Source organism: Stegodyphus dumicola, chromosome 4 (assembly GCF_044657685.1).
Source record: "Stegodyphus dumicola isolate Sdum_Otavi_A_Nest chromosome 4, ASM4465768v1".
Classification (NCBI taxonomy): domain Eukaryota; kingdom Metazoa; phylum Arthropoda; class Arachnida; order Araneae; family Eresidae; genus Stegodyphus; species Stegodyphus dumicola.
In genome coordinates this window covers 246,377,598-246,521,776 of record NC_140771.1, presented here as the reverse complement: position 1 = coordinate 246,521,776, position 144,179 = coordinate 246,377,598, and positions in this window count along the sequence as shown.

Below are 144,179 nucleotides of genomic sequence, written 5' to 3'. Positions count from 1 at the left end.
CGAAATTAATAGTACTTCTGGGCAAATTGCCCCTTTCGTAAATATGTGTACTTTTATTTAAAAACATATCTATTTGCGCGCTTTAAAATTAAAATCCTTTATAAAATTATAGGTGCGTTCTATACGTAGGAATAAACGGTATATATCTATTCTTCTCACTCGTGAAATGTTTTCAGTCCAGGCCCCTATTAGTCGGAACACTACCTATTTTCGGTAACTGGTGTGTTTCAGAACAAGACACGTATCAGCTAACGCCCAGTGCGTAAGTCACGTGCCCACAGATGACAGCACCGTTATCTAGTAAAACTTCACACTAAAAGCTAAACTCTAGCGACCTACGTGTCAGCTAATGAAGTTTCTTCCGCTGAATTACTTCCACTTCACATTAGAAATTATAAAATCAGATTCAGGAAAACGCCTTATATATTCTTTTTAGTCCAAAGGGATTTGAATCCCGAAGGACTATTAGTTTCGTTTTGGCATTTTGCGTCGGACTCATAAATGTCGGTTCACTTTTCAAACTGTTGCCACAAAATGTTAGAGTCCTGCATTATATTTGAAGAAATTAAATAATGAAAAATCTGCATAAATGTATGTATATTTCTCGTATTGTGATAAAACAACGGTACATAGAGTCATCGAATTTTGAATAACGTAATCCTCCAACGAATATGAGCATGTGGAAGACCAAATTTGAAATTTGAAATTTGTTTTATGATCGATTTCCTATTTTTTAAAACTTTGACGAATTTTTGATTAACAAACTCAAGGATTTCAAAGCGAGCAATGGCAACGTTGTGCAGGAAAAACATTTTTATCTCCAGCGCGTGAGTCTCTGTATCGGAAATTCTAAAGATAGGCTCGTTTTAAAACTATTTTGCGATATTGCTGTTGCACTGGATCTTATGGTTTAAGTGCGAGGAACATGATATTTAATAAAGAAAGGTAACACACAAAACGTTAAAAAACGCTCCTTTGGACGTAATTTAAAATCTGAAACATTTCAGATTTTTTTTTTTTTTTTTTTTTTTTTTTTTTTTTATATATGTAGTGAGCTCTAGAAACAACGGATGTATTTCTTAAACGTATATTTCAAAAACAACTTCTTACCTTTAAAAAGCGTTAGGTTATCTCGTATCTCAACCTCGGCTTTGAAATTTTCAGCGTGAAACTTAGAACCGACCCCGTCGTGTTTCTGGTTTCCCCGATTGAAGCCTCAATGCAGGTGTAAACAATGCAATAAAAATGCTGTGAAAATCTGATAAAGAAGGATTGTATTGAATTATCAAGTTATGTCCAAATCAAGTAGTATTAAAATATCTCATGTGGACCACACATGACTTCCTTGTTGGGTCTAAAATTATAAAAATTTTTTGAAGCACTTAATTTAAACATATTTCCTCGAATTTCATTAGAGATTTATTTCTACCTCAGTCAATTCACTTCTCACTACGCCGCAAGGCAAAAACACATAAAAACTCAAAACACCTTCATTAAATACAGAAAAACATTCTTTCCTTTTTAAATGGCCAAGCGCTTTATTTAATAACCTTTAGAAACCAGAAAAACATAAAACACCAAATACAGTCAAAAAGGGTTAAAAAACAAGTGAACTACTGAACGCATTACTTAGATTACGCATTACTGAAAAGCAATACAAGAGGCGAATACGGTTACAGCTAACATAGGGGTCAACTGCATGTATTCAGTTTCAGTACAAATTACAGACATAAACATTTACTCGAGGTTAAAGATCACGTGCTCTGCATTTTTACTTTTCCGGCTAACTTTCTCTTCAAACTTGTCTCTCGCTACATTACACACACACAAAAAAAATAAAACAATTTTAATTATAATTCGACTAAAATTACCTATGTAAATACAAAATTCATAGCAATATGTATCCCATCGCTTAACCTCAAAACCACGATTGGTTTACTTAATTATTACTTAATTATGGCAAAGCACACTAGGACTATCTGTCTAAGGGAAGGGATGCCTTCGTGGAGGACTTTCTAAGGGAAACTGGCTCACATGCACGTTACACATGGGTTATGGGTTATTCAATTATGCCAAAGCACACAAGGGCTATCTGCCTAAAGAGAGGGATGCCTTAGTGGAGGACTTTCTAAGGGAAACTAGCTCGTATACACGTTACACATGGGGAAAACCACGAAAACGCCCATGCAACCAGCCCGTTCGCGGCATTCGAACCTCGGACCGAACTACCAATGTTCACCGACTTTACCGCTTGGCAGATGGTGGGCCAAAACCACGGAGGACAACACAAAATGAAAGAAAACTAAAAATAACTAACCAAGGAAAACAGATGTTAATATAAACAAAACATTAAAAAAACCTGATGTGTACACCACATGACTTCCTTGTACGGAATATTAAATTATACGCATTTTTTCTTGCATTTCATTTAAACTTATTGGATTTAATTAAATTTACTTCGTCGATAGCGCATAAACCACAATAGAATAAATGCACTCTATTTGTTTACCATAGCGACACTCTGGCCCTAGGTTTACTTAACAGCGTTACATTTCATTCATTTTTTAACTCAGAATGCACAAAATTTATATCATCTTAAGAATTATCTAATCGTTGCCACATGTTCTATTCAAATACAATATAAATCTAAAACGATGTATAAAAGAAATTAAGCAAACAACCCCCCCCTAAAAAAAAAAAAAAGAAAGTTGTTCTCAGACGTTTCAGTATTTCTCATTCAATTAATTCAATTTTCACTTCGCGACAAGGCAAAAATGCATAAGAACTCAAAATATCTGTACTGAAAATTATGAAGTAAATCTTAAACACTTACTTCCTCGAATAAGTTCCTGAATGGATGAAGCATGATTTAATTCGCAATAATAAAAGAACGCGTTAATCTTTGATATTGCGAAACTTACTTTCTTTAAATTGGCAACAAATCTACTATTCTGATGTTTCAAATGTAAACAAACATGGCCGAATGGCAAAAATAATTAGGCTTAGCGGCACATAAGCAACTTTTAAACTGTTGATCATTCTAAAAATTTTGCATGCAGATTTACTAAAGGCACAAAAACCTTAACCGGAAGATAAGAACAATGTAATTTAATCATTTCTAAAGCAAAAATTGCACAATTTAAATGTTCTGAGGCTACTCGTTTTTGAGTTATGCGAGATACGTACATATGTACGCACAGACGCCACGAAAATTTCTTTTCAGAATTCATTTTAAATCAATTTTATAATTTGTCTAAAGGGCAGAATCGCCCACTTATTTGTTTGGCGCTTTTTACAAGAGTAAGAATTGGATTTTTGTTAATTTTCTTTGACTTTTTAAGTGAAAATAGGTAGATATGTACACGGATAAAGTCAAAAGAGTGCACAATGTAATTGTGAAATTCTGGGATTTTTTTTAAGTGGAAATAGGTCGACGTGTACATAGATACCGGGTATGTGGAATTCTTAAAAACGCTCCAAGTAGTGGGCGATTCTGCACTTTCCCCTATAATTTTTTTGAGGAAAAAAGAGTCCTTTATTCTGTCCTTATATATGGATGTCACGCAAAAATATCATTAAATTGCATTCGATAGCGGTCAAAATGGATATTTTCGTTGAAATATAATGCCTGAAGTTTTTCGCGAGTACTTCGTACAAGGAAATATAAAAGAAGCAAACACAGACATACAAACACAAAACACAGATACAAAATTACATCTCAAAGGCAACTAAAAGCCTATTAACGTTAATAAAACTCATAATTTCTCTAACATGAAAAATTTTAACATCAAAACTATGAAAGTCGACAGGATTAAATTTCTGGTGAATCTTCGGATTATGGTAACTTGATGATTTTTTGGCGAAAATTTGGCGACCAACCCTGCTACAGCAACCTGACGCCATTTTGTTTTCACGAAGTAAAGGCTTTTTTTTTTTTTTTTTAACTCAAATTTTTTTCCAACAATCTGCTAGCCGAATTACGCTTATGCCAAAACTTTCATGAAACAAAAGTGCTTAATCATGACGAAGATTAGGTTCGAAAGTGGAAGAAAGTGCAGAATCGCCCACTGCTTCGCACGTTTTTAAGAATTGCATACACGCGGTATCCATGTACACGTCGACCTATTTTCACTTAAAAAACATCCCAGAATTGCACAAAAATGGCATTGCGTACACTCTTGACTTTATCCATGTACACATCGATCTATTTTCACTTAAAACGTCAAAGAAAATTGACAAAAATCCAATTCTTCTTACTCTTGTAAAAAGCGCCAAACAAATAAGTGGGCGATTCTGCACTTTAGCAGCGAAATTGTTTCTAAGAGCTTATTAGCTAAAATCACGATCGGAATTTTCCGGAAAATGTCACATGACATGTCTCATGATCTCTCATTTCTCCGAGACAAAATAATCTGTGATTGGAACTGTGTACTTCTCAGATTATTGCTAAGGTCCTACCTAGTAACCTTTATCGCCTTACCAAAATGTCGCCAAACTACCTGTTACAATATTCCAAAAATTAGCCAAATTTCTCTGTAATAAAATTTGTAAGAAAGTTTAAAATTTTTGATCATTCTAAAGATATTGCATGCAGATTTATTATATTATTTCATTATAAATGCATCGGTGACGCCACCACAAAATGCCTGGCGTCACCGATGCATTTTAAACGATATTTATTCTCCTGCAAATGAAATCTACTGAGACAAAAAGAGAACCTACCATGTCCGGTTAATACCTGATTAAAGACTATACCATTGTGAATAATCATCTTTTCAGAAATATCAATCCTAGAAATACATCCTTTATTTTGTCAGAAAGTATCCATACATTTTTTGCATTTTTCTATTTTATTTCAAACAGCGATTTTCCTAGAACCATGTAAGTCGCTATTTTGTACTCCGGGCTCAAAGGCCGCTCGTTTTTTAAATAACATTTCATTTGAATAATCAATGAATTGTAGTTATCTTGGCGGGAGAGTGACTGGAGCCGCAACAATCAGTATATACATTGATTAGATGAATGAAATTACAAATTGTCCTTAATCCATACTAAAGCTCGAAAAAAGACTTCACATTCAACTTGGTAAAGATTTTGTAACCTATTTTGGTACCATAATAATATACAACAAAAATTGAAAATCTGAAAGTTCTCAGATATTATATTTTATATGAAATAATATAATAAATATTTATATATTTACTATATTATTTCAAATTTACAATTTTATGTGTCAGATTTTATATATATATATACATTATACCGTGAAGACATCTTAGCTTAAAATATTATATTCACATAATAAATTAAACATTTAACAGAAAATATATCACTTAAAATCACATACATATATTTGGAATTAAAATCATAATTTACTATTAAAATCACAGTATACATCAATAAAACCTTAAATTACACCAATAATCAATTTCATATTACACATATAAACAGATTCGATAGCTGCCGGTTTTCAAAATAAAATAACATTCAGACATATAATCCAAAAAACAAAATTCACAATAAATACAGATATCACAAAAAAACAGAAAAATTTATTCTACGCTCACAAAATCAATCTGAATCGCAAAATTAGCTCAAAAATAAATTTTCCAGCGGAAATCCAAACAAATTGTCCAACGAGCAGAAGTACAGTAAACTCCTATGCACCAAAAGGTAAGCAGGGGCTTAATCAGCAACGGACATAAAGTCATACATGAATGGTGCACTAGAAATTCAAACGTCAACAAATCAACGTTCGTTATGCTTAGTTAACGTAAAATTCACAATATCATGAAAATCCAGTAAACCAGAAAAACGATGTTAAAATGCGTGAAAGTACATAGTAAAGTGATTTCAATTTGAATTATAAACCTACCAACAATATATGCGATTTATGGAAGATTTTATATCTCAACTCGTTACGCATGAAATTACAAATAAATATCAATAGAATGCGTAAAAATATAGCGTAAGCCTTTTGCAATATAAAATTTAATCATACAAACACTAAACACACTAAAAGTTGTGGAAGTTTTTAAGATTCGATGAATGCAATCAAGTATTAACAATTAATATAAGTAATAAAAGTTGCGTAAAATCACTTTCAAAGCCCAAAATAAGATAAATAACAGTACTTACAGTGTTGGTTAGGCCAAAAATATATCCAATTCAAACGCAAAGAAGCTTCGAGCTAAACTTAAACAGTCCACGTCATTAGGTCTATACACCGTTGACAACTCACATCGCCGAATCATCCAAAAAGGGCAAAATACACAGAAATAACTTTAATTTTCGATTAACAGGGCACAAAAAACGCTAGACATCAATCATTTGCAGCACGAAAAAGACATTAAATACCAAAATATAAGCATAAATTTGCACAGATCACGAAACACAATCCAACATGGATGCGAACATGCGCAAACATAAAAGCCGGTTTGAGGATTTTGCTTCTAAAAGTTAACTTTTCAACTTCATGGCAAGTTCGTACAAGAACCACTAATCAACGAATTGCGGTTTCGCGAAGGTAACTCTATACATTTAATGCACGCACAGCTTTCCTGATTGATATTGGCTTAAATCCTGTTAAATAAGTTGAATGGACTTAATCACTTTTATGCTTTAAGCCACAGAGCTTTATGACGACAAAACCGTCGTATGGTGGATGCCCCAACTTTTCAACTTTATGTCAAATTGGTATAAAAACCGACCAGTCACAACTTAATAAACACCAAGTGATATTCTGTCGACTTTTTCTGAGTCAGCTAAAAATTTATGCATGTATATTTTAACATCCGTGATTACATATTAAATAGGTGTGAAATGACTTGATTTTGATGCTTTATGACCGAAAAGCCTTTGTCTGAACGAAGCCTTTAAACCTGAATGTACTTCCCTTCAAATCTGAAAGAATTTTGAATAGTTATTTCTTCGGTTTACTAATAGCGAATATTACTAATTTCACTAATTTGAGATTTTATTCAGAATACATTAGAACCGGTGGGTAGTCTACAATTTGGGGTACCCCTTGGATTATCGTCAAGTTGTTTCATTTATGGTAACCTGAATATTTTACGGTGTATGTTTTGGAAACTCTATCATGACGTGTTTGGCCTGTCATGACGTGACGTGTTTCATCGCGGTCGTTTTGATATTTCAGGGCTCATTTCTGCTTTGGATGTTTCTTAAGGGGACTCATACACCTTAAAACCCATAAGATATTCGAATAGGTGACTGTTGCAAGAATTGGGATAACTTACTTATTTTAAAAGCAATTACTACCAACTTTTTACAACTGACTACATAATATAGCTGCTTTCTGAAATAGTAATCAGAAAGTTTGTGATGCCACAGATATTTTTATAATTTAATCCGCTTTGTGACAACATTTTTCGTCATGTTTCCAACTTGCGCGTGCAGTTTAAAACATTCTGTTTCATAATTTAATTCCATATTTAATATATAGCTTTTATAACATTTGAAAACTATTGTGAACCTAAAATTCTAAAAGTTTCACGTTAAATTTTTATTTTATTTTGAGTTGAGTTTATAAAATATATTTTCTTAAAAAAATTTGTAATGTTTTCGCCCATAAAATTTTTCAATATTAAAATATTCATCAGATTGTTGGTTCAGATTAGCCATTTTTAAAATATCATGCGCGCAAGGTGGAAACATAGCGAAATATTTTGTCACAAAGAGAATTAAATTACAAAAATATTTGTGGCAACACAAACTTTCTGGTTACTAGTTTCCAAAGCAGCTATATTATGTAGTCAGTTGTAAAAAGTTGGAAGTAATTGCTTTTAAAATAAATAAAATATCCCAATTCTTGCAACAGTCACATATTCGAAAATCATGAGGGGTTTAAGGTGTATGAGTCCCCTTAAGAAGTAGGTTGTTTACTTTGCGCTTTGCACCCTAAAATGACGACCTGTGATAAGATCTGAAGTTTCGGTACGATTTGGAACGAATGGGGTTGAAAAAAACGCATTAATTGACTGGTGTGTGAATGAAGGTTTACTCAGAGATCATTATAAGTGTCCTGTCTGTACTAAGGAAATGTATATGATCGAACGTAAAGATGGCTTTGAATGGGTTTGTCCGAAACCTTCAGAGCCTGGCACTACGAAGGGTATTATTTCATCTTATTTTTGTGAATTTATGTGGCGACGGCAGTATACAGATTCTAGTTTAGATAATTTTTGACAGTTTTTGGATGATGTTAAGGAATTCTGTTTGCCACACACCGAAGACACAGAAATTTCTATATAATACCAGTCGATATTTTCTTTTTGCAGTGCGTAGATTATATAACATGTATTTCCATTCTTATGATATTTCCTTGTCTGATTTTAAATGCAGTTAATTGATACTATATAGTTTTTGTTTTATTTATGTTTTATTACATTATATTTTGTACGCCGTTTTACAGGGAAGGGCGTTGCACGTAAACAGCAATGGGGTCAAAAATGCGCCAATTTTCGCCAAGGGGTATCCTGAGATACACTTTCCCGAAGAGTTTGCAACTATTATTTCAACTACATTTAACTACATTTCCAGGAACGATTGACCGAGTCCACAGCTGCTGTACTCTTGTGTATCGTCGAGTGCACCGCGAGTTGTAGCGTGGAGAGTCTCGAGAGTACGTAGAGTTCCGAGAACAACCGAGGAGAGTCGGGAGCTGTTCTCTAGTGCTTTGCCGTGTAGCCGTTTTCACCGTGATAGTCTGAAGGCTGTGTCGCTGATTGTTCCAGCGTGTTCATAGTAGATCTTCGACGACTGTAAAAAGTGACTTTGGAGCTGTCCTGATTAATATTGGCTAAATAAAGTGTGTTTCGATACTTCATCAAGTGTCGTCGTTATTCATTCCAAATCTACGAACCCAGTACGAACGTGAAGGAAGAAAATAACGTAACAACGTATAATCCGGCTTAAACTCAGACGGAGATCGTTGAGCTGCTTCTCACCTTCTAAATAGACTTGTAATTCCAGCCGATGCCCCAAATAAAACAAAGTTCCATATTTTATTTTCTGTTTAACTATTTTAAATTAATTTAATAATTTATTACATTTTTCTTTAGCTGTTTACATTTAATTATTTAAATTTTTAGCTATTTTATTTATTAGCTCAAAGGGCGTTCTAATTATTTCATTTTGGCATTTTGCGTCGAATCACTCAGAATGTCCGTTTCACTTTTCAGATTGTTGCCACCAAATATTATCTCCCTGTGTTATATTTACAAAAATTAAATAATGAAGAATCTGCATAAATGTATGAACGTTTTCTCGCATTGTGATAAAACAACGGTACCTACAGCCATCCAATTTTGAATGACCTCATCCTACTGCCAATATGGGCATCTGAAAGCTCAAATTTGGAATTTGTTTTATTATCGATTTCCTATTTTGTAAAACTAACGAATTTTTGATTAACAAACTCGAGGATTTCAAAGCGAGCCATGGCAACGTTGTGCAGAAAAAACATTTTTATTTCCAGCGCGGGCACGAGCAGTGGCGTAGCTAGGATTCCAGCGCCTGGGGACAACTGAAGAATTTGAGGCCCTTTCTGTGTGCCAAGAATGGAAAACATTTCATTAAAAAATTTCCTAGCATCAATTTGGCACCTCCTGGATGCTGCGCCCGGCGACAGATGTCCCCCCTTGCCCCACCCTAGCTGCACCACCATGGAGGTAAGAAAGGAAGGAGTGGCCATAGTGAAGTACTGCTTCGAACCTTCGGTCACCAGATGGGGTGTTTTTTGTTTACATTCAGAAGCTCGCTTGACAGTGCTCTGAACGTATTTCGACAGACGATAGTTCCATACTAATCGAAAAACAGAACACTTTCGCATGAAAGAAACATTCATAGTGTGATGGATAATAGCAATTTGTATAGTTCAGTGACATTTACGCAAAAATCACATCTTGGTTATTTTTCGATAACTAACAACAGCGATTTTGATTATGAATTTGTTTTATAAAATTCTAAGTTGTTGAACTACGAAAATATACGTAGGTTGGGGCAAAAGTCATGGCAACTAAATTTTTTTTTTTTTTTTTTTTTTTTTAAGATACCAGTCCGGTTGAAAAATGTGACATATACAGACGAAAGGTCAAGGTCTTAACTACATGTGTGGACAATGAATAGCACTGAAATATCGTAACACACGAATTTATGACGGTATTATATAGGGCAGTATAGCCTTCACCGTGCAAAAGAATGATAACACGATACATATAAAGTTGACATGACAAACCTGGGCCTAAAGACCCTCAATGTAGTCCCCTGCTGTCACCACACGCTGCCAACGATGTGGGAGGTGCTGAATACCATGAGCCTCAGCATTTGCCGCACCATGTGTGAATCGAGTCATCTGTTGGCGCACAGCATTAGCAATGGTCCTTCGTGTTGCAAACCGCCTACCACGTATTGTTTCCTTAATCTTGGGAATGAGATCAAAGTCACAAGACGAAAGGTGAGGACAGCACGATGGATGCTCCAATTATTCCCATCCCCTACGTCTGAGTAGCTGCCGTACACACTCTGCTTTATGTGGTCTTGCATTGTCGTGCAGAATAATTGCACTGTCCACAAGATCTGGACGTTTATCCCGAACGTCACGTCCTACCTGTCGCATCAGGAAGTCCCGATAGTACTGTGCGGTCACTGTTCTGCCGTTATGCCATGAGGAACAAAGTGGCAAACAATGACACTCCTGACACCATCAATTTGACTGGGGAAGGATTCTGACGCTAGCTCATTATGCCATATCCTGTGGACGGTGCGTTTCTCGATGCCACTTGCCCTCTCTAACTCCAGTAATGTCCATCGTCTGTCTTCATCCAAGAGGTGCTCGATGACGGCATGTGCCAAGTCGGTCCGCACACTCACCGGTCGTCCCGAACGTTGCTCATCACTGGTTGACACACGTCCTTGCTGAAACTTTCGTACCCACCGTGCTACTGTACGATATGGTAGGGCATTATTCCTAAGGGTTCTACTAATTTACTGTGACATTCCATCGCATTTCTCCCTCGGAGAACGGCTATTTTGATGTAAGCGCGCTGCTCAATCAAAGAATATCTAAGGAGAAGAAGTAAAGGTTCCCCGGGGCAAATGTGGCTCCGTCAGACCGAAGAGACACATTATGTATATGCCTGAAGCTTATTTTAAAGGGGCAATCCATCCACCCTTTGTACCTCACTGCGCATGTGCGAAATAACATCCAGCATGCATGCCGTCGGCCATTAGCAATCTTTTACCGCGTTGTTCGAAAAGGTTCTTTGTTGTAGTCAGAGGTACTTGGTTCTACTAGTTATGTGAAATTCTTTAGAAGACTTTTTAAATGTAATGCTGTAAGTGAAATGGTTTTGGCTATTGGGTGCAAACTTTGCTCTTGGTTTTCATAATGGTCATTCCAAATAATTGTTTAAACGTTTTCACGGTAATTTTTTTTTAAAGTTATTGTCGGATAATTATAATGTATTTCAGTGTTTTCAATTTATTTTGGGGTGCTTTTGATTGTCTTTAATTATTTTTTCTGTTTAAGTTAGTTATATGCAAATTTTGCTTTTAAAATTTCACTGTAAAATTTTAACTATGGATTCCTAAAAATTTATTACGTATTGTATGGCATGGGTTTTCCCCCCTTTTTAAGTTTACACAATTAAATGTTAAGGGAAAGGAAAGTGAAGGGGGGAAAATTAAGGCATATAAAAATATAAAATTTATTCATTTTTTTAATTCATTTTACAATTGAACTTTAGGATGTTCCATGCGAAATAATTAAAGAAAAGAACATAAAAGATCAACTTCACAATTTATTTCATTTAAATTTTGTCTTCGTATGGCTCGCTGTTTAAATTGAAAGTAAAAATTGGATAGGATTTCTATAATTCGCCCAACATTCTAACTAACAGCATTTTGCTCATAAAACTCAGATATGTATGAAAATACAACATTTTGAGTTATTTCGAAGTAAAAAATGTACCATCCCCTCGGACGGCGCTATCTAAATTTCACCCTGCGCTGGTGTTTCACTGCATAGCCGTGGCTCTTCGGTATAGCGGCGCAGAGGCGAAACAGGTTTACATTGCGTCTATGGAAGCTTTCATTCTTCTCCTTAGAGATTCTTTGGCTCAATACAGGTTACTTCCATCTCGCACGGCACTCACCAACTGACCTGATTTCAGAGCCCTCGCTACCACAGAGCCATCTTTTGTTCTGCATACACACTATGCCTGTAGAACTTCTTCACACGACACATATACGTCTTGTGATCCGTTCACATATCTACCAAAAAAAAAAAAAAAAAAAAAAAAAAACCCGCCCCTTTGGATGTAATTTAAAATCTGAAACTTTTCAGATTTTTTTCACTTTTTTTTAAATTTATTTATTTATTTATTTATTTGTCGTTCCTCACAGTCTTCCATAGGGCTCTGGCACTTTTAATTTTAGAAATTCAGCTCTGTCACGGTCTACCTTTTTGTCATGTATTATGTACACTACTATGTAAGAAACATACATTACTAAGATTATTAACGAAAAAAAAAAAATAAGAACTTTATACATTCTTATTACATGGGTAGCATAAGCGGGACCAGAAACGAATGTGGAGACGACTAAAAAAATGCGCTGGAATTTTCATGATGCACACTTTTGCTGGACATGCAGCGGAGACAAAATAAAAGGGAAAGATATCACATCGAAATGAAAACCGGATTAAAACAGAGTTTCTGTCACATAAATTATTTAATCGGACGCTCTCATAAATTGTTTTGGTGTTTTCAAACAGGTGCGTAAACTTTACGACAAATACAGGACTTCCATTCTTTTACGTTTTATGATCAGTGTAGGTAACTTTGTGAATCAAGCTGCAGTTATTCTTGAAGTTTTTTTAAGATGCTTTAGACTTTTACTTAAAAAAATGACTCGTTTCTCCACTCGACTGTCGTACAAGAACTCTATCAGTCTGGTTGTAGTTTGAAAGAAAGTCCTCAGTCTTAAGAAAGCAGATGAAAGATCGCATATATTATGCGATAGTTATGAACTGTTTTTACTTCCTTGTACGAAGTACTGTAATCGCGAAAAATTTTGGGTGCCATATTTCAACGAAAATATCCATTTTGACCCCTCTCGAATCCATCTGAACGATGTTTTTGAGCGATATCTGTACATAAAGACGGAATAAATGACATTTTTCTTTCCCCAAACATGATTGTAAAATGGATTTTAATTGCACTCATAAGGGTATTTTCCATGACGTCTGTACGTAGGTACGTACGTATGTATGTATGTATGCATCTCTCATAATTCAAAAAACGATCAGCAGTAGAACGTTAAAATTTTGTATATGTTTTTGAGCGATATCAGTACGTAAAGACGGAATAAATGACATTTTTTTCTCAAACCGGATTGTAAAATGGATTTTAAATGCACTCAGGAGGGATTTTTCCATGACGTCTGTACGTACGTATGTATGCATCTCTCATAATTCAAACAACGATCAGCAGTGGAACGTTGAAATTTTGTATATGTTTTGAGCGAAATCTGTACGTAAAGACGGAATAAAAGACTCCCCCCCCACAAACCGGATTGTAAAATGGGTTTTAAATGCACTCAGGAGGGATTTTACATGACGTCTGTACGTAGGTACGTACGTACTCATGTATGCACCTCTCATAATTAAAAAAACAATCAGCAGCAGAACGTTGAAATTTTATATATGGGACTGCTGTAACATCTAGGTCTGCACTTCAACCTCCATTTTTTTTTTTTTTCCCGCGCGCACACGCATATGTTGGTAAAAATACTTTGCTCTGCTATTGGACAGTTTGAATTCGGCTTCTCCAGAGCAGTTTGATTTCTACTTTCTTTAGCAAGAACACCGTTTGCTCATCTTTAGAATTCAGTAAGATCACGCCTAGAAGGTCGTGTTAAGATTTCAGTAGGTTAGCGTTTTTCAATTTTTCCAATTACTGTATCAAATTTGTTTTAAGTTTTTAGACGTTTAAAGCTCAGAGAAATGTCTAAGTACAGTTTTTCGTTTTCTTGATATTAGCAAGTTTAGTTTAGCATAATCGGGGACCTCCCAATTTTTTAGTTTGCTTAAATGACTATTAGTTTTGCTCTTTATTTATACTTGATTTTGTATTTCGGGTTAGCATATATTGGTATTAGACAAATTTGTTTTTTTGAATTTCAATGTACATAATGTAAAGTTCTATGGCTTTTTTAATTGTCATTTTGGCACTATGTAATGTTTTATTCTTTTTTCCAAGTGTTTCGGAAATGTTAAGGGAAAATTCTGGTATATTTGAGATTCGAGTTTTCGCTTTTATATGAATTTTTAAGTCTTTAATAATAATTTGATGAAATCTTTTTACGGTTTTGGATCTCAGATGGACCAGAAGCATATTAATCGACTTAAATGAAGCTTTAATTCATTTTTCCCTGATGAGTTCTTAATTGGAGTTTCAGTAACCAGCAGATTAATTTTTATTTGTATAATCTTGCATATTTTCCCTTTCGCATTTTTATTTTTCGAAACTGTTCTACTATAAATTCCTTCTTTAATTGGATTAGTTTTGATGTGTTAAACCTCTTATACACGGTTGCAATCATATATTATAGAGGAATTGCCTTACTTTTATTCCAATTTACTAATTAATTTAAATGATTACAGTTTATACATATAGGTAATAATAAAATTCCATAGTCAAAAATACACTTAAAATTCTAACTGTATGTTCCTTTCATTTTTAATGGCGACGGTCTCTTACTTGAAAGTACGTGGAATTAAATGCACAGCCCTGTAGTCAAGTTGTTTTTCCCGCCTTTTCTACACGTACAGTTATAGAATGTTCTGGAGATATTTAAAGCGAACTGGAATGGCTGACGAGGCTGACGTCATTTCTTGGAAGCTCCGCCTTTCCAGAGGCTATAAAAGGACTCGCAAAGGAATATCGGGGTCTTTTCTTTAATGTAATGGTGCAGTAAATTTCATACAAAAAGTTATTAGTAGTTCTTTTTTATTTACTCCTGAGATCTGATTTTGTAACTGCTATTTCTCCTGAATAATAATAAATGGATCCTGTTTTTTTAAAAAACTTGTCGTCTGATATTTTGAGATTCGACTACGTCTATAATTCTTCACCAATCTATTTGTTCCGGACAAAAGCTTGTACATCACATATATATATAATAAATCAAAATCTCAAAAATCGGAACGGAAAAGAAAATGCCGCGTTAAACAATTGAAGGCTAAACTCATTCTCCTCGTAGCAGATTGTAGCAGATTAAACTGGTAAAACGAAAATTAAAGAAAAATACCAAACTGAAAACAAAAATTTCATTTGAAAAAAGGAAAACTTATAAAAAACGGAAAATTAGTACAGATTAAAAATTTTTTAATCAATCTCATTTGTTTAAAGCTTTAAACAGAACTTGTGTGTTTTGAAGCCTTAAATCAAGTTGATTAACGTGTGACGAAAAACATGTTTCATACCAATGAATTCGCTGAGACATATATACATGTACGTATATATACTGTAACGTCAAAACACCTGTGTTGGGTGCGAGAAAAGACAGGTTTTCTTTTAAAATATTTATTTTGAAAACTTAATAAGAAATTCTTGAATAAATATTAAAATAATTGAATCATTTCAGCCATAATTCATACAAAAGCCGCTGACGCGGCGATGACTCTAAAAATGCGTCTACTTTCACTCCGTTACAATATCAAAAGCTTTTTACAGAAAGCTCTCTCCTCGTTTTGTTAAAAACCTGGAAAGAGAATATTTAGTCCCTTATGTCCGGGAACCACACTAGGGGGTTTCCGCTGCACCTTTCTTCCAAAGGTCTGCTGTCCATTCTGTCGCTGAGAACTATCTCTCATTAAGCACTTGGAAGTCCGAGGGGTGCATATGTCTGAACGTCACAATACCTACCCTCTTACCCAGCTCTGTCAGCTTTGTTTTTTAATCTTATAAATTGGAAAATTGGGCAATTTTTGCTTTAAAAGTGATTGAATTATGATGTTCTTAAGTTACGGTTAATGTTTTCATATTAAGGTGTATGAGCTCCCTTAAAGAACAACCATAAACTGTAGTTTTTTACCTGGCAGAGAAAGAGTGGTGATTTCCTGCAGGAAATCTTGCGTTCATCGAAAGTTAAATACAGCTTGTAATTTGCTGATTTTTCTACGCCATCTTCGCTCGAGGAATTAGATGCTTTCCATCACTTTGCGAATTCTCAAGTAAGAATGAAGACAAAAACTGTTTACAAAGACTGAGTTAAAATTATTCATAGTGCTAATTAAAAACCAGTAAGAACTTGGCGGGTCTGCCAATCTTTAAATGCAATCTTCAAATCGGAATATATAATTCTTACAAGACTGAGTTTAATTTTCTTACTTGAGAAAATTGCTCCCCGACACTTTCGCTTTCGATCATATTAATAGAATGCAAATTTGTTAAAACAGTTAAAGCGAAACACTTTCGCTTCTATTAATTATTGATAATTAATTGAGGATTAGTTTGTTCCCCCTCGAAGAGTCAACTAATTTCCGATCAATGGCGATAATCAACTTAGTTTGTTGGTTATATTTTCTCTTTTAACTATTTCTTTTTAATAATTCCATTTTAAATATGCTAATGAGTTAATTCAATTCATAGAATTCTAACTATTGTTTTCAAAGGAGATAATATATTAAATAATTTACTAGAAAATATATACGAGAATATAAATGCCTGTTTTTTTTTCAGGTTTTTCTAAAAAAATGTTATGCTTTTATAATTGTGGTTTTTAGCTCATTTGCGCATTTGGGTGCGAATACATGTAGGGAAAAGATCTGAACATTTGAGAATGACTAAAATGTTGTTTTTAAATGAAGATTTGATACTGAAAAGCTGTTTTCAGTCTCGAATGATTTAGAGGAGGAGGAATGATAAATGTATTCGGAACTCATTAATCAACTTGGTTTATGGCTTCAAAAAATTTTCCCTTGACATTGTTCTGTTTGAAGCATTAGCAGAAGTGATTAATAGAGTTTCGTTTTGTTTTGAATGACGCTCTGTTAAAAAAAACTTTAACTTACCTTTCATATTAATTTTTTAGTTAAGATAACGTATTTAAAGACTCATTAAATTTACATGTACTACATTTGGTAATTCTTTATCTGGAGAAGAAATGGTTAAACCTTCATATAGACGGAACAAAAGTTTTTAAAATTTTGTTTCGACATTTCCTTTTTTGGTTTATATATATATACAATAAAAATGCTCCATTACTGTGATAAAACTCCGTTATTATTAAAATAAGATGACTTGGTGAGACTTGGTGAGGACTGCATAGTTAGCAAGATGTCACCCGAAGAACACACATAACGGTAAATTCCACACACACACACACACACACACACACACATATATATATATATATATATATATATATATATATATATATATATATATATATATATTTGATAATGCACATTATCACTGTGGGGTCGATATGCACCTTCCAATTTTGTACAGCTCACATTTTAAATAATGGAAGAATTTGGAAAAGTAAACTTTGCGTCGCCAGCGGTACAGCGGAAAGCAGCAGAAGAGTTGGGACACAATTGATCTTTTATACAAATTCCATTTCGGGTCACATGACAGTTTAATGTCCATATTTTTGGTTTCAGATTCCATCGGTAAGTGCGCATCAGAACTGCAGGGAGACTAATTTATTGTTGTTAATTTTAGAATGAAACGGAAGTTAAAGTGCTATTATTAATTTATTATTTGAAACATATATATATATAGATCTTAGGCAAATAAGCAGCAGCGTGGAACAGCAGCGTCTTGACAGCAGGGAAGCGTAAGCGAAAGAGAACGCTGTAACACAGAGGAAGAAGGGAGAGAGTCAATAGTTTCAGTTCGAGTTAGAGAAAGTTTTGGTTTACAATGAATTTGATTGGGCAAGAGGTATCTGCATTAAACGTTCCGTAACATAGAAAAATCTCGAATTTGGGAGAACAGATGAACTTGGGGGAGGAGCACCAAATCTAGAAGCTAATTTTGAGATCGCCAATTATTTTTAAAGCAGCTATCGTATTTTGTTATATCTTACGTACTTATATATATATATATGAAATATTAAGAGCACAATGAAAAACCGGAACACTGTCGATGCTTACTTAGATCCATATTGAAGAAGAATTTTGATTGTGCAGCATGCCAATAATGTTAACTTGGTAATATCTAAAAAACTTGGCAGTCGAGGCGATTTTTAATTCCATTTTTATTTTCAATTGATATTTGTTGCCACGGATCTTTGGCACTCTAGTCGTGCCTTTCTACAGAAGATTTACATTTTTGCTATTATAGAGATAGAAAGCAAGCCAGCGAAATTACATCTTATCACAGTAGAGAGCAAAACCTGAAGTGCGTAGTTATGAAGGATGGAAGCACGGCGAAGAGAAAAGTTTTGGTTTGCAATTTGGTGATGGGTCAAGAGGCATCTGCGTTAAGGGTTACGTAAGATCGCATGATTAATTTGAACGACGCAGTTTACACTTAAGCTCTATTTTTAGGACAGAAAGATGAAATTCCCAAATGAAATAGAAAATAAAAGAGGTTATAATAAATTAAATTAAGAAGTTTGCTTTCATTTTTTTTATCTTACATATATATATATATATGATGTACCAGCTTTTGTCCGGAATAAATAGATTGGTGAAGAATCATAGATGTAGTCGTAGCTTAAATTATCAGACGATAAGTTTAAAAAACAAGGATCCATTTATTTTGTGTCAGGAGAAATAGCAGTTACAAAAATTGTATCTCCGGAGTAAATAAAAAGAATTACTAATAACTTTTTGTATGAAGTTTACTGCATCGTGACATTTAAGAAAAAGCCCCCGATATTCTTTTGCGAGTCTTTTTATAGTCTCTGGAAAGGCGGAGCTTCCAAGAAATGAAGTCAGCCTCGTCAGCCAATCCAGTTCGCTTTAAATATTTCGAGAACATTCTATAACTGTAGGTGTAGAAAAGGCGGGAAGAACAACTTGACTACGGGGCTGTGGATTTAATTCCACGTACTTTCAAATAAGAGCACGTCGCCATTAAAAATGAAAAGAACATACAATTAGAATTTTAAGTGTAATTTTGACTATGGATATTTATTATTACATATATATATATATAGCACCAAAAGTGTACAGATGTTACAGCAGCCATATATGCAAAATTTCAGCGTTCTACGGCTAATTGTTTTTCAATTGTACGACGTGCAAACGTCGCGAATAAATCCATTTTCAAGCTGTTTTACTATGCGTTCTGGAATGGATAATTATTTATTCTGTCCGTACGTCATTAGGGGGGGACTGTTCAAATGTATTCGGGAACTGTCAAAATGGATGTTTCCGTTGAAATCTTAAACCTGAAGTTTCTCGCTATTACAATACTTTCTTTACTTCGCACAAAGAATTTTACTTCTCAACTAAGAATTATATCTCCACTCAGCTGGATGCATTAACGGCGCAAGCGCTCAAACTGCGCTATATTACTCTTTCGAAATATTCCTCTAACTTTTCTTCCTCCAAGAATAAAAGATTAGCAGTCTAGACTGCATCTTAGGATTAATTAAAAACGTGCATCTTCAGTTCTATTCTTCGAGGCTGCAACGAACGCTCATCTTAGTGCATTGATTGCTTCCGTAATTAAAGCTTTCATTATACTGTCTTTTACATTTTTTTCCCTTTTCCCAGCAATCTGAGGAAGAAAGCTCTCTGGGAGATTTCTTTTTTTATCGCTTATGGCGCGAGTCGCTCCCGCCGCTGAGCGGAAAAACGATTCTCCACCCCCATCCTCTTTTCCGAACAAACATAAGAGTTCCGATCGTCTGTCCAGCGTTCTTCCCAGCCGACCATATATCCCCAACGAGAAAAGAAAAAAGAATTTTTTCCCCCCGCTCTTTCGGAAGTTTGCGACCAACGCGTGCTCTGCCAGATAAATGACTGAAATGGGGGCACAGTATTCCCCCCTCTTTTCTCCCCCTCCGCTCAGTGAGTGAAAGATCCGGCGGGGGTGGGGAGGAGTAAAGAGAAGCCGAATGAAGGGAGAGAGGAGGAATAGGGAAGGGCTAACCACTGATCTCTTTCGCTGCGTAGCACGCACGGCTTGGGGTTGCCGTAACGAGAGCGATGGTGGTACACTAATCACGGATGGATAACGCGCCAAAAAAGTGGTGTTGGTTCTTTCAAACGTCGCCAAGCCTGCCATAAAAGCAAACGGTGGTTTGTTTCTTTTATTCAACTCTCTGGAGTTTTCATTTTTGAGAGAGAAAGGGCAACCAAACAAGCTTCTGGATTATGATTAATATTATTATAACCTCTTATTTAACTCACTCACAGTGTTCGTCGATATGTTCAAAGAGTTTCTATCTATTTTTGAAATAATTCCTGATAAGCTATCCGGCTCAAAATTTGCATATTTTGCAATATAATGTGGCGAAGCAACTATTTCAAAAATCGATTCAATTTTTTTTTTAATAATTTATGCTAACGCAGTTTTTCGCATATATCTTCGTTTAATTACATTCAAAATGTCTGTTGTTATTTGCACCATCGGATAGATAAGACACGTTTAAATATTTGCATGAAATATTGAACATAATTTCTGATTTTGGGACGAATTTTCGAAATTTGCTCGGTCCCCCGCCCCACCAGTTGTCTTAACAGAATTGTAGGAAGTAAAAGAGAGATTATTCATTGTTGGAAAGCGATTTTTCAGCTGACTAGCTTGGTTGATAACGTGGCATTGTGATTAAAGGAATGAAATGACTGCGTTTGTATAAAATAAGCTTTTACTTAAAATTCATAAATAATTAATGAGATAAAAGAAGAAAAATAATAGCACAGTTTCATGAAAACAAGAAATTAAAAAATTCTCCATACAAAATTCCTCTCTACGATTTCACATCATGAGTTATGACAGCGTGTGCGCTTAAACAATGATATAGTAGAACTCCAATTACCTGAATCAATTTGGACCGAATCCCATTCGGATAAATGGATTTTTTCCGAAGAAAGGGGCTACGTACGCTTTAATTAATTACTTTGTACACTGTATGATGAAAATGGGAGAAAAAAAAGCTATTTTTGATGAAAAAGAGGTTTTGATTAATTAAAACGAAAAGGCAACACTTTTGCGTATATGTTATATAGCGTGTATATAGCGATTCACTCTACTTACAGGTGCTGAAAGTCATTATTTGCTGAACATCGCGGTCAAAGTAAGCTGATCAAACTACGTCGCGCAAATGAGAAGTTGCATGTGGTCACACTCGGGCTGACGTTCCATCCACTTCAACGCAGTTTCAAGGCCGGCAGACGCTTCACTAGCTGATGGTCTGCTTCAACTTCGACATTTCGGTCACCTTCTCTCACACTTTCATTCAACAAGTTCATCATCATTATCTAGAATTTGAAACCCAGGGTCTGACGAATCACACACCATTCATTCTGCTGTATCCTCAGTACTAACTTCTGAACCTCCAGAAATTTTCAAAAGAATGTTTCTTAATTCCTCAAACGACACGTCATCCTCATCTTCAACTGGGCCCACCAGCGGTCGAGCGGTAAAGTCGTTGAACACTGGTAGTTCGGTTCGAGGTTCGAATCCCGCGAACGGGCTGGCTGCATGGGCGTTTTCGTGGTTTTCCCCATGTGTAACGTGTATACGAGCCAGTTTCCCTTAGAAAATCCTCCACGACGGCATCCCTCCCCTTAGGCAGATAGCCTAGTGTGCTTTGCCATAATTAAGTACACCACACCACCAACACCACATCTTCAACTGTCTCTTCCCTTTTCTTTTCTTAAGCTTCTTTTTCAATTTCCCCCCCCCCTTTTCCCTCTCTTCTTCAGTCGATTCTGAAAAATTCTGAAAGCAATTCGGATAGTCGGAGTTCAGACAATTGGAGTTGTAGTGTAGCTATTAAATTGAATTGCATTGTCAAAATTATAAGCTATTACCTTTACAAATTTATCAAGGGCGCCTCTTGTTTTATTAGTCGTGATATAAAACTGCAGATGAGACAGAAGACAAACAACCCATAGTATAAAACATAAAATTAAACTAAAGCAACATTCTTGTGTCTGGCGTAGATTTACGGTTACAACAAGCGTCCGTGAATACGTCTGTGATTTCGGTTACAACAAAGTAAACAACCATAGTTAACATAGCTAAATAACGCTGACTTAACACAGTTTTAAATGTTATCAGCAATAACTGAAACACTCTTAACGTCTTACTTATATCTATATTTTCTTAAATTAGAAGAAAAGTACAAAAATCTTACTTTTTTTTTTTAAAGTAAGAAGTAAGAAACAAGAAAGTGTAAATCTTACTTTCTTATTTGATCGTGGGTCAGTTCTCTGTCAAGATGGCGATTTTCAAGTTTAATGTAGTATACTAACCAAACAATCAATAGGTAGCGCCTACTGACCCAATAACTAGAAAATAATGGAAGTGGCTCAACGAAGGAGCCGGCCCGATGGCAACCTTACCCTACATAGTTAAAAATATATAAAATTTTGCAAAGAAAACTTTTTTATTAGTCCAAAGGGCCAATATGCCTAGAAGGGCTAATAATTCCGTATTGGCATTTTGCGTCGTTCCACTATAAGCGTAGTTTCACTTTTTTAATTGTTGCCATTCAATATTATCGCTCTGCATTATAATTAAAGAAATTAAATAATGAAGAATCTGCATAAATATATGCATGGTTCTCGCATTGTGATAAAACAGCGGTATCTAGAGCCATCGAATTTCGAATGACGTAATCCGCCTGCGAATATGGGCATCTGGAAGCCCAAATTTTGAATTTGGTTTATTATTGATTTCATATTTTGTAAAACTTTAACGAATTTTTAATTAACAAACTCAAGGATTTCAAAGCGAACCATGACAACGTTATACAGAAAAACATTTTTATCTCCAGCGCGCGAGACTGTGTATCGGAAATTCTAAAGATAGACTCATTTAAAAATTATTTTGCGATATTGCTGTTGAAATGAATTTTATGGTTTAAGTGCGAAGAACGTGATATTTAGTAAATAAAGGTAATATACAAAATGTTGAAAAAACGCCCCTTTGAACGTAATTTAAAATCAGAAAGCTTTCAGAACTTTTATGCATAATTTTTTTATTTATTTAATAAAAATTGATTTATTGATTTACATCAAGAAGAGAATAACGTATTTATAAGGCTAATATATGTTAATTTAGCCGGTTTCTTCCAGTCTCCTTAGAAAGTCCTTCACGAAGACATCCCTCTCCCGTTTTAGGAAGGTGGCCCTCGCGTGCTTTGCCTTAACTAAAACAACCAATCATGCCTTCTCGACAACGCAAACCTATTAATAAACGTGAGCTGAAGATTTTCGCAGTTTTCCAGATAACGCCACAATTTTTACATTATCTAAAATTATTTTTAATGCTTTTCAATCACTTTCCAAAAAAAAAAAAAAAAAAAAATTCAAAATAAATCCTTTCCAGTAGTACATACACTCATGTCCATAAATTAAGGATAATTCGGAGTCACGCGGAAATCGAACTCTAAAATAAATATATCACCTGTAAAATCACTACACACATCTTCAAGAAGCATATGCAAATTTCAGTAAGTAACCAGATCACACCGATGGTACGTCACAATGACGAAAGTGTAAGAGAGTGATATATAAGGAATACAGGCAAAGAAGTAAAATTGTTCGCAGGCGCTTTATAAGCATTTCAGTGCAATAACCGAATAGTTACGACACAAAGGACGCATTCGGATGATTTTTTACGTGGTAGAATTATCGGCCGTCTGGAATGTAGGCGTACCCAACTGGAAGTATCAGGCAAACTTGGAATTGTCCAGAGTGTCATCTCCAGGCTTTGGCAACGATTTCAAGATGATGGTATTGTGAGTAGACGTTACAGCACAGGTGGCCCCTGAGTTACAATGCCGAACGAGGACCGGTATTTGGCAGTTACTGTCAAAAGAAACAGGCGGAGCACAGCCTCAGACCCGTCTCGTCAGCTCTCTTCAGCCACTGGTAGGACAATTTCAAGGCAGACCGTGGACAGACGCTTAGGGCAAATTGGTCTATATGCTCGTAGACCTGTCAGATGCGTTCCACTTGCTGCAACTCACTGTCGCCTGCGGTTAGCCTGGAGTAGAGAGCATGCATTGTGGACACCGCAACAGTGGGCTTGTGTGATGTTTTCCGACGAGTCCAGGTTTGCAGTCTGATTCTCGCCGGATTTTCTTATGGAGAGCTCCAGGTATCCGTTACCACCAAGAAAACATCATTCAACGACACCGTTACGGTGGTGCAGGAGTGCTCGTTTGGGGTGGAATTATTCTGGGTTCCAGACCTGACCTGCATGTTCAAATTGGAACCATGATAAGCCAAATCTATCGGGGCGTCATTCTGGAACAACATGTACGTTTGTTTCGGGGCGCCATGGGCGCAAAATTTGTGTTTATGGATGACAACGCCCGTCCTCACCGTGCAAACATAGTAAGCGAATGCCTTCAATCGGAGGATATCACCTGTATGGACTGGCCAGCATTCTCACCGGACTTGACTCCAGTAGAGCACGTGTGGGACATGCTTGGCCGACGAGTTGCAGCCCGTCAACCTCCTCCTACATGTCTACCGGAACTTCGGACAGCATTGCTTTTTGAGTGGTGTAATATCCCCCAAGATCAGATCGATAATTTGATACTCTGCATGCCTAGGCGTTGTACGGACTGCATGCCTAGGCGTCGTCTGGGAGACATACAATGTATTAACAATCATACCAACCATGTAATATTGTTTTTTTATAAATAGGTCTTTTTTGTAATTTGCTCCAGGGAGAAAAAATCGCTGATTTTTTTGATAATATCAAACATATAGTATCTTTTTTTTTGCTGTTTACCTTTTGTTTAATAAATAAGCTTTACAAATAAGTCAAATTTGGTTTGCTTCTAACTCTTCCTTTGCCTGATTTTGCATTATCCTTAATTTATGGACATGAGTGTATTTTATTAAACGTACCAACCTGCTAATTGCAACATTTGGGAAGTACGCTTTTCAAGAAAATAACCGACGCTTGGATCGCTGAAAATTCATTGTTTTGGTTAGAATAAACATATCAATTATTTTTTTAACCTTACCGTCATTCGTTTGGAAGTTATATTGCAAGCCTTCAGGTAGTCTTCCTTCCTATTTGTCGACTGGCTAGACATGCATTGATAAGGGCAAATTTTAACTTGGGTAATATCTAGACAGATAGTAAATAACAGCTAAATCTTTACTGATAACAGCAGTTTTGAATTATACAAAAGCCAAACCAATTCTAACTTGAGTTCTTGTAGCATACAAGTAGACGCATATATTGTAACGAATTTTGTACATATAACTAATTTTAGTGAAACTATATGCGAAATACTAGTATTTTTTGTATAATGTAATATGAAATGCTTGCAAGAGACCTCTGCTGGTAAAATAAGGAACAAGTCTCTTTAACAATGAGGTAAATCGCGATCTCTTTGGAGACATACCGCCAGGCTGACGACGGGTTTGACAACTCTGTAGCCGTATCCGGCCTCATATTCTTTCCAGTAATTTCAAGAAAGCACTAGAGATTTCTCGGTGGCTGGGGGAAGGAACTATATAAGATCTGGGAAAGCATCAGTTTCTCTGTAGCTGTTACTTCAGAGCAACTTCGGAGTATTGAGATATCTCGAACTTTAGATGCGCTTTCATTGTTTTGTGTTTAACGTTCTTAGTAATTTGGAGTGTAACTACTGATTGTGCTCTCCATTATATTGCGAAGAGCTATACGAGTATTTTTGTGGAAAGTAGTGAATTTTATCAAGCTGTCATCGGTTTTGTGTGCATTCAGTCTATTACGAAACCGTTCGTAAGTAACAAAATGGTGAATTACGAAAATATGCAAAGACAATCTAAATATACGAGTAAAATCAGTATTAGGAATATTTGTCAAGTTCCCACTTCAGCCTGTACTGCTTTCGCGTTTTTAGGTTTTACAGAAGACTGCATCTTTTAGAAGTTTCTTACGCTGTCATTTTGGAGTCGACGATCACTTTCCTCGTAGGTAATAATTTTCACAGACCGCACCCTACATTTGGCACCCCCGCACACAAAGTTTAACGGGGCGCGTAATGGCAGACCGCACATTGAGTTGAACAATGTTAAGCAAATTTCGCTTACTGCCCATGCTTGATGGTGTACCTTTGGCGCGGGAAGAAATATTGGCGACTAAGCAACCCTACGCTAGCTTATTCCTGATCACCATGGCTGTCGAGTGTGTTCGAATGATGTTTACAACTGTAATGTTGTGGAACTTTGCTTATTAGTTATTTTAACTTCTATACGGATTGCACTTGCTTATTTTTCTAATATATATTTCATTGTAATTTGTCAATAACATTGCATTTAATATTTGTTAACATATGTTCGTAATAATTCGTTATTTAAATGTAATTTGTTTACATGTTACAATTCAGTAATTGTAAACTGGAGTATCTCGCTTAGTTTGTTAGCGTATATTCGCGCTTTTATTTTATCATTTCAAAGAATTTAATAACTAGCATTAAGGAATTGTAAAATTTCTTCAGTGTTATTTGCAAGCACTTGTTATATTCCTCAGTGTTTCTTTATGCATGTACGAATGGAACGTATGGTAAATCCTGAATTGTTTTTATTGCTTAAAAGTATAATGAATAAATTTTCAACTAATATATCCTAAATTTCAGTCTTTTTTCTGAACGAAAATTTGTACAGTTCCAAAGGAATGTGCAGAATTTCATAGGTATTATATTTTACATTTTGAATGCAAACACTGCTTCACATTACTTCGCAATAATTTCAGCTTTCTAGTTGTTTCAGCAGTAGAGCAAAAAATAGTATTTTAACAAAGTAATTAATTTACATTATACTCTACGAAGATTTAAACGCCAGATTTGTTTACAATCAGATGGCGGTACATCTACCGTATACCGTATTTATCTTCTTTTCAAATCGCGCCAACATAGTAATTAAGCCAAATTGTTTTCTGGGCATGCGCAGTACGCGACATTAGTTTAACATTGTTCAACTCAATGTGCGGTCTGCCATTACGCTAACGGAACAGGACATTTTAAACACGTAAATACTTAGCTCTGCTGTTGGACACCTTGAAGCTTATCGCATACTTTTTCCAAGAACTACACTTTTTTGCTTCCACAGAGAAGCTTCGAATTTTACAAGGAACACGATTTGGTTGTCTGAAGAATTAAGTACTCAAGTCTTCAGAAAATATACGTATATTTTCATTTAGAAACTCGTCCTAAGATTTCAGTAAATTTGCGGGCTTGTTTTTTTCCAATTTTTGTTTATAATTGGTTTACAGTTTTTAGCCGATAAAATATCAGATTTGATTTTATTATTTAAAAAAAATCTTTATGAAACGATTTTTTTTTTAAATTTTTTTTTTATTAAAAGTTTACTTTAGCATCAATCGGGGACCACCCAATTTTTCAGTGTTATTTAAAAGGCAATTTGGTTTAAAATATATTTGTTTATTCTTTATATTTATTTGCTTTTGAATTTCGGATTTGCATATAATGATTTTAGACTAATTAAAATTATTTTAATGGTCTTTTTAACATAATGTAAAGTTTCGTGGTTTATTTTTGAGTAGTCAATTTTCACAATGTTATGTTTTATTCGTTTTCCCAAGTGTTTCGAAGGCGTGTAGGGAAAATCCTGGAGCATTTGAGATACGATTTTTCGGTTTTATACGAATTTTAAAGTCTTAAATGAAAATTTAATAGATTCTTTTTTCGGTTTTTGATCTCAAATGAACCAGAAGAACGAAGCACACTTTCGAAACGTATTACTCGACTTTTGTGAAGCTTTAATTCATTTTCCCGTAATGAGTTCTGAATCGGAGTTTCTGTAAAGGGAGATTGACTTATATTTTTATTATCTTTCTAATTTTTCACTTATGCATTTTCATTTTTATTTTTAGAGTTTGTACTGCTATGAATTCTTATTTTAATTTTGATTTGCTTTAGATATTGTGTTAAACCTCTTATGCACCACTGAAATCATTAATATTATTCAGGAATTGCCTTGCTTTGACTCCATTTTGTTTTTAACTTCAGATTCTTAAAGTCAGTTTTACTTCAATCCTTCAGCCATAGCGCAGAACGGGTATAAAATTTGCTTTTAATTTTTAGCCTCCTATTTTTTTTCTTTAAGTATTTACAGATACAGTCAAAAGTCTTTAATCCGGACTCGTCGGGACTTCGGCGATTCCGGATTATAGATCATCAGTTTAAATCTGGTAAGATGGCATGCAGAAATTATAAAATTAAAAATATGAAACCGTAATTTATAAAATAATGAGCAATTATGATCTAAAGGGTATCAAAATTTACCAAAAAAGAAGCCTAATATTTATTTGTTTACTTTATTCAACATTTCTTTCAACGCGCGGATGCGTAAAGCATACCTTACGCATAGCCGAAATTAGAAAATTGCAACCAGAAAACTATTTGATTTGTATTCGTGATATTTATAATGACGAGGAATTTGATTTAAATCATATAAAGACGGAGTACATCGAAATTAAATACTACATTTAGTAAGGAATTATAAGCCGAATAAAATAAAAACATCTGCCCTGAAGATAAGGATAGTGCTGACAGATCAACTTCCAGTTCATTGCGCGCCGCGACGTCCCCCCCCCCGCGTAGAGCAGCGTGAAATTGATAAACAGATTTCGGAACGGTTAGATAAACAAAGGATATGCTTTTATCCATTTTTTGTAGCAATTCGTTTTTTGTTTGATGGACATCGAAACATACTTTCGTTTTCTAGATCCTTTGGGAGCTCCAGCATCGGAAATTCTATTTGACATAATCGAAAGTTCAAGCTTACTTTTAGAAAATTGCTCTTACAGTCTGCAAAAAATAATAAGCCGGATCCAATTCGAAGATTAAGGAACAACGCAATTATCAACATTAACTGAAATAGATAATTAGATAATTTTAGCTTATACCATTCGTTATACATTAAACGCGCACGCGAAAACGTATTCTGCGCTTGCGCAGACGCATATGCGCAGTCGTAAATGTCTTGCGCGCACGAGTAAAACGCCTATGCGCATGCGTCAATGCGGCGCATTCGCAGAAAGATTTTAGCTTTGAGGTCCGGATTATAGATCATTCCGGATTACGGGTGTCCGAATTAACGACTTTTGACTGTATATATATATATTTACTAATTAAATATTGATTATATTATCTCCTAATATTAATTTTAGTAGAAGTATTTAAAAAGAGTGAACCCAGAGGTAGGAAGTTTAACTCCGAAAGTTGTTAAAAATGTGTTACGGAGGACTTGAATTAAATCATGAATAACAAAATTTCAAACTTTGAAAAAGAAATTAAACTAATTGTAATAAATTGCCTAGTACTTGCGCAAAAGCTTCAAAGTAATAAAATAATAACTTATTTATTAATGGATTATTCAGTATATTATCTCCTTTGATGAAGGTAGTATTACACTAAAATTCTGCTACTTTTATCAAAGGAGATAATATACTAAATAATTCATTAGTAAATATATATATATATATATAGTAATATATATTAGTAAATATATATATATAGTAATATATATTAGTAAATATATATATATAAACTGAAATTTTACTTTTGGTTCCACTCGGCAAAACGACACTGAAGGTGCAGAAACTGACTTATTGCACTATTCTCCTAAGTTTCTAAAGTAAACAATTATGGCAGCTACGGTAAAAAAAAAAAATTAGGCTTAGCCGTATTTAAACAGCTTTTAAATTGTAGATAATTCTACGACTATTGCATACAGATTAACTAAAGGCATAGAAACATTAACCGTAACTTACGAACATCCTAATTCAATCACTTTTAAAGAAAAATACACAATTTATCAATACATAAGATTAAAAAAAAGGGGGGAAGGAGCAATATGTCAACGTTCTACGGCTTTTGAGTTATACCAGATACATATACATAAGTACGTACAGACGTTACGAAAACATCGCTGCTAAATCTATTTTACAATCTCCCGTTTTGTGAAAAAAATAGTCTTTATTCTGTCCATACGTACAGATATCACGCAAAAAATTGTTCAGATGCAATAGAGAGCTTTCAAAATAGTTCGTTGAAATATGATTCCCGAAATTTTTCGCAATTACAATACTTTCTTTACATCGCACAAAGAAGTAACAAAGAGGAAAGTATAACAAAGGTGCCACTTTGTAATTCTTACGTCTTCATTACTTGTTTGAATCTACTGAAATAAAATCGAGTTGTAGGTAAAGTATCTCGGTTTTATTTCATCTAATGCTGATGCACATCTTACCTTCCAAGTAGGTTTACCTGTGGTTCTTCATCTAAAAAAACATGGCTTTCGAATGTTGTCATTATGTTGGTTTCCTTCACCTAAATGAAGGAATGATCAAACGTAGGTGTTTCTGCAGGAAAACTCTTATCGCACTAAATCTCAAGAGATTATTCTGGCTTTCAGAGTACCGTCGAGTAATCAAAGGGAGATGGATTTTCCCAAGAATAATCAGAAAGGTGGATTTCTTGAAGATTTGCTTACTTGTTTTGAGTATCATTAGATACTATTTCGTGATCCTTTGAATTATTAAAGCCATTGTGAAAGTCAGAATTACTCTGTTAGCGTATTACAAACATGCATGTCTTTTCAAAAACATGTCTAAATTACAAATATTTTAGTGACTATGAAGGTCGAAAAAATACTTTTTTTTTTTTTTTTTTTTTTTTTTGGAAACCTTTAAGAGCTTCAGGGCCAAACACTTTTCGAGGGTTTATTATGCGTTTTACACCAGGCGCACTGGAAAAAACATGAGAAAGAGGGGTGAGTACATCAGGAATAAACAGTTCTAAGTAATAAAGACCTAACGATAAAATCTTCTAAATCCCGCAGTACACTAAGGCTGCTATCACACATCGTTTGTTTCGGAAGAACAACTGTTTGGAGCAATTTTTCTGCTTTGTCACAACAGCCAGTCACCACTGATTACCTTGGGGTTAACACAGGGAAAACTGGTTCTCCATTACAAACAAGCTAATTGCATTCGAAGCCGATAGCCGATTGGTTAAAAACGAACAACTTGCAATTTTTTTTCTAAAGGAAGGAAAAAGCCGCGCGTCTTTCTTTCAGTAGTAAACTCGGAAGAAAAATTGTCCGAAATAGTTGTTTGTGGGAAACAAATGCGTCTGTGATATGGGCCTAAGTCAGACCTGGCTAACTCGTGACTGACTGCCTTACACACTTAAATGACCCAACCCCTAAAGGCGATTCGAGGAGGCATAAGCCCCCCGGCAACCCGGGGGATTTAAATGTTTCAGTCTGGTCATTAGTCACATAGTCATTTATTTTTATTTATAAGCACACAAGTCAAAGGTTGACGGTAATGCATCCACCACTAAGAAAACAGCTTACATCGACCGTCCCCCAGTGTTGACCCAGGGGAGCCAAACCCCCAAGGGCAACCTTCGATATCTGACCATGTAGCGTCCCCACAACCAAGAGCATGGAGGTAGGAAATTAGCCTCCATGACCAAGAGAACATGGACCTTTCTTACCTACATGACCAAGAGGCAGGCAAGACAGTACTAGTGCCGAGCCTGAACCTACCACCGAATAAATAATGGTTCTAGTCAACTGGTGAAGACTGTTAATTTTCTCCCAGAAGTCAACGGGTGTTTTCCTATGTCATATGGTCCTTGCCGAGCCTGAACCTACCACCGAATAAACAATGGTTCTAGTCAACTGGTGAAGACTGTTAATTTTCTCCCAGAAGTCAACGGGTGTTTTCCTATGTCATATGGTCCTTGCCGAGCCTGATCCTACCACCGAATAAACAATGGTTCTAGTCAACTGGTGAAGACTGTTAATTTTCTCCCAGAAGTCAACGGGTGTTTTCCTATGTCATATGGTCCTTGCCGAGCCTGAACCTACAACCGAATAAACAATGGTTCTAGTCAACTGGTGAAGACTGTTAATTTTCTCCCAGAAGTCAACGGGTATCTTCCTTTTTCCGCGATTCCTGTTTCCGCCGTTGTCAAAATCATTCCTGTTTCTGCCAAATCATCAATCTTCATTACCCCCATCCCAAAGGAGTTATATAGTGGGAGGGGGGCCAGTGGACTTGGCCTCTGCCGAAAGGTAAGAAAGCAAAAAAAAAAAAAAATGTTTAATTTAAAAAGAAGAATTTTTAAAAGAAATTATTTAAGATCGAAAAATATTTAAGATCTCAGATCTTTGCATGAATGAAGGTGATACTGTGTTTAAAAGGAGAGAGAGAGAGAGAGATGTTCACAATCTGCGATGATTTTGGCAACGAATTTAAAGATTGTTTCCGAAAGTAAAAAATAATATTTTCCCAAAATTCTGCATAAAGATGAGTTATAATAAAATCTTTCAGAATAAAATATTCGTTCTAAACCGACGTTCTTTCTTCTAAAACGACGACTTCTTTGGTCTTAATTGCACTTTTGCAGCAAAACAAAAAAGAAACAGTTTTTCACAGACAAATGAGTATTTCTCATTCAATTAATTCAGTTCTCACTTTGCGAAAAGGCAAAAATACATAAAAACTCAAAATATCTGTATTAAAAATTACGAAGTAAATCTTAAACGCTTATTTCCTCAAAAATTTCCAGAAAGGATTAAGCATGATTTAAATAATAAATTAAGGCGTTATCTTTGCTGTTGCGAAGCTAAATTGGCAACAAATCCGCTATCCTGCTGTTTCAAATGTAAACAAGAGCAATGGCCGCCATCAAAAACAGTATTATGCTTATCGGCACTTAAACAGTTTTAAAATTTTTGATAATTCTAAAAATATTGCATACAGATTTACTAAAGGCGTAAAATCCTTAACCGGAAGATAAAAACAATATAATTCAATCATTTTTAAAGAAAAAATTGTACAATTTACAAACATATAAGAGTAAAGAAACTGAGATCACTGAGCCGGGTAACAGAGTGGATATATATATAAATATATTTATATACGTTTGGTGCGACCGATTGCAACCAAAATACGAGGTGCACATCTACATGTTATAGCAGTCCTATATACAAAATTTCAACGTTCTGAGGCTACTCGTTTTTGAGTTATGCGAGGTACGTACGTACGTACAGACGCCACGAAAAATTCTCTTCAGAATTCATTTTAAAGCAGTTTTATAATTTTTTTGAAGGAAAAGAGTATTTTATTCTGTCCTTACGTACAGATATCACTCAAAAACATCGTTAAATTGCATTCGATAGCGGTCAAAATGGATATTTTCGTTGAAATACGCTGCCTGAAACTTTTCGCGATTACAATACTTCCTTTTTACTTTGTACAAGAAAGTAAAAATACCTAATGTCTCTACATTTTTACTTATAGATCGAAAAAGTCTCCGAAAATAAAATCGGTAGATTATTTGGATGTAAATGACTACTGGCGTTATTAAAAGTTTACAGCTTAGTGCACCTTCGATGTACCTTACTAGACTGAATTATCATATTTGAAATATCCATTGGCAGTTCTAAATTTTGGTATACAAGAATATTTACTGCCCAGATTTTAAAACCTTATTAAATGCAGGGCTGCTGCATGAGTGATATCTGTTGTCCTGCAGTGTGTTTCCGTTCGGCAAAAATTAAATATTTAATTTCAGATTTAATCTGTCTGTCACTGATTAGCAAACCAAACAAGGAATTCATGTAGTGGCCACATTAGCTATTTTAGTAAGATCACTGAGTAAGTAGTCCTGCCTGTCTAACAATAAGACGTAACGAAGAAGAGATATTTAGTATGCGAGAACTTAATTACAATTTTTCATCATGAATTTCCGCTTTGGGCATTATATTCTCGTGCAAAGAAATAAAAAAAAGAAAGGATCTTTTAATATCCGGTACTAAACTTCCCACAGTTTCTAAATCCAAACCGATAGATGGCGCTTTATCGCCAAATCTATCAACACTCGTTCGCTTCGGATCTCTTTCTCCCAGCGGCACACACACACACTCCACAGCATTTCTACCCTCCAGCTCTTTTTGCAACCCTCCCCCAACCGATCGCGAAAGACTGTTGAACTCCCCCCTTTTTCCTCCCCCTCCCCTGAGCTCGAAATGCTCGCCCTTCCACTTTACTTTTACTGCCTGCCCCAGCCACCCACCCTTTGACAGCCCTCCCTAACACCGAAAAAAAAGTTCTTCCGTGCCGTTCTATGGCTCTTCTGATCAATGGGCCGAGGTCACCCCGGACGCTCGAGGGGTGATAGAATCACGGGATGGGCTCGTTAATTCCAACTTTTTCGGAGAATATATATATATGTTTTTTCCGCATGTGTTATAAAAATGACGTTGCCGCGAGTGGGATCGAAGTGGATGCGAAAGTCTCCTTTGCAATCTCTTTCTTTCATTCTTTTCAGTTTTTTTTTTTTTGGCTTCATCCGGCTGTTTCGTTATTACTTTTTTTTATTTTTTTTTATTTTTTTTTTATTTCGGCTCCCCATTTCTCGGAGGGGCTAATTAAAGGGTTGGTTCTAGACGTCGGCAGCAGCTCTGCTGCTAATGGTGCAGGCTTGACTCGTTATGGATGGCTCGACGTGAGCGGGATGATTTGTTGTTGCTGCTGCTGCTATCTTTTCCGCTCGGCGATGTCGAAGATTGCGGTGACTGAACTGTCAGGAGGTAGATTACTGTGGCTGAATTCTTTTAATGTTCGCTAAGAAGCGTTGGAACTTCCCTTGAAACATAAAATGTACTTCGCGACTTTGAGAACTAAAATATAGCTTATTTTTCCCCCTATATTACAACAAGAAATGGAAAACGATTTTCACTTCTTTAACTGGTTTCTTGAACCCCTTCGCGCCGACTGTCACGTATACGTGCCAGCAACGAACGCACTTACCTACCGGCCGACACGCAGGCGTGCCAGAGGATTGTTTCATTCTCTACCGACTGTCACGTATTTGTGCCAGTACTTTGGAACGTTTTTCAAACTATAATTTCTGCCACAAGATGGCACTGTATGTCCATATGGTTTCAGATACATGTAAATTAGACCTTCTACTCGAAATGAGAGAAGCATGACTCACATACACGTGTTTTTGATTACATAAACAAACGGGGGAAGTAAATGTTTCCGAATGGCGTGATTTATGACGTGTCTTTAAATCGCACTTTATTCGTACGTGGTAGTTGTTTACTGTAAGTAGAGAAGTTTTATTTGCTCTAAAGCGTTGGGTATTTCGGTTTGCAGTTCAGTTTTTAGAAAATAATTAGAGATCTTGTTAGACGTGAATTCTTTGTTTTTACCGTTGCAATGTCGAAGCGTCGAAAATGTTTAACAGAGCATGAAATAGCAGAAATGATGCGAAATATTTCAGATATTGATTCTGAAATTCTGTTTTTCTGATATTGATTCTGAAAGATTAACTGAAAGACATTTTGCAAAACTTTGTTCAGAAGAGACCGATAAGGAAATGAGACGACGATGCTTCGTTTGTTCACATTCCCGGAAAAATCCTCCAAAACGGCAAATGAGTTATTACGAGTGCAAGGAATGTAACGTAGGACTGTTTGTAGATCCCTGTTTTCAAATTTTTCATACGAAAAGAGAATTTTAAGTAATATATTTAGTTTTCAGATGTATAATGTTAAAATTCATAAAATGGTGAGTAATTAAAATAAAATGTGTAAAATATGCATTTAAACAAGAAATAAGGTAATTAAAGTATATATATAAAAATATCTATAAAGCATAAGCCGTTTAAATACTCTATAGAGCATTATTAAACAATGCATTGATACTTCGGAAATTTCATGGATTTAGGCTTAGTAGCAAAAAAGCCCCCGGCCCTGGAGAGACGCTCGCGTAAGACACTGCCGGCCTCAGCGATAAGCGCACGTTTTCGCTACCCGGCTCGAAGGGGTTAAACTGGTTTGGTTTGGTTTCTGGGATTACGGAAAAGCCTCGAGGAGTAGCTAAGGAGACGGATGCCTTCGTTGAGGACTTTCTGCGGAAACTGGCTTGTATACACGTTACACATGGCAAAACCAGGACAACGACCATGCAGCCAGCCCGTTCACGGATTCGAACCTCAGACCAAACTACTGTGTGCTTTACCGCAATGATGCTCCTCTTTTAAAGAGATATCACCGTGGAAGCCAAAAGGCTAAAAGAGTTTAAAACCCATTATATATGTAAAATAAAATAACATCAAATTAGATATTAAGTATTCTTATACCTGTATCTGGGGATACGTTAACAAATGGAAAATACAGTGGTTCTCTTCACCTAAAAACAAACGATTTATGGAACTAATTAAAATCACAAATAAAATGAAATGTATGAACAATATTGATGTTAATCAGGTTTTAACTGGACATGGTAGGTTTCCGTTCTATTTCAACCGATTTAATCTGCAGGAAAATAAATTATGTAATAGTTGTCAGGTGGATGGTGATGCTAGGCATTTCGTGGTTGATTGTAGTTTAACAGCCCCTATTAGACAGATTTTTAATGCAAGTGTCATTAATTTTAAAGTTTTTAAATCATATTCTATTGCTTTAATGAAGTTTATGAATGAAAATAGGGCGCTAGTGGGAATCTTCTGTTAACATTGAACTTTGTATTTATATGGGTTTTAGATATCTGTGGTGTTCTATGTTGTGAATTGATGTTTATGGATTTTTTTGTTTTTGTTTGTTTGTTAGTCTGTAATTTTGTGTTAGATGTGCTTATTTAGTTTTGATTTAGTATTTTTGTTTGTTGTTTGGGGGTGGCTGTGTTACTGGCTGCCCTCATTTGTGGAGATACGGGGCCCCTTCTTTTGAGCTATGCGGACACTCGTGTCCAGGTGGGCTGAAGGGAGCCTCCAATTCTTACCTGTATCTGGGATAGTACAAAGAAAATTATATGCAATGATACAATAGCTATGGAATATACAAAGTTGTTTCATTATCGTAGAGGTATTTAGTGCATTCGATGATTAATTCTTGTCCTTTGTCATTTTGTAATAAACGTCTAAAAGATCCTAATGTGACGTCTCGTTTTATGAAACGCTACCGAATTGGAGACAATGCTTGACATTCTATTAGAATATGTTTCAGGAACTGTTCTTAGACCGCATGGGGCATTCGTTAACTTGTACATATTTAGATAGGTCGGGAAGCTACATATTCAGTATAAATTTGGGTCAGAAAAATGTCGGAACATGTCTAGGGTGGTTTTAACTTAGTCAGTTAACATATTTAGTGGTATTAGACTTGACTGCTCATTAAGAATAATAATGACTACCGGTTATCTTTAAGCCTCACGAAAAATCGCTTTTAGAACTCCGAAAAAAAGTTTACCTAAAACTTCTAAAAAGTCGCAGTCTTGATAAAAATTGCCTAAAAGTCAACAATTTTTCATCAAAAATTTCCATCAGGAGAGTTTTGGCCCATATGTAAGATACTACTTGAGTTATTTCCACAATTTACGAGCTTATCGGATTCAAAATTACAAGATCTACAATTCCACACAAATAATAAGCGATTATATACAAAACACGTTGCAGCAAATTCAACTGCACAAAAATGCACTTAAAATTCTTATCTAAAATGCAGTAATTAAATAAGTAAAACCCTACATAATTTTAAAACAATGCATAAAAACAAATGTAGAATCAAATGTATTGGAAATATTTACAGAGATTTATAACAATACGATGGACACGACAGTTCAAAAGTCGGTTTCTGTCTTATGCCGCTTCCGAGGCACGTTGGTCTTTACGTACGCACTTTAAAAAATATTAATTTAATTTAATTCTTTCCTCATTTGATGTTTCTCCACTTATTCTCTCGATGCAAATGTTATGTATGATCCTGTTATGGCGCGGTCTATTGTATACTATGTGTGTCGACAAAGTACTGTCGACTCTACGAAGGGTCGATCCCACGGTGTGCCGTGTTGATTTTATACATCGATTCTACGAAATGTCGATTCCGTATCTTGTTCATGCTACGCATTGTTGAGCCTATGCAATGTCAGTTCTACGAAGTGTCAATTTTAGGCAGTGTCGATTCTAAGCATCATCGATCTTATGCGATGTCCTATCGATCCTATCCGGGGTCTATTACGTCGGTGTTCATTCTAAGCAGTGTCATTTCTGCGCTGTACTTTTTTTTCCTTCAATGAAGGACACTAGCCATTGTAGGCGTTGGCCACTACTAAGGCTGGAAGCGGTGGTTACTTTATTATGCAGGCACCTATTAATGTCCTTCACCTGCATAATGGTGGGGGTGCCTATGCTCCTCCTTCATAGGGAGACACAGATAATGTACATCCCTTCCTTCTTCGGGACTCGAATCCGTGACCTTCGGTACGGCAGTGAGAGTCATTAACCACTTTCCAGTCTGAGCAGCTGCCGTGAAGATTTTACAGCATCGATCTTATGCAAGACAGACTTGATTCTGTACAGTGTGGGTTCTGTACCCCGTTTATTCTACACAATGTCGTTTCTGTGCTGTGAGAATTCTAATCATTATCGATCTTATGCAGAGTCAATTCTGTGCCATGCTTATTCTACGCAGTGTCGATTCTACACACTTGCGGAACTGCGAAGTATCGATAACGTGAATGTTCACCGAAGATTCAGCTTCCACAGCAAGAAGAATATTGTTGCGTTTTTACGGATTCGTGGATGTGGAGTGATTAATGAAAACCCTTCATGAAAAATGAAAACATAATTTATTAGCCAGTATTACCCAAGACAGCTCCAAAAACACGTTTACAGTCGTCGAAAACCTACAACAAACACACTAAAACAATCAGCAACACAGCCTTCAGGTTATAATGGTGAAGACAGCTTCACGGCAAGCACTAAAGTTCAGCTCCCGACTCGGTTCGATCGTTCTTGGAATTTAGCGTACTCTCGAGACTTTCTACGCTACAACTCGCGATGCACTCGACGATACACTCGATAGCCTCAACGATGCATACTCTCGCGATACACTCGACGACCAACTCGACACTAGACTGCGACTCCGAGTACAGGCAAGGTTTATATAGCTTTTTGGCCTGCCTTCAAGAACATTCTGGGGCAAACAGGCAAGAATTTGTTCTAGAGTGTTCTCAAGCTTTCTATAGCATATCGCCAGTTTTGGTTCCAACTATCGCCAAATGGGGTAAACCCGCCTTCCCTTCTCATTTTCTAGTAACCCTGAACCAGCCTTGCGAGGAAGCTATCTTACCGCAACTGGACATTTCGTAACAATATGTATCTTCATAATGAGTATTCTCATATATGGAATTCGAGTCTTTTGCTTAATTAGCTATTTCGTTAACTGATCACGACGAGAAAATTTCTTACTAGAAAAAGAAAAGAAAAAGGGACCTCGAAGGCTTGTGAGCAGAAAAAAAAATTTAAAACAAATTCTACATAAAATTGAATATCCAACTTATGCCATAGATAATGAACCGTTCATTAATAAAAGTCCGAAATAATTTTGCCTACTTTTGGAAAGATGATCCCTGAAGATAATAAAAGAGCTTATGATATGGATCTTCTTATCCGATCTCTCTAACTGAAATGACGGAAAAGGAATAAGTTAGCGGGAAAAAAATATGCCTTTCATTTTCTTTCTAAACTTCAACGAATGTTAACAGCTTTTTAATATCCCTAGACATCCTTTAATATCCTAGGCTAGTTCGTGAATTTCTATAGGCACGCTTATTTCAGTTTGAAAACCACTGCTTTAAAGTAAAAGATTTCGAAAAGCAGTTTTGAAAAGCAATTGAAAGCTGAATTTTAGTTTTAATTAATGCTATACTTTTATCTTATTTCTTAGGTTATTTTAAAATGGTAGAAAGAAGGGCTTAGTGCCGACGGTGCCCATTTCCAAAACAGCCTTAACAGCTTAATTACCATTTGAGTCTTAGAGAGGAAGAACCTATAATTTTATTCCCAATTAAGTTTCGATTGGATGTATATGTATACTTTTGGTGAGGCCGATTGCAACCAAAAAGGGAGCTGCACAACTACATGTTCCTATAAGCAGTCCTATAAACAAAATTTCAACGTTTTGAGACTATTCGTTTTTGATTTATGCAAGATACATGCATGCATACGTTTGTACGTGCAGACGGCACGAAAAGATCTCTTCTGAATCCAGTTTAAATTAGTTTTATAATTCGTTTGGAGGAAAAGTGTCCTTTATTCTGTCCTTACGTACAGATACCGCGCAAAAACATCGTTGAATTACATTCGATAGCGGTAAAAATGGATATTTTCGTTAAAATATGATACCCGAGAATTTTCGCGATTACAATGCTTCCTTTACTTTTGTACAAGGAATTTAAAATTTAGCAGCAAGCTTATTTTGACTTAGTTTTGAAAAAAAAAAAAAAAAAAATATTCGGATAATGTTCTTGTCGAATGTTTGGAATTTTCAAAATGGAATTCTACTACAATTTGAAATAGATTATGTATCATAATATTTTAAACTATTTCAGTGAATGCCGTCAGTGAATGATAAGGATCATCAGTGGAGCCAGTTTTTGCAATTTGGCAAAGCGTAAGAAGCATAATTTTTCTTTCATATTTAATTTGTCTGCTGTTGATTAATAAACTAAGCGATTTATAAACAAAATAAGCGATAAAGTAAACGAAAGTACAAGGTTAAAATACTGACAAAGACATGGCTTGCTTCTTTATCTCTCTCGCTTCAAAAATTTTAAATAGTCCTTCAGTGACGCCCAACTAAAATGCGGTGAACGATAATTTGGTGATTGGGTGTCTTTCACCTTTCCTCGTTCGCCTTTTGAATGTGGCGGAGTGTAAGGAATTTTTGACTTTCCTTCTGTCCTCATTCGTGATGTTATTGGTAGGACGTCCTCAGAAGGTCCTCGGTTCGGATCTCGGCGAGGGCATAGACGATTTTTCTCACGTTATTGAGATACTGATACTATAAACCATTACGTAATTCCCCCCTCTCCCCTCGCTTTTAATATTTTATATTCTTTAGAAAATTAATTAAACCCAGGGTTTTATGAGATAGTTAAAAAAATCGAAAACCGAAAGGAGTTGAGAGACTCCACGCATACACACACAAAAGCATTTTCATTTGCATGTTTAGTTTAGTTTAGTTAACGAGTATGCTGCAACCCTCCTGGCCGACAATAATCGGCCTCATGGTTAACGCAGCACACCCGACGCAGACAAACAACAACAAAAAAAAATAATAAAAAATAATAAAATAAATAAATAAATAAATAAAAGATTAAAATATTTAAAGTCCTATTCCTATGATAGTCTTGTTTTCATTCACAATCCTCATAAATTTCTGTTGCATAGCTATTCAGGAATTTTCTTTTTTCAATTACATTTTGTTCATTTATTTTTCCAAACCTCGTCCTCACACTCTCGGTCAGTTTACATTCTTCCATAAAATGAGCTGCATTTCCGTACTTCCCACAGGCCAAGCATTGATCATTGCCCTGGAGATTAAAACGTTTTAAATAGGCCGGGAATCTACCATGACCCGTGATAACTTGAATAGTATCTATATTATTAAATAGATCCATTTTTTCTTTTTATGGTCAAAATCCTCAAGTAACCCATATTTTTATTTGAACCATTCCATTCCCGAGCCCATTTCTCAATTATACTTTCTTTCATTTTTCTCAAGGTAATTCTTCTGGCATCATTAATAGCCTCATAAATATCACCCTCTCCCAAGGCAGCCTCTTTAGCTAGCATATCCGCCCTTTCATTCCCGATAACACCAATATGTGCCTTGACCCAATGAAAATACATACCATTTTTCTCTCTTATTTTGTTATAAATGTTTTTTATATCCAAAAGAAGTTTATTGCTTGGTTCCGGATTTGCCAAGCCTTGTAGGGCCGAGAGAGCATCAGAATAAATATGTATTGTAAAGTGCTGTTTTAAGTTTTTATAACTCTACCGCAGTGCCTCTCTAATTGCAACCGCTTCGGCTTGATACACTGATTTATTTCCTTCTAATCGTATTTTTCTAGTATAGATTTCGACTCCGTAATAAAAAATAACAAAAGCTCAACCAGTTCCACCTTCATATCCGGAGCCATCAGTGTATATATCAATCATGCTAGTATTCATATAATCTTTATCATACGGTATACCCTTGAAATCTTTTGGATGTATATTAATAAAATCTTTTTCTGTCAAGGCGTTACCATTCAAAACATCACCATTTTCACATGTCAAAATCTTTTTAAAACCATAGCTGAATAAACATTTTTCATAATAAAAGTTATAAAAAGTTAAGAGTGGCGGAATGCTAGCAAGTATGCAAATAACTTCTGCAGAAACAGTACGGAAAGCTATTTCATTTGCATGTATTTGATTTGGCGGGCAACTCCGGGCGTTCTGGTTAGGACCCGTACCAAGACAGACTTGACTTCCGGGGTAAACAATCAGTCTACACAGTCACAGTGACTAGAACCACCGTTTATTCCGTGGCAGGTTAAAGCTGGGCAGGGACCGTACTGGTACTGCCTCCAGCTCCTCCAAGTTCCAGCCCAGCTATCTCATTTCCAGTCAAGACGTCACCAAGGAAGGAAGCTCTGTCGCAGATTACTGCACGCCGACCGTGAAAAGCTGCCTCTGCGGACTTAACATTCGGCTTCTAATTGCAGTCGCTTTTTATCATCCCAATCTCCGATAATGCCAGACCATCGACGCTTCAGCCATATATAAATTGCTTATCACATATGCCAACATCAAAGTTCCTGTACAACGTTCGAAAAGTGACGCAAATTCGATAGGGATAGGACTCTTCAGTCCAGGAGCCCTTTGAAAGGAACGAAATGTTCACGGATGATACTACCTTGCTCAACCCCTATTTATGGAGAGGCGACATGATTTGATATCGAAGGTTGTCCTTCATCCGCAATGGGGGGGGGGAATATTCAGTGACGTGCTAGTCGTCGAAATTTGCTTGCCTTATTAATCCCAGACTGTCTGCATCAAAACTGTCCCCCTGTGTTGACCGGGAAGGTTATGTCTCCTTGGATCTCATGTAGGAGGTGGGGCATCATAACTGTGTATGGGCTTTTAAAAGCCCCGGTCTGAGAGTCCCTTCTGCCTAGTGTACTGCATAGAGGTATGAAAGGAAGGAGTGACCAGCTCGGCACTATAAGAGTGAAGTACAGCTTCGAAGCTTCGGTCACAGATGGGGTGTTCTTTGTTTACATTCAGAAGCTCGCTTAACAGTGTTCTGATAGTATTTCGACACCCGACAGTTCCATACAAATCGAAAAACGGGACATTTCCGCATAAAAGAAACATTCATTGTACGATGGATAATAGCAATTTGTATAGTTAAGTGACATTTACGCAAAAAAATCACATCTTGGTTGTTTTTCGATAACTAACGACAGCGATTTTCATTATGAGTTTGTTTTATAAAATTCTAAGCTGTTGAACTACAAAAATATAGATTATAGCAAAAATATTATGCTTAAAGAATTGTAAGGATTGTGCTAATTTTATTAACAGTTAAATTTTAAGTTCCTTTCCTGTCGATTCTTAACTTCAACTTACTACTTCCGGCCAGAACGTAGTTTTAGAATCACGTCTGAATACATAATGAGGAAGAGACGGTATTTAACCACGAAGTTCTTCGGTCTTAGTGAGAGAGTTACCAGGTATTCTGTCTGCACGTGTCCTCTTTTTTAGGCTACTCCTTCGCAAGCTATTATTACGCTCGGCCGTACTTTAGGCCCTTGATAGCTTTGCAGTCAATTAGCGTTAAGAGGCCAATTCGGTTAGAATCTTGATAGCTTCGGCTATATCTCTTTAATTTAGATTAGTTTTAGTTTAATTTTTAGTCTCTTAGGTTCAAGCCAAGTGTCGGCTTCGATTGTACACTCCAAGACGGAGTTTTGTTAAATCTTATTTGAATAATAAAGGGTTATTTACCCTTCCATCTTGTTGTTTCTTGTCACACAAACTCAAGCGATTATTCGCTTATCAGTTCTTAAGATTCTTCACGTTCAACTGTAATTTAGCATTTACAAAGTGAGGAACTCTACAGAATGAAAAATACCTTACGATACCTTTTAAATTGAATACGTCTTTCGATACCTTTGATAGAGTACTCGCTACTTTCATTTTATGTTTCAAGCGCCAAAATTTTCGAACTAATTTTTTTTTCTTTTTGCTTGTCATCCACATATTATTGTGACATGTACTTTTTAATAATTTTCAGAGGAGAGGCTTTAGAGTTGCTCATTTTAAACTTATCATTTTATTTTTATATAACTTAAAAATAATCACTTTGGGATTACACGTTTTACTTATTTTGGTTAATTAAAAAATAAATAACCACCAAATGCTGCAGCCCTCATCAAAATTAATAAACATACACACAGATATGCCAATAAGTTAACTTTCCCTTGATTTGTAACCACACATTTGTGTAAAATTATGTGCAGTTTTACACAAATGTCTGGAACAGAAGACGGGTACAATTTGCGAATTCGGCGAAAGTACCATGTCAAGATGATGTGACCATGTGAACGTGCCACATCATTAAGACAGTCTATTAAGAATTTGAAAATACGAGGTAATCATAATTAATAGGTGAAAACATTTGTGTATCCTGCCATAATATAAACATTGAATTGTAAACATAAATTGAAATCCTGTTGACAAATACGTTATAAAACTATTTAAACAAGAATTGTTCGTACCGGAAAGCAATCTGTTGAAAGGTATTGTAAAGCAAATTCTATGAAATGGGGACTTAAGAAAGTAATGAAAAAAGAGTTTTAGAATATGTATTGTTGAAATTAAGGGTAAAAAAAATCTGATAATTTAAAGAATTATTCCCCTTACATTTTATAATAACTTAGTTACAAGTTTTAAATAATATTTTTAAAAAATCTTTTTTTTTTATTCCTTTTCAGAAATATTCAGAGAAAGTGAAGTACTATTTAACGTCTTTCACTATTAAAATTTCTCTAATTTGAAATGGACTGAATAGAGCATTAATCATAAATTGACTTGTTCGATGACTCACTTGGGTCGATGTAAAGATGCCTGCTAAAAATCATGTCATATTTGAGAAAGTATTTTAGGAAGAATGTCTATGAATAGAAAAGACATAAAGCATAATTTTAATATTAATAATACTTTGATCTTAATTTTTATAATTCGTAACCGAATAAAATCGGATTACCTTATTTTTTTTTTCAATGTAATTGAGGAAAACTTGTAGAATTATTTCATTCAAATTAAACCGTTCCGAGCAAACTGTTCTGTGAAAAGTATAGCATTTAATTCCGTTCAGAATGAAATGTTGTTTAAAATATATTCTTTTCATATACTTAGGACTCTGAAATATTGTAGAAAAAGAAAATATATGCGATTATATGTATATTCAGGACGTAATTACGATATATTTACATCCGATCGTGTCAAAACCCACTAAACTTAATGGTAAATGACCCAACGTTTTGGTCACCGCTAAGGGCTCGCCAGTGCTTCAAAGCAGAGTATGGGAGAAACCAGTTAGGGCCACTCTATCTTACTTCCTACCTCCAAGGTGTATTGTTACAGTGAGCAGTTACATTGAGGTAAATGGCTAGGCAATAGTAGCCAAATTTGGAGAAAAATCATCCAAAGTCACCAAAATCTGGCAACCATTTTGTTCTATACTTATCTAACTGGTCCCATTCGTATGTAATTGTAACTGTCTATGCCTACCAGAAAGTTCGAGAAATCGAAGGTATTAGAAGTATCTCGGCGGACGGTGTGGAAAGCTGTATAAGGCAGGAGACAGTATCAGTTTTTCGTTAAATTCAGAGTTGTGTTCAGAGTTTTCCATCACTTGGGTCGATAAAATTAGTACCAAGTTCGCTTGGGGACACTGGGGTTTCTGCGACAAGCTGACCACTTGTTCAGGGTATATGCCTAAGGCACCCCGGGGCCCACGGTCAAGAAAGCAGATTTCGGGCACTGCAGACTTTTCCCCATTAGGGCTGTTACGCCACTGAGTTTTTTTTTTTTTTTTTTTTTTTTTTAAGTTTCAGAGTTTAGCTCAAAATATTGGGAGATCATTGTGCGATTTTACGCATTTGAGCTTTTTTATATATTGTCCTGCGTTTGTGATTGTGCTCTGAATACTTTTATGTGAAAACTTCCAGAACTGTAAAGTGCTTTTGGATAAATACGAGGGTTGGAACTTTAATAGTGGCAACACAGCTGAAAAAACGCTATACAAAAAAACCAAAGAATATCGCGTATACCACATGTAAACTACATACCTACCTTACCTCTCAGCAAAAGGACTCGTCCTGCCTACGTCACGTGCATGCGGAATGACGCGAAGAACGGATCCTTGTATTAGCTCGCGGTCTAAAGTAAGTGTTGTCAGGATGTTTTCAAAACAAGAACAACGATGTTGGATAAAAATTGAATGTGCCAGAGGTCGTACAGCACGACAATGTCATCAAGGGCTTCAACAGGCTTGCGGGGAATCTGCATTGCCTTACAGAACCGTAGCAAGATGTCTGAAAGCATTCAATGAAGGACGCCAAAACGTGGCAGACATGCTGCGGCCAGGTCATCCGAGTGTCAGCGATGCAGACGTGCAAGCTGTTGCCGCACTAATGGACAGTGATCGCCGCCAAACGATTCGTCAGCTGGCCGAACAAACAGGATTAGCGCATACGACTGTGCTGCACATTCTGAAGGAACGCCTGTCCATGAGAAAAATTCCTTCACGATGGGTTCCACATCAATTGACGGAAATGCAGAAACGGCTACGATACCATGCTGCCCGAACCCACCTGGAGCGCTATGAGCGCGAAGTAGATGTTTTTTTACACCGTATCATTACGCTGGATGAGACCTGGGCCCGATCGTACCAGCCAGAACTGAAACGCCAATGAAACGAATGGCGTCATCACGGATCACCACGACGTTCGAAATTTCGTCAGAACCCCAGCAGCGTGAAAGTTATGGTGATTCTCGTGTACAACTGTGATGGTGTCATCCTAACGCATACCCTTCCCCCACAGCAGACCGTCACTGTGCAGTATTACTGCTCATTTTTTGGAGCACAATCTCCGACCAGCTTTGAGAAAAAAACGGCGACACTTTCTGCAGAACGCTCCTCTCATTTTGCATAACAATGCTCGGCCGCAAGCAGCGCAAGCTGTGACTGATTTGTTCAAGCGATGGGGCTGGGAAGTGCTTTACCATCCACCACACTCTTCTGATCTAAGCCCTTGTGACTATGACTTAATTCCTAAGATGAAGGAACCACTTCGTGGCACTCGCTTCCAAACTGTTCCTGAGATTCTTGCGGCAGTAGACCGGTCCATTCAAACTATCAACAAAACAGGCGCTGCTACAGATATTCTGCGACTTCCACATTGTTGGAAACGGGTTGTACACAATGCTGGCGACTATATTGAAAGACTGTAAAACATGATGACATGAATAACTTTTGTATTCCTTGTAAATAAATAGTTGCCACTATTAAAGTTCCAACCCTCGTAAAATTCCTCAAGCTTTCACCAGTTCTGTGTGCATTCAATCCACTACGAACCCGTACACACGTAAAAATGTGTACATCTCAAAGCATTGTTGGGAATTACAGAGAATTAACTAACTCCAAGAGTAATCGGAGAAAATAAATTAATTTTATTATTATTACATATTTCATTTTAAAATCAAATGAATTATTTGCCACTTTACACTAAACTAGAACGGATGTAGCTATAGTCTGTTATTTTAAAATGGACACTTCGAGGCTTTTTCGGCCCTCCCCTATTTGCAATCGTAATCGCAACGCACATTACAGCATTGATTTCCTCCACCTTATTTGAGACTTTCAAATTAGTTGAAGAAAATAAACACTGTATGTTCAAGTCGTATTATAGTTCTATAGTTCGTGCTATCATCTAACGGAGTTATCACATCTAGCGACGGTCCCCTCCAGACTGGACTTTTCTGAGAAACGATATTCTGGTAGCATTGCTTTAAACAAGAGGATTCATAGAAGAATTAGCTTCTCTGGAAGCAAAGTCCCGCCTAGCTACGGAAACGATGTTCCGGCTATGCGGGATATTTTGAAACTTCGTCGAAAACATTCAGTGTGCAGCTTTGTCCCCGGTAGAGATCAACCAATCAGACGAAAGTTCTGCTTCTAAAGGATCACGCGATTCCAGTCTGACCGATAATCGATTACTGTTTGGCGTTTATGTCTGTTTACTAAGTGAAAATGGTAACCTAGCTATGTAGGTTTCGTGGAAATGTACGGGTACTGAGAAATGTCCCTTTCGACGTCCAGTCCCGCGTAGCGGAAGCTTATGTGATTGGGCAATTTTAAGCGAATCGTCCTTCAGGTGCTTTCACGAAATAAAACACAAGGCAATATGGAAGTCACGTGAGGGGGGAACTAATTAAGGGATCCAACCCATCTCCAGCGGCTGTTGTTACCATGGTTACGAGGCAAGCTAGTCAGAAGAAAAATGACCTTGAAGTTCCTATTTTAAGGTAACAGACTATAGCATGTGCTTTTCCTAAGTTCGAAAATACCTTCTTCAGATAAACTGAATTTTATTAATATATCATCCAGTCGTTTTGTATCTTTGTTCATATTAAATATTTCCTTGCCCTTGTAGAGTCATTAGGATTTTTTTATGCGGGAGACTAAAAAAATGAACAATGCCTTCGCTGGGACTCGAACCCTGGACCTCTCGAATACGCGCCGAGTGTGTTAACCGTTACACCTTCAAGGCATGCAAAAAGCATGCCTTGGTGGTGTAAGGATACCTTATACCCTTATAGAAATTATGCTCAGTACCATTAACTTATTGATCACAAATGCAGAGGTTTATGACGCAAAAGAATTTGGGACTTTAAGTGACTGAAAATATTCTTCGGCGGTTTCTTGGAAGTAATAAAACACCTGCATTTCTGAACTAAAAACAAGGTGAAAGAGAGAGAAGCCTTTGAAAGGAGAAGCCGCAAAAATTTGAGGAAAAAAGGGAATATAGTCAGGTGTAAAAGGAAAGCATTCATGTCAGGTAAAGGGAGCTATACTTTTAAAAACGTAAAAGCATTTAAAAGCTTTTCATTTTTACAGGCTTCAGGAACTTTGAAATTCCTGTATATCGTGCACGGAAGTGAAAGACTTCACTTTACTGAGCATTCTATTCATGCCAGTGGTCACAGTCACAGTTAGAAGTGTATTCAGCAGCTGCAAAATTAAAAATTATTATTTTTGAATTTTGTGTTTATCTCAGATGTCTTTAAATCACAATTTTTTTGCACATGAATACTTTATTTTATAACTCTTATGAATTGGAAAATGGTGATTATATTGTTGCATGCGTACGGGTTCGTAAGAGATTGAATGCAAAAGTCGGAAAATATTAATAAAAAATTATTCTTATCAAAAGAAATATATCAGAACGCTGGAATTTTCCTCCGAGATATTCCTACAAGAGTTCACAATATCACGCAGTATAATCGGCAGTTATACTTCATACTACTAAAAACGTCAAAATACGATACAATGCAAAGCGTTATCTAAAGAGAAAACTAATTCAGATATCTCGGTTCACGCGGAACAGAACAAACCGCAATAACAATAACTACGCAACTGAAGTAAGATGTCTCTCTTAGGGGTTTTAAATAGTTTTCAACCGGCAGCGCGAGATATTTCTAGTCCTTTCTCCTTCTCGAGACTTCTGGAAACCAATAATATGATGGAATGCCGGTTACAGCTAACATAGTAGCCAAATATATTTATTCAGTTTCAAAACAAATTACCGAGATATCCATTTATTCAACGTTAAATGCACGTGCTCTTGTATTTTTACTTTTCCGCCGTAGGTTTCTCTTAAAATTTGTCTCGCGCTGCATTTCATTGGGGAATAAAACAATTTGGTACTTTTCCGTTTTGCCGGCGCAAGCGATAAAGTAGCCAATAATGGTACAACCGATGCCAAACGGAATATTCTCGCTGGTAACCTTTTACGCCTCATTCAGATAGTTCAGTTTTATGTCTAAGGCCATTTTCGGCAATTAAATCAATTAGGATGCAATCACAGCGTTTATCCGAAGCCGAAAATATAGAAAAGGTAAAGTCAAGGGTTAAATTCATCAATTCTAATGAGAATGCATTAGCGAAGTAAAGCACTGCAGTTTTACATAATTTCTGAGTAAGCTATTCGTACGAATTGAAGTATTTCTTGCATTTAAACTTGTGTTCCAAATTAAGATTTAACTTGAAATTAATGTAGATAATTACTGAGGGCATTAGATTTTTGTAGAGTAGTATACGATCGTTTGGAGTCACGTGATATGAACCGGCGAAACAGGATGTTGAACCATGAAAGCATAGTAAATTCTTAAATTAATGTCTTTTTATAAATTTATTGTCTTTATTTATTGGCTTTTTATAAAATTTTAAGCGATATTAAAATGTTTATGCCTTCAAAAAAAGAATTCTTAGGACTAACATTTTTTTAATAATTTTTGTGTGTATAATGTATGTTGTCGCCAGTAAAGTCTGCTTGGCGAGATTTGCGCCGGCGAAACGGAAAAGTACCAACAGATTTAATTAGAATTCTACTAAAATCAGCTATTTAAATACAAAATTCGTGACAATATTTTAGAAACTAGTCTTAAAACATGTGCAAAAACAACTTTGACGAGATTAATCATAGAGGGTCTGCGACTTCGAAACAAAAAGTTTATAATTTTTGTTTCTAAACTGAATTCAGCCCAACAGCTTAAAATTTACGCAGTGAATATCCATCCCATCTATCATAGCACAGAGTGGAAATGAAAACATCCATAACGATGTAAGAATTTAGGATCTCATACACATGAAATTGTATGTGAAAAATGTAGTATTTTTTGTATAATGAGACAAGAAATACATGAAAAATACGATGCTTTGCCGGAAAAATAAGATTACAAGAGGTAAGTCTATTTAAAATTGCCTAAATGGTTATCTCGCTAAATTGGCGAAATATCGCCACGCTGGCAACGGTTTTGGCGATTAATATTTGTCACCATATTGGCAAAGAATCGCCAAAAGTCGCCAAACATGGTAAACATTTGAGTTAACTGGAAGCAGAAAAGATGAAAAATATGCAACCGCCTTCGCCGGGAATCGAACCACGGACCTCTGGAATACCGGCTCAGTGTGCAGAACCACTACACCACGAAGGCACGCTAGGGAAGTAGGAGAAATACTTTATATACTACCCTTTTTAAAGGGCGACTAGGGCTTTAGGGGATTTAGTCGCCAAATCCTGGGTGCGGAGAATCATCATTTTTAGGTTCGATAACTAACATCGATAACTAACTTTTTTTACATCATTTTTAGGTTCGATTCTCCTGACCTTGCTGATAGGTATCATTTAATGTTTTGTAAAATTTATATGCTTATAATTATGTATGCATGTTTTTTATATTTAATCATTTCTCTAGGATTGATTGTCGAAATATTAATTGAATATTCTAGAATATATTATTGTTAGATGAACTCTCCACCGAGTTCAGGTGGGGAATGTTGTGTAATTTGAAGGAAAAGGCTAGAGGGCGCTGTTGCTCGCATAGTTGGAAAAAAAATAATGTTTGTTCATGTTGAAGGCGGCGGCCTAAGAATACGCTCTGTATATAGTGAATTAAAATATTGTTATATTAAAATATTGCTCTGTATATAGTACAGATATATAGTATATATTTGGCAGATATATAGTATATATTTCTGTATATAGTATATATTTGGCAAGTCGCCAAACTTGCCGACATTTGCATTCGATCTGTATAATAGTAATTGGTATTGGAATTGAATAAATGTAGTAATTGCTTTCGTATGTAGCTGTAACCGTATCCGTCGCTTATATGTCTTCCAGTAATTTCAAGACGTGGAAGGTACTAGAGATTTCTCGGCGGCCGGGGATCGGGACAGCATCAGTTTCTCAGTTGTTAGTTCACAGCTAAATTCGTAGTACTTGCAGATGTGAAAAATGAGCTATTCCATCGCTGGGACTCGAACCTGGACCTCTCGAATACGCGACGAGTGTGCTACTGTTACACGAGAAAATATGAAATCGAAAGTTCATGTTTTCCGAATTTACATGATTAATAATTTCAGAATGTATCTAGTTCGTCTCCTATACTTTCGAAAAACAAGTAAAATAGATATATAAAGTAAGTTAGTAGATCAATTTAACTAAGTAAAATTTAAATTGCTTTAAAATGCACAATAATGAAGAGAACCTTTGTAGAATTTCACATAACTTTTAATAAATAAATAAATACCTTACAATCCGGCGTATAACGCACAGCCCAGTGGGATGAAACCTTAACTAAGTTTTGCGCACCGAAATGTATGTCTTCGGGCCCGCTGGCCGAATTGCTTGTTTTGGCGTAGAAACTCTAATTTCAATTGTAAAAACTGTGTTTTTAACTGTATGCGGTGTTTTAAATTTTTCTGTATTTTATAATTTTTAATGAATGTCTTTTGAGTTTTTATGCGTTTTGCCTTGTCGTCAAAAGAGAAGTGAATTGGTTGAATGCAAAACATATCGCTAACCAAATCGAAGATAACAAGTTCAAATGAAATGCAGGAAAAAATGTGTGTAATTCAATGACGCCACAGGAGGTCATGTAGTGCCACGTCAGATACTTTTCTAGGCAAAAAACAAACAAACCTGGGATTACTTAATTCTTAGTAATTTAAAATTTTAATTAATTAAGTTACAGAGATAAAACAAAAATAATGTTATAAATTACTTACCAGTTTAATAATCAAGTTTGCGCTACATCTTCGCTAATCCAAAGACTTTTCCCTGTCACGTGGTATCATAAGCTTGGACTATGGTCTTCACACACAAATCGACGCTTTCTGAAAACAATAACAGTTGCCTGTGAGTATGCAAGAGAATTGTTCAGGGTTGGATTTTTGGAGAAATAAAACAAATAAAGAAATGAAAACAAGCAATACATCAGGGAACGTTAAAACAGGTATCGCTCTAAAAACCTGCAGTACATAACATAACCACTGCATAACCAGGAATATACTTGACTACATAATCGCGAATGCATATAAATATAAACAAAATTGAGACAAGCGGACATTGATTTGAATCCTTTTGCCTCATTTTTCTTTCTTACTTATTTGCATTCTTTTTACGTTGATTTACCTTGCCTTTAAAGATTTAATATATAACAATTGAATGAATATCATACCTTTCTGATAGTCTGCATGTGCAAATAATTTTTTTAATGTACAAAAATTTATTACGTCCAAAGGGGCGTTTTTTTAACATTTTGCATGTTACCTTTGTTTATTAAATACCATGTCCTTCGCACTTAAACCATAAAATTCAGTTCCACAGCAATATCCCAAAATAATTTTAAAATGAGCCTATCTTTAGAACTTCGCATATACACAGTCTCGCGCACTGGAGATAAAAATGTTTTTTCTGTACAACGTTGGCATGGTTCGCTTTGCAATCCTTGAGTTTGTTAATCAAAAATTCGTCAAAGTTTTACAAAATATGAAATAGATAATAAAACAAATTCCAAATTTGGGCTTCCAGATGCCCATATTCGGGTGGTGACGCAAGTCACTCAAAAGTTAATGGCTCTAGGTACCGTTGTTTTATCACAGTGGGAGAAACATACATACATTTACGCAGATTCATAATTATTTAACTTCTTCAAATATAATACAGGGCGATAATATTGGGTGGCAGCAATTTGAAAAATGAAACAACACTTGTAGTGAATCAACGCAAAATGCCAAAACAAAATTAATAGTCCTTCAGGGCAAATTGCCCTTTTGGACTAAAAAGTAAAAATGTTTTTCAGATTTTATATTACGCCCAAAGGAACTTTTTTTAACGTTTTGTGTGTTACCTTTTATTTATTAAATATCACGTTCTTCGCACTTCATCACTTTTAAAATAATTTTAAAAGAGCATATCTAGAATTTCCGGTACACAGTCTCGCGCGCTGGAGATAACTTTTTTTTTCGTACAGTGTTGCCATTGCTCGCTTTGAAATCGTTGAGTTTCTTAATCAAAACTCTTAAATGCTTTACAAAATATGAAAGATATAATAAAACAAATTCCAAATTGCATATTTGGGCTTTCAGATACCCATATTCGAATGGAGGACTACGTTATTCAAAATTGGATGACTCTATGTACCATTGTTTTATCACAACGTGAGAAACATACATCCATCCATGCAGATTCTTCATTATTTAATTTCTTTAAAGATAATACAAGGCTGTAATATTGGGTGGCAACAATTTGAAAAGTGAAACTCCGTTTATTATGAAATGCAACAAAATGCCAAAACGAAGTTAATAGCCCTTCTGGGCTAACGCCCTTTGGCCTAATAAATACGCAATTCAAAATTTCGGTTTTTCCTGTAATATTATATTTTTAGAACCTAGGGTACCTTTCCGTTTCGCCGGCTCAAATCTCGCCAAGCAGACTTAGTTGGCGACAACATACAGTATACACATACAAAAGGTTAACGAATGTTAGTTCTAAGAATTTTTTATTTTGAAGACATAAACATTTTAATACGGTTAAAAATTTTGTAAAATGCTAATAAATAACGACAATAAATTTGTAAAAAGACATTAAGAATTTACTATGCGTTCGTTCATGGTTCAACATCCTGATTCGCCGGTTCGTATCACGTGACCCCAAGTGATCTCATCTCACATAAACTACGCTAGAAAAATCTAATTCTCTCAGTAATTATGTACATTAATTTCGAGTTAAATTTTAATTTGGAATACAAATTTAAATGCAAGAATTATTTCAATTCGTACGACTAGCTTACTCAGAAATTATGTAAAACCGTAGCGCTCTACTACGGTAGTGCATTCTCATTAGAATTGGTGAATTTAACTCTTGATTTTGCCTTTTCTATATTTTTGCTTTCGGCTGCGCGGTGTGATTGCATCCTAATTGACTTAATTTCCTTCAATGGTCTTAGGGCATAAAATTTAATTATCTTGTAAAAATTCTATGTAATTGTATGCCAGTATTGAAAGAAACAATCGATCTGATAAGAAATGGCTGCGACTTGTTTTGAAAATGAAGCGTAAAAGGTTACCATAGAAGATAATCCGTTTGGCATTCGTTGTACCATTATTGGCGACTTTATCGCTTGCGCAGGCAAAACGGAAAAGTACCGAACCAGAATTAAAATAAATAAAATTCTACAGTAAGACCCCGCTTAACGCTGTTTCGGTTTAGCGCTCTTTTATTTCAACCCGGGGATTCTCCGAAATTGTGCGCAGCGCTAGGTTTCCAAATAACATATCCGAAACAGTGTAGTTGTGTTTCTTGCTTTTTATCATTTGAAACAACATTTGTTGACATTATTGTAAATTTGATATATAATACTATAACGATTAATAATACAGTGACAAATATTATGATCTTTAGTTTTTATCATGGGTGATAATAATAAAAAAAAAGAAAACAAAGCAACCTAGAAAAAGCATTTCACTGGAAACTCAAATGCAAGTGATTAGAAGATTAGATTCTGGTGAACGTCAATCTCAAATTATTGCTGCATTGATTTTGGCAACTTCAACAATAAGGACAATTCTTAAGAATAAAGAAAAAATACTGTCATCGGCAACTGCAACTACGTCCAGCTCTGCAACTAGAATTACCCGTTCTAGAAATAACATTATAGAGGAAATGGAAAAACGACTGTCTATATGGATTGACGACGAAATTGAACGCAATATGCCATTAAGCCAATCTATCATAATGCCTTTTTCACAAAAAGGCAGAAAATTGGAAACCCAGAATAGACTGAATGATCTGACTGAGAATTTTATTTGTTTTTAAAAGTATATGCGTTTATGTTGTTTTTATTTTTGTAAGAAATAAGTGTTTGATTTTATTTTTATTAAAAAAAAATTATTAAATTTAATGCCTAACCATTATTTATCCGTCTTCCCCTAACCCCATTATTTACATGTTAAGATAGCCTCGCTTAGCGCTGTTTCGGATTACGCTCTACTTCGATGGAACGTATCCCCCGCGTTAAGCGGGGTCTTACTGTACATATTTTTTAATATTACATGAGGATCTGAAATCCCATTGACATTTTGGCTTATGCTGTATTTTAATAACCAAGTCCCGGCATTCCTGGCTGTTATTATACAAGTTTTGGTACATATATTTTCCAAGCATCTTTCATATAGAATGTCTTCGTTATTACTAAACTTACCAACATTAAGCAAAAAAAGTATTAATCTTAACGTGATGTTTATGATAGATTAAAAACGCTTTAGTGTATGTAACATGCTTTTAAATGTTGAGACAAGCAATTTTTATGTTGTTGTTCAGGAGAAAGAACTTTTCTGCAAATCGCGTGTAAGACGAAATGTTTTCTTCCAAGGAGGTGATTAAAAAAAAAAAAAAAAAAAAAATAGAACATTTAAGTATCCAAGAACGGAGGTGCGAATAATTAGCGGAAGTGAGGTGGAACAAAAATAATTCAGTCTGAAATTCCGAGCACCATTTATCGTGAACGCGAAACGATCCATAATTTACGCGCACCCCTTCCAGTTGCGCCTCCCCTTCCCTCCCTACTCATTGCACTTCCCCATCTACTCTCCGACCTCAAACATTCTTTTCGTGAAAACCGACGATTAAAACTTTTCCGGAAGACGGGCCAGAAATTCGATTCGGGAGCAGCAGCAGCTGGGCTGAAAAACCCGAGTCGTTAGAGAAGACGCCCCGCGACATCTAGCGGCCGAATATCGAACTCGCTCCGGTGGTTAATGAGGTCATTAATATTGACAAAGGTGGTTCACATCGATTCCGGTGGCAAAAGGTGTTGATTCCGGCAGACGACAATTTAAGAGTCGGGAGGACTGGAGGAGAGGGAACGAGAGAGTAGAAAATGTATGACACGCAGGCGGGGTTCTCTGCGCGAGGCGAGATTTTCGATTAAAATTAGGCGGTTCGGGAAAATGGACTATTAGTAATCGATGTGGAAAACGCTGCTCCAAAACTGAGAAAACCGCAAGTCGATTGCCATTCAGAACATCGCTTCTCTCCGGCGATATTTATTTATTTATTTGAAAGGTTTCGAACAATTCTGCGCACGGTATTCGATAGTGCGTTCTCAGATCTTTAGTGCTAGTCCTGTTCATTTTAACGGCAAACCGTGCGAATTAAATCCGTTCGGATATTTTTTTTCATAAAATAATTTCGGAAACAGCAAACTCCAAATATCCGGATTGAAGAAAAATCCGTATAATTCGGTTATAAAGTCAATTTTTGATAAACCGGTATAACAGTGTTTTGTTATTCCGGGTATTTTTTTTATATTTTGCGTAGTAACGTCCGAAATGAGCTTTTTTTCCCCAAAACAGGCTTCACAGTTTTAATCGCAAATAGCCTTTAACCATCATACTCAGTGTCGCCTTACATGCAATCAAGAAGGAGTGAATAACGTTAATTACGAGGGGGGAAGTAAACAGGTATGCTAGAGGTCAGAAAGGGGGAATTTTTAATAAAAACCTGCTTTTAGGTCATGCTGAATAACAATATAGCTGAAAAGAATGAAAAAAATTCTTACAAACATATGTACAGTTAGTCACAAAAGTCTGCGTACAGACTAAACTTTAAATTAATAAAACAATTAAAGCATAGAAAAATGTATTTTAATCAATGCATTTTTTTCTTAGCTAAAATTGTAAGCTTAAATAAAAAGTAAATAATATCAGTGTAATACTTTATACATTTTTTCAAAAATATATTTTGTCAAAAAAACTCAGAAATTCCTTCCAATAAGTCTGCGTACACTTTCAATATATATATATATATATATATAAGCTTTTACATTACTTCAATACTTTGTAGGATATCCTTTATTCTTCAAAACAGCTTGCAGACGTCTGGGCATTGACTGAACTAATTTTTCAGTGTCATCCGACGTAAATTTCGCCCATTCTTCCTGCAATTTACTAATTAGCTCATTTCGCGACGTAATATTGTGTTTTCGAATTCATTTCTCCAATTTTGCCCACAAATGTTCGATTGGATTGAGGTCTGGTGACTGTGGAGGAGTACGCAACTGTCTTGGAGTGTGATAGAGGAGATATTCCTTCACAATTTTAGCTGTATGTTTCGGGTCGTTGTCTTGTTGGAAAATAAAGGTATTAGAAAGGTTTAAATTTCGGGCACTGTCTCGTAGATTTTTCTTCAGAATATCCAATAAACATACTTATCCATGACTTTATCAATAATGCGATAATTTCCAACTCCTTTCGACGACATATACCCCCATACCATCACACCGCCAACTCCATGTTTGACAGTTGGATTAAAATTTCTCAGATTCAGTTCTGTTCCTGGTTTTCTCCATAAAATAGGGTGACCATTAACTTTAAATATTGTGAATTTACTTTCATCTGACCAAATTACATTGTTCCAGAAGTCCTGCGAAGATTTTAAATATGTTTTGGCAAAAGCAATTCTTTTCTTTCTATTTGTTTAGGAAATGTATGGCTTAGACCTAGGTTTGCGTCCATGATAATCGGACTTTCGCAGCACTTTTCGTACAGTTTAAGGAGAAATTTCCTTGTTGCTAGTTAAAAAAATGTCTTTTGCAATGCTTGCAGCAGAAAGTTTAGGATTTTGTTTAATACGTAAAAGAATTTTTCTTTCTTCTCTCTGCGTTAGCTTCTTCGGTCTCCCACATCTTGGTTTTACAGCAAGACTACCAGTGTCAAGATAGTTTTGAATAACTCTTTGCACACTAGAAAATGGTTTTCCAATGGTTTTACCAATATAACGAAGAGTTTTACCTTCATCTCTCAATTTGATAATTAGTTGTCTCGTAACTAAAGGAATTTCTTTATTGGTTGTCATTTTCGTCAAAGAAAATAGAAACTTCCAATCAAGAAATAGCCCGAATCTGGGCATCTGAAAGCCCAAATTTGAAAGTTGTTTTATTATCTATTTCATGTTTTGTGAAACTTTAAAGTATCTTTGATTAACAAACACAACGATTTCAAAGCGAGCCATTGCAACACTATACAAAAAAAAAAAAAAAAAAAAAAAAAAAAATCTCCAGCGTGCAAGACTGTGTATCGGAAATTCTAAAGATACACTCATTTAAAAATTATTTTGCGATATTGTCGTTGAACTGAATTTAATGGCTTAAGTGCAAAGAACGTGATATTTAATAAATAAAGGTAACACACGAAACGTTAAAAAAACGCCTCTTTGGGCGTGACGTAAATCTGAAAGCTTTCAGATTTTTTTTTCTTGGGATAATTAAATACACTTATGATTAGCAAAAATTAATTTAGATGTCTGGGAAATGGAAGCGGTGTTTTCCTGTTCTTCCTAATGTTATAGTCATAATTTGATATGGGAATTGAGGTATTTTGAGCGGGGGTTGTCAGATATAATGGAAATCTCTTTATTCAGACGATGAAAAATTGATCAGATAAGTCATGCCTCTACAAGAAATCTTGGGAAAAACGCTTCAGTTATTAAGAACCACATCCAGGATTACTCGGTCACTATTTGTTTACAAGCCGAAGAAATGGCCTCTTACCGCTAAATACTTATGGCTGATGGTGAAGCGTTAACAGAATAAAGCGAGTATCTGAGAGCTTATTTGTCTTAGCTACAACTTCTCGAGCGTACGGAATCTTAATAAGTCCCTACCTTCAAAGGTTCTAATTAAAAATACATCGAAACCATAGCTGAAAAATTAATAAAAAAACACAAAATTAAAAACGAATACGAGGCGAAAACGCTTTAATTATACAAATTTTAACAACGATCAGAGACATTTTGGATGCATTTCTGCGGGAGGTTAAGCCACCCGAAAATATATATCCTCATTGATAATATCGCTGGCGAAAATAAAAAAAAATTTTTTTTGCTAATAAAACGGGCGAATATTTTAGGATTATATATATATCTCTCTCCTCAACTTTCCATCGCTCTGAATCTGAGATCTTTACGCTCCGATCCTCCGGTTAATTAATTATCGGAAACTTATTTTTCCCTCCTGCCCTCGGAGTTGTTGCACCCAAGACGAGTTCGCTCGTCGACAAATCCCAGCAACCTCCTCCGGCGGGCTCCAGTCGACGGCTGTGGTCCGAAAAACCAGCTACCCGTACTAATGAAACAGGACAGTTAAGCGGGCGCGGAATGTCTTTGCTCATTAAACGCATTAATGAGTGTGGCCCTCCCTCTCGCCCTTACTTGCCCCAGCCCACCTAGATTCCCCTTTCTCCTCTCCCTCCGGTCTGTTTCTTTCTGCATTTTGGATCTCTGCTGCGCCGAGGAACTAACGATCCTTTGCACAACCCTCAGGGCTTAGGAATCAATCATGGATGAGCGAGAGGAGAGACCCGTGGGTTTCGGGTTTCCCTCACCCACTTCCCCACCCAAAGCAGCTTTCTTCCTCGAGCAACCAGGCAGTTGCCTTTTTCATTTATTATTTATTGCCACTGGTTGTTTGTATCTGCAATGCAAAATGAAGTCGCAAAAAGGCAACGCTTTTATGGGTCTGCTTCATAAATGCGGAGTCATCCACATGCAAATTGAAAAGATTATATATATCTCTAGTTATAGCACTATAAATTATATATACAGAATTCGAGATATAACCTCGAGATACTCTATATACGAGAAATTCGAGATACGAGGAAAGTATAAGCGGAAAATTTGTCTCTAAATACGAGCATTGACTCGAGGAACGAGCAATGAGCCAGGCTGTTGGTATGCGTGGCGCCATTTCCCGATCCGGCTCGACTCGGGGAACCCCTCCTCAGATCACTCAGTATTCTTTAATCTACGTGTCTGTGCGCTTGTGAGTCAATTCCATCGTGAAAATAATTATTTCACGATGCATCCCAAGAAGAATGTTGCCTCAGATAGTGCCTCAAAGAAAAATGGGGAAGCCATGGCCGTTGGAATTAAGAAAGAAACCATAGAGATAAACATAAGCGTGGTGTAAGAGTGACGGCACTGGCGAGGACTAACGGCCTTTCGACATCGACGATTTTCACTATTCTGAAGAAGCCGGAAGAAATTAAGAAACTTGGTGTGGCCAAAGGAGTTACCGTTACTTCCAAGCAGCGTCCAAAATCCCTAGAAGATGTTGAGAAGCTGTTGTTGGGTGTGGATAAACGAGAAGTAGTTAAAAGGTCGGTGTTGGAAGCTATCATAAAGGTAAACTACTTGCTATATTATTTACTAGTTATTAGAAAAATTGATTTTTACTTTGATATTTTTGGGGGTGCGGAACGGATTCACTGGATTTCCAGTATTTTCAGTGGGCAAGTTTGTTTCTAGATACGAGGAACTCGCTATACGAGCTCAGTGCTGCAACGAATTAAACTCGTAGCTCTAGTTATAGCTCTAGTTATAGTTCGAGGTTCCACTGTATCTTTATCTAGATACCTTTATATGGGATGCCCCGGTGTCCCGGCTAGAAAGTGCCTTCACTAGGATGATGAATATTTAATTTCAACTAATAAAAAGCAACTTTCACTAAGATACCACGAATTACATTCATGCCCCGGAATACCGCTATGAAAGCAGGATTTTAATTTGTTACCCCGATTACCACCTTCACCTTCAAGCGGGCTGGTCACTATATGCAAAGGGAAAAAAAAAAAAAAAAAAAAAAAAAAAAAAAAAAAACCTTTAAAAGGAATGCACGAATGTTTTGGCACAAAGGTACACTGCGCATGCGCATTAAAAAAAAAAAAAAAAAAAAAAAAAAAAAAAAAAAAAAAAAAAAAGCCGTGCCTCGAAAGCGCGACTAGGGATATACATTAGATTTATATACAGCATTTTTCTAACACAAAATCGGACTTTTTCTGAAATGACATGCCAATTTTTTTCCGTATTCCGATTCTACGACTCAAATTATGCCAAACTGCCATGTATTGTAGAAATCGCACGAGTAGTTTTTAAAGAATTAGCTCTCGAAATTTTAGCTCCTCCATGTTAATTAAATTTGATATGTATTTATTAATATCTCTTTTTTACTTTCCTGTACGAAGTAAAAAAAGAAGTATTGTAATCGCGAAATGTTTCAGGCAGCATATATCATCGAAAATATCCATTTTGACCGCTTTCGAATGCAATTTAACGATGTTTTTGCGTGATATCCGTACGTAAGGACAGAATAAAAGACTCTTTTATTCCCCCAAAAAAATTATAAAACTGCTTTAAAATGAATTCTGAAGAGAATTTTTCATGGCGTCTGTACGAACGTATGTACGTACGTATCTCGCATAACTCAAAAACGAGTAGCCTCAGAACGTTCAAACTTTGTATATAGGACTACTATAACATGTAGATGTGCACTTCGTATTTTTGTTGAAATAGGCCGCGCCAAACGTATATAAATAAATATATATATATATATATATATATATATATATATCCATTCTGTTAGGCCGCGCCAAACGTATATGAAATTCGAGGAAATAAGTTTAAACAAAATGCAGGAAAAAAATGCGTATACAGTAAGACCCCGCTTAACGCTGTTTCGTTTAGCGCTGTTTCGGTTTAGCGCTCTTTTATTTCAACCCGGGGATTCTCCGAAATTGTGCGCAGCGCTAGGTTTCCAAATAACATATCCGAAACAGTGTAGTTGTGTTTCTTGCTTTGTGGACGCATTTTTATCATTTGAAACATTTGTTGACATTATTGTAAGTTTAAATTTGTATAATACTATAACGATTAATACGGTGACAAATATTATATGATCTTTAGTTTTTAATCATGGGTGATAATAAAAAACAAGAAAAGAAAGCAACCAGAAAAAGCATTTCACTGGAAACTCAAATGCAAGTGATTAGAAGATTAGATTCTGGTGAACGTCAATCTCAAATTAGCGCTGCATTGATTTTGGCAACTTCAACAATAACGACAATTCTTAAGAATAAAGAAAAAATACCGTCATCGGCAACTGCAACTACGTCAAGCTCTGCAACTAGAATTACCCGTTCTAGAAATAACATTATAGAGGAAATGGAAAAACGACTGTCTATATGGATTGACGACGAAATTGAACGCAATATGCCATTAAGCCAATCTATCATAATGCCTTCTTAACAAAAAGGTAGAAAATTGGAAACCCAGAATAGACTGAATGATCTGACTGAGAATTTTATTTGTTTTTAAAAGTATATGCGTTTATATTGTTTTTATTTTTGTAAGAAATAAATGTTTGATTTTATTTTTATTAAAAAAAAACATTATTAAATTTAATGCCTAACCATTTTTTATCCGTCTTCCCCTAACCCCATTATTTACATGTTAAGATAGCCTCGCTTAGCGCTGTTTCGCATTACGCTCTACTTCGATGGAACGTATCCCCCGCGTTAAGCGGGGTCTTACTGTAGTTTAATATTCCGTACAAGGAAGTCATGTGGTGTACACATCAGATTTTTTTATTTATATATTAGATAACTGGATATTACAAAAGTCTGTTAAGATAACGACATAAGTTTCATTGATACACATCATTGAAAACGTCGATCTCCTTTCATACTATGCATGTATTAAGATTCTAATATCAGGCAAACAGCATTTTTATGCTAGAAATTTTTGACGAAAGTCCTGTCATTAAAGCTTTACAGAAATACACATCCTTCGCTTTTCTCATTTGTGTCAATTTAAACATAGCCGAGACAAAACTCGTTTTGTTTTTTATTCAACTCATTACGCTCATTACGATTTTCTTCACGGATTGCAAGATAAAACAACTCAAGACGACTCAAGGTGAGCGGACGTGCACAGACGGATGTCGGTGCGGTTCACAAAACTTTCTCTTGCAGCGACCACAGAAGTCGTTGAAAATAGGGCGCTATTGTTTGTTCCACAACCGCTGCTTAATTCTCAAAAGAAGTTTTTGGACTACTTCCAAAGGAAGGAAACTATTTTAGCTTTCTTTTATGTTATGTGCCCCATAACCAATTTAATAGACGGCGAGTTTCTGAGGTACATTTCTTTTCAAGTCACCGACAAATACGAAACAATTCTTTTAGTTTTTGTTTTTCAAAAACAAAAGAACAGCACTAGAAAGGTGGGGCTCTTTTCGACTGAGAAGGTCATTTCGGAAGTTACCTAAAGATTTAAGCTTCTTGAAGGATTGTCCGAAAATCACACTTTCAATTTTTCTGCTGCCGAAATTATTCAAAAAACATCTTCCATTAGCGAATTGGATTTTCTAGAGGCATTTCACATTCAAAAAAATCCTTCTGTTCTAGTTAACGACTTCTTTCACATTTAAAGAATGACTGGGGAGAAGAAGAAGGACAGTCGACTAAATCCTGATAGTCACGAATTATCGCCAGCCCCATTTTCGGTCGGACACCATTTTAGAGACTAGTAAGTCTTTCGAAGCCCGAAAATATGAAAAAAAATCTATCGTGCTTTCGCTTGGATTCGAATTACGGATCTTCTGTATCCTAACCACTTACACCACCAGAATAGATACAGGAGAATGCAGTAATTCCTTATGATAAATATAAACTTAAATAGTTACAAATTAGAAAGCATTCATTTTGCTGCAGTACTCTTTAGAAATTTCACTGTTAACATCTTGCAGCGATCCACCTCATGCACTTAAGAATAATAAAGTACACTAATGACATTGCAATTAAAAATACTCCAAAGCTATCTTGCTAAGGTTTGAAGTTTAGATTTTTTAGATACTAAATATTTTTCACATGTACCTTTCAACTCGATGTAAGTCTTTCAAGACGAGCAAGAATGTGTATACGATAAGGAACTAGAAAGGCCATTTTGTAAAGATTTTAATTTTTGATTCTTCACGAAATAATTATACTTCCACACGTGTTATTCTCATTCCAACATAAGTTTTTAAAAACAGGCAAGACTGAGTAAAATAAGGGATTAGAAATGCTAATAAGGCTATTTCGCCAACGCTCGAAAATAAGCCCTTAAAGACGGACGAGAATGAGTACGATAAGGCATTAGAAATATTATAAGGCTATTTCACCAAGGTTCGAATATGACTACAATAAGGGATCAGAAAAATTAAAAAAATAAGGTTATTTCGGCAAGTTTCGAAAATAAGCCATTGAAAGCAGGCAAGAATCAGTACGACAAGGGATTAGAAAAACCAAATAATGCTATTTTAGCAAGGTTCGAATATAAGTCTTTGAAGACAGACAAGAATGAGTAAGGTAAGGGATTAGAAATGCTATAAGGCTATTTCGCCAAGGCTCGAATATAAGGCCTTAAAGACGGACGAGAATGAGTATGATAAGGGATTAGAAATACTATAAGGCTATTTCGCCAAGGTTCGAATATATGTCCTCGAAAGCAGACAAAAATGAGTAAACTTGTAGCGTTGCGCGCCTCCAACTTGCACGCAACCAAGAGGTGACTGTGAAAACTGGATAAAAGACAGAGTCTTGTTAAGGGTTTAAGTCCGTTTTTATTCAACGTAATAAATTACAAGTGCGTGCTCTTGACGCTCACAAACTGCGCCAACTCGGCGGTCAAATAAAAATAATAACCTGAAAAGAAACTAAAGACAAGACTCTAACTACGAGGCTCTCTAAAAGTAACTAACCTCACCGCGTTTTACAATACCGGTGCTAATTCAACAAACTTGAAGATCACGTTGAACGATTAACAATACGTCCAGGCAAGCACACAGGCCGAAACGCGGGGTTCTTCAATTTCTGGCCAACTACCTCCGCGCTCGTGAAGTAAGAACAGCACACCTTGAACTCGTTTCCTTTCTATTTAACTCAGAATACTTCCGCTGATAATTTGAATCCTTGCGCGTTCTACTAAAATTTACATACTCTGGCATTGGCAGTTCCAGGGAAAAGTAAGGCTTGACAGGAAAGATAGTTTAAACTTAAAATAAATGTTAGTTAAAATAAATATAAACCCTACAAACTAAATAAGGTTATTTCGGCAACTTTCGAATATAAGCCCTTGAAAGCAGACGAGAATGAGTACGCTAACGAATTAGAAATAAATTATTGATTATTTCGCCAAGGCTCGAATGTAAACCCTTAAAGACAGACGAGAATGAGTATGAAAAGGTATTAGAAATACAAAAGGCTATTTTGGAAAGTTTCGAATATAAGCCCTTGAAAGCAGACAAGAATGCGTACGGTAACGGATTAGAAATATTATAAGGCTATTTTACTACGATTCAATAAGCCCTTGATGAAAGACGAGAATGAGTACGATAAGGATATGATGCTATAAGGCTTTTTTGCTAAGGTTCGAATATGAAACATGCAAGAAGCCCTTGAAAACATGCAAGAAGGACCACGATAAGGAAATAAAAGTATTGTAAGGCCATTTGTATAAGGTCTGAATTTTCGATTTTTCAGGAACTAAATATATACCTTTTCACGTGTAACTTCAATCTGATACGAGTTCTTCAATCGAGATAAACATAAGCAAGATAAGGCAGGTATGATCAGAAATGCTACAATTTGGTCTTTGTTAGATTTGAATTTCAGATCCATGAGAAACTAAATAAAAATTGTAAAGCTTCGAAGATCCAACTCGGCGACGAAAGAAATAGATAAACTGTGGAAATCAGGTGGTAATGAGATCAAGCTAAAAGTTACTTGGAGCGATAGAACTGGTTTTTATAAAAACTTCATCCTCAGTGTGGTTTTTGAAAATTTAATAACCATCAGTAGTGTCTTCAGCTCCACAGAATGTCCTTCGCCATGCAATGTAATTATGCACTCCCCCCCCGAAGCATTAGATCAGAAACGGAATCGTTTGAGGAAAATATCATCAAAAAAACATTAGATCAGAGAACGTTAAAGTCAAACGCAACACGAAAAAGGCCTAATTTGTTGAGGATTACCGGAGCTTGTCATGCATATGTATATCTTTGATCCCACAAGTTGCTCATTTTTTCCTAGACTTTAATGCAGTAGTGCAGAACAACAGGGAACGTGAAAAAAAAGTTTTTTTTTTTTTTTCCTCAGCTTTAAATTTTTTTGGAGGAAGATTCTTGGGTCCGAAAGGTGAAGCTTGAAGGAGAAGTTTATACTAAGACATGTCTTGCTGTTACCTTAGCGGTAAAAGTAAGCACTGAGATTTCCGTATGCATAACTGATCATATTTTCCTCTCGCAAGCTGGGCGGTCGATGGCCAATCTGTTCAGATCTTTGCCGATTTTTATCCATGCATTTCAGAATCTGAGAAGGTTTACCATCGAGAGGTCTGCCAGTGTTTAGAGATAAGACTGACAAATGATTTTTTAATACTATCAGCTGAACGTTACACAGTGATAAGGGTGTGCTTGAGTGCAATCTAGATTACCAATACCCGAATAATATCCTGAAAGTTTATAGTTCTGATTCCTTTATTATTTTCATTTTTTTTTTTTTCTTTCTACAAAGAAGGTTTTATGAAGTTGATTATACAAGGTGCGGCAGAATACATTGCCCTATTTGGGAGCAGCATGGCTACAATTCCGGAGGGGATACAGTCATGGAACGCATACTGTCGAATAGTCACTTACTTGCCATTTTGGGATTAGACCTTAGCGTAATCACTACGACTTATTGCTGACAAGATACAATGAAAATGCAACTTGCCTTTTGCATCAATTCACACTCGGCCGACATGACCTTATTACCAACAACAAAACTGTTTACCTTTGAGTGTCCAATTTTAAAAGGTCTAAATTGCACAGTTTATCAACAAATAAGAATAAAAAATCTGATGTGTACACCACATGACTTCCTTGTACGGAATCTTAAATTAAACGCATTTTTTTCTTGAATTTCATTTAAATTGATTGGATAGAATTAAATCTACTTCGTCGACAGCGCATTAACCACAATAGAATAAATGCACTTTTTAAAATTCACTATATTTGGTTGCTATAACGACACTCTGAATTCACAAAATTTATATCATTTGAAGAATTATCTTATCGTTGCCACATGTTCTGTTCAAATACTATAATAAAGCTAAAACGATGTATGAAAGGAATTAAGCAAACAAAACAGAAAAGAAACAATTTTTCGCAGACGATTCAGTATTTCTCATTCAGTTAATTCAGTCCTCACTTCTCTACAAGGCAAAAATACATAAAAACTTAAAATATCTGTATTAAAAATTACGAAGTAAATCTTAAACACTTATTTCCTCGAAAAAATTCCAGAAAGGATTAAGCATGATTTAATTCGCAATAATAAATGAAGGCGTTATTTTTGTTGTTGCGAAGCTTAGTCTCTCTAGATTGGCAACAAATCTACAATTCTGCTGTTTCAAATGTAAACAAATATGTCCGCCATGTTATTTAAAACTTAACCGCACTTAAACGGCTTTTAAATTGTTGATAATTGTACAAATATTGCTTCCAGAATTACGAAAGGCATAAAAACCTGAACCGGAAGATAAGAACAACATAATTCAATCATTTTTAAAGCAAAAAATGTACAATTTACAAACATATAAGAGTAAAGAAACTGAGATCACTGTGCCGAGTAACAAAGTGGATATATATATATATATATAAATATAGTATTTAGATACGTTTGGTGCGGCCGATTGCAACCAAAATACGAGGTGCACATCTACATGTTATAGCAGTCCTATATACAAAATTTCAACGTTCTGAGGCTACTCGTTTTCGAGTTATGCGAGATACGTACGTACGTACATACGTTCGTGCAGACGCCACGAAAAATTCTCTTCAGAATTCATTTTAAAGCAGTTTTATAATTTTTTGGGAGGAAAAGAGACTTTTATTCTGTCCTTACGTACAGATATCACGCAAAAACATCGTTACATTGCATACGATAGCGGTGAAAATGGATATTTTCGTTGAAATATGCTGCCTGAAACTTTTCGCGATTACAATACTTCCTTTTTACTTCATACAAGGAAGTAAAAAACTGAGCTCACCTAGCCGAGTAACAAACAGAATGGCAAGATATACATTTAGATATACGTTCGGGACGACTGATTAAAACGAAAAAAGGGAAGTGCACAAATAGATGTTATAGCAGTCCTATACAAAATTTGAGCGTTTGAAAGCTTGAACGCCTGAATAACGAAATCTAATAATCGAATTGCACTTTCAAAAGTATAAGTTATTTTGTTTATAAATCTATCAAGGACTGCATATGCTTTTATTATATATGAAACTTTAGATGAATTTTGTAAAAAATAATTATTTGATCTTTTGTTTCCATGATATTATACAATAAATTATTTTTCTCCTTGAGTTCGTAAAGTATTTTGTGAGGTTCAAATAGAAGCTTATTTTATGAAAACATTTTTCACATTTTTTTTATTATCTCATTATTATACGCTGGTAGCTAGTGTCCATCGTAACCTGCTGTCGACGCTATGCAAGGGTTAATTCGCGTTGACGTTATGAAAGTCGATTTTGTGCCTTGTCGATTTTACACTGTGTCAGTGTTATGAATGCAAGCCGGTCATTAGTCAATCCAATTTATCCGCACTTCCAGAATTCCAAGGACAAACATGTCCGTGACAAATTTCGGATTCCAGATCTCAGTCCGTGGACCGCCTGGTGAAGAGATGCGGTGAGGGAGCTTCTGTCTTCCTGCGAATCAATGGAGGACACCAGAAAGAGATCCGTGTCACCGGAGGCGAGATGCTATCGGCGGGTATGATAGATGCGTTTGCTCCACCACTTATGTCTCCCTCCGTCCTTCACTTCTCCCGACTGTTTCCACCACACTTCTCCCATCCTTCGATCTATCTCCAGCTTATCACTCATTCTTCATTATCCCGGCTTTTAGGTCAGGAGACGCCTTTTCTCGGGCGACATTTTTTTCTTCTATCTTTTTTTTAACTTTTCCTCCCCGAGCATGTGCCCACGCCGTACATCTTCAGCGATCGCGGAAAGCGATATGAAGAAATGCTGTAAACGCGAATCAGGACGGATATCGAACTGGGCCGATAAGAGAATCTGTAGAGAGGAAGAAAGGGTGGTGGAATTTTTTTAATCGTTTTTCTTACTCCCACGCTTTTCTTCTTCGTTTTTTTCCCACTTTTTTCTCATATTTACCGAAAGCGAAACAATTCGGAAAAGAAGGTTATGAAATTGAGATCTGTTTCAGAATAAACTGAACTTCATATTTACCGAAAGCGAATTAATGGGAGCCATGTGAAAAAAAAATTTTTTTTTTTTTTCTATCCTAATGGATAATCATTATATTGTAATACTAATAAAGAGGCTGTTCACACATTTTTTAGACGATGTATATTGTATTCATAAAACTAAATTACATAAAATTCTTGTGTTTTGAATGTTCTATTTGACATCCCTTATTCTGAACTATCTTTCGACACCGCAATTTCCAGTATAATAATGCCTTTTGAAGTGGCAGAAGAGGTATTCTATCCCATTCCTTCCGAACAGCTTTCCAGAGTCCTGTTAGGGTTTTGGGACAACGTTTGGATAATGCAGTTTTTGAAAGTCCGAAAGCACAAAAATCCATAGGTGACACATCGGGAGATTTAGTAGGGATATCAGTGAAGGGTATGGCCTTGATACCAGTTTTTTGTTCCATTTCTTTTAGGAAATTTACAGTGGATTTTGATGTGCGACTGCTAGCTTTGTCCTGATGGAGTCTCACAGATGGATGGCACTGTGGGTAAAGCGATGATATTTCATTCAGAAAAATTGGCGATAAAATATGTTCCTGATAGTATTTAGAGTTAATCTTGACATTTTTTTGCACTCTCTTTATTTTTAACTTGCCATTATAAGAAAAACCAGCAGCAATCATGAATACCTTAGAAAGACTTTCTTTCCATTCTTTGAACCATGTACTTAATTTTTTTCCTCCCCTTTTATTATAATAAATGGCTCTTTTTTGTTACAATTATTTAAATACACCCATGCTTCATCTATTGTGACAATTGTTTTCCATTTTTCTTCGGAAAAGTGTTTCTCATATAGAATTCTGCAGCGTGTTCTGCGTTGAGCGATATACTTTGGAAGAAGACGATGCACATTGCGTTTTTTCGCTTTCTTAAGATTTAAGTCAACGTTTATCATTTTGCTTACAGTGGACATTTTAATGATTTTGCAACTGTCCTTTGACTAGGGGGATTTTCTTTTAACATTAAACAACGTACCTTTGCAATAGTCGAAGATGTCCGTTTTTTCCTTGGATACTTGTTTGGAATTTTTGTCCCACTTGAGGCTCCAATTTGACGTTTTTTTCCTTTCTTGTTGATGATATTACCTATCGACGCTTTAGATATCACAAAACCATGACTCTCACATCGTTTTTGGATAACGGAGTATGCCTATTTCTCTTCGGAAAGAACGTAAATGTAGCCTTCGAACCACTGCTTTGTTAAATTCGCCATTTTGAATAATAACAAAACTTTCAAGCCACAGACGATAATTTTGACTTTTAAAAACATAGTACTATTGCAGCAAACGATTTTTTATTTTCGCTTACCAAAATTGTCTAAAAAACTTGTATAAACTGAAGCTGTGTACCTATGGAATGCACATAAAGCAACGTGGAAGATTTCTTCAACTGACCAAAAAGGCTGTTTATAATGTCATTCAAATATGCATTATAAACTGATAATAAACTAAACATGGCCGCCCTCTTTGTCACGATGGCAATCGGCGATGTCGAATTCGTTTCCGCATGAAATGCATAATGTCTTTCAGTCATAGGCCACTTAACATACCATCGAGTTGAAAGTCTTCTGGAGAGGTTAATGGTAGCCGCCATAATCGGTATACTTGTAAGGTATTTTCTCCCTTCTTTCCACGTACCTTTGTCGTGTAACTAAAAGCGCACTCCACGCATATTCGAGAGGTACAGGGTTCGAGTCCCGATGAGAACACTGCATTCTTCTGCTTCAAAATAACCTAATGATACTACAAGTGGCTGCCGAACTAAAAAGTGGTGGACGATAATTCATCACCACCAGGATTTAGTGATTGGATCCTCTAATCCCCAATCGCCTTTAAAATGGTAGTATATAAGGTATTTCCCCCTTCCTTTCCACATACCTTCGTGTTGTAATTGGAAGTATACTCGACTCGTATTTACAGAGATCCAGCGTTTGTGTCTCTGCGAAAGCATTGCACATTTTTCCAGTCTCCTGCTTCAATCAGCCCCCCCCCAAAAAAAACAATGACTGTACATAGTCTTTAGTTGTTGATTGGCTCATCGGAGCCGAATTCAAATCTTGGTTTTTGTAAATTACAGCGTCTGCGGCATGGGGACATTTAAGGTATACGAGGAGCAGAAAATCTTCTCGAGCAGCTTGATGGTATGGGAAGATGGGTGGGTAACCTTTGGAATCGTCCTCCGGAGGGCAGGGGGGGAGGGGAGAATTTTTCTTTAAAATTAGGATGGAATTGGGCAAAGGTGTACTATGAATTGTAAGCTGTAAGGAGTCCACGCCAACCGAAAGATGGAATATTGCGTTCCTGACCACCATAAAATTCGTAGATTTGTTCTGATATTCTTATCAGACAAGTGAATCAAGTCACAAGAACTACCGAACTGCTTGATGGTAGGGGAAGGAGAAGTTTGGACTCATTTCCTAGAGCAGTTTTTCATCAAAATTAAAACACAGGACAGACTCATACTTTCACCTAAGATGCCTGAGGCCTTAGCTAAACACAAGCGTAATTCTTTCTGCCTTAGCTGGAATGAATTCCTGAACCTGCTCTTGACTATGTTCACAGTAGGATGATTAGCCATAACACTTAACCACAACATAAATTGATACGAATGTAACTCGAAAGGGTACTTAGAAAACAGAAATTTTTGTATAAGGTATGAAAAAAGTACGCTTATTGAGCCTTTAGGAGATAGAGTTTGATTAAATAATTACCCACGTTATTCTCGTGCATGCGAATGCAATAGTAAGCGGTGTGATTTTAATCTCTTTACTGTGTAGCAGTACTTGTTACAAACTAATTGCTAAACTCCAGACATACATAGACGAAATTTTACAGGAGAAAAGTTGTGTAGTCCAGCTTGAAGCTCTGCTTCAAGTTAAAGTTCTACAGTACTTTCACCATATTACTAGAAGTTTCAAATGTAAACAAATAGCCACCACGTTAGGCCTAGCACAATTTCTAAATTGTTCATAATTCTAGAGCTGTTGCATTCAGATTAATTAAAGGCTTAAAAACCTTAAGCGGAACATAAGAATAACATAATTCAATCCCTTCTAAAGGAAAAAAGATAACATTTATCAATATATAAGTATAAAAATACTGATCTCACCGAGTCGGGTTACTGGGATGCGTAATGGCAAACTGCACATTGAGTTGATCAATGTTACCGAATTTTGCTTACTGCGCATGCTCAATAGTATACCGCTGGGGTGGGAGGAAATCCTGGCGACTAAGCATAAGCAACCCTACACAAGTCTGTTTGTTAGTAATGTTGGGGGGGGGTGCCTTTTTTTTTTACAATTGCATTACTATAGAAATCTGTTGTGTGCTTATTGATGTGCTTCTGTTTCATTTAATTTTGGCTTATTTTGTTCATAAATATTACAATTAATATCAGCTATTTGACTTTAATTCAGCAATTAAAATTAATTCAGTAATTTGAACTGAATTTATTCCTTAATTTGATAAAGTATATACGAATGGAACGTAAGGTAAATACTCAACTCCTTTTATTCCTCAGAAGTATAACCAATAAGCATTCAGCTAATATATCTTGTAATGTTTCCTGTTTTGTTACCCTTCTTAAAATAAAAATTTGCGTAGTTTAAAATCGATAGTTACACTCTAAATAATGAAGCAACTTACAGCCTAACAAGCTTTAAAACCTTGAACGGTTTACGCCTAGATAACACAATATCAACCATATACCGTATTTATCTTCTTTTAAAATAGTTGTAGCTGCGCCAAATTCTATTTTGAGCATGCGCAGTAAGCGAAATTCATTTAACATTGATCAACTCAATGTGCGGTTTGCCATTACACTACCGGCGATGGGAATATAAATTTATATACAATGAGGATCGCAAGTCGATGTTTCACCAGGCCTTTTATAGACTGTGTGCTGCTATCGGCTTTTATCACAAGTGTTTTTCTTTGTGTGAACTATAGTAAATACGTACGTTCTAACCAACTGGAAAAGTGTTTCACCCATAAAAAAGAGCATTTCAATTCTTTATTATTATTCGCGGGTTGCATATAAATTTTTTTTGAATGTACAATATGCTAATATAAATACACAAGATTTAAGACTGCAGAATTTCGAAGTAAAAAATCTGATGTGTACACCACATGACTTCCTTGTACGGAATATTAAATTATACGCATTTTTTCTTGCATTTTATTTAAACTTATTAGATTGAATTAAACCTACTTCGCCGACAGCGCATAAACCACAATAGAATAAATGCATTCTTTAAAATTCACTTTGTTTACCATAGCGACACTCTGGCGCTAGGTTTACTTAACAGTATTATATTTCATTCATATTATAACTCAGAATTATAACTCAAAATTATAACTCAGAATGCACAGAATGTATATCATTTAAAGAATTATCTAATCATTGCCACATGTTCTATTCAAATACTATAATAAAGCTAGAACGATGTATAAAAGAAATTAAGCAAACAAAACAAAAAAGAAACAGTTTTTCACAGACGATTGAGTATTTCTCATTCAATTAATTCAGTTCTCACTTCGCGAGAAGGCAGAAATACATAAAAACTCAAAATATCTATATTAAAAATTACGAAGTAAATTTCAAACGCTTATTTCCTCAAAAAAATTCCAGAAAGAATTAAGCATGATTTAATAGGCAATAATAAATGAATGCATTATCTTTGTTATTGCGAAGCTAAGTTTCTCTAGATTGGCAACAAATCCACTAGTCTCCCGTTTCAAATGTAAACATCAATGGCCGCCATTAAAAACAGGCTTAGCGGCAATTAAACAACTTTAAAATTGCTGATAATTCTAAAAATATTGCACACAGATTTACTAAAGGCATAAAATCCTTGACCGGAAGATAAAAACAACATAATTCAATAATTTTTAAAGCAAAAAATGTACAATTTACAAACATATAAGAGTAAAGAAACTGAGATCACTGAGCCGGGTAATAGAGTGGATATATATATAAATATATTTATATACGTTTGGTGCGACCGATTGCAACCAAAATACGAGGTGCACATCTACATGTTATAGCAGTCCTATATACAAAATTTCAACGTTCTGAGGCTACTCGTTTTTGAGTTATGCGAGATACGTACGTACGCACGAACGTACGTACGTACATACATACATACGTTCGTACAGACGCCACGAAAAATTCTCTTCAGAATTAATTTTAAAGCAGTTTTATAATTTTTTTGAAGGAAAAGAGTCTTTTATTCTGTCCTTACGTACAGATATCACGCAAAAACATCGTTAAATTGCATTCGATACGGTCAAAATGGATATTTTCGTTGAAATATGCTGCCTGAAACTTTTCGCGATTACAATACTTCCTTTTTACTTCGTACAAGGAAGTAAAAAGGGCGCTATTTACGCATATCAACAGTAGTTGCCTTCCACGGCTAGTACGAAGGTCATCATTTGAAATTTTGTAATGAGATAATTGTCCATCTAATGGGGTAATTTGAACTTCTCGGAGTAGGCCTTAATTTTTCTCAATGCCAGCACATTCTAAACGATGCGGTGCTTTACTCCTTCTTTATGAGTCAGTAAAAAGATATGTTCTATTTCCACAATTTTTTCCTTTAGAGAAGTACTTAGTCTTCCGGGCGAAGCATCGTGAGATTGTAGTGAAAGTTACAATTACAAAGTTTTTAAAATAGTTAGGCAGTATTGTTTTTGCTTCTCCTCATCCGCTAATTTTAAACTGCACCATTTCTCCCCACTCCCTGTAGATTGTTCAGTGAACACACGCACCACTGGTATCTTCATTTATGTCCATTTCCTTTAATCTATATCTAAATTTTCGCTTTTAAATTTGAGACACAGTTGGAACATAAAATATCGAAAATCCTTGACAGACAAAGAGACATTACGTCTGGAATGCAAAGATCTCGCGGATCTTTAAGATGTACAGGTAAGAATTCGGTACTTGCGACAGTAATTGTTAATTAAAAGCGAAAAACATTCATTTCACTGATGCTCCAAAAGTGCTTAAAAAGTAAAAAGCCGATTGAGAAGCAAGATTGTAAGATATAACTTTCTTCCCTCCGTAACGTGACTCGGCACTGTAACCGTAACCTTTAAGTACCGTAACATCGCCAAGTAAAAACTGAGACCCGTTGTCATTTTTAATACCGTACAAATCAAATTATCCGAACTCCGACTATCCGAATCGTAGATTATCCGAATCGCTTTCAGAATTTAAGAAAAAGGGAGAAGGAAGATACAGGAAAAGATGAGGAGGGCGTGTCACCTGAGGAATTAAGAAACATTCTTTTGAAAATTCCTGGATGTTCAGGAGTTAGTGCTGAGGATACAGCAGAATAGATGGTGTGTGTGATTCGTCAGACCCTGGTTTCAAATTCTAAATGATGATGAACTTATTGAATGTGTGAGAGATGAAAGTGTCGACGAAGAAGATGACCTCAATGGCGAAGTTGAAGTAGGCACAGGGTTGCCGGCTTTGCAAACTGCGTCGAAGTGGATGGAGCGTCAGCCCGAGTGTGACCCCATGCAACTTCTCATTGTCGAATGGATGGGCGACTTGGCTACCCGAAAATGGATGAAGACAGTCAAACAGTTTCCTTTGACCGAGATGTTCAGCAAGCAATGACTTTAAGTACTGAACAGTCAGCTACATAACATGTACGTTAAAGTGTTGTCTTTCATTTTAATTAATTGAAACCTCCTTTTGTTTAAAAATAGCTTTTTCTCCCATTTTAAAAAAAACATTATATGCAGTAATTAATTAAAGTGTACGTAAATCTTTTCTTCGGAAAAATCCAATTACCCGAATGGGGGTCCGGTCGTCACCACCGGAACAACAAGGCTTCCCTTCTGCTGCGAGTGACGTCACTAGAGCGGAAACAAGTGGGCATAACCAACACCACCTAGAACTAACTAGTTAGTTCTAGGAGGTGTTGGCATAACAAACCGTCACGTCTTGTTTCGGTGGTAACGTGCAAGCATGCTTGCAGTTTTAGCGGCAGATTTGTATATTGCATAAAAGATTTTTTAATATTTCATTTGCTAATAAACTGTTAAGAATGGTTTATACTCGTTGTGTTCCTAACTGCAGAGGATATTATCCAAATACTGAAAAAATCCAGTTTTTTCATCCCCAAATCGGATTTGTTGTGCAGAAAATGGCTACATACTATATACCGGCAGAATTTCACCCCATCAAAACATTCTAAGGTTTGATATGATTATTGTTTGGTGAGAAATAGGAGTGTTATTATTACTGAATCCCCAAATTTCATCCCATAAGAAAATTCCTGTTCAATCTGCTGAAATTTTGTATCATTAATGATTAAAGGAAATTGCATGCATTGCTTTTAAAATATTTAAGTATCAAGCTATGCAGATTATACATTTTATAAATGAAAGACTTTTATACCATTATTTTTTGCATATAAAGTATGAGGAATAATGATTGTGGGAAACTGTATTTCATATATATAAAGTGTAATTATTATTCATTGCTCTGAAAAGCTGCAGTGCATTAAATAAAATATTTTTAAAGAAAATTTAGTGTATTGTTTTTTTTTTAATATCAAGCTATGCAGATTATAAATTAAAGGTATTTTATATGATTCTGAAACAATAATTTTGAAAGTAATTTTGTAATTTTTTTGCTTGACTTACTTATGAACTGATCTTGAGTCTAATATTCAAAGTTCAAAACTGCATTATTTATATTATACTTAAACATATAATACTGTATATACTCTAATTACTAATTATTATGCTGAAAACCTGCAATGTTTTGAATAAATAATGCTTGAATGGAAACAGACATTTAAGGATTAAACTATGTAAAAAAGTTTTTTTTTTATGAAACACAGAATATTTTCTATGCTATTAATTTGCTTATCAAGGCCATGAATTCCCACAAATACTGCGAATAATTAAAAAGCAACTTAAAATTTAAAAGTAAATTGATAGTAATTCATCAGAAAAAACTTCTTAAATAGTATCAGAATCATATAAATTTAGTGTGAAAACAATCTGATAAAAATTAAAATGCAAAGACATTTTAAATACCTATAACTTTCAAAAATCTTAAATGCATAAAAAATAGCTTAAAAATACTTTTACTTTGAAATATATAATCAATACATTTATTAGCTTTTTCTCAGTTCAATTTCTGTTCAGCTGGTTTCAAAACAATCAATTTTACTGCTTTCAGTAAAATCAGTTTATATGTTATGTTCTGTACACATGAACAATGCAGAAAATGTTACTCACCATTTTGAATTATTTTATGGTGTTGGTGTATTTAATTATGGCAAAGCACACTAGGGCTATCTGCCTAAGGGGAGGGATGCCTTCGTGGAGGACTTTCTAAGGGAAACCGGCTCGTATACACGTTACACATGGGGAAAACCACGAAAACGCCCATGCAGCCAGCCCGTTCGCGGGATTCGAACCTCGGACCGAACTACCAGTGTTCAGCGACTTTACCGCTCGGCCGCTGGTGGGCCTGAATTATTTTATGAAAAGCCTAATAATTCCTGTAAATGTTTATCAATGATAAAATGCATTGACAAATCTCTTATGAACAGCATTAGAATCTTATAAATTTAATGTGCAAACAATTTGATAAAAATTTAAATGCAAGGAAACTGAATATAAAGAATTTCTCCTAGTTGCATAACTTGAAAATTGACTTATAAATGCTTTTATATTGTAGTATATCATTACATACTCGCTAGCTTTTCCTAGGTTCTCTTGTTTTTGCACAACTGATTTCAACAGAATTAATTTTATATATTGTGTCACATTCTCGAGAAAGCAGTTATGTTTTCCTTTCTGTAATAATGCTGGAATCTTACCTTTTAACTAAAAAAGCAAAACTGTATCAAGTTTTAAAATAAATACAGTAGAACTCCAATTATACGAATTAACTGGGACCGGACCGGACCTTCACCACCGGAAAAACAAGGCCTCGACACTGCGATCGTGACGTCACTAGTAGCGGGTGAAGGAACAAATGGGCTAGCAGCTTCTAGGCAGCGCGAATTTTCTTCAAAAATTAGAAGCTACATTGTTTATTCCCCAAAATAAAAAATAATGTAAGTAAATAAAATACGTAAAAAAATTAAATTTCGGTGAATTTTCGTTTTATGCATGAACATTTCAAGGGCATTTAAAGGACTGGCACATTATGGTTTCCATACATTTTTCGCTACATTTATCTACAGAATGATAAAAATTGTATTTTCCATACAAATTCTGTAGATAAATGTAGTGCATGAATGTGACTTACCATTACATTTCACATACTGCTAACCTAACTTTACTTACATTTCCTATGTTAGACAATGACTTATAAATGCTTTCACATTATTATTCTATTTATAAGTTCTTTCTGAATTCAATATAATTAATTTTATATAGTATGCTATGTAAATAAACATAACACAAGATACATCACCTCCTATCATATTTCACTCAATGTAATTTACACTTATATGCTAGAAAATAAATTTGGATATCCTCATGAATTATAATATACCCCTACTTTTGCTAAAATCAGTTTTTGTTTAATTGCTTTCAAAAGTATGAAATACTATACACAAACATTATTCACAATACATCACTTTCTATTATATATTTCTAACCTATTTTTACTTAAATTTCACATGTTACTGCTTAAAAACTTGTTGCTTTAGTTATTCTATATAGCAATGTCAATAAAATATTAAGTAAGTGTAAATATATATCAAAACTTATATTTATTAAATTTTATATAGCTTCTAATTTTGATTATGGTATCATTTTGAATATGTTTTAATATTTAAGAAAAATTTTATAATTAAATCAATAAAATATATTTTTGTTATTCTGTATAATATTTCATATAAGAAAAATGGGTAAATTTTAGTCAGTCAAAATATAGCCGATTAAATATCTGAGCATGTCTTCACCACCATAATGTAACACTTCCTTTAGCTGATCTGTTGCTTGCAGTTTTTTCTTGTTATGATTATGTAAAAGGATATGAGTTTGTTTCATCTACATGCATGTTTAGATTTAGATATAACCACATATTTTAAACATACAGCAAACGAACTTCGTTACGGCGCTAATCCAAAGTTGAAAGTAGATGTTCTTAGCATTCAAGGGAAAATAATACGATACATATTGGCGTTCTTACAGTAAAACCAAAAGGAATTTATTGGCTGACATGGCGAACAATGTATGGAAACCATAATGTGCCAGTCCTTTAAATGCCCTTGAAATGTTCATGCATAAAACGAAAATTCACCGAAATTTAATTTTTTTACGTATTTTATTTACTTACATTATTTTTATTTTGGGGAATAAACAATGTAACTTCTAATTTTTGAAGAAAATTCGCGCTGCCTAGAAGCTGCTAGCCCATTTGTTCCTTTACCCGCTATGACGTCACGACTATATGACGACTATATGACTATATGACGTCACGATCGCAGTGTCGAGGCCTTGTTTTTCCGGTGGTGATGGTCCGGTCCGGTCGCGTAATGGCAGACCGCACATTGAGTTGAACAGTGTTAAACGAATGTCGCATACTGCGCATGCCCAGAAAACAATTTGGCGTAATTACTATGTTGGCGCGATTTGAAAAGAAGATAAATACGGTATAGGGTAGATGTACCGCCATCTGATTGTAAACAAATCTGGCGTTTAAATCTGCGTAGAGTATAATGTAAATGTAAATGTAAATTAATTACTGTGTTAAAATACTATTTTTTTGCTGTATTGCTCAAACAACTAGAAAGCTGAAATTATTGCGAAGTAATGTGAAGCAGTGTTTGCATTCAAAGTGTAAAATATAATACCTATGAAATTCTACACATTCCTTTGGAACTGTACAAATTTTCGTTCAGAAAAAGACTGAAATTTAGGATATTTTAGTTGAAAATTTATTCATTATACTTTTAAGCAATAAAAACAATTCAGGATTTACCATACGTTCCATTCGTACATGCATAAAGAAACACTGAGGAATATAACAAGTGCTTGCAAATAACACTGAAGAAATTTTACAACTCTTTAAAGCTAGTTATTAAATTCTTTGAAATGAGAAAATAAAAGCGCGAATATACGCTAACAAACTAAGCGAGATACTCCAGTTTACAATTACTGAATTGTAACATGTAAACAAATTACATTTAAATAACGAATTATTACGAACATATGTTAACAAATATTAAACGCACTGTTATTGACAAATTAAAATGAAACATATATTAGAAAAATAAGCAAGTGCAATCGGCATGGACGTTAAAATAAGTAATAAGCAAAGTTCCACAACATTGCAGTCTTTAAACATTACTCGACCACACTCGACAGCCATGGAGATCACGAATAAGCTAACGTAGGGTTGCTTTGTCGCCAATATTTCTCCCCGCGCCAAAGGTACACAATCAAGCATGGGCAGTGCGCTAAATTCGCTTAACACTGTTCAACTCAATGTGAGGTCTGCCATTACGCGGTCCGGTCCGGTCCCAGTTAATTCGTATAATTGGAGTTCTACTGTATTTATTTTAAAACTTGACACAGTTTTGCTTGGTTAGTTAAAAAGTAAGATTCCAGCATTATTAACAGAAAAGAAACATAACTGCTTTCTCGACGTGAGGTTGCGTCTTACTCGCTCGGCATATATTCAGACAAAAAAAGGGTTCTCGTTTCTCTTACCAGATCAGCAACAGATATCCCCCCCCCCAAGGAGGTGTCCTTGACGAGTCTTTCCATGATCACTTTTTGGCCATTTCGGCGGACACTGGTGTTTGTTCCCAAGAGAAACAGGAAGTTTTCTAATATAAACCTGATGTCACAACCCCTTCCGTCTCTCCCAGGGGCGGAATTGGTTGTAGAAGTCTAACGTCTCTTGCTTAATTACCATTGCTAGAGACACAAAAGTCAGCAAAAAAATGAATATAAAGCACAAATATTTACACTATGCTGGGTTAAGTACCAAGGATTAAAATTGACACTTACCAAGGTTAGTGTAAGTGATAATAATAATGGTACTTTGGAATTATCCCGTCGACCATTTTCGCCAAACCCGAAATTATCGCGGAAAGGTAGCTTCTGCGCCAGTAACCGCAGATAACTGTGTAATTCTTGACTACGCGACTTAGTTTTCTATAGTGTGTTGAAATACGGCTGCAAAATGATTCGAATTGCTGGTGCGTTGGCGCCGATCTCTCCAAGGTTCTAGGACAGGGTTTGAACCCCTGGGCCTAGTTCGGCGGGGGGGGGTGAGGACTCTTAGTGTCATTAAGATGACGGAAAGGGAATCATTAATTTGACAGAAGAGATTGTCATACAGCGGCCAACACTCATAGGCGAGGACAGAAAAGTGACAAAGTCATGAGAAGGGATTGATTCCCTCTTTCACTACAGCTCATTTCATATACGATTCTCGTGCGGCGTCACTGACATTTTGCTGTCCAGCATCATATGTTGGAGTTTTTTTTTGCATGTGTTTTTCTTTTAATAAAACCCCATGTCATTTCAAGCATGTGTGACCTACATTATTCCGTGAATAATTGAATTTTCAAATATTAACGGACTTTTGGATCACCTTGTATATTAACTTAGTATTATAGATATATAGGATAGGTACTTCCTAACGGATAAAGGGGTTAAAAACCTGCATCAGTAATTATAAAAAATAGAGGCCCAAATTTTATTCTTGAAAACTGAAAATATCCTAGCTGGTTGACTCTCTGTTGAAGAAGTTGCCCATGATACCATGGCACCATGCTGTGGACGCTATGGATTCAACTATCAGCAAAGATTGGTTATTAGACATATTTATTGGCAACACACGATTAAACTTACGCTTATACATGAATTAAACGCTTTTTCGAGATGGGCCTTTTTAAGGGAAGATAATGACGTTTATAAACTTCTAGATTCCTTCCGACGAAGAAGCAAATTCACTTACGCATTTCATTTCTACATTTCAAAACAAATATTCTCTTGAAAAAGCTTCACAAGATTGGAAGAGAATAATTTATTGCTTATATATTATATATTATTATAGATGTTTCGATTGATTAGTAAGTCGAGCAGTGGATATTACAATATCTGAGAACCCATGTCCAAGTTTGGCTCGATGAACAGAGCTTATAAACGTAATTAAAAGTGAAGTATTTAATTTGGATCTTCAAATTATAAGAACCCTGCCCTCAAAAGATAAGTAACAGCATGTTTTTTGTGTCTAATTTAAGAATGAAGCAACATAGAAACAAGAAATTTACAGGATATGTTCACTAAACAGTTCTTTAATGAATGCAACTTAGAATGTTCTAAAATTCAACACAAACATGAATTACAACAAAATTTGCACTCTTGGCAGAGAAATTCGCTCTTAGAGAAACAGTATATCACAGTTCTTTTAAGGAAAAATGGGTTGCTAACATTTACAAAAATGGGTTCTAATAAGGAATGTCTGTGTCCATCATCGAATACATCGGCGGCAGCGACGTTCCATGCTGTCAATTAAGCTGTTGGTCAGTGCAATGGGCAGCAACGACCAGACACGCAGTAATCCTTGTTCAAATTCATCTAACGACCTTGGAGGAGGACTTAAAGCAGCAACCTGTCTCCCAAGGTAATCCCAAAGATACTCTATCGGATTCAGGCCTGGGGATTGAACTGCCCATACCATCAGCTCCATACCGTAACCCTCAAAGACTATTCTTCAGCAACCCGAGCTCGGCGCGATCGCGCATTGTTGTCCATCAGAAGAAATCCAGGACCAATAGCAGCGGCATATTGGTGGACATGCTAATCAAGGATCTCGTCTTGATATCTTACCCTGGTCAAAGTTCCACCACAGAACACATGCAGGTCAGTGTGACCACCAAGAGAGATCCCAGTCCAAACCATTATTCCACCAACTCTGTAATTGTGTCATTCCACAATGTGGGATTAATTGTATCTGGTGCGTTGTTCCCTCCATATCAGCTGACGACCTGAATCACTCTCCAATGGGAACTTGGACTCGTCTCTGAAGAAAACAGACGCCCATTGTTGACTGGTCCAGGAGAAGTGTTCTTGCCCAACATAAATGGAGACCTCTGTGTCCTCGAGTCAAGGGGACACAAATAACTGGTCGTCTTGCATACAGACCTGCATTGTGCAGACCTGTACCTGTTTGCTGTATTGTGCAGGCACTGTAGTAGCTGAAATTCTTATTCCTGTTGCCACTAAATGATCTGCCATGAGCTGAGGCACAGGAATGTTACTCCTCCTTCGGGCCGAAAGAGCTAAATAAATAACGGTCTCTCGCAGGTGTTGTAACTCTAGGTCTGTCTGGAACATATCTTCTAGACACAGAATCCTAGGATTCAAATGATTCCATAGTCACTAGACCGCACTACGAGAGGCATTGACACGTCTAGCATCAGCTTGTGACATCCCCATTTCCATCCATCCGATCGCCGCCTCAACGAATCGAGCCACTCACCTCACCATCCGCCACCTCAACAAATCGGGCAAAACACTTTTCCTGGACATTCATACACTCTCCTGGATATCGTCTACGAAACTGTAATAATAACTGAAGATCAACGCTCCTGAACAGAAAATACAACGTTTGCATTTTTTTTCTTCAACTTCTATATAAGTATCCATTTCTATAAAGTAAAAGTGGTAGCTATTGCTGTTGGATATATTTTCTTAAACTTCGTTACTGTCATGCATATGAACTGCGAATTTAAACGTTACTGTCATTTTTGTAATAGTGAGCTTTGAAAAACATGCTGTTCCTTAAAATTTGGAGGGAAGTGTAAAAGACTTTTATTATTAAATATAACAGACTTATAATACTGAAAGCAGTTTATTCAACGGTTAAAATAATAATAATAGTAATCTCAATAATTGTGCAACTTTAAACCGCTTCTCAATTCGAAAAAGTGTTCGGATATATTCCAGATGTAATTTTCGAATCCTTTGAATTCTTCGTAAGCTTCGATATGCAAATCATTTCTTCTAAGGGTAAAATTGCGTTAACAACTAATTGAGCAAAGTGAAGAGTATATAGTGGTGAGGGCGTGGTAGAACATTTAACAAAAAAAGGCTTCGTTTTAAAAGAAGGGGGTAGAGAATTCAGAAAATTTTATTCCTGCCTCGATCTGCTGCATAAAGCAACCAACGCTTTTTTTCCAACGAAATAAGCAGACGACAGCACCGTCTGAAAATTCTGCTTCTGCGCCCCTTCTTTCCTACTTCAACATTAGGCCGCCCTCCCCTCACCGTAAGTGCCGACGGTCTTCTCTTTTTGGAAAGCTGGAAAAAAAGAAATGAAAGGAAAAAAAAAAGAGCGGAGACAACGAAAAGAAAGAAAGATCGTTCCGCGGAGAGATAGATAGAAAGAAGAGAAGGAGGGGAAAGAGAAGACGGGGCAAACGAGAGAGATGGAACGAATGGAACGGAGACGTGATTACTCGCTGGCTCTGGAATTGGGGCTTGAAGGGGAGGGCATAAAGGAAGGAGGGGAAGGAATGGAAGTGATGGACAACCCTCACGACGACACCTGCGCCAGAACGGAAGCAAAAATGCCGGCGATATTCTCGGCAGGGGGTCTACCCAATATTGCACCGAATTTAATGGTGTTGATACGCTTGATAGCTTGACTTTGTTGCTAAATTTGTTTTGGGGAAGTTAAACGTAGTTTCGAACATCTTTAAGTGGGCAAATCGTATGTCCCGCAGGCAGGCAGGGATAAGAGTAAAATAAATTGAATTTTGAACTTTATTTTTTAACTTTCATATTAATGTATGAAGAGTTTTTTTTTTTTTTTTTTTTTCAGATTATGTATTATTTCCACGTCTGATACCAAACCCGGGGCAAAAGACGGAACTACTGCCATTCTACACTGCCTAAGATCTTACATCTATCTTTCAAACATGACATAATTTTGTTTACAAATATGAAATAAGGTGAACCATTTAAAAATGATTACCGTATAACTGTTTTGATTGTATTGTTACGTGCGTGCGGTTTCGTAATGAATTAAATACACACATATAATATATATGTGGGTTCTTTAGTTTTAAAATCACAATTCATGTTCAAACAAAACATATTTAATGAAACATTAATACATCTATAAGATCGTTCATCTATTAATACAGCATCTATAGCATCGTACATCTATAAACAACATCTTACATTTCATTAAACAAAGCGGCGAGAGTTCTATCTATTTCACTCGTGCAGTCAACAGCTAAAATTTAGATAGCGCGCGAGGATAAATATTAAGCTTTGGATTTAAAATCCCACATATATATAAACTTAAAGCATCTAAAGTTAAAAGTGAATTGGAGTCAAAGTAAGGCAATTCTTCAAAAATATTAATAATTGCAAACGTGTATAAGAGGTTTAACGCAATATCAAAAACAAATCAAAACTAAAATAAGAATTCAGAGTAGTACACACTCTAAAAATAAAAATGAAAATGCAAAAGGGAAAAAATATACAAGATAATAAAAATATAGATTAATCTCCATTTACTGAAACTGCAATTCAAAACTCGTCAGGGGAAAATTAATTAAAGCTTCAGAAAAGTCGATTTAATATGTTTCGAAAACGTGTTTCGTTCTCCTGATTCATTTGAGATCAAAAACTAAAAAAAAAAAGAATTCTTTAAATTTTCATTTAAGATATTAAAATTCGTATAAAACCGAAAACTCGAACCTCAAATGTACTATGATTTTCCCTTCGAAATACTTGGAAAATAAAACATAACTTTGTACTAAATTGACTATTCAAAAAACCAAAAAAAACTTTACATTATAAGGTATTTATTTTCCCCACCTTCCTAGCGGGCCTTCGTGGTGTAGTGGCTCTGCACGCTGAGCCAGTATTCCAGAGATCCGTGGTTCGATTCCCGGCGAAGGCGGTTGCTATTTTTCATCTTTCCTGCTTCCAAAAATATATCTGTCTCTATAACATTATTTTGTATTTACAACATAATTTGTCTTTTTTATTTTATTTTATTTACATATTTTTATTTGTTATTTTATTTTATTTATATGTTTTTTATTTTTCATTATTTATTTTATTTTTTTATTAGTCCAAAGGGATTTGAATCCCGAAGGACTATTAGTTTCGTTTTGGCATTTTGCGTCGGACGGATAAATGTCGGTTCACTTTTCAAACTGTTGCCATAAAATGTTAGAGTCCTGCATTATATTTGAAGAAATTAAATAATGAAAAATCTGCATAAATGTATGTATATTTCTCGTATTGTGATAAAACAACGGTACATAGAGTCATCGAATTTTGAATAACGTAATCCTCCAACGAATATGAGCATGTGGAAGACCCAATTTGAAATTTGAAATTTGTTTTATGATCGATTTCCTATTTTTTAAAACTTTGACGAATTTTTGATTAACAAACTCAAGGATTTCAAAGCGAGCAATGGCAACGTTGTGCAGAAAAAACATTTTTATCTCCAGCGCGTGAGTCTCTGTATCGGAAATTCTAAAGATAGGCTCGTTTTAAAACTATTTTGCGATATTGCTGTTGCACTGGATCTTATGGTTTAAGTGCGAGGAACGTAATATTTAATAAAGAAAGGTAACACACAAAATGTTAAAAAACGCCCCTTTGGACGTAATTTAAAATCTGAAACATTTCAGATTTTTTTTTCTAAATTTTATTTTTTAATTTATTATTTTTTATTTTTTTATTTCATTTCATTTTAATGTTCCAACAGTTTCATTTATCTACGCAATGCTGATGGACGGGAGCTCCAAAGATTTGCTTATTACACCTTCCGCCTTAGAAAAGACATTTTTTCTTACATTTCTGCTTTTGGAAGCATCAGTTGTTGAACTTTTCAAGGACAGTCTTTTCTCAATATGATTTGTGTACAATGTTAATACCAGAACTCATTTATCTCAGAAAGTCCTCTCAAGTGGTTGATGGTAAAAAAAGAGGGAGGGAGAACCTAGGACCACCCCCGAGGTGTTCTTCCTCAAAATTGGGGTGGAAAGTTTAACAGTTAGCTAGGTTCAGCAATACCTCAATTACCTGTAGTACTACGGAGGTGCTGGCCTGGCTTCTACCTGTACCTGTACCTGTCTAAAATCATTATATGCAAATCCGAAATTCAAAAGCAAATAAATATAAAGAGCAAAACAAACATACTTTAGACCAAACTGTCATTTAAACAGCACTCAGAAATTGGGTGGTCCCCGATTATGTTAAACTAAACTTTTAACATCCAGAAAACGAGAAACGTTTCATAAAGATTCTTTAAATAATAAAATGAAATCTTGGTCTTTATGAGCTAAAAAGTGTAACCCAATTAGAAACAAAAACTTTAAAAAAGGCAAATTTACTGAAATCTTAGAACGACCTTCTAAACGAATATATACTTAATTCTTCAAACGACCAAACTGTGTTCCTTGTAGAATTCAAAGCTTCCCTGGGGAAGCAAAAAATTGTAGTTCTTCGAAAAAGTATGCGATAAAGTTCAAAATGTCCAACAAGAGAACTATTTACTTATATATGTTACGGTGAAACATCGAAATCTAGAGAATGTCGACTTTCACCGGTGAATGTCAAGATTCATATAGTCGCTTGGTGTATGTCCGAAATATTTTCCAAATACTCTTATTTCTGACTTACACCGGTGAATGTCGACATTCACCATGTACTAATGGTGAAAGTTGAACATATAAGAATATTATATTTCCTTCTCCGTAATTCATTCGCGAAAAAACGCACTTGAGACTCAGAATAAGAACTTAAGAATATTGTAAGGATCCTAAGTTTTACTAACGTTTATTTTGTTTTAAAAAAGAGGGGGGGAGAACCTAGGACCACCCCCGGGGTGTTCTCCCTCAAAATTGGGGTGGAAAGTTTAACAGTTAGCTAGGTTCAGCAATACCTCAATTACCTGTAGTACTACGGAGGTGCTGGCCTGGCTTCTACCTGTACCTGTACCTGTCTAAAATCATTATATGCATCTTCACTATCACTTCTTCATTATCACTTCTTATTTTCTACTTCCGGCCAGAATTAAAAGCTTATTTATGCAAATTTGTCTTGCTAACGCCAAGTACTTAAGTTGTGGCTTTTTGCCAAGCAAGAGAGAGGAAGGAGTTATTAGAAGCAGGCCGCTTGCCATAGTAGTTTTACTCGGTTGCTGGTTGCCTTCAAGGCCAGAGGTTTAGTCCTCTTGATAAGTTCAAACGTATCGTAGTTTTAGCAGCTCTCTGTACTACATACGGATTTTGTTAAATAACGGCCAATCTTGAAGTTAGGCACTTGTATATTAATCCAAAGTTAGTTTTAGTTAGAGTTTTTAGTTAGTATTTTTATATTCTTACGTTCAGACCACAAGTGGTTGGTCTCTGTATTCCGAAGTTCCGGAAATGGCTGTAAAGATAGAAAAATAAAGGGTTTCGTATACCCTTCCTGTGTGTATTGTCTACTTCACAATTTATTGAACATAGCTTCAGTAAGCTCCCTGTTCCGAGTCAGGACAGTTCATGTTTCCAAAGCAAGTAAAGAGGAATACAAGTCCTGATAATATAAGAACTTAAAACACACAGTACATTCAAAATGAGAAAGGAAAATAATGGAAGTTATAAACTTACCAAATTATGTGATTCAAATCTTATTTATTGCAACAACTTGAACTACTATGACACTTTGAATTGCACAAGAGGCCCTTGCTTTTACAACTGCATTTATCTGTGGAACACTTCCTTTTGGAATGGCAGCGTGTGCATATACTCCTCTCTTTTCGACCTACAGAGCATATCTGTGATTGTTGACATACACCGGTGAGGATCCGAATGTACAAGAATGTAAAGAAATATTCGATCCTTCGCCGACGTATTTGGTGAATGTTGACATTCTCCGGTGAAAGTCGACATTCTCCAATTTCGGTCTTTCACGGTAACATACCATTTAATTTATCCTCTCTAAAAGATTTCGGTATATATATTCTCAAATGCTAGCTCTCACAATGATTTCTCAATCCTCTAAACTAAACTGAGGCTGTTTGCGTCAGTTCTTAAATAGTTTATATAGGAACTATACAAGAACTTATATAGTTCTTACATAAACTATATAAGTCCCCTGTCTTATATAGTTTTCCCTCCATCTGCCGAGAAATTTCAGTACCTTCAATTTCTCGATATTGCTGAAAGGTACGTATAGTTACAGTTACATAGAAATCAAACGAAAATGTCGCCGTATGTGGTAACATTTGGTGACTTCTCGCCAAATTTCGCGACGAAAATTAGTCGCCAAATCCATACTCAACTTGGCACCATCTCTTCAATTTCAGGAGATAGCTATTTACCTCAATGTTAATTGGACTTGTCTCAACTTAGTTTTCCGGTCAAGCTCCACTGTGTTGAGGCCTTTCATGTTACATTATACAACAAATGCGACAATTTAGATATAATTTCACTGAAATTATTTGCACGTATTCGTAAGCATATGAATGTTTTAAAAATATCTTTTTCTTGGTTTGTTACTACATATATGCATCAAATTCATAATTTTAATTAAAATGCATTATTGTGATGGTTTCATCGTCAGCAATATACGAATGACGAAAACAGAGACCAACAAACAGTTCTTCAAAACTGGGTATTCTTAAATTAAAACACACCGAGACTAAAATATGCATTAGAAAATTAAAAATAGAAACTGCGGGATTGTGTGGCCTTGGAACCGTTCATTCTTAAGTACGGGTTACCAAATTTAGAACGCTAAAAGTCAGGGCTTAATTTCTAAAATTAGAAGTACCGAAGCCCCATAGAAGACCTTCAGGAAAGAGGAACAAGAATAAATAAATAAATAAAATGACTAATAAAATCATTAATAATTAAAAAATTAAATAATTCATTATTAAAACAATTAAAAAATAATTAATGGTTAAAGTAATTAAAATTTAATAAAATACAAAGAGGTCAATTAAAATTCAACAAGCAATTATTAACATAATTTTATTTTTAAAAATAAAATTTTCAAGATCAAATTTCTACTGAAATTTTTGTTCAGTTACATAAGTTTCGAAACCTTCTTATTTAGTTAGCGCTCCGGTTAGAATTACGAATTATCCCCAAAACCAAGGAGTATCGGCGCGCTTTAAGCCCTGGCTAAAAGCAGATAAGGCTTGGCAACCGTACTTTTGGCCAAACGATTTTATTACATTTGTTACATTTGCTAATTATAATTTTATTATCAATTTCAAATTATAATTTCTAACTAACAAACTGGTTAACAGTGCCAAATCACGAACCTGCGGTTATAATACAACAGAATAACATTACGTATTTGAAGAATGGAATCGTCTGAAACAACGTGATTCGAACGCGTTCTTCTCCAAGCCGAACCATAACAGAATCTTAGATATTGAATAAAAAATAATGGAATTAATAACAATAACAGAAATATAACTTTTTTAGCGTTACCAGAGGATGCGTTGTATCATAACAATGATGTTACGAAATAACAAGGCGCGGTGAGATGGTTTCCCCGCAAAGCAGTTTTAGCAGCTACACTCTTGTGTATCGTCGAGTGCATCGCGTGGAGAGTCTCGAGAGTACGTGGAGTTCCCACAACGACCAAGCAGAGTCGGGAGCTGTATTCTAGTGTTTTGCCGTGAAGCTGTCTCCACCGTGATAGCCTGATAACCTAAAGGCTGTATCGCTCATCGTGTCAGCGTGTTTATAGTAGATCTTCGACGACTTTAAAACGTGTTTTGGAGCTGTCCTGACAATACTGTGTTTCGATACTTCATCAAGTGTCGTCGTTATTTACTCCAAATCTACGAACGTGAAGGAAGCAAATAACGTAACAACTGGTGTCAGGAAGAAAAAAACGCAACAATATGTTAGGGGGAAAAAAAAAAACCCGCTGACGACAAGCGACTGCCCAGGATGTTGACAGCTCATTTTAAATGTAAGATTTTAAATTCTATACTTCTATTCTATATATTACTAATGCTATAATTCTTGGGGGGGGAAGGGTTTTTCTTAAACTATTAGGTTTACTTATTTTTAAACCAATAAGCTGCTTAGTTTAAGAGTATTACATTTCTTCAAGTCAAATGCGAATAACAATATCCAGATAGCAAAGTCTCATTAATTTTATAATTTTTAATTCTACTTTTTTCACCTCTTTCGAAAGTTTTTTAATGGTGCCTTCTATAAGCTGAAATTTTTAGATGTTGCAGTTTTATTTATTTATTTATCATTTTATTTCAAAGATAAAAATTTCATCTCATCGGATAGTTCGATTGCAAAAAGGAGTTTTGCAATATTTGTACGCTATTTCGCGCAGATTTCTGTTTTATTTCACCAACGCTGTTTTGGTCAAATTCGGAACCTTAATTTTTGTTGTTAGATTTATACTCAAACGATAACGGTTTCCCGTAGAAGTAATAGTAGAATTAGAAGTAGAAGTAGTAGTAGTAGTAGTAATTAGTAGTCGTAGTAGTAGTAGTCGTAGTAGTAGTTAGTAGTAGAAGTAGTAGTAGTAGTTAGTAGTAGGTAGTAGTAGTATTAGAAGTAGAAATAGTAGTAGTATTAGAAGTAGAAATAGTAGTAGTAGCAGTAGTAGTAGTAGTAACTACTGCTACCACTACTATTTCTACTTCTACTACTACTAGTAGTACCTACTACTACTAACTACTACCAACCTACTACCTACTACTACTACTAATAATAATAACTACTACTAACTACTACTACTACTTACTATTACCACTACTACTTCTACTAACTACTACTACTAACTATTACTACTACTACTATTTCTACTACTACTATTTCTTCAACTTCTACTTCTACTACTACTACTAACTACTATTACTACTACTACTACTATTACTACTACTTCTACTACTAACTACTACTACTTCTCTACTAACTATTACTAACTACTACTACTACTACTTCTACTACTTCTTGCTACTACTAACTACTACTACTACTTCTACTACTACTAAATACTACTAATTCTACTACTACTTCTACTAACTACTGCTACTACTACTAACTACTACTACTAACTACTACTACTAACTACTACTACTTCTACTACTACTACTAACTACTAGTAACTACTACTACTACTACCACTACTACTTCTACTACTACTAACTATTACTAACTACTACTACTACTACTACTTCTTCTTCTACTACTACTAACTATTACTAACTACTACTACTACTACTACTTCTACTTCCTTCAAAAAACAATAGAATACTGCTCTAATGAACTTCAAGGGGCCGGAAGAATTTTCCGTATTAACCGGTTGTTTGTTATATTCGATTCGATGAGAAAAATGGATTTTTCTCGCAAAAATATCTTAAAATTAAATGAAAAAACAATTAACACTGTCCTATCTACCAAAAAATCTGAATAATATATCAAATTAAAAATTAATTATATTAAGATTTAATTACAATTATTTTTACCCGCACGTGTTAAATTTGTTAGTAATTCCTTTTTTTCGCTTTCACTATGTATTAATAATTTTACACGACAAAGTTTTAAACATCAGCATCATTGCTATGAAACTTCCTGCGAATTACCCATTCATACTCAAGAACAATTATTTTATCCATAACAATATAAAAACACTAAAAACGAATTATAAAAAACCTGATGTGTACACAACATTCCTTGTACGGAATATTAAATTATACGCATTTTTTTCCCTGCATTTCATTTCAACTTATTGAATTGAAATCAGATCTACTTCGTCGATAGCGCAAATGATGCCATAAACCACAATAGAATAAATGCACTTTTTAAAATCCACTATATTTATTTACCGTAGCGACACTCTGCGTTAGGTTCACTTGACAGCGTTACATCTCATTCATTTTATAACTCAGAATTCGCAAAAATTATATCATCTGAATGATTATCTAATCGTTGTCACATGTTGTATTCAAATACTATAATAAATCTAAAACGATATATAAAAGAATATGAAAGAAATTAGACAAATAAAAAAGAAGCAGTTGTTGTTGCGAAGCTTACTTTCTTTAGATTGGTAACAAATCCAATATTCTGCTAAGTTTCAAATGTAAACAAACATGGTTCTATGGTAAAAAATTTAGGCTTAGCCGCGCTTAATCAACTTTTAAATTGTTGATTAATTCTACAAATACTGCATGCAGGTTAACTAAAGGCATGAAAACTTTAACCGGAAGATAAGAACAACATAATTCAATCATTTTTAAAGGAAAAAATACACAATTTACGAACGTATAAGAATGGAAAAAAAAAAAAAAAAAAAAAAACTGAGCTCACGGAGCGGAATAACTCATTACTTTTGATGCGGCCGATAGCCACGAAAAAGGGAGGTGCACAGCTACATCCTATAGCTGTCCTCTATACGGAATTTCAACTTTCTGATGATACTCGTTTCTGAGTTACATACATACATACATACATACATACATACTCACGTACATACGTACGTAGAGACGCCACGAAAAATCTCTTTTGAATCCATTTTAAATCAATTTTATAATTTTTTTGGGGGAAAAAGAGTCTTTTATTCTGTCTATGCGTACAGATATCAAGCAAAAACATCATTAAATTGCATTCGATAGCGGTCAAAATGGAAATTTTCGTTGAAATATGGTACCTTTGATTTTTTCGTGATTACGATACTTCCTTTAATTCGTACAAGGAAGTAAAAATATTGACGAATTTATCTTTAATTCTTAAGATTTAATTTGCGTACAAAAATTATCTATTATTTTTACATCCTTGTACGAATTAAAGAAGTATTGTAAATCGTGAAAAATTTTAAGTAACATATTTCAACGGAATTTTGATAATTTTATCGATTTTGACTTTTCCCGAATCTGTTCAGACGGTTTTTGAATGAAGTAGAAAGAGATAGTATTAAAAAAAAAAGGTTTACCTTGCATAATCAAAGCGTGTTACGCCTGCTGATGGCCACGTTACTGTTGAATATCTTGATAGCTGTATTCTTTTGCTTTATCGGTTTATGTTCTCTTTTTCCCCTCATCAAAAGAATTAATTATTCGAGTTTTAAAATTTAATAATATTTAAATGATTTTCTGCATCTGCATCTATATACTCATTTTTTCTTTTTGAAATTTGCCTAAATATATTTTAGAAACTCTTCAGCAATAATTTACAAGTAGTCATTTGTATAAGTTTTCCCGCATTCGATAATCACGTCTGGGCATTTATACACAGTCGCCAAATTTATTCTTATTATTGCCATTTTACTAAAATAAATGTGCAAGTTTGCACGCAAAAAATATATCCTAAAAATTTCGAGACTCTATGTGATTAAAAAAAAAATAAATAAATAAAATAAAGCCAATTTTACTTCAAATTAATTCGATGTCATTCTCTCTCTTGAAATTACTTTTCCCGGGACTTCCAGAAAATAATAATCAGGAAATCTCTGCGAGAATTGTTTGAATTCTAGACACATTCTCCCCAATTGAGAGTAATGACTAGGAAGTGCTTGCTTTTCATTTAGGCTTTCAAATTAAGGAAATTTCGAGACGTTTAATGAAAAGTGTGAAGAGATTTTCCAAACATGAAAGAATTTAACTGATAAGTCAAGTATCTATACGCGCACATATATATTCATTTCAATAGAGCTAGCTATATTAAGCCTTGGAAGGGGTTCATAATACAAAATATGAACATATTTAACCTGACTAGGAGATTTTTAATTTGGGAAATAATATTTTTAACAGTTTCAAAGCATTGTGAGCAAATTATAATTCATAGCGAATACTGTACTTTTGAATTAAAGCACGAAACATATTTAATTGCCCCTAAACCCTTCAAAATAATAGTAATAATAATAATATATGTTCTCAACAGATTTTCAACATAATTTTCTTTTCAGTAGCAGCATCTCGAGAAAGCATTCGTTTTTGATTTGATCCTCGTTATATAGAATAATTCAACGTCACATAAAAACCAGCAAAAACTATTGTATTATAAGGCATTTTCTCCCTCCTTTCCACATGCCTTCGTGGTGCAATTGGAAGCACACTCGATGCCTACTCAGGAAGTCCAGAGTTCGAATCCCTGCAAGTGTATTTCGCATTCCTCCAGATTCTTAATATCGAAAAATTTCTACGAATCTCTGCAAGTGGCGCCCGATCTAACGTCAGTTCACCCGTGTCGGGTGAAAGAAAGACAGGTTGTCTTTTAAATTATTTATTTGATAAACTAAAATAGATTTCTTGATTAAAACATAAAAATAAACTGATCATTACAGCCCTAAATCATACAATATCCGCTAACGCAGATTGGACGCAAAAAAGCGTCCTTTTTACTGTAGTTACAGCATAAAAAAAAAAAAAACTATTGTTCTACAGAAACCACTGGCGTGGTTTAGAACGTAAAAGATGTGTCCTGTCACCTCAAAATCACATGAAGAACTCTTACACAAAGATTTCACTCGTTTTGTTATCTGCGAAGAGAAACATAATTAGTTCCTTGTGTCCGGAAACTCCCAGGGGGTTTTATCTGCAGTCCTGCTTTTTGCAGGTACAGTAAGACCCCGCTTAACGCTGTTTCGTTTAGCGCTGTTTCGGTTTAGCGCTCTTTTATTTCAACCCGGGGATTCTCCGAAATTGTGCGCAGCGCTAGGTTTCCAAATAACATATCCGAAACAGTGTAGTTGTGTTTCTTGCTTGGTGGACGCATTTTTATCATTTGAAACATTTGTTGACATTATTGTAAGTTTAAATTTGTATAATACTATAACGATTAATACAGTGACAAATATTATGATCTTTAGTTTTTATCATGGGTGTTTTGGCCTCCTCGGTGATTGCGGTGATTTGTGCCCAGAGGGCGCACCGCACAAAAGTTAGTTGCGTTACAGAACGTAAGGGAAGCGGACACGCCAAAATGTCGGGCGTATTACCGCTAATTGAGGTAATTCCATCGTATCTGTCAGGTGGCAGAAAACTAGTATGATGTATCAATTCACATGCCAGGTGGCAGAATATGTCTATCATGTACATGCCAGGAGGCATAACGCTTGTAAACATGCCAGGTGGCATACGACTTGTAAATAAATTGTAAATAAATGTACAGTAAAATATCTTGGTGCAATAGATCAAGGAACAAGCATCAACAACCTTCTGATCATTTGGATACGTACATTTTTTCTGGTGACCCGGACGTGATAATGCTGTATCATTAATTTTGTGAAGTGATTATTATTCAACAATTCTATTCAAAACTGGAAAAATGAAAAAGGGCCTACCTCGAATTTCTTCGCGTTAAATCCTGGCTTTTCAGTCATGAACTCACTAATTTTCTTCGTCCATTCTTCATCTCCACAAATCACGTCCGGGTCACCAGAAAAAATGTACGTATCCAAATGATCAGAAGGTTGTTGATGCTTTGTAGAATCCTTCTGCTCGCGCACTACCGCGTGATGAGGCATGTAATACCCCGTTTTCAAACTACTATTTAAATACGTATCTACCCGTTCCACTATACCATCTCTCAAGTGTTCATTAATTATCTCATTATATTTTAAATATAGCTCGCTATTTTTCTGAAACTTATTATTTAAAAATTGTAAACGCTGTTTCGCGATTTCATAATTGTTATTTAAACCTTCAACACCCTCTTTCCACAATAATCGAGTTTCATACCTTTTATTCTTGTAAGTTGTATTTCGTTCAAATGACTCTAAAATTTCTTTATCTGATAGAGATATTTCTTTATCCGAACTTATGGATTAAGTGAAATGATTTTGCTTTTAGTTTTAATCGGTTGTTCTGTCTTTAAAGCCTTAATTTCTTCTGAAAATTCATTAAGTTGAACATTTCTTATAATAAATTCTGAAGCCTTCCGTAACTCATAGGCGGTAAGCACACCAGATTGCCTTTCACGAGCGGATTTACAGTTGTTCACGAAGCGCAGAACATAAGCCATTATTCCCAGTAGAACCTTTTCAAAGGTTGGCGTTGATTATGCCGGCCCATTTTCTGTGAAAATGAAAAGGGGAAGAGGTATAAGACCAATTAAATGTTATGTCTGTATTTTCGTTTGTTTAGCTACAAAGGCTATCCATTTAGAGATTGCTAGCGACTTATCAAGTGAAGCATTCCTAGCTGCTCTAAAACGATTTGCTTCGAGGAGAGGAAAACCTCAAGAAATAAGAAGTGATTGTGGAACTAATTTTATAGGTTCAAATAAAATCCTCAAGGAAGCAGTTTCATCTGTCCAGTCAACCTCAGAATTTCAAAGGTGGTTAGCAAATGAAAACATAAGGTGGATATTCAACCCGCCAGCTGCTCCACATCATGGTGGTATATGGGAGGCAGCTGTTAGATCTATGAAGCTGCATCTAAAGAAATGTGTTGGAACTCAAATTTTGACTTATGAAGAGTTTCTAACTCTAATTGCACAAATTGAAGCATGCTTAAATTCGAGGCCAATAACACCTGTCTCCAGTGTTCCCAATGATTTGACAGCTTTGACTCCTGGACACTTTATTATAGGAACTTCTTTAACAGCTGTTCCGGAACAAGATTTAACCGAAGTACGAGTATCTCCATTGCAAAGATGGCAACTAACACAGCAGATGTTCCAAGGGTTTTGGAAGCGGTGGTCTAAAGAGTACCTGTGCCAACTACAGCAGCGTAGCAAATGGAGACAGCCTAGCAGAAATATTCGCCTAAATGACTTGGTTCTCATTAAAGAAGATAATATGCCTTCATTACGTTGGAAACTCGGGCGAGTAATAGAAGTGTTTCCTGGAAGAGACAATAATGTCCGAGTGGTTAGACTAAAAACTGTGCACGGGGACATTAAACGTCCTATTACCAAACTGTGTCTTTTACCAGTTGAAGAACATTAACTTAAGTGTTTGGTTTATATTGAATATGTTTTATTATTATTTTCATTTCTTATTGTACTAATAATTTTATTTGTTTGTTCTAGTTTAACCCTCATAGTTAACGTTTCAATATAGTAAGATATAAGATGTTTTGCTAGAAGATTGGTAAGTGTAACATGTAATTTCATACTTTTTGAAGGTTCTTGTATGTTTTCATTTTGTATATTTTTCATTTACTTGTTTGCATATATTGAAGATTGTATTAAGATGAATGTAATTCATCGGGGGGGGGGGGAGGATGTTTTGGCCTCCTCGGTGATTGCGGTGATTTGTGCCCAGAGGGCGCACCGCACAAAAGTTAGTTGCGTTACAGAACGTAAGGGAAGCGGACACGCCAAAATGTCGGGCGTATTACCGCTAATTGAGGTAATTGCATCGTATCTGTCAGGTGGCAGAAAACTAGTATGATGTATCAATTCACATGCCAGGTGGCAGAATATGTCTATCATGTACATGCCAGGAGGCATAACGCTTGTAAACATGCCAGGTGGCATACGACTTGTAAATAAATTGTAAATAAATGTACAGTAAAATATCTTGGTGCAATAGATCAAGGAACAAGCATCAACAACCTTCTGATCATTTGGATACGTACAATGGGTGATAATAGAAAACAAGAAAAGAAAGCAACCAGAAAAAGCATTTCACTGGAAACTCAAATGCAAGTGATTAGAAGATTAGATTCTGGTGAACGTCAATCTCAAATTAGCGCTGCATTGATTTTGGCAACTTCAACAATAAGGACAATTCTTAAGAATAAAGAAAAAATACTGTCATCGGCAACTGCAACTACGTCGAGCTCTGCAACTAGAATTACCCGTTCTAGAAATAACATTATAGAGGAAATGGGAAAACGACTGTCTATATGGATTGACGAAGAAATTGAACGCAATATGCCATTAAGCCAATCTATCATAATGCCTTCTTGACAAAAAGGCAGAAAATTGGAAACCCAGAATAGACTGAATGATCTGACTGAGAATTTTATTTGTTTTTAAAAGTATATGCGTTTATATTGTTTTTATTTTTGTAAGAAATAAATGTTTGATTTTACTTTTATTAAAAAAACATTATTAAATTTAATGCCTAACCATTTTTTATCCGTCTTCCCCTAACCCCGTTATTTACATGTTAAGATAGCCTCGCTTAGCGCTGTTTCGCATTACGCTCTACTTCGATGGAACGTATCCCCCGCGTTAAGCGGGGTCTTACTGTATGGTCCATTTCGTCCGCGAACAAACAGGAAGTTATAATTCAGCACCTGTGCCCGCGGGGGTGCTAGTAGCTGTATCGTCACACCGAACCGAAAAGTTCGTGAATGATAATTTGTCATCACCAGAATTTGGCGACTGAGTCCCCTAATCCCCAGTCGCCCTTTCGAAGTGGGAGTATATAAGGTATTTTCTCCCAACTCTCCGCATGCCTTAGTGGTGTAACTAGAAGCATGCTCGACGTATATTTGAGACGTCTGGCGTTCCAAACCGGGTAAGCGCACTGCATATTTTTCCCGTACCTGCTTCAATATAAGCTAATGATTCTACAATCTATAATGCATAGTTGAGTATTTATTAAACCGTGTACATAAAGTTTCACAACCGTTGGTTAGACATTATAGCTTCGATTACAAAAATGCTTTACATTATAATTTTTTTTTGGTACTTTTTAACTAAAAAGTACCTGATATGGTCACCACATGACTTCCTTGCACCGCCTATTAAATAATACACATGTTTTCTGCTGCACTTCATTTAAACTTATTTACTCGAATTTCATTAGAGAAATATTTCTCACTCAATGAATTCAGCTCTCACTTTGCTTTGCACATAAAACATTTTCATTAAAATTTGCAAAATACAGAACCTAAAACTCCAAATACGGTTAAAAACAGCTAAAAAATGATAGCCAGAAATTCGGCCAACGGGCATAAACATTTCGGTGCACCAAATTTTTAACTTAACTTGCGGTCCCGCTGGCCACAAAGACCTGAAGATGGATCGCCAACTGTCTTAATTCACTATTCTAGTAGATTTTCAAAAATAAACAGATCGCGTCCTCGAATCAATTTAAACGATTTTTATCTGCGATATCTGCAAGTACGGACAGAACAAAGGACTCATTTTCCAAAACAGATTGTAAAATGTATTCAGAACAGATTTTTTTCGCGACATCTGTACGTTCATATCTTAGTACGCATGTATGTCTCATAAGCGAATAACCTCAAAAGCATGTAACTCAAAAGCGAATAACCGCAGAACGTTGAAATTTTTGAACGTAATCTCTTTTTGTTATATATATATGTATATGTATGTATAATGTTGTATGATCTTAAATTCACTTAGTGCGAAATCGATTTATTCTACTACTTGCGCAATTGCTGAAAAGTAAGTTAATAATAATTTATTTACTAAAGAAATATTGATTATATTATCTCTTAAGTTTAATTTTAGTAGAATTATCTAAAAAGAGTGAATCCATAGTTAGTAAGTTTAATTCCGAAAATTGTTTTAAAGTAACTTGAATGTAAATTGTTAAAAATGTTTAACGGGGACTTGAATTAAATCACGAATAACAAAATTTCAATTGTAAAAGGAAATTAAATTAAAAGCAAGTAATTAAATTAAAAGCAAGTAATCATTGCCATTGATCGGAAATTAGTTGACTTTTCAAGGAGACCAAACCAACTCCCGTTCAATGAACAATAATTAAGAAATAAATACGAAGGTGTTTCGTCCTTTACTCAAGTAATAAGGAGATGCCTATAATCAATATTTCTTTAGTAAATAAATTATTATATATATATATTGTAATAATAAAATTCCATAGTCAAATTTACACTTAAATTTCTAACTGTATGTTCTTTTCATTTTTAATGGCGACGGTCTCTTATTTGAAAGTACGTGGAATTAAATCCACAGCCCCGTAGTCAAGTTGTTTTTCCCGCCTTTTCTACACGTACAGTTATAGAATGTTCTGGAAATATTTAAAGCGAACTGGATTGGCTGACGTCATTTCTTGGAAGCTCCTCCTTTCCAGAGGCTATAAAAGGGGTCGCAAAAGAATATCGGGGGCTTTTTTCTTAAATGTCACGATGCAGTAAACTTCATACAAAAAATTATTAGTAATTCTTTTTATTTACTCCAGATATCTGATTTTTGTAACTGCTATTTCTCCTGAATAATAAAAAATGGATCCTGTTTTTTAAACTTATCGTCTGATAATTTAAGCTACGACTACATTTATGATTCTTCACCAATCTTTTATTCTGGATAAAAGCTGGTACATCACACATATATATATTCCCACCTCGGTTCGATACGCTGAGTACGTTTACTCTGATACTTTAGTAAATTGTGGGTTTTTTTGCTTTAAAAGTGATTGAATTATGTTGCTGCTTTGTTCCGGTTAAGATTTTTCATACCTTTAATTAATCTGTATGCGATAGTTGTAAAATTATAGAGAATATAAGAGTGCCACTAATCCTAACGAAGCCGGTATCCGTTTACATTTGAAACTCCAGTATAACAGTGATTTAAATCATTAAGTTCGGAACCTTTATGTGCAGTGGTTTTGCAAATTAACTTAAAATTTTGGTGCACCGAAATTTTTTTCTGCTCGTTGGCCGAATTGTTAGCTTTCGCGCAGAAAATCTAATTTTGCTTGTAAACATAATTTTGAGCTGTTTTTAACCGTGTTCGGTGTTTTAGGTTCTTCTGTATTTTACAATTTTCAATGAAAATGGTTTGAGTTTTTATATATTTTTGCCTTGCCGGGAAGTGAGAACTGAATGAGAAATATATCTCTAATGAAATTCGGGGAAATAAGTTTAAATAAAATGCTGCCAAAAATGTGTACAATTGAATAGGTCGTACAGGGAAGTCCGGTTTGTTTACAGATACTAAATATGATGTGCAACTTAAAATGAAATATCTCGGTCAGCTTGCGTCCTACGAGGGTCACATGTATAAAAATCTCTGACAATGTTCAAAATACTAATCCTCAGATGTAAATAAAATCTGACGAGCAACAAATATATTTTTCACATGCACTTCTTATTTTCAATAATTTAATATATTCAAGGCACAAAATGGCATTCACTGGCGAGAAAATTCTTTTACGACCATTAGATCTGATGTGTTTTTACGATGTTCTAATCGATATCGACATCCTGTATTTATTTTGCTTAGCAGAGCTCACAGGCGAAAGTGAATAGGGTAATATGAAATATTTAGTTGGCTTCCCTTTGGCAGCTCCTTTGAGTCTAAGTAGAACGCTTCTGAAAAGGGAGTATTGCTCCTTCACGATCGGAGGTTCTCCATTTGCGCAGCTGGTTGAATGCACCTCGAACAAAATTATCAGTGTTATCAGAAGTAGAAATATTCATTGAGGGTGATGTAAACAACGAACCGCGCATTTATCCGTTACAATATTTTGTACCGTATTGCAAAGATATCCGCTAATAGGTATGTAGCTAGTTCTCCTAAAAAGAATAAAGAATCCATGTATCCCATATATTTGAAACCATTAGAATAAAGGACTATGAAATATGAAGAATTAACTCTGCCCTCTCTCGAATTCGAGTCACCAATCTTCCAAATGCTGGAATTTGTGTTAATATCAATACTGCTAATATCAAAAGTAGAAACGCATGCCAAAAGCAATGTAAATATACTCGAGAAAGGTACAGAAGTAAAGAAAAAATCTAACTCCCACTGTATATTAAATATTCCGTTTTCTTAGTGTCATTTTCTTCTTAAATACAGTAAGACCCCGCTTAACGCGGGGGATTTCCATCGAAGTAGAGCGTAATGCGAAACAGCGCTAAGCGAGGCTATCTTAACATGTAAATAATGGGGTTAGGGGAAGACGGATAAAAAATGGTTAGGCATTAAATTTAATAATGTTTTTTAAATAAAAATAAAATCAAACATTTATTTCTTACAAAAATAAAAACAACATAAACGCATATACTTTTAAAAACAAATAAAATTCTCAGTCAGATCATTCAGTCTATTCTGGGTTTCCAATTTTCTGCCTTTTTGTCAAGAAGGCATTATGATAGATTGGCTTAATGGCATATTGCGTTCAATTTCTTCGTCAATCCATATAGACAGTCGTTTTCCCATTTCCTCTATAATGTTATTTCTAGAACGGGTAATTCTAGTTGCAGAGCTCGACGTAGTTGCAGTTGCCGATGACGGTATTTTTTCTTTATTCTTAAGAATTGTCCTTATTGTTGAAGTTGCCAAAATCAATGCAGCAATAATTTGAGATTGACGTTCACCAGAATCTAATCTTCTAATCACTTGCATTTGAGTTTCCAGTGAAATGCTTTTTCTGGTTGCTTTCTTTTCTTGTTTTTTATTATCACCCGTGATTAAAAACTAAAGATCATATAATATTTGTCACTGTATTATTAATCGTTATAGTATTATATATCAAATTTACAATAATGTCAAGAAATGTTGTTTCAAATGATAAAAAGCAAGAAACACAACTACACTGTTTCGGATATGTTATTTGGAAACCTAGCGCTGCGCACAATTTCGGAGAATCCCCGGGTTGAAATAAAAGAGCGCTAAACCGAAACAGCGCTAAATGAAACAGCGTTAAGCGGGGTCTTACTGTACCCATCTCATAGAAATTGCTTTACAATACCTTTTAACAGATTGCTTTCCAGTACGAACAATTCTTCCTTAAATAGTTTTATAACGTATTTGTCAACAGCATGTCAATTTATGTTTACGATTCAATGTTAAGGTTATTATATATTTAGATAATATTTATAATCATTATAAATTTAGATGCATTTAATAATTAGATTTCTTCGCAGTAACTTTCACATTTATTTATGAATGAATAAATCCTTCATTTCAAATACAGTTATAAATAATTTAATAAATATTTACGTATTTTGTCAAAGGCAGATACATGCTTTTTTGTAAGCACATGCATAAATACCCATACATATTTCCTATTTTTCATTTCCGGCATGTGGAAATCTTTAATTTCTGCGCATTTACTATATTTTTCGAGTAAAGTAATTTGCACTAATTTTAAAAAGTACATGTTACAATAATCTGTGGATGTGAAAAAAATTTATTTTATTTAAAACATTTTGGCGTCTGGAACATAAAATAAAAGTAGCGAATACTGTATGAAGGTTATCGACTTTCTTAGACTTTTTTGGCTGGGCATTCCTTAAAAATGCTTACATACGGACAAACAGATTCGTTGTTTATTTAATAATAAAGATAACATCTAAAAATTTTTGTAATCCATTAATGGAAATGAAATTTAAAAGATTAAAATGTATAATTCGATAGATAAAATTGACTTCCTTTTCAAATTACTGTTGCAGTCACATTTCATTTTACTTAAAAATTCCGATGGCTGATATTGAGTCCTCCGAAGAAAGACTCGGAGCAACATTATTTGAATTACGTTATGTGATTTTTGAACCACTCTGGTCCCCAAAATGAAATAGATATTTCCTTAATGCCATCTAAAATTAAATTTAGGCACTCTTAGATCCTTCGCATATTTTACTATGAACGAAACAAATACAATAAAGTGGAATCACTTTAACGTTATGATTTTAAACTGTATTTAGTGATGTGGCTATGAACATGATGCCATGCATAGAGTCTGATAGTCTAATTAAAATAAATAATATGAGCATTTTTGGACCTCTGAAATTCGTAAGACGACTTTAGGGTTATGCCAACAGTATATATGGAAAATACAGGTAAAAATGGAGATATTAATACCAAATACCGAATTATGAGAAATTCGGAAATGGTTTCTGAACCATAAAGGTAACATGCCTGCCCACGGGCGAAGATATTAATTATGACAATCTATCTCAAGAAATACTTTAGCGCAGGACTAAGGTAAATTGGTTTATAAAGACGTTAAAATTGGTTAACACATTTAAAAAAAGATTTCTATAAACAATTAAAAAAAGCAAATGTTTTAGAATAAAATTTCTGGCGACATATTATTTCAAATGAGAAATATTGTCTTCTATTTTTAAATTTGTTCTTCTTTTAAAACGTCGCATGTAGATTGAAGTATATTATTTTGAGCTTTCCGAAAAGAAATATTCCTATTCCGTAATTCAAAAACGTTGGTATTAAGATTTCTAAGGAAGAAATATGCAACATTAGTAATGGGAAAGGGTTAGGTTATTTTAATTACGGCAAAGCCTCGAGGGCTATCTGCCTAAAGGGAGGGATGCCTTTGTGGAGGACTTTCTAAGGGATAATGGGAAAAGGAAAAACAGTCAGTCATTACTTCTACACAGAAAGAAGACTCGGATACCCGAAATAAGTGCCTCTTTCTATTGTTCCTAAGTTAAATCTTTAATAACAAGAGAAAGTCCGCCGACGTAGAAATCAATTGCACATAAATATATCTGTAGCAACAATAAATAAAATAATAAACCAAGACTTACAATTTAGAAATTATAAAAAAACAATGTCACTAACTTTTGACTAGGCCCGTGGCTTAACGCAGAATACTTTGTAGAAACTTTTAAGAAAACTCTTTAGCAGGACATAAATGAAAATACATTGTGACGCTTGATGAAGCACAGATTTACCTAAACGACTGCAATTCCCCCCCCCCACCCCAAAAAATCTAAAAGCTTTAGAAAATTTTGAATATAATTTTTTTTCAAGTATGCTTAGAAATACATCTACTTTAAGATGAGGGTAAAAATTTTATACGTTATGATACAAAAAATTTTGTTTTCGAAAAATTTATAAAAAATTATTTATAAATACAAATTTAAAAAATATATAAAAAATATATGCGAATTATATTTAGAATGAACCTAAATTTCGAATTCTGGAAGAAGAAATCAAGTAAGTTTAATAAAAAAGAAGATATTAATAAATATATATAAAATTCAACTAACATTGAGGAGGTAAAATTTTGAGAGCTAATTTTTTAAAAACTACTCGTGCGATTTTACAAAACTTGGGAGTTTGGCATAATTTGAGTCGTAGAATCGAAAGATGGAAAAAAAAAATGTCATGTCACTATAGAAAAATTCCGATTGTGCGTCAAAATACCTATATTAGAACAATGCTTTATATAAATCTTATACATATCCTAAGTCGCGCTTTCGAGACATGAAACAGGCAAGTTGAATTTCGTCCATCGGTCCAGTAGAACAGGAGATATAGAACTGCCACTTTTTTTTTTTTTTTTTTTTTACACTGTACATCGTGCAATCCCACCGTACACCCCGCATCCAGCAGACGGCTCTAAGGAACGGCTCGGTGCACCTTGGGATGTTGTTCAAATACCTGATGACAAATATTTTGATGAGTTTGCACATTTCACAATCTAAAAAGACTCATTTACGATGGTTTTTAAATGTTAATCTGAAATTTGAAGGATCAGACCACAGCTTCCATACTTTTAAAGGAATGCACTGATTTTATTAATTTGTAGAGACATTGGGTGTTTTTGAAGCAGGGGAGATAACAATATTTGGCATGCCCTGCTCCACGTGACCCTTTATGGCCCGTACTACAGGTCCATCCATCCCTCAGAATCAAGCGCGGAAGTTCAAACTCCGTTCTGGCCCCTCAGAGAGTGTGGCGCACAACCTGGGATGTTCCCAGGCGGCACTGGTCGTTAGATTTGCTACCTGCCAGTCCCTTGGGCTGCCCGTCGCAGTGTGACATTACCCAGCGAAACAGGAGGCGCTACCCCTCTGGCTACTACACCCGTACCGCTCAGGACGTGCCAGACCCCGAGGCCGGCCAATAAGTGACCTTTCCCAAGGCCTTCAGAACCACCAAGTTCATAAATTTTATACCCCGTGGCCGAGACTGCCTTAATGTACAGATCCTATCCAGTAGCTTCGCAAAGTTCTCTACGTCGACCTCCGGGGGGGGGGGGGAAGCAGGAGACATGAAAAATGAGCAACGCCCTCGCCGAGAATCGAACCACAGACCTCTGGAATTCGCTCCCAGTGTGCAGACCACTACACCACGAAGGCACGCTAAGAAGGCGGGGAGAAATACCTTATATACTCCCCCTTTTAAAGGGCGACTGGGGTTTCAGGGGAAACAATCGCCAAATACTGGGTGCGGAGAATCATCATCCACCACCCTTTTTAGTTCGGGCGCCACTGTACAGATATAACGTATTTTTGGAAGCAGGAAAGATGAAAAATGAGCAAAGCCTTTCCCGGGAATCGAACCGCGGACCTCTGGAATACGCGCCCAGCGCGCAGACGACCACACTACGAGCGCATGCTAAGAAGGCGTGAGAAATACCTTATAAATAGATTGACGCATTAATTAATTCCCTTCTCGAAAACAGATAGATATCAAGTCTTCATCTATCTACCAGATGACCTAAAAAGTCTGTGAAAGGCAAATAGCTTTCTTTTTTTAGAGAAAAACTTCACAAAATTTTATTTAACTGAGGAACGAAATTCTTGCTCTGTGAAACTGCCAGGGAAAAAGCACTTTTCACGCTTTCACAAGTATACGAATTCTGTTTTCATAGTTAGGCTTCCAGAAAGCTAAGCTATAAGAAGGCAGGTCAGAAAAGAGAACAGGGGGAAAAAAAATTCGCTTTAATCGTTCGTCGAGAGACCGTTTTAATACTACGTGCTCCTGCTTTCCCTCCGATCCTTCTCCTCCCCCTTTCCCGTCCATTTCTTTACTTCCCGTCTACTGGGTTTTACGAGCCACTAACTTCCTTCAGAAAGGAAAAAAAAAAAAAAAAATTATATATTTTTTTATTCCTTTCTTTTTGTCAGCCAGCTAAACTTCCAGCTACTAGCACGGTTACCCAAAGCTGCTATCGTATGCTTCGAAGACACATCAGGCGTGGGGCGTAAGTGATACTGGGGTGGGGGTAGGTGAGAGAATTTCTTTGAGATTAAGTCAAACTGCTATTATTAAAAGAATGCAAGCTGAAAAAAATGACTGTGCATACCAATTAAATTATGCTCGTGTAATTTTAACCGGATTCAAAAACGTCCACATTGTCGAAAATTCGCATATAATTATCGATTCTCCAGAACTTAAAAATATTTATAATCTGTTACTTTAGATTAGGCGCTTCGAGGTCATTTTCGGCCCCCAAACCCCGACTTATAACCATAGCAACGGCTGTTGTGGGAAAAAAAGTCGAAACCTCGAATTTGGAAAACTTTCTTAATCCCATCTTCTGCATGGTGATGCTGATACACGTTACAGTCGTAATTGACGGGAGGGTTATTACGACCTAGAAGTATCTATTTTAAAGTAACAGACAGTGTTGTTTAATGTCGCAAATTCGCGGTGAAATAGGATTAGCTTTCTCTGTTTTGAATTAGTTCTGTTGAACGTTTTCGTTAGTTTAAAAGATAACTACTGCGAGGTATTGCAATATTGTACGAATATCTGAAAAAATTTAAACATTTTGTTTTTATTTGTTGCGATAAAAATAAATTTTATTCACTTTTCATCCGACTTGTGCCTTCAATTTATTACGAACCTCTACGCACGCAACATTACAAACAATCATTTAATTCATATTTCGTAACGCTATGTTTGTTAGATACTGTGTCATAAAATATAAAAATTAGAGAATTGAAAATATTAAACAAAATCATGAAGAAGAGAAAATACCTTTGCAGTTTTGTACTATATGCGAAGGAATGATTTGTACAGAGGCTGTTCGCCCATTTTTTAGACGATTTGGGTAAGCGGTAATAAAAAATCGTTTACTGCAAAAGAAGTAATTGCAATTGTACTATGTTTTTAAAAGTCAAAATTATCGTCTGTGGCTCGAAAGTTTTGTTTTTATTCAAAATGGCGAATTTAACAAAGCAGTGGTTCGAAGGCTACATTGACGCTCTTTCCGAAGAGAAATATGCATACTCCGTTATCCAAAAACGATGTGAGAGTCATGGTTTTGTGATATCTAAAGCGTCGATAGGTAATATCATCAACAAGAAAGGGAAAAAACGTCAAATTGGAGCCTCCAGTGGGACAAAAATTCCAAACAAGTATCCACGGAAAAAACGGACATCTTCGACTATTGCAAAGGTACGTTGTTTAATGTTAAAAGAAAATCCCCCTACTCAAAGGACAGTTGCAAAATCATTAAAATGCTCGGTGTCCACTGTAAACAAAATGATAAACGTTGATTTAAATCTTAAGAAAGCGAAAAAATAGCCATTTATTATCATAAAAGGGGAGAAAAAAAATTAAATACATGGTTCAAAGAATCGAAGAAAGCTTTTCTAAGGGATTCATGATTGTTGCTGGTTTTTCTTATAATGGCAAGTTAAAAATAAAGAGAGTGGAAAAAAAAAAAAAAAAAAGTCAAAATTAACTCCAAATACTATCAGGAACATATTTTACCGCCAATTTTTCTGAATGAAATACCATCACTTTACCCACAGTACCATCCATCTGTGAGACTCCATCAGGACAAAGCTAGCAGTCAACACATCAAAATCCACTGTAAATTTCCTATAACAAATCGAGCAAAAAACTGGTATCAAAGAAATACCCTTCACTGATATCCCTACTAAATCTCCCGATGTGTCACCTATGGATTTTTGTGCTTTCGGACTTTAAAAAACTGCATTATCCAAACGTTGTCCCAAAACCCTAACAGGACTCTGGAAAGCTGTTCGGGAGGAATGGGATAGACTACCTCTTCTGCCACTTCAAAAGGCATTATTATCCTGGAAATTGCGGTGTCGAAAGATACTTCAGAATAAGGGATGTCAAATATAACATTTAAAACACAAGAATTTTATGTAATTTAGTTTTGTGAATACAATATACATCGTCTAAAAAATGTGTGAACAGCCTCTGTATTTGCTTGAAAATTCTGATATCTTTAGCTTTATCCCATTTCTTAGTTATTTTCTTCGACAGATGGCGCTACGTTCAATTTTCGCTTTCCTCAAACTTGATTTAAATATAAATATGGCTGTTGACTTTCTCACCATTGCGATTTTTTTTTACCTCTACAGAAAAAAGATGTATATCTGATCTACCCCGAAGGTAATAGAATTTTATTCAAAATCGACACCAATGTAACCTAATAACGTAGAATTGGGATAAACAGAAATTTTAAATACTCGAATGTAAATTTTAAAATTAGGTAAAAAAAACAAACTTCGATTGATGTAACAGCCATACCGCCTACTTCTGCAGAAGCACCCTCCCACCCCCAAAAAATTCACTTTCTTATCTCTAATAATATTCATATTCTCAATAACTATTTAACTTTATATTTAGGAATCCACGAGTATTATAAACAAAATATCTGATGTGGACACCACGTGACTTCCTTGTTCGGCCTATTAAATTATACACATTTTTCGATGTACTTCATTTAAACTTATTTCCTCGAATTTCATTAGACATATATTTCTCATTCAATCAAAGTTCCCGTTTCGCGGTAAGACAATCATACGTAAAATGCAAAACTTCTCCATTAAAAATTGCAAAATACAGAAAAACTTAAACCAAATGCACAACATTAAACCAAACAATAACATTAACACCAAATGCAGTTAAAAACAGTAACAAAAACATTTTTTGGAATTAAAATTAGAACGTCTACGGAAAAACAAGCAATTGGGCCAACGGAGAGGAAGAAAATTTACGGTGCACAAAATTTAAATTTCTCTGTCACTGCTCAAAAACGCTTTGAAGCTGGTGCACCAAATGACTTAATTCACTATTCTACTAAAAGTTTGAAATGTAAATGAATAGACGCCATATTAGGTTTAGCGCAACATAGAATTTTCAGTTTTTTGATAATTCTACAACTATTGCATACAGATTCCCTAAAGACATAAAAAACTTAAACCAGAACACAAGAACGACCATATTAGGCCTAGCGCAACTTAATTTTAAATTGTTGATATTTCTACAACTATTGGATGCAGATTCTCTAAATGCATAAAAACCTTAACGAAAACACAATAGCAACATAATCAATTCAACCACTTTTAAAGGGAACAATTTATCAAACATATAAGAAAAAAATTACTAAATTTATCGAGTCGGGTAACAGAGTGGGAATGTATATATAATATATATTTATATTGAGGATTGCAAGCCGAAATTTGAAAATGCATTTCTAGACCATGCGCTGTTATAAGCTTTTATCATAAGCTTTAAGCTTCTTCGGCCCATATTATTTAGTGATCGCATCACAGAAAGCTCTACCCAGGATGCACCAAGATCTGTAAACAGACAATGCTATGCTCTTTCAGGGTCAAACTTTCTCTTTCGGAGGCTTGCGACATTGATCTATATTAAATACCTGCTTTGTGACGTCACTTTACTCAGAGAAGTGGGAGAAACAAGAAACCTTGCTTTAGGCCAACACGGTGACGTCACCACGTTGGTTGACCTTGAATCGACAAGAGCGAGACTTATAGCTAATAACCTTGGGTAGCTTTGGGTCCACAGAGGAAAACGGAATTTCATCCCTGAAAAACGAAAACTTATGCTTTATTTCGAAAATAGTCCCCTACAGATGCGAGGATGTTCATCTGACTCTCCCTACCATCAAGCTCTGGAGAGGTCTTTCGGTTCGATAATATTTTAAGTGTCCTCATGCCATATACATCCATGGCTTCTCCGAGATTCGAACCTGGACTATGGCAGCCGGCATCTCAACCACCATCCAAAAAAAGCGCCTTTGACTTTTAATTGGATTCGCTACTTAATTGCTAATCAGCAGATTTTAAACTATGGGAAAATGTTTGTTCTTGTGTTATTTGGAAAAGGATGAGGTGCAAAAATTCGCAAATCTTACTAGAATTGTTGTCCGACACAGATTTAATGCAAAAACAAAGATTTGAGAAAATATCTTATTTCTTTTAATAATAAAATAATAAGGAAACAAAAAAAAAATTATTTTAAGAAACATGGAAAAACAAGGTCAAACTAAAGGATTAACTTGAGGGAAGAAGAAGTAATCCTGACAAGTACGTCACGGTACATTCCAGAAGCGAATGTTCGATAATACAAGTTGTTTTGAAGGGCAACTTGATGCCCAAGCATGACTTTATGTCGTAAAGAATATAAAGCCACTCTGCATAAAGTTTATTTACTTATTTTATACTTTAATATTGATCTAGATGAAAGAATAAACTCGCAATATTATTTAAAGAACGATGGAAATTTCATTCTCTAAGAAAATTTACGTGTATTTACCGGGTATATTTTCAGTTATTTCTTCCGAACTTTTTTTAATGTATTGTTACGAATTTTGCATTTAGTTAGATATTTTTAATAAAATTATAATTAAAATTGTTTTATTTTCCCTTCCAATGCGGCGCGTGACAAATTTCAAGAAAAAGGTACGCCGAAAAAGTAAAAATACAATAGCACGTGCATTTAACATTTAATAAAAGTTAATCTTCGTAATTGGTATTTAATTTGAATAAATGTAATTGACTACAATGTTAACTCTAACCGTAATTCTCTAATTTTTGCTTTCCAGGAATTGCTACAACTGTCTCGTGCGTTTGATTTAAAAAGCTGTAAAAGCCAGGGAGAGAACATCTCAGCTCAGTTGTTGTTTACTTGGCTGCGGTTCATCGGATTACCTTTCTCTGGGCTTTGAATTGCGTCCTATTTAACATTTTAGTAGTTTTAAAATGTAACTACTGTGTGATATTGTGATACTGTACAAGAGGGAAAAATTTCAGCATTTTGTTTTATTTCTTGTGATAATATTTATAGAATAAATTTTTTAAACTTTTTATCAGACTTGTGCATTCAATCTATTACGAACCCGTACGCACGCAACAGTATATTGTTGTGAATTAACATAACTAACACGTGTTTATTTGATTGTATTTTGATGCATTTCTGTAAAATTCCTTCAGTTTTTTTTTTTTTTTTTTTTGGTGTGTGTGTGTGTGTGTGTGTGCGCGCGTGCGTGTGTGTGTTCGTTGTTGTTGTTATTTATTCATTCATTTACTTTGGGCATTTTAAACAACGTTTTCAGAAAAGTCCTTATCCAGCCTTTATTTTTACAACCGTTAGTAGTAGTTACAGTTACAAAAATGTTTTAAATGAAACAAAGATTCATGTTTCCTTTTTCTTCTTTTAGTGTGTAACTTGCGAAATATATTTTACACGTTCCTCGGGTTATTTTCACTTATATTCAGGAAAATTTTGTGAAGAATAATAAGAAATTAAATACAAAAAAAAAAAAAAAAAAGTTTTGTCTGCAGTACCATAAACTCGGACAGCTATTAGCTGTTCCTTCACGTCACGAACGAAAAAGCTGAACACGAGCGAACTCAGGTTTACGACCTCTGAATAAAAGCTATACGACGGCGAAAAAAAATACCGCCAATTAGTACGTCGCCCAGCGTACTCGTGTGGATGGGCCTTTACGCTGATGGTTTAAGATAGTAACTTTTACATCGTTTCGCAATAAACAAACTTAACTTTTTCTTGTAGATATTGCTCGGTTAGTTCGTAATTCAGTTAATTCATCCGTGATTAAGCGTGAGTTGATTGTACTATTTCACCAATTTGCTATCCTTTTGCGGTATCATTTGCGTTCACCCTGAATGGAGAGGTACCATTTCAGATGGTGAACGCATATGATACCTGTCATAGGGAGGCACCATTTGCGCCTATTATCGGAAACAGAGATATCGCGAACTGTCAAAGAATCAACGGACAATAATGTCAATAAGTTCAGATATTATTATTCCGACCTCAAACTTTTGCCTCGTTGTGATTTCAGTGGTCATCTTATTCCCCATTATTTATTTCTCAAATCAGCAATAACTGCTTCGAGCCAGCTCCAATAACAATGAATTGCATTTCTTCCATTTCTCAAGCACATGTCAAAAGGGCGAAGTATATGACCTTCAATGCGGTGCAACAAACCTATCGCATATTAAACAGGTTTCATTCATCACGACATCGTTGAGTATTTATCAGGAGGAGTGAGGGCCGTCTGCGATCGAATTCGACGCATTTCAGCTCATCCTTCACCCCTCTTTCCCGCCCACATGCGGAGCGATTCGGGAAGCAGTCTTTGTCCTTTCCTCTTCGATTGCCCTGTCAGCCAATTCATTAAACTTCACTGGCAATGTTAGGGAGTCGAGCGTAAACCTTTACAAATTGACTTTTTTGCGCTCTTTTCCCCCCTTTTTTTTCTCTCCCCATCGCATTCAGTGGGACGAGGGACCAACAATACCTCCCTCCCCAATCGTGCAAACAAAAGGCAGTAACAGTTACTTTTTTCTATCTTCACTTTCCCAATATGGCTCCTTTCATAACACTATAGAGACATGACATTAGGTTATTTCGAAGCAGAAGAGAAGAAAAATGAGCAATACCTTCGCCGGGACTCGAACAACGAACCTCTCGAATACGCACCGAGTGTGCTGACCACTGCACCACGAAGGCATGCTGAGAAGGCGGCAGAGATACTTTATAACAATAGCTGGTTGCGTGACCACCCGCCTAAAACAATTATTCTAAAAAAGAAAAATATTGTAAGGATTTATTTGTTTTTATCTAATCAGTTATTTTACGTTAAATAGCTTTACATTCATTCTCCTTTTCCGTTTTTCCGCCAGAAGGCAAATTTTAGTAGGCGCCTATTCAAATGTGGTAGAAAGAGGTAATATATAGAAGGAAAGTTTTAGATTGTTTAATCAGAGCGTGTACAGCTTGTTGAAGGCCACGTTACTAGTTTAATGTTTTCGATGCTTCCGAAGAAGGTGAAATTTTACAATACATAATGATTTTAATGAGTTCAGCCAGTAATCGGTAATCGCAGAGACGAACAACTGCGTTTATTATTGCTTTGAACTCGTTTAGTTTATCAATTAATAAGACAAATTGGGTTTAAAAGAAAAACTGAAAGAAAAATCTTACATTTGTCGAAGGTCAATGCATCTCTGTACATCAGCCAGGACTTTATTTCTAAAATTAGAAGTAGCGGAGCATTAAAGAGGTACAAAAGTAAATAAAATGACTATAAATAATCATTAATAATTAAAAAATTAAATAGTTAATTATTATCGAATTAATTCATAATTACCTAATTAATATTTATCCATTATCATTTAATAAACAATTGTTATTTAATTAAATAAAAACTGATTAATAACCTACATAAATAATTAAATAAAATGTAAAGAGATAAGCTAAAGTTTAATAAGCGATTTTTAATATAATTTTATTGCAAAAAATAAAATTTTTCGAAAGGCACTCTTACAACTCTTCTCAGCATCGCAGAGCACAATCAGAAGCTACCACTTGGACCTACTAAGAACGTTGAACACAACGCTATGCAAAGCGAATCTCGCACGTAGATCTAACTCCGAACTAAAAACTGAGAACTAATTGCTTTCTGGTTTTTCCTGGCCGCCAAGAAATCTCTAATACCTTCCATTTCTCAAAATTACGGGAAAGCATACATCGTTAAAGTTCCATTTATGGGCCAGCTACGGATACAGTTACATACATAAGGATAATTTATAGTTATTCAGTTACAGTTGTTGTTGTTTACGCTCACTTGGCTGACGTAGTCAGCCCAAGCCCACGAAATTCCTCGTCACAAGGAACGCTAGATTATGCCTGCCGTTGGCAACAGCCTTGAGCACCTAACAGGTGACAGTGCGATGTAGGTCAGTCCCGTCCCCAATTTGATGGAGAGCACTCCGGTAGGGACGGGCCCGAAGATCTCCGACTCCTCTCCCCATGCATCGAACCACACGGGAGGACTTTCGGCTCACCTCATATTTAGAGTGCCGCCATGCCGCACCGACACTATACATTTATTTACAAACACCCATGCCTTCTCCAGGATTCGAACCCGGGCCTTTCGGCACGCTTATTCACAAAGCCTACAGACCGTTTCTTCTGCTGTTTGCTCCGATTGGTTAAAAGAGGTAGGGTTACAGAATCTAGTGCTTGGCGACTTTTAGTTCATCGCCTTTACGAATTGTATCTGAGCGTCGTGTACCAAAAAGTGAGCAAAACCCACCGGAGAAACCGCAGACCAGTGGTAACGAGCGCGAGAAAAATTCTCAGACTTCTAGGTCGCCGGTTCTATCCCCGCTCGTAGCTTTTATAAACTCTTCTCTATACGGATTTATTTTTATTTTAACTTTATTGAATGACTTTGTCATTATTTGTCTTTTCGCCTTCGGGTACGGTGTTAAAAATTAAACGCCTTTATTTTCCCTATTTTTGTTAATGTTAATTTTTTTTTTCTTTTTTTTATTTACTGGTTTGTACTCTTTGTAGTAGGTACCAGTAAGCAAGATTACGATCCAAGATCCCGAAAAGTGTTTCAATAGATATAGCGCATAACGGAATAAAATATAATTTTAGTTATACTTACTCGTAAAAAGAATAGGTATCCGATACCCTTAAATGTTTACTAAATGTTTCCATTTGGTTAATTTTTTAATATTCCTTTATTTGTATAAATTAATGCGCTATGAAAATTTACACAACAGACTCTTCCTAAGTGAAATAACGAAAAAGTGCATATGCTGTCTCAATATAAACACCTTTTCTTATAAAACAATTACGTACTTTTAAAAGTTTAAATTCAAATACAAATAAACTATTAATAAGATCTCTAGGTTATTTAAGATATATTCCACACAATTCCTCTAAGCTTTCATTTATAAACTAAAAAAAATATTGAATGAAATAAACGCTGTTTCCGTTTGTTTGGCGTTAATTACCATGCCTACAGGGCGATAACTCGCCATTCCAAATATGACCGCCAAGCAGATGTTTCCTCCAATGAGAGCAGCCCGTAGCGAAATTGTCTGTAGGCTTTGTGAATATGCTTTCGGCACGAGAGTAAGGGACGCTAACCACCATACCGGTTGGGAGGTTCAGTTACAGTACCAGTTATAGTTATGTAGGGATCAGATTAAAATGTCGCTAAATAGTAGCCAAATTTGGTAATTTCTCGACAAATTTGGCGACAGAAATTAGTCGCCTAAATCACTGCCAGCTTGGCGATATCTAGCCAGTTTATCAAGATAGCCATTTACCTCAATGTTAAATTGACTTGTCCCTGTAATCTTATTTTTGCGGCTGAGTTTCGTTTCTTCAGACGTTTCATGTTTCCTTACACCAAAGGTACTACAGTTTCACATTAAATGCTACTAAAAATATTTAGATACGGACAAAATTCGTAACACTATTGTTGTCCCACTTTAATAACGATGTTCAAGGTTTGTCTTTGTGTAGTTCTGTATTGCATATACCTACCAGAAGAAATACGTTCTTTTTTAATAAAGTTTTTTAAAGCTATAGGGTTTATTTTAGTGACGGAGGACGTGGGCACCACCCCTTTACTATTATGGTTAATTGGTTTAGCGCCACAAGCTATAGGGTGGTAATTATGTTTGAAAATGTTGTAATTATTATTCGATTATTTCTAAAATTTTTGTTTAGGTATTAAATAACAAGAGGCCCGGCGGCGCAGTGGCTAGCGTATCGCTCAGTCGCACTACAGGTCTGGGGTTCGATTCCCGGACTGGGGAATGTCGACTCAACCTTTGATCCCTTGATTTCTATCACTTGGGTCGATAAAATGAGTACCAAGTTCTCTTGGAGACTAAACACTGGGGTTCCTGCGATAAGCTGACCACTTGTTCAGGGCATATGCTTAGGCACCCCGGGGCCCACGGTCAAGAAAGCAGATTTCGGGCACTGCAGGCCTTGGCTCATTAGGGCTGTTACGCCACTGAGTTTTTTTTTTAATTAAATAACAAAGAATCTCTATGTATGTATTTTCCTCGCATTGTACAAAAATGGTGGCCCGTAGAGTGACCAAATTTTGAACTTGGCTTCGGGTGGTAGAGTATGTATAGTCCACCACCCGAACATCTGCAGTTCGAAGTCCAAGTTTCCAGTTTTAAATTTAGATTTCATTCATTTTATGTTTCGTGAAAATTTAACGAAGTTTGATTAACCAAGTGGACGACCTCAAACAATGTGTTGCCAGTCGGTAAACTGTACGATAAGTAAATTTTCAAATATGCTGAAATGTGTAGTCACTCCGAAAAGCGTAAAATATTTGTCTTTCGAGGTGAATCAGCAGATTCAGATATTTAAAAAAAAAATGTGTTACCACTGCTCAGAATAAAATAATTTTATCTTTCACGCACCAGTGTGTGGTTGCCATTGGACAGACCGTAAATTTAATCTGTCTTTCCATTTAATCTCTCTGTTATTGATTGACAGAAAGCAATTTAAAGTTCTTTACCTCAATTATTATTAATAGCTAGCCGCACTCACGAAATAACACTGGTTGGTGTCGTTAAAATCATTATACTTTTTTTTTTTTTTTTTTATAATAACCTTTTTGAGGCGACTAGTTTAGAAAATAAAAATCTTTTATCTCGTTAACGAAAACGAGACTGAGAAAAAATAATAAACAAACATTGGCCTTTTTCCTGTTTCTTACGCCAGATAAATTTTCAAAGATGCAGACGATAAGTAAGTCATCGCATATTCTTCTTATTTTACTCACCAGCGTCGGCAATCACGATCTTTTGGAGCTTTGTAAGAGAGAAAAGAACTTCCACTTCTCCCGAAACACGTCACCTTTTCATCAAATTTAAATATTTGAATTCTCACGCGAGAGTTGCTGGGTTTGAGGTTTAATCAAACAAAACTCATTCTGATCACGACCCGTCCTCTCCAATACGAGAGCAAAGAAAAAAAAAAGGACCTCCAATTTAATTTTCAGTCGACCCCCTAATAACCCCCGAGCGAAGTGCGAGGAGAGTAAGCCGGGTTGGAAGGAGGTGGGCATCGCGAAAAGATGATTGTCCTCTCCCACTCCACTCCCACTCCTCTCTTCCTCGTGTTTACCCGGGCAAAACTTAATTTCTGGCCGGAAGTTTATGCGCTTCCCTCTCCTCCTGCTTCCCTCTTCCCGCCTCTCTCTCCCTTTCACCCCGAGGGGAATCCTTATGAAGGAAAGGATGCGGAGGATGGAGAGCGAGGGACGTTAGAGGCAGACGAATGAGGGGCTTCAAGCTGATTGCGAACCGGGGCGTTGTACCACAGCGTGGCGCCGAATGGAAGGGGGAAAGCAATAAAAAAAAATACCGGGGCAGAGGAAGAGGGAGCAGAATGGGGGATTTTTAGGAGTGGTAATTGAAAGATGCATCAGATGAGGTGGGAACGAGGGGGGAGGGAATCAGCGATAGGGTAGAGTTACAACGCGTTTTTGGAGAGAAAGAGAGAGAAATTCGAAGCAGGAGTTTGGTATGAAGGATGACCGGCACGTGCGTCGGAATCACGTTGTAGTCTTCATTAACTAATTGCCAATTCCACTAAATTGCTCAGGAATATTAAATTCCGTGTCCCCACTCAGCCATTTTCAAACTCAGTACCCGTGGAATTACCGTATTCTGTGCGTACAAGGCGTCACATAACGAAGACCTACACTCACTCCCCAAATATTCCTTAGAATCTTATCCCGCATTCGTATATTCGACAGGGAACGCGCTCTTTCAGTTCCTTCTCAAAAAGCTTTTGATATTAAAAAAAGGTTTTATTAATCTAATGCTATTATAAGTGTTAAAAATTAATAATTTAAACTGGGGATAAGGGGAACCAGTCATCAAAGCCTGGCGGTGAAGAATCATTATCCACCACTTTTTTTAGTTTGTGCGCCACTGTAAATTTCATTAGGTTATTTTGATTCGGGATCGATTTCTGCGCATTATTACTGATTGACACTATCTTATCCGCAATAAACTTTTACACAGAGACTTAAACCTTGAGACGATTCCAGATTACATCAGAAGATCTAATGAAAAATTTTTCAACAAAGGTGTGCAATGTGACTTTGTTAATTACTTCCAAGTCATTAATTATGAAATTCTTCGAAGATAGAAGCGTCAGACCACTTGCAGCTCACACCTCCATGGGAGGAGACGGCAATTTTTTCACTTAGCTCCTGAATCGGTAGCTGTTTATACTTCCAATGCATCTGATTTTGATTGAAGTTCTTCTCTAGCTTGTGTGTGTATTTAATTACGGCAAAGCACACTAGGGCTATCTGCCTAAGAGGAGGGATGCCTTTCGTGGAGGACTTTCTAAGGGAAACTGGCTCGTATACACGTTACACATGGGGAAAACCACGAAAACGCCCATGCAGCCAGCCCGTTCACGGGATTCGAACCTCGGACCGAACTACCAGTGTTCAGCGACTTTACCGCTCGGCCGCTGGTGGGCCCCTTCTCTAGCTTGAATATTATTCTTGGTCAATTATAAAACTAATGCTGTGAGATTTTTCGCATTGTGATGATATAGTAATGTTGTAAATAGGTTGCTTAGGTTGCTGTTGAGTTACTGTAGTGTATTGCGTTGAATAGTTGTATTAAAATTGTGTTGTACAATTGTATTGTATTGTGTTGTATTTAGCACTATTGATTGAGGTTGTTTAGTTGTATTTGAATTTGTCATTGGAACTATTGCTGTAGTGTATCTTCTCATATTGTTGTCATTGATTTGCATTGTCTTGGGTCCTCCTTGAAAGCTATGATCGCTCGTCACGTTTTGCGAACTTGTCCGATTGGAATGTTTTGCTCCTTTTGGTACTTCTCTTCTTCCCCTTTTCTCCGTTTTCTCATCTGAGATTTTCTCCATGTCCGGATTTCTTTATATCAAGTGCCCTTGGGCTTTAATTCTGGAACCGGCAACATTGCTCTTCGCAATAGCTCGGTCAATTATAGAGTCTAAGTCTAAAGTGATTCGGGATCACTGGAATAAGCGCAAAGCGTGCTACCGTTATAAGGTATTTCTTCCGCCTCCTTAGCATGTCTTCGTAGTGTAGTGGTCTGCACGCTGAGCGTGTATTCCAGAGGTCCTTGGTTCCATTCCCGACGAGGGCGTTGCTCATTTTTCAAGTCTCTTGCTTCAAAAAAATCTTAATGTCCCTACAGTGGCGCCCGAACTAAAAGAGTGGTGGATGATGATTCTTCACACCCAGGATTTGGCGATTGGATCTCTCCAAAACCCCAGTCGCCCTTTAAAAGGGGGGTTATATAAGGTATATCTCCCGCATCCTTAGCATGCCTTCCTAGTGTAATGGTCTGCACGCTAGGCGCGCATTCCAGAGATCCGTGATTCGATTCCCGAAGAGGGCGTTGCTCATTTTTGAAGTCTCCTGCTTCAAAAAAATCTCAATGTCTCTACACCGTTACACTACGAAGTCATAGAGAATGAAGGGAAAAAATTCCTTATAAGTTACTGTGCACACTTGAAAATTTATTAATACACCTAATTAAAAATGATTTCAAACTTTTGGCTGAACTACATAATTTAAAATTACACTGGATCCAGGCCGATGTTGGATACATTGGTAATGAGAGGGCGTACAGGCTGGCAGAGGAAACTGCTTAAGGCCTAGGAAAGAAAGTTATTGAAGTGCTGTATTCAAAAAGAAAGTTGTTAAATGTTATGCAAAAGGATATATTTGTGGAATGAAAAGAAAATTGAAAATTGTCTGGAAAAAATAATGGTTATATCAGATTTTTAAAAATCGATAAAAGGAAAATGATATGAATCAAATTATTACTGGTCATGGGCGAATCCCAACATATTTTAAGAGATGTGGTCTTGTAGAACATGAAAATTGACAATCGTGTAAAGTAAAAGATAATAACTGCCACTTCGTTGAATCTCGTAGTTTTTCTAGAGACATCGTTTAGAGACACCAGTTTGATACAAATGGGGATTTTGAAAACTGTGAGAAATTTAAACAAGTAGCTGAAGAAACTATGATGAGAATTAATCCGAATAGAGAAGCGATAGGGATTTTAATTCGATTGGAAAATATTGTAATGAAATGTCCAGCCGCGGTGGGATTGCTTCCCCGCAAAGCAGTTTTTGGTTGCCTGAAAATGGCCAAGGAAGGCAGGGTTGCCGCATTTGGCGAGAAATCGCCCATTTGGTGACAAAATTGACGATATGCCATAGAGATATGGACAACCTTCTGGAACGAATTCTTACTGGTTTAGCTCAGAATGTTTTCGAACACAAGCCAAAAGCTATATGAATCCTGATGGAACGCGGAGAGTTAGTCAGTCTGGAGTCCATTGAGTTGATAGTCGAGTCAGTGAGCGAGGTCTTGAAGTCTGGTGCCGAGTTGGTCGTCGAGTTCATTAAAAGAGTCTTGTAGTGTATCGCGTGTTAGCGTATAATCGAATTTTACCTTAGAGAGTGTTGAGCTCCGACAACGACCGAAACCGAGTCGGGAGCTGTACTCTAGTGTATCGTCGAGTGCATTGCGAGTTGTAGCGTATTGAAACTCCAATTCAGAACTCATCAGGGGAAAAGGAATTAAAGCTTCATAAAAGTCGATTAATATGTTTGGTTCTTCTGGTCCATTTGAGATCAAAAACCATAAAAAGATTTCATCAAACTTTTATTTAAGACTTTAAAATTTAAATAAAACCGAAAACTGAGATCTCAAACGTACCAGAATGTTCCCTACACATTTTTGAAACACTTGGAGACTAAAATTTCGGTTTCTCCAGGGCAGTTTGAATTTTACTTTCCTTAGCAATATCGTAGCTTGGAATCATAGCTAGCTCATCTTTAGAATTCAGGTAGACTACGCATAGAAGGTAGTATTAAGATCAAGTTTGCTTTTTTCAATTATTGTTTCAAACAGTTTTTCAGTTTTGAGATGTTTCAGGCTCAGATCATATTTTATTATTATTATTACTATTAGTCCAAAGGGGCTTTGTCCCTGAAGGACTATTGTTTTCGTTTTGCGATTTTGCGCCGAATCACTATAAAAGGCGAATCACTTTTCAAACTGTTGCCACCCAATGTCCTGCATTATATTTGAAGAAATTAAATAATGAAAAATATGCATAAATGCATGTATATTTCTCGCATTGTAATAAAATAACAGTACATAGAGCCATCGAATTGTGACTGACGTAATCCTACTGTGAATATGGGCATGTGGAAAACCCAAATTTGTAATTTGGAATTTGTTTTATCATCGATTTCTTATTTTGTAAAATTTTAACGAACTTTTGAGTAGCAAACTCAACGATTTAAATGCGAGCAATAGCAACACTCTACGGGGGAACAAAACCCCTTTTTATCTCCAAACGCTCTGAACTGTGTATCGGAAATTATGATAAAATATGCTCATTTTAAAATTATTTTGCGACATTGCTATTGAACTGAAGTTTAGGGTTTAAGTGCAAAGAACATGATTGTTAATAAGTAAAGGTAATACACAAAACGTTAAAAAAACGGCCCTTTGGACGTAATTTAAAATCTGAAACCTTTCAGATTTTTTAAAAAAAAATATTTTTAGAAATCTCTGTGTAAAGTTTTTCGTTTTCTTGGTATTAGAATTTAAGTTTAACATAATCGGGGACTTCCCAATTTTTAAGTTTTGTTTAAATGACAATTAGTTTTACTGTTTATTTATACTTGATTTTCAATTTCGGATTAGCATATATATACATAATGTAAAGTTCTATAGTTTTTGAATTGTCAATTTGGCATAATGTTATGTTTCATTCTTTTTTCCACGTCCGTATTTGTCCGTTTCAACATTCCCTTTATTTGTCCGTTCCACCCTCCATTTGTCCGTTTCATTACAACACACACGCTACATAGATGGGAATATTTGTGTACAATTTATTTAATTCTTTTTCGTTAAAGTGATTATCCATTATAACAGTGCTTCTCAACCTTTTTTGGTCCGAGGACCGGTAAAATTTACAAAAAAATTTCGCGGATCGGAAAAAGTTCTTTACAAGATATTCAAGAATTACTGCATTAGTTAATTGTAACATTCTTATAATCATTTGCCTACAATAATATTTAAATGTAAAGCTAAGTAAATATTGTAATTATTGTACATAAGTATAATTATCATATATAAGTAGATAAACCTTTGAGAAAAATCATAGAAAATTATAAAAAAAATAATCACAAAATCATTACATAGAACAAACAGTGCACCAATGACGGTTCGCTGGACAAGTGGTTGAGAATCCCTGATCTACCATACTTGAGCGCTACCTGTCAACCTCTTTACGTCAATTTTCATTTGCTCAGGTGGCAAAAGCTGAAATAATCGGAATTAATAATAACAATTGAATTTCGTTAAAAAAATTCGTTGTCATTTGCTTACCTTCTGTTTTCTTGTTAATAAAATTATTCAAAGAAGCTCTTTCTGTTTATTGCACTAATAATACAGTTGCCGTTATTCAACGGACTTTAAAGAATAATAAGCATTTCTCCAGTGAAAGACTAATATGTTTTTTAATATGAGAACTCGTTAACGGCAAATACATGTTCGTGGCGCCACGATAGGTTCTCTAATACTAAAAAACGTAAATTAAGTTAGGTTATTTAATTACGGCAAAGCCTCGAGTTCTATCTGCCTAAGGTAAGGGATGCCTTCGTGGAGGACTTTCTAAGGAACACTGGCTCGTATACACGTTATACATGGGGAAAACCTCGAAAACACCCATGCAGCCGGCCCGTTCGCAGGATTCGAACCTCGGACCGAAGTACCAGTGTTCAGCGACTTTACCGCTCGGCCGCTGGTGGGCCAAAACGTAAATTAAACAGACAACAAACACGTTGAGAAAGCTTCAACTAATGCGTTGCGCAGTATGCATGATAACATTTATTTATTTATTTATTTAGGACGTAGTCTGGCCCGCCTGACGAGCATGATAACATACACAGTTGTCAGATTTTTAATGTTTTTCTTTTGTAAACGATGGTAAGCATGTTGTTATACTTCTGAATTTGGAAGGACCGGCGAATAGTGTTTGCGGACCGGCACGGGGCTGCGAACCAGTGGTTGAGAAACACTGCATGATGTTAACATTCTTTCCCTTTAGTACTTAAGAGTCGTCATAACAAACTCATTTGTATTGAGTTGGCAAGAGCGTAATTCAGTTTGCACAAAATGACAGCGGTATGTTCGTTTTGTTATTCTTCTATCAATCTTATAATTTTTTTTCCTTTCGAGATCTGGCAGCTGACATCTTTACGTTGCTCTAAAAACATATTCAGTGAATTTTTGTTTACAACCGTTGGCTTCGGAACAATTTTAACATGGGGTCCAAAAATAAAGGTTTTCGACATATTTTACATTTTTTATTCTCATCAAAGCAAGAAAGCTGCTGAGGTTCACCAAAAAAAAAAAAAAAATGTATGAAGTTTATGGTGTTGATTGCTTAGCAGAAAGCACGTGTCAGAATTTGTTTAAAAATTTTCGGACTGGTGATTTGTACTTGAAGCTGAAAGGTTCACTTGAAGATGAAGGTCGGCTAACGTTTCGGCCGACCTTCTGAAGTTGATGACGAGAAAATTAAAGCAATTATTAAATCCAGTCGTCGTATAACTGCGCAATAAATTAAAAAAAGGTTAAACGTATCACACACAAGAACTGAAAACCACATCAGATGTGCGCTCGTTAGGAAGCTCTTTGTTTGAGTATCGCAAGAATTGAAAGAAAATTCTCAAACACAACGAGTCAATATTTGCGATGCACATTTCTAATCTAATGCAATCGACCCTTTTTTGAAAGGAATTATCACCAGTGATGAAAAATGAGTCGTCTACAATAAAATTAATCGAAAAAGATCATGGTCCAAGAACGATGAATCGATTACCAGATTTTCAGAATCGATTACCTCAAATCGCACTTGGTCGAGTTTTTTGGCGATAAAGATTAGAAGTTCTAGGAGCGTGGAATCACGAAGTTACCAGAAAGATCGCAAAAATCATCGAACAGACTGGAAGATAGTTGACTGTTTAAAGTTCATTTTTTGTACAGAAATAACTCAGTTTTTTTTTAACACTAAAAAACCGAAGTCATTTTCTTGCCAAACCAATATAAGAAAAGTATGTTAATATTAAAGAGATGAATATAGAGCCTGGTAGAATCAAAAGAATGAAATGCATCTCTCACCTGCTGTGTGAATTTTATAATGATTTTGGTAGGTCCAGCTAACGTAATTTCACCGGTGCATATAGTAATTAAAAATTGTAACAGACCTATTTAAGTGTAATTGAACTATTTTATTCACGCCATGAACTCATGAACTGTAACCGAACTATTTTATTTAAACGCCATCTCGTGGCGATATGAAAAAACGTCAGTCGACCTCCAGCCGCCATGATGATAGTTTACCATGTTATGTTATTCAAATGTTTGATGTTCCATTTGGTATATGTTTCATTTTTATGTATATTTCTTTTGTTTGTAACCGTTCCTGTGTGCTCTGTTAATAAATCCTTTTAAAGCTAGCCGGCATTAGTGTCTATTGAGGAACGGCTACATCACATTTGGCCCTTGCTTTCGTTTAATACTCTTATGTAGTATCAATAAATGAGATTTCAGTAAAGAAGTTACATTTGCTTTAAGAAGCAGCTTATAATAAATAATCAGTTTAAAAGAACTTTAAACTCAAATTAAACGATAATGTAAACGAAACTTATCTTTTCCGTTGAAATTGTTCAGTTGATGATTCGATGTGCTAGCAGCACGGTATGACAATTTTAATTCCAGAATTGGTTTCCAGAATATTTGACCAGTAGTCCACACCTGAAAAGAAACTGAGCCGATCTCCAGCAACTAAAAGTTAAATTCGGGAGTAAGAGCTTGTTAAAGCCAAACAGAAATTCTAAACATTTTGTTGCGCCATTTTGGATTCAAATTTAGTTGGGCGCCAATCTGATGTAGCCGTTCCTCAATAGACACTAATGCCGGCTAGCTTTAAAAGGATTTATTAACAGAGCACACAGGAACGGTTACAAACAAAAGAAATATACATAAAAATGAAACATATACCAAATGGAACATCAAACATTTGAATAACATAACATAGTAAACTATCATCATGGCGGCTGGAGGTCGACTGACGTTTTTTCATATCGCCACGAGATGGCGTTTAAATAAAATAGTTCGGTTACAGTTCATGAGTTCATGGCGTGAATAAAATAGTTCAATTACACTTAAATAGGTCTGTTACAAAATAATATAAATGAAGAAACGCATTTATTGCTTATAAATCGCTTAATTTTGTTTATTAATAACAAAATAAATCTGAAAAAAAAAATGAAATATCTTACGCTTTGCAGATACAATGTTGAATGGAAGATCAAAATATTTTAATTCGTGCTGTGGCAACAAGTTTATTTATTATTTTTTTTTAATCGCTGAGTTTGATTTTTTTTTTTTAATCGCTGAGTTTGATTTTTATCTGTTGATTTAATTCCGAAGTGGCAAAGTTCCATTTTGTCAGTAGCAAAACTTTTCTTTTAAATCTCTGAGCTTCTGAATCGATTTGAAACATAAATATACATAAATATGCGCTTAACATAAAACATAAACTAAATATACGCTTACACTTAATCCAGAATTCCTAAAATTTGCACAAAATATGAAACAAATAAAATCAAAGTCAAAATTCGGGAATGGAAGTGCACATATCCGTTTAGGGGACTACCTGTAAAATCTGGTGGCTCTAGGTGTTGCAGCGTTTCCAAAAAGCTAGTAATATACACGTAAGGTATAACAAAATATCATGGCTGCTTTAAGAATAATTGGCGACCTCAAAATTGAGGATTCTAGATTTTATGCTCTTCCCCTAAATTTATCTGTTCTCCCAAATTCGAGATCATTCCATGTTAAGCAACGCTTAATGCAGATACCTCTTGTCCAATCAAAATAATTGTAAACCAAAACTTTCTTTTTTAAACTCGAGCTGAAACTTTCGACTCCCTTCCTTTAAATTGCTGTGCACCTTTTCGCTTACACTTTCCTCCTGATAAGACGCTCTTCATACAAACTGTTGCTTACTTGTCTAAGACGACGTCTTACTTTAAAACCCGTGTACATGGAAATTATTATATTCAACTATAAAGTATTTCTACCGCCTTCTTAGCATGCCTTCGTGGTGTAATGGTCAGCACGCTCGACGCGTATTCGAGTGGACCGTGGTTCGAGTCCCGGCGACTGCTCATTTTCCATCTCTTTTGCTTCGAAATAACCTAATGTTTCTACACAACTATGATTGAAAAATAACTTATCTACAGAAAGATGATCTGATGTGAATTATTTTGCTATAAAATTATGTTTCAAAACGGCCTCCATATCTGGAAGTTTTGAGGTTATGCATTCATCTTTCCAACTACGCAGTAATGTGTCTTCGGATGCCAGAAATTAAAGTACCGGATTCCTCCATCTACGCATGACATATTTTTCATTATTTGCTAATACGGACAAACAGAATTTAGCAACGGTCGTAAGAGGTAATAAAAATCTAACTATTCTGAGAAAGCGAACCTGATAGCTAAGAAATTACCGCTGCGACTTTTATTTGAAAGCCCGTCCCCTTGTCAGTTCGTATCGTCTGCAGGGAATCCGGAAGGAAGATGGAAAGCCCGCAAGGGACGTGCCAGATGGATGTGCGAGAAGAATTTATTGGATGTGCCCCCAGACACAACTGTGTATTGCATGCAAGGGAGACAGCACGGCGCCAGAACGTTTATTTTGCAGCCCCCAAATGTTGGAAGTCTTGTTTCGGCGGCCTGGCCAAGCCCTGCCGTATGCACAGCCATATTTTCGCATTCCAATCCGTCGAGGCTTAAAAGGCTTAAATATATAGTTGGTATTCACCTGGTTCCTCTTTTCTCTCTTGTATATATGCTAGCTCAATTTTCCATTGCTTCCTTTATTACTTTCGTTTTTATTGAAGAATGCGATAACAAGTCCACAACAATTATTAATTAACTGCCATTTTACTTAAAACTATTTGATTAAACAGTAGAAGAAATATTACTGAGAACTGCTTTTATTGTTTTTAAATCGCTCAGTTTGTTTATCAATAATAAACAGATGAAATTTCAAAGTTAAATATATTACGCTTCCCGAAATGGAAACATATCGGCTCGTGAAAGATAAAATATTTTGTTTACAGCCTCGGTGTCATGGATTTCAACTAGCCGAGTTTCCGACTAAATTTGAAAGACGATGTTAACATTCCGTGAAGTTGTAACCCACTGCCGCGCAGAAGATAAATGTTACGTAGGTTAAAAATGTTGGTAAAAATTTTCAGAATTGGATATTGGTAAAATGGATGAAAATGTTAATTCGAGCAATAATTATAAACTGCTTTTGAAACGTTAATTAAATATTTGTCGCGAACATCACATGACTTCCCTGTACAGCTATTAAATTATAATACAGTATTTTTTGCTGCATTTCATTTCAACTTATTTCCTCGAACTTCATTAGAGATATATTTCCCTTTCAAAGAGTTCAGTTCTCATTTCACGGTAAGGTAAAAATATATAAGAACTCAAAACCTCTTAATTAAAAATTGTAAAATACAGAAAAAACCTAAAACACCAAATACAGTTAAAAACAGTTAAAAAAACAGATTTTACAATGAAAATTAGTTTCTACGCAAAAACAAGCAATTCCACCAGCGGAGAGGAAGACAGACTTTTCGTTGCGCAAACCGACTTAATTCACTATTCTACTAAAAGTTTAGAACGTAAACAAATGCGACCTCGCCAGACTTAGTAAAACTCTCAAGCGGATTGGCTGACAAGGCTGACGTCATTTCTTGGAAGCTCCGCCTTTCCAGAGGCTATAAAAGGACTCGCAAAGGAATATCGGGGTCTTTTTCTTTAATGCAACGATGCAGTAAACTTCATACAAAAAGTTATTAGTAATTCTTTTTATTTACTGCGGATATCTGATTTTGTAACTGCTATTTCTCCTGACCAATAATAAATGGATCCTTGTTTTTTAAACTTACCGTCTGATAATTTAAGCTACGACTACATCTATGATTCTTCACCAATCTATTTATTCCGGACAAAAGCTGGTACATCACATATATATATACACACACTGGTCATCAAAATTAAAGGATAAGAGAAAAAATATGCTCACTAAGTTAATGTTGCAACCAAACGCTAATGCTGTAATTGTTTATGTTAATTAAATAAAGTTGAATACAAAATTTTACTTCCACGCAGGAAATATGCAAATTCTGTGATTGAAAATGCGGTGCGGAATGGAAGCATGTTGGAATTCCAGTCTGTAGTGTTGTTTAAAGTGAATGCGGTTTCTGAGAGTGATCAGGATTCAGTGGTGGTGGTGGTGTATTTAATTATGGCAAAGAACACTAGGGCTATCTGCCTAAGGGGAGGGATGCCTTCGTGCAGGACTTTCTAAGGAAAACTGGCTCGTATACACGTTACACATGGGGAAAACCACGAAAACGCCTATGCAGCCAGCCCGTTCCCGGGATTCGAACCTCGGACCGAACTACCAGTGTTCAGCGACTTTACCGCTCGGCCGCTGGTGGGCAATCAGGATTCAGTAGTTATGGCTCAAAAACATCATTTAAGGGAAGGACAAAAGTGGCTAATAATTGGTAGAATCAAGGGAGGTCAAACACAAGTGGAGGTTCCCCAAGATTTAAATATCCCTCAAACTATCATATTGTAGCGAAAATTATTCTTTTCGACCGAGCACATCGTGGTTCAATGAGCAAGACGTCTGATTTCTTAACCCATCACAGGCAAGTTGGCTAAAATTTGATTTTTGTTTAAATACGTACAGATGTTGTTTAAATATGTACAGATGTTATGCGAAAATTTCTTCTGAATCCATTTCAAATTCATTTCACAATCAGTTTTGGAAAAAAATAGTTCTTTCTTCTGTACGTACGTACAGACGTCAAGTAAAAAATCGTGTAAATAGATTCTACAGCGGTCAAAATGGATATTTTGGTTGAGATATGATACCCGAAAATTTTCGTGATTGCAGTGTTTCTTTTACTTCGTACAAGGAAGTAAAAAAGCAGCATATACGATTTTGCAAATTTGGTATAAAGCATTGCATATTCTTAATAATTTTTATGTGCGAACTGAACTATACCACAGCAATCTACCGTTTGAAGAAATTCTTTGTATAGTACTGTTAAAATATTTTAGAAGAATCCCGTAATATCTACTTATCCCTTTTAATCACCATGCAATAATAAAGCAAAAATTAAAGTTTTATTTTTTAAAACAAAACAAAGTTTATGATAAGATAGAAAACAATCCTTATTTTTATATAATGCGTCTTTATTTTTTTTTACAATTTTTACTTCCTTGTACAAAGTAAAAAGGAAGCATTGTAATCGCGAAAAGTTTCAGGCAGCATATTTCAACGAAAATATCCATTTTGACCGCTATCGAATGCAATTTAACGATGTGTTTGCGTGATATCTGTACGTAAAGACAGAATAAAAGACTCGTTTCCTCCAAAAAATTATAAAACTGCTTTAAAATTAATTCTGAAGAGAATTTTTCGTGGCGTCTGTACGAACGTATGTACGTACGTATCTCGCATAACTCAAAAACGAGTAGCCTCAAAACGTTCAAATTTTGTATATAGGACTGCTATAACATGTAGATGTGCACCTCGTATTTTGGTTGCAATCGGCCGCACCAAACGTATATAAATATTTTTATATATATATCCACTCTGTTACCGGCTCAGTGATCTCAGTTTCTTGACTCTTATATGTTTGTAAATTGTACATTTTTTGCTTTAAAAATGATTGAATTATGTTGTTTTTATCTTCCGGTTAAGGTTTTTATGCCTTTAGTAAATCTGTATGCAATATTTTTAGAATTATCAACAATTTTAAGTTGTTTAAGTGCCGCTAAGCATTTTTTTTTATGGCGGCCATTGATTGTTTACATTTGAAATAGCAGACTAGTGGATTTGTTGCCAATCTAGAGAAACTTAGCTTCGCAACAACAAAGATAACGCTTTCATTTATTATCATTTCAAGTGACAAATCTACTTTTCCTAATTTCAGCTCAGATAATAAGTGCATAGCTGAGAAATTTGTTATCAGAAACGTTAAAGACATACTACAGCGACTTTTTACTTTTGGAATGGCACGATATTATCTTCTACAACTATTTCATGAGTTCAGGATAACTGAATCTAGTTTTTGCCCATTTGTTGCCATCACAGCACACATATGAGAAAAACTGCGGAAGCTCAGATGAGAAATTAGGGTTCATGTCCTCTGGGTAAACATCAGTCATATTCTGACAACAGTGATGATTACCGTTCAAATTTAATGCATGTGGTGCATACTCAGAAATAAAAATCTCTTTGTTCTTTTGTCGGTATATTTATCATTTTTTTCTCATTCATTTCAAGTTTATCAACAACTGTATAGAAAAGGTGAGGATATGGAATTCCTCTGTTGCATTTAGTTATCCGAGTACTTCCGATGGCTATCCGTCATTGAATGCTCTCTTCCTAATGTATTTGGAAGTCTTGTGCTGTTTTAACTATCTATCGTCTGGTAGTATTTCTTTGTAATAGTGTCATATCTTTCAAGTTCATCTCGTCATGAACATAGATGGTCCGCTACTGGATCCATAACTGTCTGCACTTGTTTTTAAACTCACATCTTCATTTTGTCCAAACTGGCTTATAGTCTATGAAAATCTCTTACGAAATCTTATCTCAAAAATTAAATAGAAAAATTTCTATCTGTTGCTTCTGAGTATTAAGAGACTATTATTTATTTCTGCTGTGATATTTTTAAACGATTTCAAGCTGTTTTTTGCCCTGTTACCTACTTCCAGATTGAAATTGTATTAAAAAAATGTGATGTGTACACCACATGACTTCCTTGTACGGAATATTAAATTATACGCAATTTTTTCCTTGCATTTCATTTAAACTTATTGGATTGAATTAAATCTACTTCGCCGACAGGGCTTAAACCACAATAGAATAAATGCATTCTTTAAAATTCACTCTAGTATTTGTTTACCATAGCGACACTCTGGCCCTACGTTCACTTAACAGCATTATATTTCCTTCATTTTTTAACTCAGAATACACAAAATTGATATCATCTTAAGAATTTTCTAATCTTGCCACATGTTCTATTCAGATACTATAATAAGGCTAGAATGATTTATAAAAGAAATTAAGCAAACAAAACAAAAAAGAAACAGTTTTTCACAGACGATTGAGTATTTCTCATTCAATTAATTCAGTTCTCAGTTCGCGAGAAGGCAAAAATACATAAAAATTCAAAATATGTATATTAAAAATTACGAAGTAAATCTTAAACACTTATTTCCTGAAAAAATTCCAGAAAGGATTAAGCATGATTTAATTGGCAATAATAAACGAAGGCGTTATCTTTGTTGTTGCGAAGTTAAGTTTCTCTAGATTGGCAACAAATCCACTATCCTGCTGTTTCAAATGTAAACAAACAATGGCCGCCATCAAAAGAAGTATTAGGCTTAGCGGCACTTAAACAACTTTAAAATTGTTGATAATTCTAAATATATTGCATACAGATTTACTAAAGGCATAAAAACCTTAACCGGAAGATAAAAACAACATTATTCAGTCATTTTTAAAGCAAAAAATGTACAATTTACAAACATATACGAGTAAAGAAACTGAGATCACTGAGACGGGTAACAGAGGGGATATATACATATTTATATACGTTTGGTGCGGCCGTTTGCAACCAAAATACGAGGTGCACATCTACATGTTATAGCAGTCCTCTAATACTAAATTTCAACGTTCTGAGACTACTTGTTTGTGGCGAGATACGTACGTACATACGTTCTTACAGACGGCACGAAAAATTCTCTTCAGAATTCATTTTAAAGCAGTTTTATAATTTTTTTGAAGGAAACGAGTCTTTTGTTCTGTCTTTACGTACAGATATCACGCAAAAACATCGTTAAATTGCATTCGATAGCCGTCAAAACGGATATTTTCGTTGAAATATGCTGCCTGAAACTTTTCGCGATTACAATACTTCCTTTTTACTTCGTACAAGGAAGTAAAAAGACATTATCGCTTTATACAGTCCACAATAAAACACAAACAGATGTGATCTGTTTTTGATCCTGATATTTCCAATCATGATGTCTGTTAATATTGTGAACATCAAACATCATTCCGTGATTGAGTTCTTGACAAAGAAGGCCTGACACCGATAAATATTACGCAACATACATTTGCAGTGCATGGTGATACAGTGCCTTCTGCCAATATACGTCACTGACAAAAAAAGTGGGCTTCCATGTTTAGTCAGAGGAGAACGTCACTGGAAGATGATGTTAGACTGGATTGTATTTGAAACAGACTTTTGAAGAAACTGCCCTTGTGTGTTTAACTGCATGAACGTACTATGGAATGGAAATGAGTTATAATTTCTCAGACTGATATGAAAAATAAGCATCCGTGCTGGATCAGTGGAAAGTGCATGAAAAACTAGGGATGTCGAAGGTCTGCTAAGATGAGTACTCAATGTTAGACATCAGACATAAAGAGACACTGAGTCGAAAGTTGTAAAACACTGCTCTTTATAATGAACGTCTATAAATTTCTTTACTCGCGGCTAGTAATAGGAGATAAAAGAAAAAAAAAAAAAAAAAAAAAAAACAAAAGAGCATAATGTGGAAACACAATGCATCCCTCCTCAGGTTCACAACCGGGAAAGTTTCTGGGAAGATGTTTTAGAAGACATGTCAGTAATATGCTTAGTAAGGAGTTTAATATCTTTCTGATTATGAATAAATGTGCTCAATAAAAAGACGTGCAAAAATATACTGCAATACGTTTAAATGTCTGTATAATATAATAGAAAACTAACCACTTGCGTTACCTACCGCCTGCTGTTTAGTTATTAAATCGGTCTGTAACAGACACATAAAATTTGAAAGAAAAATTAATTACCTTATGCTTTTCCGAATGGCACACACCTGGTGCGTGGAAGATGAAAACATTCTATTTCCGGAGGTGGTAAAATGTTTCTTTTAAATTGCCGAGTTTGTTAATGAAATCTGAAAGATAAATAGACTGCAGAGAGGGAACACATTGTTTTTAAATCTCTCAGTTTATAGATACTCAGTATACTCATTTACCTCTGAAATTAAATCGATTTACAAACTTCATTCTAAATGAAACTACAGTAACATCGTTACAGAAACATTTACTACATACAATCGCATTCTTGCGACACAGTTGTTGAACCTGCGATAAGGTGGCATAAAGGTTCTTTGTCTAGGATGAGTGATTTCAGAGTGCAATAATTTTCACCAGTGGTGAAATCCTGTGCCTTTGTTAATGATTCCGGTTGCAGCCTCTGAGCCCACTCCCGTGGACAAAGATGTAAAAGAAGTCTTTTCAGCAGGATCAGGAGATGGACACTCATTTATCTCTGAAATTAAATCGATTTATAAACTTCATTCTAAATGAAACTACAGTAACATCGTTACAGTATCATTTACTACATACAATCGCATTCTTGCGACACAGTTGTTGAACCTGCGATAAGGTGGCATAAAGGTTCTTTGTCTAGGATGAGTGATTTCAGAGTGCAATAATTTTCACCAGTGGTGAAATCCTGTGCCTTTGTTAATGATTCCGGTCGCAGCCTCTGAGCCCACTCCCGTGGACAAAGATGTAAAAGAAGTCTTTTCAGCAGGGTCAGGAGATGGACACTCATTTATCTCTGAAATTAAATCGATTTATAAACTTCATTCTAAATGAAACTACAGTAACATCGTTACAGTATCATTTACTACATACAATCGCATTCTTGCGACACAGTTGTTGAACCTGCGATAAGGTGGCATAAAGGTTCTTTGTCTAGGATGAGTGATTTCAGAGTGCAATAATTTTCACCAGTGGTGAAATCCTGTGCCTTTGTTAATGATTCCGGTTGCAGCCTCTGAGCCCACTCCCGTGGACAAAGATGTAAAAGAAGTCTTTTTAGCAGGGTCAGGAGATGGACACTCATTTATCTCGGAAATTAAATCGATTTATAAACTTCATTCTAAATAAAACTACAGTAACATCGTTACAGTATCATTTACTACATACAATCGCATTCTTGCGACACAGTTGTTGAACCTGCGATAAGGTGGCATAAAGGTTCTTTGTCTAGGATGAATGATTTAAGAGTGCAATAATTTTCACCAGTGGTGAAATCCTGTGCCTTTGTTAATGATTCCGGTTGCAGCCTCTGAGCCCACTCCCGTGGACAAAGAGGTAAAAGAAGTCTTTTGAGCAGGGTCAGGAGATGGACACTTTGTTATGTATAAGTGAAAGAATCATTCCCCTCCTGGAAGTTAAGCGCAAGTAAACACAGGGAGATATATAAGGTAATTTCCTAAAAAGAAAAAAAAGCTTTCCTGTCTAGAGCTATGGGCATGCTGGCCTGCTAAGAACGATCATTCCTCGTGTATAATGAGTTAGAGCATTTTCCCTGTAACAAAATTCTGAAATTACGGGACTAAATGTATCCAAGCCCCATATTGTCAAGATATGCAACTGTTAAGGTTTTCATCTTATTAAAATTCATGTTATTGTTAAAACTTGAGTTTGAAGTTCATTTACACCCTGTGTCACAACCCAGGGTTTGCGTAGGGGTTTCGGCCACTACACCGCAATCCTTAGGCTCGTTTATCATTGAAAAACACTTTATGTTTAACGCAAGAAGACTAAGTAAACGCATACTTCAAAGGAATCCACGTTTTTCGTTTATTGTAATTAAAATTTCTTACGTTCGAAACGAAAGGTCTCCGATCGCTTTTTGTGAGGTATTGCATGTTTGTTTCGAAAATTCGATTTGCTGCAGACAGCAGAAGTCAAAATTAGATACTTCTTATAGTTAAAAGAACAAAACGAGCTTTCAAAAATTCTTTTATTTAAAATGATGCTTATTTCTTCGTCGTTAGTGCAAACAATAAAAATGCGTCAAAATGAGCACGTAATCTCTTGTTTTCGAAAACCTTCGCAAGAGGGTTCTACTTTTTTGTTTTCTTTTGTAATAATAGACAGAAAAAAAAAAAAAAAAAGAGAGAGAGAGAGATCATCTCCAGCTTTGCTTTTTATGTTTGTTGCCACCCTTAACAAATAAAGTTCAATTTTTTGAGCGCGGAGCTAAGAGTGCGAAACAAGCCCGGTTGAAAAACTCGTCGCCGCAACGTTCTCGTTAGTTCCAAGCCAGTTCCAGAGGTCTGTGAAAAGAAGTTTTCTCATTACTTTTAGAACGAACGGCGCCTCCGCAAGATGGCTCTGTTACTGCCCCTATTCCTCTTACTTCTTTTCATCGCGAAGCAGACGATCGCGAAAGAATAATAACAATAATGATAAAAAAAAAATGGCAAGAAAAGCAAGAGCGAAAATGGAACGGAAGGATGAAAGGAAAAATAAAAACGAAAAAGAAGAGAAGAGGAGGCGCGGCGTGAAAAGGGTTCCCGCCGAATTAAACGCCGGAGATCGTTTCGGCGAGAGAATTTAAGAACGCCGCTGTTATTCGTCCGCGACGTCCGTCGAAAATTGATCGATTTCTTTTCGCTCCGCAAAGCCGGCGGGTGCAGTCTATTACCAGAAGAGGTGTGGAAAGGCAGCCGATGCGCTTTTGGTGGGGATGGGCGCGATAAAGGCATGCTGATTGCTTGAGTTTTATGATCTTCGAATGAGAATTAGTCCTTTTCAAGTAGTTCGGGGAGTAATAGCACTTTAAATTTTGAGGATGAAAACTTTCTGTTCTAACTCTGTTACATATATTTCATGCTCTTCATGTCATTATTGTGGCCATATAATGATAAATGACGATAATAATATTTCTACTTCCTTGTACGAAGTAAAGGAATTATTGGAATCACAAAAAATCATATTTCAACAAAAATTTCCATTTTGACAGCTATCGAATGCAACTGAACAATGTTTTTGCTTCACATCTGTACGTAAAGACAGAATAAAGGACTCTTTTAACAAGAATGAACTATAAAACTGATTTAAAAGCCTCTCTCTCTCTCTTTTTTTTTTTTTTTTTTTTTTTTGTGTGGCGTCTTTACCTACGTACGTTTGTATCTCGCATAACTCGAAAAGGAGTAGCCTCAGAACGTTGAAATTTTGTATATAGGACTGCTGAACGCTGCTCAAGTGGACTGCCGCCCTTAACTATAGTAAGCCTTAAAACCTACTTGAAAAGGTATTTGTTTCCACTTGGCAGATGCTGTCTAATCATGACTCGCTGATCCGACAGCATTTATTATTTCAAAATCTTAGGTTTCATAATCACTCATTATTTTACATAGGTTTTTAGTATTTATAACTGCCTGGTTGTTAACTCAAGTTCTATTTTAACTACTACGCTGCTAACTATACTACACTACTTTAACATGGGCAATGTTGCTGTAATTCCTTTACACTACAATACTACTTCAATGTTTTACACTAGACCACACTACATTTTACACTGAGTACTATACATTGTAACAATATCATATATAAATGCAAGACATAGAAATATATATAAATGCAAGACATAGAATATCCTATATAAATGCAAGACATAGAAAACCTGGTTATAAATATAATACGATAATATTAGATCCTTTTTCTACCGCACAATTTCGAGTACAATACAATGCCTACGAAACTTTACACTCTAGTACTATAAGCTACAAAAGTACAAACTCGGCTAGAATTACATTTTACATTGGGTACATAAAATGTAGTTGTGCACCTCCCTCTTTGGTTTCATTCGGCCGCACCAAAAGCATATAAAGATATGCATAAAGAAAAACAAAGTAATATGCCAAGGACAAAAATTATATATACCAACTGTTACTCGGCTCCGTGAGCTCAGTTTTTTTCCCATTCTTATATGTTTGTAAATTGCGCCTTTTTTGCTTTAAAAATGATTGAATTATGTTGCTCTTATCTTCCGGTTAAGGTTTTTATACCTTTAGTTAATCTGCATGAAATAGTTGTAAAATCATCATCAATTTAAAAATTGTTTAAGCGCAGCTAAGCCTAATTTTTCTTACTATAGCAGCCATATTTGTTTACATTTGAAACTTAGCAGAATAGTGAACTAAGTCTTTCTGCACTTTTAGCATCTTTTAGCCGAGTGGGACCAAAAGGAAACGTTTAGTTTTGTGCACCGAAAAATCTGCGTTCTTGCCTGCTGGCCGAATTGCTTGTTTTTGCGTAGAAACTAATTTTAATTGTAAAAATTGTTTTTTGATTGTTTTAACTTTATTTGGCGTTTTATGTTTTTCTATATCTTTCAACTTTACATGAAGATATTTTGAGTTTGTACGTATTTTTGCTTTGCTGCAAAGTGAGAAATGAATCAATTGAATGAGAAATCTATCTCTGATGAAATTCGAGGAAATAAGTTTAAATGAAATGCAGCAAAAAATGCATAAAATTTTAAATTCTTTACAAGGAAGTCATGTGGTGCAGACATCAATTTTTTTCTTTTTTTTTTCATTATATGGTTGATAAAACTGTATAATGAAAATAAAGGATTATGGCCATATAATGATTTTTGTTTTGACCATTCTTAAACTGCATGCTCCCTACCATACAGCAATTAACACAGAGATTTTCATGTTACACTTACATCATTGCAGGATGATATCACAGAACGGAACTGAAGTGATAATAAACAAAAGTGTTTCAGTTATCATTAACATTATAATGCGGAGAAACCGGCTTGCTCCATTGGAAGTTTAGGAAAGGATTTAATAGTTAAATGCAGATGTTTAAGTATCTTGATGTCTTACAGTCGATTGAGGATATTGGTTCCTCCCCAGCAGCATTTAAATCAAACTCCAGGTACAAAATTTTTCACACCTGTTTTATTATTATTATTAGTCCAAAGGGATTTCAGTCCCGAAGGACTATTGCTTTCGTTTTGGCATTTTGCGTCGGACTCATAAACGTCGGTTCACTTTTCAAACTGTTGCCACAAAATGTTAGAGTCCTGCATTATATTTGAAGAAATTAAATAATGAAAAATCTGCATAAATGATTGTCTATTTCTCGCATTGTGATAAAACAATGGTACATAGAGCCATCGAATTTTGAATGACGAAATCCTACTGCGAATATGGGCATCTGAAATCCCAAATTTGGAATTTGTTTTATTATAGATTTTATATTTTGTAAAACTTTAACGAATTTTTGATTTACAAACTCAATGCTTTAAAAGCGAGAAATGGCAACGTTATATATTAAAAAAAAAAAATACTTTTATCTCCAGCTCGCGAGACTGTGTATATCGGAAATTCTAAAGATATGCTTAATTTAACATTATTTTGCGATATTGCTCTTGAACTGAATTTTATGGTTTAAGTGCAAAGAACATGATATTTAATAAATAAAGGTAACACTCAAAACGTTAAAAAAACGCCCCTTTGGACGTAATTTAAAATCTGAAACATTTCAGATTTTTTTTTTTTTTTTTTTTTTTTTTTTTTATTTGCTTTTTACATTTAGATTTATAGTGCATATTATGTTTGTAATTTGAAAATTTAGATGATTATTGATTTTTTTATTATTATTATTTTAGCACAAACAACTTCGAGCCGTCACTACCGAAAACTCTACCTCCAAACCTTTCAAAACCCTCGCCTTAAATACTTGTATCTCATTTGTGTCCTGGCGCGAGCTAAGGAAAAGAAGAGTGTAGATCCAAATCATAATTTAAATTTTACAAATATTCTGTATTATTAGAGATTTATTTAAAAATTTTAAAAAAAGATTTCCTGTGATGCAGCTGGGCTTATCCGTAAACCCTAGATATTCGTATCTTTTGTCTGGGCATAATCTGACGCTGTTCATAACATAAAATATCTTTTACTACCAAAAAGCGCGATAGTGTCGTCAACATAACGAATCTAGAAAGGCAAAGACAGTCATTCAAATAACTTGCCCTCAAAACAGGGCATGTAAATATTAGAAAGTGGTGGATTTGGGGTATAACGCTATAGCTAATCTCTCAATTTAGAAATACTAATTATTTAGAAAATTATCATCATTCTAATCCAGAGAAACTTTCCGATGCCGGTACTAGCATTTTATGCGTTTATTTATTTTAAACTAACCAGTTATTTAATGTTCAGTAGCTTCTCTATCATTCTTGCTTTCTGTTTTTCTGCCAGAAAGCAAGTTTTAGTTCGCGCGTATTCAAATAAGGCTTAGAGAGGTAGTATTTAAAGGAAGGTTTTAGGTTGTTTAATCAGGGCATGTTCCGCCTGCTGAAGGCCACATTACTAGTTAGCAGTTTGTCTGCGGCATCGTTTTATTCTCACTCTTAGGCTCGTCATGCCGGTATTAGGTTTCCGCCAACATGCACAACTACAACTTGTGTTAAACTACGACTCAATTAAATTCATTATTTTTGAGTTGCGTCATAAATGCTGGCTGGTTTTGTAAGCACAAGATGTGCCTTCCGTTAGTCTTATAAGTTTAATAAAAGGGTTTCTTTTTTTTTACCCTTGGTGCTTCTCTGTTATAATTTCCAAGACATAAGGATAATTAGCTTACGTCTTCCAGCGTCTCTAGTTAGCTTATGCTTCCAGAAAAGCTTAGAATCAACAACTGACTAATCGCTCTTGAAAATAGGAAATAATATCATTCCACTCACGTTTGTATTTTCTGTTCTATTCCAATCTTATGTCCAGAAAGTAATAAAAACATTTCGCGGAAATTTTTCTATGCAGATTTTACACGATGTTTATTTTTGGAATTGCCAATCTCTAGCGCAATCGGGCACATCCACATAGAAATTCATTAGTATTGCCCACTGCTACACTCATTCTGCGGAATATCGCTTAAGTAATCAGGAAGTTATTGTCTCGAATTTTGAATTCGACATTTTTTTATTCCTTTGGTTTCTATTTTAAGGGGTTTCGTCGAAGAAATCAGACGTTCCTTAAATGTCTATTTTGAATTAGTAATCAAGCATGATATTTTATATTGTTATTAAAAGAGCAGTTTAAATAAATAAGCTAATAAGCAATAAACATTTTAAAATAATAAGTAAAAGTATGTTTAGGAATTTTTTCATCTGAAAGCGTATTCTCGGCATAAAACAATTAGATCGTTGATAAAAAGTTAGTAGATTTTATTTTTTAAGAATTTTTCCTACACAAAATGCTGAGGTTTTTTTTATAAAATTCTGCACATTATTTTAAAAAGCTTATGTGTCCACCACTTGACTACCATATACGGAATATTAAATTATACGCATTTTTTTTTTCTGCATTTCATTTAAACTTATTTCCTCGAATTTCATTACATATATATTTCTCAGTCAACTAGTTCAGTTCTTATTTCACGACAAAGCAAAAATACATAAAAATTCATAGAAAAACATAAAGCGCCAAATACAATTAAAAAAATTTTTTTTTTTAATTTTACAGTTAAAATTACAGTTCCTAAGCAAAAACAAGCAAATCGGCCAGCCGGCAAGAATGCAGATTTTTCGGTCACAAAACTAAATGTTTCCTTTTGGTGCCACTCGGCAAAAAGACAATGAAGGTGCAGAAATAATTAATTCACTATTGTGCTAAGTTCCAAATGTAAACAAATGTGACTGCTACGGTAAACAAATTGTTAATAATTCTACAACTATTGCATGCAGATTCACCAAAATGGGAGGTGCACATCTACATGTTATAGCAGTCCTATATAAAAAAATTAACCATTCTGAGGCTACTCGTTTTTGAGTTATGCGAAACAGATATTATGCGTGCGTACAGTCGTCACGGAAAAAAGTCTCTTCCGAATCCATTTTAAATCAGTTTCATGCTTCGTTGGGGAAAAGGAGTCATTTATTCTGTCGTTACGTACAGATGTGAAGCCAAAACATCGTTCAGTTGCATTCGATAGCCGTCACAATGGATATTTTCGTTGAAATATGGTACCCGGAATTTTTCGGGATCAAAATACTTCCTTTACTTCGTACAAGGAAGTAGTAATTCATAAAAGTATATGTCTATCATCAATATTTAAGAAAA